Source organism: Cajanus cajan, chromosome 9 (assembly GCF_000230855.2).
Source record: "Cajanus cajan strain Asha chromosome 9, NIPB_CcT2T_4, whole genome shotgun sequence".
NCBI classification, from domain to species: domain Eukaryota; kingdom Viridiplantae; phylum Streptophyta; class Magnoliopsida; order Fabales; family Fabaceae; genus Cajanus; species Cajanus cajan.
Window position 1 is genome coordinate 41,795,061 of NC_138525.1, and position 144,179 is coordinate 41,939,239.

At 38.0% G+C, this 144,179-nt stretch overlaps 4 protein-coding genes, 1 long non-coding RNA gene and 3 pseudogenes across 14 annotated transcripts; 4 read left to right on the forward strand and 4 right to left on the reverse strand.

Moving 5' to 3' along the window:
- Window positions 1–32,192: 32,192 nt before the first annotated feature.
- On the reverse strand, window positions 32,193–38,049 carry LOC109792917 (protein BOBBER 1). 2 transcript variants are annotated; one of them, XM_083064479.1, is made up of 6 exons: window positions 37,239–38,049; window positions 36,979–37,151; window positions 36,628–36,673; window positions 36,220–36,377; window positions 35,809–35,945; window positions 32,193–34,322 (listed from the first exon to the last, which is right to left on the reverse strand). In XM_083064479.1, the coding sequence occupies exons 1-6, from the start codon at window positions 37,534–37,536 to the stop codon at window positions 34,316–34,318; spliced, it is 819 nt and encodes a 272-aa protein (XP_082920605.1). In that variant the 5' UTR covers window positions 37,537–38,049; the 3' UTR covers window positions 32,193–34,315. The 2 variants fall into 2 exon arrangements, with proteins under 2 accessions (XP_082920605.1, XP_082920606.1); XM_083064480.1 differs by lacking the exon at window positions 32,193–34,322 and adding an exon at window positions 34,383–35,486 and having other exon boundaries at window positions 37,239–38,047.
- Window positions 38,050–44,264: 6,215 nt separating this feature from the next.
- On the forward strand, window positions 44,265–45,320 carry LOC145952106 (NPL4-like protein A pseudogene; annotated as a pseudogene).
- A 15-nt stretch (window positions 45,321–45,335) lies between these two features.
- Window positions 45,336–46,443, forward strand: LOC145951785 (NEP1-interacting protein-like 1). Its single transcript, XM_083063829.1, has 4 exons — window positions 45,336–45,494; window positions 45,658–45,741; window positions 46,008–46,174; window positions 46,287–46,443. Exons 1-3 carry the CDS (start codon window positions 45,336–45,338, stop codon window positions 46,023–46,025), a joined length of 261 nt encoding a protein of 86 aa, XP_082919955.1. The 3' UTR covers window positions 46,026–46,174; window positions 46,287–46,443.
- Window positions 46,444–64,013: 17,570 nt separating this feature from the next.
- LOC109793985 (uncharacterized) lies at window positions 64,014–101,101 on the reverse strand. Of its 6 annotated transcripts, none has more exons than XM_083063597.1 (4): window positions 100,532–101,101; window positions 100,348–100,437; window positions 100,121–100,240; window positions 64,014–64,819 (listed from the first exon to the last, which is right to left on the reverse strand). In XM_083063597.1, exons 1-4 carry the CDS (start codon window positions 100,775–100,777, stop codon window positions 64,784–64,786), a joined length of 492 nt encoding a protein of 163 aa, XP_082919723.1. In that variant the 5' UTR covers window positions 100,778–101,101; the 3' UTR covers window positions 64,014–64,783. The 6 variants fall into 6 exon arrangements, with proteins under 6 accessions (XP_082919723.1, XP_082919720.1, XP_082919719.1 ...); XM_083063594.1 differs by having other exon boundaries at window positions 64,020–64,819; window positions 100,121–100,244; window positions 100,348–100,425; window positions 100,532–101,082; XM_083063593.1 differs by having other exon boundaries at window positions 64,021–64,819; window positions 100,121–100,244; window positions 100,532–101,080.
- A 592-nt stretch (window positions 101,102–101,693) lies between these two features.
- On the reverse strand, window positions 101,694–102,140 carry LOC109793506 (thaumatin-like protein 1 pseudogene; annotated as a pseudogene).
- Window positions 102,141–104,146: 2,006 nt separating this feature from the next.
- LOC109793508 (uncharacterized) lies at window positions 104,147–105,273 on the reverse strand (annotated as a pseudogene).
- An 8,650-nt stretch (window positions 105,274–113,923) lies between these two features.
- Window positions 113,924–118,192, forward strand: LOC109802887 (protein FAR1-RELATED SEQUENCE 5-like). Of its 4 annotated transcripts, none has more exons than XR_002240122.3 (3): window positions 113,924–117,429; window positions 117,529–117,600; window positions 117,730–118,192. XR_002240122.3 is itself a non-coding variant. In XM_083063906.1 (2 exons), the coding sequence occupies exon 2, from the start codon at window positions 115,005–115,007 to the stop codon at window positions 117,069–117,071; it is 2,067 nt and encodes a 688-aa protein (XP_082920032.1). In that variant the 5' UTR covers window positions 113,924–114,284; window positions 114,432–115,004; the 3' UTR covers window positions 117,072–117,522. The 4 variants fall into 4 exon arrangements, 1 of the variants encoding a protein (XP_082920032.1); XR_014429757.1 differs by lacking the exon at window positions 117,730–118,192 and having other exon boundaries at window positions 113,924–117,267; window positions 117,355–117,429; window positions 117,529–117,671; XR_014429756.1 differs by lacking the exon at window positions 117,730–118,192 and having other exon boundaries at window positions 117,529–117,671.
- A 2,308-nt stretch (window positions 118,193–120,500) lies between these two features.
- On the forward strand, window positions 120,501–123,621 carry LOC145952211 (uncharacterized). Its single transcript, XR_014429886.1, has 2 exons — window positions 120,501–122,349; window positions 123,370–123,621. It is a non-coding gene; the product is annotated as an uncharacterized LOC145952211 (long non-coding RNA).
- The last annotated feature ends 20,558 nt before the right edge of the window (window positions 123,622–144,179 follow it).

Genomic DNA, 144,179 nt, shown 5'->3' on the forward strand with positions numbered 1-144,179 from the left:
CGGGCGTATTGTTTTTCTGAAGTTTATATATTTTTTGTTTTTTCAATAAACAGAGAATAAGTGATCTTCCAGTACACCTATCATCTGTATGCATGTATGCAGTATGATGCACCTAATTCTATTTGATTCTTTTTTCAAAAGAATTAACCGATGCGTTTTTGTGTTTGGATTTTGCCATTCCTCCAGACGGACTGTGCTCTGCCGATTTCTGTTACCGAGGAATGATGCATATTTGATTTTGGTGTCATCAACCAAATGATTCTTCCCTTTCTTTAGAAGATGTGTCAACCCTCCTATTGACCACTATATCTCCATGTTTCCACTAGATTATTCAAAAATCGTTGGGACAAGAGAGAAAAGAAGGAAAGGATATATATTTTCAAAAGTTTGTGTTTTAGAGGGGATTATTTTATTTTTGAAAAATGGATTTTGTAAGAATGGCTGGCCATTGGTAGGCTTATTGTGTTTAGGCTTGTTTGATTAAACACTTATGAAGTTAAGCACATCTTTGTTATTAATGATTGTGCTTTGACAACTTGGATAGCTTTTCTTGAGCCCCTTGTTGAATTCAATTGATGGTACCATCATGGATTTATTTTGTTTTTTTTTTTTTTTTTTTTTTTTTTTTTTTTTTTGACGGCCCTAACTTTTGCCTAAAACACCTATTTGTGATGTCTTAGCGGGCTTTTGTCTTTGTTCATTATTTTGTAACCCTAATTTTTGCCTAGGTCACCCTTCTGTGGGGTTCCTAGCGGGTCTTTTGCTCTTATTTTTGCGCAGTCCCCTTTTTGGGTTTCCTGCCGAGCTTTTTGTCTTTAGGATTTCTTTATCCATGATGGCACTTATTGATGCCAAGAAAAGGTGCTCCAAGCTGTCATGCACATTTCCACATAAAAATGATGCGGGTTTATTGATTATTAAGACGATTTTAACCTCACTTATGTTTATTCAAACAGGGTTAAATGACGTGGTTTAGAATTTTATTGCGAGCAAGAAAAGAAGCAATAAGAAATAATGAAGAATGATTTTATTATAATCATAGTGGAAACATGTGCCCTATCGAGGCTCGGGGGTCGGGCTGTCCCCGAGGAGTGATCTCTAATAGTCACTGAGTCTACACATCCCTATTAGAAGGAAAAGGACACTTGATGACGACAGCTGGCCTTGACGTTTGTGAACCAGCCTTCCTAAAGATCTGGCTTAAAGAACGTCGAGAAGGATCTTGATTCCTCTTCGTTCTTTGATCTTTAACAGGGTTGTATCCTAACCCTTGTTTCCCCGGATTGTCCTTGATAATGGGTAGCTCCGGGATTCCTTGGGAGTACTTGCCTGATCCTTGTCCTGGCAAGTATCCATTCTTAGTGAGCATATGAGCTACCTTCTTCATTTCTCGGGGAAACGTTTCAACATTGGCGATTTCCAATGCTTGGAAAGCGGTTTCCAAAGCTTCCTCTGCTGCATCCACATAAGGTATGTTGGATGGCTTACTGATGAGTATGTCATCTTCAGCTTGCACGATCACCAGTTTGTCACCCACGATGAACTTGATTTTCTGGTGGAGCGTAGAGGGTACAGCTTTTCGCATCATGAATCCAAGGTCGGCCGAGGAGACAGCTGTATGCAGGAGTAATGTCCATTATTTGAAATTCGACATTAAAGATAGTGGGTCCAATTTGGATTGGAAGATTGATCTCTCCCACCACTTCTCTTTTAGATCCATCGAAGGCTCGAACGATCATGTTGTTGGCGCATTTGGATTCCCTTGATTGCCACTTGCTCGAGCGCTCTTTTTGGCATTACGTTCAAGGAAGATCCATTATCTACCAAGACTTTAGCGATGTGATACTCCTTGCACTTTATAGAGATGTGCAAGGGCTTGTTGTGGTTTGATCCCTCGGCGGGGATTTCTTCATCGATGAAGGTGAGGTGATCATTAGCCTTGATGTGACTAACAATCCCCTCAAACTCGTCTTGGGAGATAGTGTGCGACACATATGCCTTGTTCAAGACTTTCAACAGATCTTGTCGATGCGGTTCGGAGCTTCGGATCAACGACGACAGCGTAATCTTTGCTGGCGTCTTATGAAGTTGATCCTCGATGGAGTACTCGCTTTGTCGGATATACTTTAACAGCTCGTCTGTCTCCTCCTCAGATTCTTTTTTCTCGGTTTTCTTTTCTTCTTTTTCTTTATTCTTGGGGGCTTTATCATGAAGATCTTCGGGAGTGTAGATCCTGCCACTCCTAGTCATGCCCCCAAGTCCAGCGATGTTGGAGATATCGCTGTCGGCAGAAGAGTGGATGTCGTATATCCACGGCACAGCCTTATTTGATTTGCAAGGGAAAGGCCTTGGAACTGTGATCCTTAATGGTGTTGGACCTTCCCCTTTGTTTGTCTTGATTACCAACAACGGAGTTGACGTATGCTCGCTTGGCACGGTTGTTGGCTTACACTTGATAACGAACGGCGTGCGATCCATTCTTTGAACATACGCATCGATTATTTCTTTCTTTTTATTAATATTTATTAATGGAATACTAGGAGAGATGTATGAAATGAGTAACTCCTAGATCCCTCCATGATCTATATGCATGATATGAGATGATGGTGGTGGATATGCATGCATAGTGTTTATTCAACTAAGCATTATCATGTTTTTAGGATGTTCCTAAGATGATGCATGATATTGCTTGGTTTGGATAAATAACCCTTTTTTCTCTTTTTTTTGGGTATTTTTATTTATTATATATTTTTTGTATTTTTCGGTGAAAAGGGAAACTACCTATATGAATGTGATGAAGGTAGATGTTAACACCATGCAATGGAAGATCCTTATTCCTATTTATTTTTATTTTAAAAGAATAGGAATGTTGTATGTTTAAAAAAAATGCAATGTATGCTCAAACAATTTCACATAAACAATGCACAAACAATTCACTCATCCACGAACAGTCACGAGCGAATCACGAGGTAGGGGTCTCCTGCAGAAAAGTGCATATTCAAGGAGGATCTAACTGTTCTCACCGGTCTTAGGCCCCCAAGGTGCCCCCATTATAGGGACCCAATTCCTCTCGTCGTGGGTCGATGGAAAGTTCCAACGCACCGTCGGACTTAAGTTCATGGTTATCACCTTGAGTGATGTTTTTCCGACAACGGTCTCGTAGGCTCCTATAGACCCATTCAACCGGCCGTACTAACATCCACTCCCTATGGATTACCACTCATGCCCCCGGGTATAGAGGGAACTGTTGTGTGCAAAGGTTTGTGTGCAATTTATTTCAAACAATTGCGGAAATTTAAACAAACAACAGTTATTTAAAGCCAAATATATAAAACATGTTATCATACAAGCAAGGGGTAATGAAGTAATTTTTAACTATTATTTGTTAAAAATAATCTGTCACTAAATGGGACTGACTCTCGAAGCTTCCCCAGTGAAGTCGCCATCTGTCGCCACCGGCCCGAAACGGGTTTTCGGCATTCGCGAAGGATGGTTGGACTCGTTTATTTGTTTAAAAATGTGGATTGCTAGAATGACTTATTCTCAAACTGAGACCTCGTCAAACGAGCAATTTTATTAAAAGGCTCACCAATCCATATTAATCCCAAGCGGGACCCTCTATGGATTAGTGGTTTTCGCAAAAGGAGGGTTCGTGGAGTCGCCACCAATGTTTTACTCAAAACATTGGAAAAAGGGGTAAGGCAATTGATTTTATAAATCAACTTTGGCCATTACAACCAGAGTTGGGTAAGGGAGTCGGTTACGCGTGGGGAGGGTGTTAGCACCCCACAGCGCCCCTTTCGGGTTCCCTATGACAGATTATTTCTAAAATGATAGCGTAAAATTACTAAATTACCCCTATTTATTATAAGCGATTATAAATTAACTATCTACATGGTGATAGTTTAAATATGCACACAGAAAGCAGTAAAAGGAAGGATTTAAGAAGAAACCTCTTGAAGCGTGCTTTTATATATTGAGTAAGACTGGGAAGCTTTTTGGCGTTCCCTCGCTCGCTCCTTCCTAAAAACTTTTGACTATGGAAATCCGGAGGATTTCCCTTCGACTAGGTTCGAATCTCCAAGCTAAGTGCTCGGAATTCCGGAACTTCGTCGGATCGACTCCCAGAGAGATTCCTAGGGCAGAACACTGCTCAAAAACCCTAGAATACTCAAGGAGGGAGTCAAAACTGAGTGTAAAAAGTGTGGAATGACGTCCAATTGACGTCATATTTATAGGGAATAGGCGCAATACGGCCTACAGGGGCAATACGGTCGTATTGAAATTTTTGAACTTCAATACGGTCGTATTGAAGTTCAATACGGTCGTATTGAAATTCAGAAATTTCAATGCGCCCGTATTGAGTTCGCTGCGGTTGTATTGAAGTGTCAATACGGTCGTATTGACTTCAGTACGACCGTATTGAAGTTTCAGAAACTTCAATACGCCGTATTGAGTTCACTACGGTCGTATTGAAGCTTCAATACGGCCGTATTAAGTTCAGTACGGCCGTATTGGGCTTCATTCCCTCCACTTCCTTATTTTTGAGCTATCCTAAGACCTCTAGACCTACAGAGAACCCTCCTAGGGCCTTCCAGGAGTCCTTCTGGCTGATCTTCCTTCAGTCTTTGAGAGTCTTCAAGCTTTATTTCCGTCCCGGACAATTTTAGGGGTCTACAGTCAAGAGCGTATTCATTCCATAAATTAATTAGATTAAATATTCATTTTTTAGAAAGTGGCTGGTCATCTCTCTGTCCTCACACGCGCAAAGAAAATCAAGAAAATGGAAGCGCTAGAGGAACAAAACAAGAAGCTCACGACCGAGCTTTCACAGCTCAAAGAGCAGATGGCGCAAATGTTGGAACTCATGCGTCACCATAACATTCATGGATCTCATCACAGTGACCATGGGTCCCATCATGAGGGAGAGGAGGAAGAGCATGAAGAAGATCCTCCACATGCCATACCTATTGGGGCTGGAATTGTGATCAAAGAGCCCGAGGTTTCAAAAGAACAATTCCACGCCCTAGAGGATCGGTTGAGGGCTATGGAGGGGCATGATTTTGACATCAAAGATGCCGCCGACATGTGCCTAGTGAGGGACATTCAATTCCCTCCTAAATTTAAAGTGCCAGATTTCCCAAAATACGTGGGATCGACTTGCCCCAAGAGTCATCTCACCATGTACTGCCGAAAGATGGCTGCATATGCCACAAATGAAAAGCTCTTGATCCATTGCTTCCAAGAGAGCTTAGCTGATACCGCGCTCAACTGGTATATGCAGCTAGATAGAAATCTAGTACATACATGGAGGCAGTTGGCCGACGCCTTTCTCAAGCACTACAAATACAACATCGACCTAACACCTGATAGGTCAGATCTTCAAGCCTTGAGCAAGAATAATGATGAATCTTTCAAGGCGTACGCCCAACGTTGGAAGGAGTTGGCGGCACAGATAGAGCCCCCGCTGTCAGATAAGGAGACGGTGTCCATATTCATCAACTCGTTGACTGGTCCCTATTACGATAAAATGATAGGGAACACAACGACACTCTTCTCGGACATCATCACTATTGGGGAGAGAGTGGAACAAGGACTTAAAAGTGGGAAGCTGGCTAAGCCTTCCCAATCATTTGAAGCCAAGAAGACCTTCGGGAAGAAGAAAGAAGGAGGAGTCAACGCTGTAACCATTTCTCCATCTTCTTCCACTTCGAAGTCGGGAAAGTCGCAATACAAGCCTGTGAGGAAATTTGATAAACTTCCGACCACATATAGCGACCTCCTGCCGAAGCTAGTGGAGGCGCAACTTCTAGCTTATGTTCCACCGAGGAAATTTGATCCACCATACCCCGATTGGTACAAACCACAAGACAATTGTCTATACCATTCGGGGGCATCGGGGCATTCAACGGAGGACTGTAAAGTTCTCAAATATAAGGTCCAAGACCTTATTGATGCTGGGTGGGTCACCTTCAATTCGACAGCGCCCGACGTGAGCAAGAATCCTCTACCAAAGCAGGAGTAGAGAATGGCAAGCCACGATAGGGCCCCTTCATATTTTTCTTTTCTTTTAGGGACTCATGATCAGTACCCGAGATCATGAGAACCTTTTCATGTAAATAAGGGTTTTACAGTTTTTTTTAAAATATCAATAAAGAGGCATTTTTCACATTACTCTCTTTTTTGTTCTTTTCTCTCTTTCCCCATTAACATTAATAAATTCTAAACCTAAACAGAACCAATAAAATAATTATGTCTGTAATTGTTCGCTCTGACCGGGATCCAAAAGTGAATGGGTTGAGTTGGAGAGTGATGAGGAGACCATCTCTCCGGATCTGCAAAGACTGCTAAAACGAGAAGCTCGCTTACTCCAACTCGTCAAGAGAAATTGGAGACTGTGAATTTGGGGCATGGCCGAGAGATAAAAGAGGTCAATATTAGGACCCATATCAGTGATGAAATAAGGACACATGTTTCCACTATGATTATAATAAAATCATTCTTTCTCATTGCTTCTTTTCTTGCTTATAATAAAATTCTAAACCACATTATTTTTAACCCTGTTTGAATAAACATGAATGAGGTTAAAATCATCTTAATAATAATAAACCCACATCATTTTTATGTGGAGATGTGTGTGACAACTGGGAGCACCTTCCCTTGGCCTCGACAAGTGCCATCATGGGTAAAAAGAAATCTTTCAAAATAAAAGAAGCTCGGCAGGAAACCCAAAAAGGGGACTGCGCAAAAATAAGAGCAAAAGACCCGCTAGGAATCCCACGAAAGGGTGACCTAGGCAAAAGTTAGGGTTACAAAAATAAACAAAAACAAAGGTCCGCTAAAACGCCACAAAAGGGTGTTTTAGGCAAAAATAAGGACAATCAAAAAACGAAAGAAATCCATGATGGTACCATGAACCGAATTCAAAAAGAAAGGTTCAAGGGAAGTTATCCAAGTTGTCGAATCACAACATCAATAACAAGATTTGATTAACTTCATAAGTGTTTAATCAAACAAGCTTAAACACATAAGCCTACCTCGGCCATCCATTCTTACAAAAACCATTTTTGAAAAATAAATCCCCTCTAAAACAAAAACTTCAAAATAAAAATATCTTTCCATTCTTTTCTCTCTTGTCCCAAAAGATTTTAGAATAATCTAGTGGAAGCATGGAGAAGTAAATCATCACTGAAAATGGATCTAATCTGAATAATAAAATGGTGGAAGAACTGAGCCAAGAATTCAAGATCCAACACCACAACTCTTCCCCATATCGGCCAAAAGATGAATGGGGCAGTCGAGGCAACCAAAAAGAACATCAAGAAAATAGTGCAAAAGATGGTTGTCTCATTTAAAGACTGGCATGAGATGCTACCCTTCGCTCTCCATGGTTATAGGACTTCAGTACGTACATCCACAGGAGCTACTCCATTCTCCCTTGTTTATGGAATGGAGGCAGTTCTGCCGGTTGAAGTCGAGATACCGTCTCTGAGAGTAATCATGGAAGCAAAACTTTCCGAGGCAGAATGGGTTCAAAGTCGACACGACCAATTGAACCTTATCGAAGAAAAACGACTGAACGCCATATGCCATGGTCAAGCCTACCAAAGGAAGATCAAAAAGGCTTTTGACAAGAAAGTCCATCCTCGAATCTACCATGAGGGAGAGCTGGTGATGAAGAAATTGCTACCAGCTCAAAAGGACAAAATCGGAAAGTGGGCCCCAAATTACGAAGGACCATACGTGGTGAAGCGAGCCTTCTCCGGAGGAGCATTGATTCTCACAGACATGGACGGAGAAGAACTTCGATACCCAGTCAACGCTGACGTGGTAAAGAAGTATTATGCTTGAAGACGTTGCTTGCATCAGCCCGTTAGGATGAAAACCCAAAAAGGGCATCCTAGGCAAAAGTTAGGGCAAAACAAAAAGCCCGCCAGTACAAGGGTACTAGGCAAAACAAAGGCAAAATTATCCCCGCTAGGACATGTCCTAGGCAAAAATTAGGGGCAAAAGAATAAGATGCAAAAAGTAAAGCAAGCAACGATCACTTGAACCGAAAACCGAAAGGCGGTTCAAGTGATAATCTTCTAGAAGCAAGCGTCTTGCAGTATCTACACTCCTGGCTCAGGCATCTCACCCGAAACAACTAGGGAAACGGGAAGAGCAGCAATCACAGATATAATTGTTTAAGCCAAAAATGTATAGCCCACCTCGGCCAGCCATTCTTCAGAAATTCCCTTTGTAAACCTTTCTGTAAAAAACACTTGTGAATATCAATAAAATATCCATTTGTTTCTTTTCTTTCTTGACCATGTGATTATGCCTCTGAATTGGTTTTTCATAAAAATTGTACGAAATTCCATTAATAATCGGTCAATAAAAGAAAATTGGAGGGGTTCCTGTAAAATCCATAATCTCCTGCATAAAGGCTCACAAAAATACTCCCTCGCGTCAATGACAGAAAGTCCTCCAAGAAGAAGAGGAAAGGGAGAGCCACTCACTTTTCTAAATAAATGAACAAAAATAAAAAAAATTGTATTGCATTTGTGCATCACACACACATTAGTTGCACATTCAAAGACCTTATCATGAGGCAACCGCATAAAATAGAAAAATAGAAAATTGCTTGTGTATGACAGCAGCAAGCAAAATGCAAAGATTCAGAAAATCAACAGCATCATACAGAATAACTGAGCCTGGAGAGGCTTGCCGAAAGAATACTCTCAGAATAACTGAGCCTGGAGAGGCTTGCCGAAAGAATACTCTCAGAATAACTGAGCCTGGAGAGGCTTGCCGAAAAAAATATACTCTTAGAATAATTGAGCCTGGAGAGGCTTGCCGAAAGAATACTCTCAGAATAACTGAGCCTGGAGAGGCTTGCCGAAATAATACTCTCTCATAATAACTGAATTTAATTTCTTTAGCACTTTTAATTTCTGTACAGCAAAAGCCAAAAACATAAAAAAGGCAAAATACAGAAAAAGCCAAATCAGAAGAAAAGGCAAAATACAGAAAAAGCCGAAAATAAAAAAGGCAAGGATACAGAAAATCCAACAAACAGTTTGTACAGAATAAATGAGCCTGGAGAGGCTTACCAAAATACTCCTCATCCCCCAACTGTACAGAGTAAATGAGCCTGGAGAGGCTCGCAGAAATAATACTCCCCAGAGAAAACCTCAACTCAAGCTCATGGAACGAATCCCCAGCAAGAGCTATCAAAGCAAAATCGACGCAATCCCCAATGGAAGTGCGATCATCCAAACAGTATATACAAGTCAAAGGACTTAACACTTCCTCAGTGGAAGATAGCTCTCCGACTCAAAGCGCTGAGTGAGGCTAAGCCTGCAGAGGCTTCCTAAATAATACTCTGGGATACATAAGATCCCTCATTCCCCAATCGCCTACTCAGAGGCATCCCTGCAAAAGGAGAAAAAATCAAAAAATATCAATAAATATTTCCTAAGCGGAATTCGGCATTCAGCCAATCATCAAACATCAAGATAATTCGCCTACTCAGAGGCATCCCTGCAAAAGGAGAAAAATCAAAAAAAAAAAAACATCAATAACTATTCCCCAAGCGGAATTTGGCACTCAGCCGAACACTGAACTCCAATTCCTCAGTCGCCTACATAAGAGGCACTCCTTCAAAAGGAAAAATCATAAAAAGATCAATAATCATTCCCCAAGCGGAATCCGGCTCTCAGCCTATCATTGAATATCAAGATGATCTGCCTAACAGAAGAGGCCAATCACAACCAATGACAAAATCCCCTGGCGGATAACAGCCTACACAGAGGCAACAAAATCCAAAAATTAAAAAGAGTTACCCGAATAAGGATAACCGGGATACTCCACCAACGTCAAAAGGACGTCAGCCAAACATAAGGCATCGCTCAACTCAGAGAGAAAGAGCATCTGTGTCTATACCCCAAGGAGTCAGAAATTCCCCCAAGGGTACCAACAATGCAATGCAAGTTGGGGCACAGGAACCTGTGAATGACTGCACATCCCCTAGATGGATCCCTGCGTTATCCAGCCCTCAGTGGCACAAAATCAAAAAACAACCGTCGAAGCAGCATCGTGGACTGTGGAGACAAAATCATCACAAATCCCTGAAAAGGAGATATTCACACTACCCCGTCGTCACAAACACGGAGGTACACAGCTTCCGGCTCGAGCAATGAGCGAAGCTATCTCTGGAAAGGAGGCACTCACTGCTTACCGTCGTCACAAAGGTACTTAGCTTCCGGCTCGAACAAAGAGTGAAGCTAAGCCTGGAGAGGCGGTACTCACAGCTTCCAGCTTGGGCAGCAAGCAAAGCAAAGCCTGGAGAGGCGAAACTCACACTGCTCACCGTCGTCACAAAGGTGCTTAGTTTCCGGCTCGAACAAAGAGCGAGACTAAGCCTGGAGAGGCGAAACTCACACTGCTACCGTTGTCACAAGGGTACTTAGCTTCCGGCTCGAACAAAGAGTGAAGCTAAGCCTGGAGAGGCGGTATTCACAGCTTCCAGCTTGGGCAGCAAGCAAAGCAAAACCTGGAGAGGCTACTCGACAATTTTCCACCGGAAGACACTACAAGTCAGAAGGTTGGCTTATTACCCGGACAATTGGGTCAACTCCTTTACTTGTCAATCGATGCACTAAAAAGACCGTTTGACTAAGTAAAGGGGGGGCAGCTGTAGACCCCTAAAATTGTCCGGGTCGGAAATAAAGCTTGAAGACTCTCGAAGACTGAAGGAAGATCAGCCAGAAGGACTCCTGGAAGGCCCTAGGAGGGTTCTCTGTAGGTCTAGAGGTCTTAGAATAGCTCAAAATAAGGAAGTGGAGGGAATGAAGCCCAATACGGCCGTACTGAACTTAATACGGCCGTATTGAAGCTTCAATACGGCCGCAGTGAACTCAATACGGCGTATTGAAGTTTCTGAAACTTCAATACGGCCGTACTGAAATCAATACGGCCGTATTGAAGCTTCAATACAGCCGTATTGAATTTAATACGGCCGTATTGAAATTTCTGAATTTCAATACGGCCGTATTGAACTCAATACGGCCGTATTGAAGTTCAAAAATTTCAATACGGCCGTATTGCTTCTGTAGGCCGTATTGCGCCTATTCCCTATAAATATGACGTCAATTGGACGTCATTCCACACTTTCACACTCAGTTTTGACTCCCTCCTTGAGTATTCTGGGGTTTTTGAGCAGTGTTCTGCCCTAGAAATCACTCGGAGAGTTGATCCGACAAAGTTCTGGAATTCCGAGCACTTAGCTTGGAGATTCGAACCTAGTCGAAGGGAAATCCTCCGGATTTCCATAGTCAAAATTTTATAGGAGGGAGCGAGCGGGCTTGTAGAGCGAGGGAACGCCAAAAAGCTTCCCAGTTTTACGAAATATATAAAAGCACGCTTCAAAGGTTTCTTCTTAAATCCTTCCTTTTACTGCTTTCTGTGTGCATATTTAAACTGTCATCATGTAGATAGTTAATTTATAATTGCGTAGAATAAATAGGGGTAATTTAGTAATTTTACACTGTTATTTTAGAAATAATCTGTCATAGGGAACCCGAAAGGGGCGTTGTGGGGTGCTAACACCTTCCCCACGCGTAACCGACTCCCTTACCCAACTCTGGTTGTAATGGCCAAAGTTGATTTATAAAATCAATTGCCTTATCCCTTTTTCCAATGTTTTGAGTAAAACATTGGTGGCGACTCCACGAACCCTCCTTTTACGAAAACCACTAATCCATGGAGGGTCCCGCTTGAGATTAATATGGATTGGTGAGACTTTTAATAAATAAATTGGATAAGATCGACAAGGTCTCAGTTTGAGAACAAGTCGTTCTAATAATCCAATACATTTTCAAAACTAAAATAAAAGCGAGCTCGACCGTCTTCGCGACCGCCGAGGCCCGTTTGGGCCGGTGGCGACAGGGGGCAGCTGTAGACCCCTAAAATTGTCCGGGTCGGAAATAAAACTCGAAGACCCTCAAAGATCGAAGGAAAGTCAGCCAGAAGGACTCCTAGAAGACCATAGGATGGCTATCTGTAGATTTAGAGGTCTTAGAGTAGCTTAAAATAAGGAAGTGGAGGGAATGAAGCCCAATACGGCCGTACTAAACTTAATACGGCCGTATTGAAGCTTCAACACGGCCGCAGTGAACTCAATACGGCGTATTGAAGTTTCTGAAACTTCAATACGGCCGTACTGAAATCAATACGGCCTTATTGAAGCTTCAATACAACCGCAGTGAACTCAATACGGGCGCATTGAAATTTCTGAATTTCAATACGGCCGTATTGAACTTCAATACGACCGTATTGAAGTTCAAAAATTTCAATACGGCCGTATTGATTCTGTAGCCCGTATTGCGCCTATTCCCTATAAATATGACGTCAATTGGACGTCATTCCACACTTTTTCACTCAGTTTTGACTCCCTCCTTGAGGATTCTGGGGTTTTTGAGCAGTGTTCTGCCCTAGAAATCTCTCTGGGAGTCGATCCGACGAAGTTCTGGAATTCCGAGCACTTAGCTTGGAGATTCGAACCTAGTCGAAGGGAAATCCTCCGGATTTCCATAGTCAAAATTTTATAGGAGGGAGCGAGCGGGCTTGTAGAGCGAGGGAACGCCAAAAAGCTTCCCAGTTTTACGAAATATATAAAAGCACGCTTCAAAGGTTTCTTCTTAAAGTCCTTCCTTTTACTGCTTTCTGTGTGCATATTTAAACTGTCATCATGTAGATAGTTAATTTATAATTGCTTAGAATAAATAGGGGTAATTTAGTAATTTTGCACTATTATTTTAGAAATAATCTGTCATAGGGAACCCGAAAGGGGCGTTGTGGGGTGCTAACACCTTCCCCACACGTAACCGACTCCCTTACCCGACTCTGGTTGTAATGGCCGAAGTCAATTTTTGAATCGATTGCCTTAAACTTCTTTTTCCAATGTTTTGAGTAAAACATTGGTGGCGACTCCATGAACCCTTTTACTACGAAAACCACTAATCCATGGAGGGTCCCGCTTGGGATTAACATGGATTGGTGAGACATTTAATAAATAAATTGGATAAGATCGACAAGGTCTCAGTTTGAGAACAAGTCGCTCTAATAATCCAATACATTTTCAAAACTAAAATAAAAGCGAGCTCGACCGTCTTCGCGACCGCCGAGGCCCGTTTGGGCCGGTGGCGACAATGCATGGGGGTTATTCTTAGACCTTATCACGAGGTTTATTATTAATGCACAAACAATGTCACATAGACCTATACACAAACAATTCACTCATCCACGAACAGTCACGAGCGAATCACGAGGTAGGGGTATCCTGCAGACAAGTGCATATTCAAGGAGGTTCTAACTGTTCTCACCGGTCTAAGGCCCCCAAGGTGCCCCCATTATAGGGACCCAATCCCTTTCGTCGTAAGTCGATGGAAAGCTCCAACGCACTGTCGGACTTGAGTTCATGGTTTTCACCTTGAGTGATGCTTTCCGACAACGGTCTACGGGCACCTATAGACCCATTCGACAACCGGCCGTACTAACATCCACTCCCTATGGCTTTCCACTCATGCCCCCGGGTATAGAGGGAACTGTTGTGTGCAAAGGTTCGTGTGCAATTTATATTTCAAACAATTGCGAAAATTTAAACATCCAACAGTTATTAAAGCCAATTAGGAAAAACATATTATCATACAAGCGAGGGGTAATGAAGTAATTTTAAACTATCATTTTAGAAATAATCCATCACTAAATGGGACTGACTCTTGAGGCTTCCCCAGTGGAGTCGCCATCTGTCGCCACCCGCCGAAACGGACGTTGGCATTCACGACGATGGTCGGACTCTTCTTTTAGTTTTGAAAAATGATGGATTGTTAGAACGACTTATTCTCAAACTGAGACCTCATCGGACTAACAATTTTATTAAATGATTCTCACCAACCCATGTTAATCCCAAACGGGACCCTCCATGGATTAGTGGTTTTCGCAAAAAAGGGGTTCTTAGAGTCGCCACCAATGTTTTACTCAAAACATTGGAAAAAGACATAAGGCAATTGATTTTCGCAAATCAACTTTGGCCATTACAACCAGAGTTGGGTAAGGGAGTCGATTACGTGTGGGGAAGGTGTTAGCACCCCACAACGCCCCTTTTGGGTTCCCTATGTCGGATTATTTCATAAATAAAAGCGTAAAATTACTAAACTACCCCTATTTATTAGAACGATTGTAAGTAAACTATCTACATGATGAAAGCTTTAAACGTGTAATGCAACAATCAAAAAGCGGTAAAAGAAAGGATTTTGGGAATAAACCTTCGAAGCGTGCTTTTATATACTCAAAAAGAAGTTAGGAGGCTTTTTGGCGCTCCTTCCCACTACACTTTCGCTCGCTCCTTTCCCTAAAAATAATATTTACTACGGAAATCAAAGAGATTTCCCTTCGACTGGTTCGAGTCTCAAGCTAATGGCTCATGAACTCAAGAACTTAGTCGGATCGGCTTCCGGAGAGATTTCTAGGGCAGAGAATAGCTCAAAAACCCAAGAATACTCAGCCAGAGGGTGGAGGAATGCTCCAAAAGTGTCCAAAATGTGTGGAAGGACGAGCCAATGACGTCCTATTTATAGGATTGAGGCGCAGTACGGCCTAGGGGGTCAATACGGCCCGTACTGAGTTTTTGAACTACAGTACGGCCGTATTGAATTCAGTACGGTCGTATTGATTTCAGTACGGCCCGTACTGAGTTTTTGAACTACAGTACGGCCGTATTGAATTGAGTACGGCCGTACTGAAGTTCAAAAAACTTCAGTACGGCTGTATTGATTTCACTATGGCCGTATTGTAGTTCAAATGGCTCAGTACGGCCGTACTAAACCTCTAGGAGGGCGTATTGAGCTCCAATCCTCACACACCCTTATTCTAAGCTACTCTAAGACTTCTAGACTGATAAATCATAATTTGATATGTATCTTTTCCTTCAATTTAGCTATTTTACATTCCATCTATGGTTAATTATAGGATTTAGATAGATATGTGTGTTGTTGGGCCAAATTGGAAAGTTGGGAATTATTATTCTAAATTCTCGCTGTTTTTGGGCTGATGAACATGTCTCGGTTTTCAGGGCATAACTTGGGCTGTGGTGATCCAAATGGTGCAAACTCGGTGGCCCTGGAAAGCTAAGACAAAAACCTAAATATTTGCAGAAGGCGCCGTCGGCCAATTCGATCATCTAGAAGGTCTAATTCGGTGGAAAACAACTCGGTGCGGAAAAGAATATGGAATCCAACTCATCCCACCAACTCATCCCACCAACTCTCCCATTTCGTTTTGTCTAAGCTTTTTCCATTATTTTATATTTCTTATGTGTTATATGAAGGCTATAAATAGGCCTTCACTTCTCCATTGTAAGACACCCCTCAATACACCTTCAAATAAGTTACTCTTGGGTGTTCTTCTTCCTCCCTTCTCTTTGTTTTCTTTGAGTTTATTTTCTCTGTTGTAGTTGTAGTTTATGTTTTATTGTCCTTTCCTTTTGTATGCATTTTAATTCTGTTCTTTGCCTCCTCCATGGAAGGCTAGATTGTAGTACTCTTTAACTTGATTTAATGCATTTTCATTTTCCTTGCATTTTCATTTCTAGTTCAAATTTAATGGAAGGCTAAAACCTTTGGATTGGTTTCTTGTTATGAATTGTAATCTCTGTTTGAGGTTGTGTATGTTTGTATGTCTCTGTTCTACTTTGTTCTTCTTCATTTAACCTCTATATCAGTATGTCCATGCTTAATGGGCTATGCTTAATGACACAGTTGCTTAATCTGTGAAGAGGTTGATGTTGTATACGTTTGCTTAATTCGTGTAGGGAAATCTTGAGTTAATCTTCGCTTAGTTGGTTAACTCGGATGGAACAAGGATTAAGTGGTTAACAGAGCAATCTTATTATGAACCAAGGATAAGAGAGTTACAATCCGAACAAGGATCCAATCTATTTTACTTATTGTGTTATCTGCATTTTATTGTGTTATAAAATTAAAAATCTGAACAACCAAACCCCCCACTTCGTGTGTTTAAGCCTTTGACAGAGAAAAATGGTCCTTGAGAGACGACCTAGGACAACTTCCTAGTACTACATTTAATTGTTTTTATTTGACCGGATACGACTTCGATCAAATTTGGCGCCGTTGCCGGGGACCATCGGTTTCTGTAAAAGGCTGTGTGTTTATGTGTATTTGTTTTTGTTGTGTTTTGTTGTGTGTTTTGTGTCTTGCGTTTTATGTTGATTAGCTTAGGGTTTAATTTACTAGCTAGTGCTATGAGTAGCTAAGTAGCTTTGGTTGGATTTCTTAATGTGGATAGCAACGTCTCTTTGAGGTTAATGGTATTGTAATATTGTTTTTGAGTTGAATTATGTTCCATAATCTCTAATTAAGTCCTTAATGAATGGTTCTTATATTTTCGCTTAGTTAATTGACGAACCATTAATAATTTCACAAGTCATATAATTGGGTTTTCGCTTAGTTAACAAGATTATGTGAATTGTGATGAGATTTATAATTAGAGAATTGAAGTGGGTTGTGTAAGTGCTTAACTGCAACTTACTTTGTTTAATTCTTAATTAATCTTCGCTTAGTTGGTTAATTAGGAGCTCGAATGTGATTTAACTCAGTAACTTGCATCTTTAGATTAATTGAGGATAAGAGGTCAAGCTATCTAGTTAAGGAATCCAACTATTTAGTTTATTGTTTGTTACCGTTTGGTTACCATTTATTCGTTTCTTTCAAAACCCCCCCACTCTATTTTAATTTCAGTTGCTTGATATGAGTGTCAGTAGTGCTTCAGCCTCAATAAATACGAAGAAATTAGAGGGGAAGCTTGATGCCTTGGTTAATCTGGTTACCCAGCTCGCAGTTCAGCAGAAATTCTCCCCTATTGCCAGAGTTTTTGGCAAATGTTCCTCAGATCCGTGTCCTTCATTGCAGCCACCGCAGCATCAGATGCCACCACCTATTCAGCAGTTTAGACAACATTCCGCTGAATTGCATGCACCAGTTGCTACTCTTCCTCCTTCTCAGTCATCACCATCATTAGTGGAGTTGCTTAGGCAGATAAATCTTCAAAACATGCAGTTCCAACAAGAGACTAGAGCTTCCATTCAAAGTTTGACAAATCAAATGGGTCAAATGGCAACTCAGCTCAATCAGGCACAGTCCCAAAATTTAGACAAGCTACCTTCACAAACTGTGCAAAATCCAAAGAATGTGAGTGCTATCACCTTGAGGTCTGGCAAACAAATTGACATCCCAGCACCACCTACAGCTGTTGTACCTCCACCTGAGCCTACACTTGAGAAAGAGGGCCACACAGGTAGTAGCAAAAATCTTCATGCAGGTAGACCTTCTTCCATTACACACGGTGATGATCTATATCAGCCTCCTATCCCTCTTCCATTTCCACCAAAATCAATTCCAAGCAAAAAGATGGAAGAGGTGGACAAGGAAATATTAGAAACCTTCAGGAAGGTAGAGGTGAACATACCTCTACTAGATGCCATCAAGCAAATTCCCAGATATGCTAAGTTCCTGAAAGACTTGTGCACCCATAAGAGGAAGCTAAAGGGTACTGAGAGAGTGAACATGGGCAAAAATGTATCTGCACTTATAGGGAAATCTGTTCCTCAGATTCCTGAGAAATGCACAGATCCAGGTTCTTATTTTGTGCCACCACCTCCACTGAGGAAGGATCATTATCCACCACCCTTTGATGATTGGCTGTTGGAGATTTCTCACCCGCCGCTCCACTCCCATTCCCATCTTTCACTTGATGCTATTCCCAATGCCATTTCTGCAGTGTCTTGGCATCCTCCATAAATAAGGGAGTTTCTTTATCCTCTCCTTTTATTTCACTTGTCATAATTTACATTGCATAACATTGGGACAATGTGTGATTTAAGTATGGGGGAACTGTTTTGGTTTGATGTTTTTAGGATTTATTTGTTATTTTGTGTTTATGTGTTTTGTACAGCTTTGCATGTTTCTCTGTGATTTCTGGGTTTTGATTATTTGTAGGCACTTACTTCATTCTTGGATAGGAGTTTCTTGATACTATATGGTTTGAAATCCCTATTTTTCTCTGCTTGGAAAGATGATTTTGAGGTTTGAGAGGTTGAATTGAATGTGATAGATATACCCTGTGTGAGGAATTGAGCCACTCTCTATTCTTTCTTGTGTGTTATGCCTCTTGATTGCTTGCATAGTTGCCTTGTCTTGACTCTATTTGATACCTCTTGATTCACATGCATGTTTGGATATGATTAAGGCATTTATGTTCCTATAAATCTCTGGCCAAATAAGCTTACCCTGAATTATCTCCTCTGATAACCCCTGTTGAGCCTACTTCCCCTTCTTTGTTTGAAGCTCATTACAAGCCTTAAGCGAAAAACCATGATTACCTTAACCTTAGGGAGTTTTGGAGCTTTGGAATTGTTTTGGGAATAAGTTCTTGAATAAGTGTGGGGGTGTATGTATGTTTCATTGGATGATGTATATTGGCCAGTTGATTCCTTATGCTGTACACTTTACTTCTTTATATGATATCTCATTTAAATTTTCAGGTGTACTGTTCAAATTTTCCTTGCAAAAAAAAAAAAAAAAAAAAAAAAACGAAAAAAAAAAAAAAAAGTTGTTTGAGGCAAGAGAAAGAGGATTGGTCATTATAAAGGTCATTAGAGGTTTCTGGGTTTATTTCTTGTGCGTATTCTTGACTTATTCCCCATTGCTCCTCTAGTTCCTCTGGTTTGCAGTTACTTATCCCATATATTTTTCTCTACCCTGACCTTGGCCTCGTTACAACCTTAAAAAGACCTTTTGATCCTTATGTGCATGTTTATTGGGTGTTGATTTTAGAGGCTTGCCAAGTCTATCTGTTGCTTGTTTTTCATGAGTGCTTTGAGAGTATACAATTGCCTAGACACTTGAGAGATAGAGTGATACAGTGTATCTTGTGAGGTTCTGTTACTTTTAATTCACCTCTTGAGCTGATTAATTGTCTTGCCCTGTCTTGAAATGCTTGGATGATTTCCATAAGTATCTGGTTTCTCTGACTCTTTATATGTTGGATGTTGTCTACTTCTTTTCTTTTCCCAGGAGTCATTGAGAATTGTGTAAATCTGTTTGTTTTCTTGTGTGTATTGTTGTCTCTGTTTCTTCCTGTGTCATCACTTTCTTTGATATCTTTGGAATTGTTCTTTGCTTTGCTTTCTTGATTTTGCCCAGGAGTGCAAAAAGCTAAGTGTGGGGGTATTTGATAAATCATAATTTGATATGTATCTTTTCCTTCAATTTAGCTATTTTACATTCCATCTATGGTTAATTATAGGATTTAGATAGATATGTGTGTTGTTGGGCCAAATTGGAAAGTTGGGAATTATTATTCTAAATTCTCGCTGTTTTTGGGCTGATGAACATGTCTCGGTTTTCAGGGCATAACTTGGGCTGTGGTGATCCAAATGGTGCAAACTCGGTGGCCCTGGAAAGCTAAGACAAAAACCTAAATATTTGCAGAAGGCGCCGTCGGCCAATTCGATCATCTAGAAGGTCTAATTCGGTGGAAAACAACTCGGTGCGGAAAAGAATATGGAATCCAACTCATCCCACCAACTCATCCCACCAACTCTCCCATTTCGTTTTGTCTAAGCTTTTTCCATTATTTTATATTTCTTATGTGTTATATGAAGGCTATAAATAGGCCTTCACTTCTCCATTGTAAGACACCCCTCAATACACCTTCAAATAAGTTACTCTTGGGTGTTCTTCTTCCTCCCTTCTCTTTGTTTTCTTTGAGTTTATTTTCTCTGTTGTAGTTGTAGTTTATGTTTTATTGTCCTTTCCTTTTGTATGCATTTTAATTCTGTTCTTTGCCTCCTCCATGGAAGGCTAGATTGTAGTACTCTTTAACTTGATTTAATGCATTTTCATTTTCCTTGCATTTTCATTTCTAGTTCAAATTTAATGGAAGGCTAAAACCTTTGGATTGGTTTCTTGTTATGAATTGTAATCTCTGTTTGAGGTTGTGTATGTTTGTATGTCTCTGTTCTACTTTGTTCTTCTTCATTTAACCTCTATATCAGTATGTCCATGCTTAATGGGCTATGCTTAATGACACAGTTGCTTAATCTGTGAAGAGGTTGATGTTGTATACGTTTGCTTAATTCGTGTAGGGAAATCTTGAGTTAATCTTCGCTTAGTTGGTTAACTCGGATGGAACAAGGATTAAGTGGTTAACAGAGCAATCTTATTATGAACCAAGGATAAGAGAGTTACAATCCGAACAAGGATCCAATCTATTTTACTTATTGTGTTATCTGCATTTTATTGTGTTATAAAATTAAAAATCTGAACAACCAAACCCCCCACTTCGTGTGTTTAAGCCTTTGACAGAGAAAAATGGTCCTTGAGAGACGACCTAGGACAACTTCCTAGTACTACATTTAATTGTTTTTATTTGACCGGATACGACTTCGATCAAATTTGGCGCCGTTGCCGGGGACCATCGGTTTCTGTAAAAGGCTGTGTGTTTATGTGTATTTGTTTTTGTTGTGTTTTGTTGTGTGTTTTGTGTCTTGCGTTTTATGTTGATTAGCTTAGGGTTTAATTTACTAGCTAGTGCTATGAGTAGCTAAGTAGCTTTGGTTGGATTTCTTAATGTGGATAGCAACGTCTCTTTGAGGTTAATGGTATTGTAATATTGTTTTTGAGTTGAATTATGTTCCATAATCTCTAATTAAGTCCTTAATGAATGGTTCTTATATTTTCGCTTAGTTAATTGACGAACCATTAATAATTTCACAAGTCATATAATTGGGTTTTCGCTTAGTTAACAAGATTATGTGAATTGTGATGAGATTTATAATTAGAGAATTGAAGTGGGTTGTGTAAGTGCTTAACTGCAACTTACTTTGTTTAATTCTTAATTAATCTTCGCTTAGTTGGTTAATTAGGAGCTCGAATGTGATTTAACTCAGTAACTTGCATCTTTAGATTAATTGAGGATAAGAGGTCAAGCTATCTAGTTAAGGAATCCAACTATTTAGTTTATTGTTTGTTACCGTTTGGTTACCATTTATTCGTTTCTTTCAAAACCCCCCCACTCTATTTTAATTTCAGTTGCTTGATATGAGTGTCAGTAGTGCTTCAGCCTCAATAAATACGAAGAAATTAGAGGGGAAGCTTGATGCCTTGGTTAATCTGGTTACCCAGCTCGCAGTTCAGCAGAAATTCTCCCCTATTGCCAGAGTTTTTGGCAAATGTTCCTCAGATCCGTGTCCTTCATTGCAGCCACCGCAGCATCAGATGCCACCACCTATTCAGCAGTTTAGACAACATTCCGCTGAATTGCATGCACCAGTTGCTACTCTTCCTCCTTCTCAGTCATCACCATCATTAGTGGAGTTGCTTAGGCAGATAAATCTTCAAAACATGCAGTTCCAACAAGAGACTAGAGCTTCCATTCAAAGTTTGACAAATCAAATGGGTCAAATGGCAACTCAGCTCAATCAGGCACAGTCCCAAAATTTAGACAAGCTACCTTCACAAACTGTGCAAAATCCAAAGAATGTGAGTGCTATCACCTTGAGGTCTGGCAAACAAATTGACATCCCAGCACCACCTACAGCTGTTGTACCTCCACCTGAGCCTACACTTGAGAAAGAGGGCCACACAGGTAGTAGCAAAAATCTTCATGCAGGTAGACCTTCTTCCATTACACACGGTGATGATCTATATCAGCCTCCTATCCCTCTTCCATTTCCACCAAAATCAATTCCAAGCAAAAAGATGGAAGAGGTGGACAAGGAAATATTAGAAACCTTCAGGAAGGTAGAGGTGAACATACCTCTACTAGATGCCATCAAGCAAATTCCCAGATATGCTAAGTTCCTGAAAGACTTGTGCACCCATAAGAGGAAGCTAAAGGGTACTGAGAGAGTGAACATGGGCAAAAATGTATCTGCACTTATAGGGAAATCTGTTCCTCAGATTCCTGAGAAATGCACAGATCCAGGTTCTTATTTTGTGCCACCACCTCCACTGAGGAAGGATCATTATCCACCACCCTTTGATGATTGGCTGTTGGAGATTTCTCACCCGCCGCTCCACTCCCATTCCCATCTTTCACTTGATGCTATTCCCAATGCCATTTCTGCAGTGTCTTGGCATCCTCCATAAATAAGGGAGTTTCTTTATCCTCTCCTTTTATTTCACTTGTCATAATTTACATTGCATAACATTGGGACAATGTGTGATTTAAGTATGGGGGAACTGTTTTGGTTTGATGTTTTTAGGATTTATTTGTTATTTTGTGTTTATGTGTTTTGTACAGCTTTGCATGTTTCTCTGTGATTTCTGGGTTTTGATTATTTGTAGGCACTTACTTCATTCTTGGATAGGAGTTTCTTGATACTATATGGTTTGAAATCCCTATTTTTCTCTGCTTGGAAAGATGATTTTGAGGTTTGAGAGGTTGAATTGAATGTGATAGATATACCCTGTGTGAGGAATTGAGCCACTCTCTATTCTTTCTTGTGTGTTATGCCTCTTGATTGCTTGCATAGTTGCCTTGTCTTGACTCTATTTGATACCTCTTGATTCACATGCATGTTTGGATATGATTAAGGCATTTATGTTCCTATAAATCTCTGGCCAAATAAGCTTACCCTGAATTATCTCCTCTGATAACCCCTGTTGAGCCTACTTCCCCTTCTTTGTTTGAAGCTCATTACAAGCCTTAAGCGAAAAACCATGATTACCTTAACCTTAGGGAGTTTTGGAGCTTTGGAATTGTTTTGGGAATAAGTTCTTGAATAAGTGTGGGGGTGTATGTATGTTTCATTGGATGATGTATATTGGCCAGTTGATTCCTTATGCTGTACACTTTACTTCTTTATATGATATCTCATTTAAATTTTCAGGTGTACTGTTCAAATTTTCCTTGCAAAAAAAAAAAAAAAAAAAAAAAAACGAAAAAAAAAAAAAAAAGTTGTTTGAGGCAAGAGAAAGAGGATTGGTCATTATAAAGGTCATTAGAGGTTTCTGGGTTTATTTCTTGTGCGTATTCTTGACTTATTCCCCATTGCTCCTCTAGTTCCTCTGGTTTGCAGTTACTTATCCCATATATTTTTCTCTACCCTGACCTTGGCCTCGTTACAACCTTAAAAAGACCTTTTGATCCTTATGTGCATGTTTATTGGGTGTTGATTTTAGAGGCTTGCCAAGTCTATCTGTTGCTTGTTTTTCATGAGTGCTTTGAGAGTATACAATTGCCTAGACACTTGAGAGATAGAGTGATACAGTGTATCTTGTGAGGTTCTGTTACTTTTAATTCACCTCTTGAGCTGATTAATTGTCTTGCCCTGTCTTGAAATGCTTGGATGATTTCCATAAGTATCTGGTTTCTCTGACTCTTTATATGTTGGATGTTGTCTACTTCTTTTCTTTTCCCAGGAGTCATTGAGAATTGTGTAAATCTGTTTGTTTTCTTGTGTGTATTGTTGTCTCTGTTTCTTCCTGTGTCATCACTTTCTTTGATATCTTTGGAATTGTTCTTTGCTTTGCTTTCTTGATTTTGCCCAGGAGTGCAAAAAGCTAAGTGTGGGGGTATTTGATAAATCATAATTTGATATGTATCTTTTCCTTCAATTTAGCTATTTTACATTCCATCTATGGTTAATTATAGGATTTAGATAGATATGTGTGTTGTTGGGCCAAATTGGAAAGTTGGGAATTATTATTCTAAATTCTCGCTGTTTTTGGGCTGATGAACATGTCTCGGTTTTCAGGGCATAACTTGGGCTGTGGTGATCCAAATGGTGCAAACTCGGTGGCCCTGGAAAGCTAAGACAAAAACCTAAATATTTGCAGAAGGCGCCGTCGGCCAATTCGATCATCTAGAAGGTCTAATTCGGTGGAAAACAACTCGGTGCGGAAAAGAATATGGAATCCAACTCATCCCACCAACTCATCCCACCAACTCTCCCATTTCGTTTTGTCTAAGCTTTTTCCATTATTTTATATTTCTTATGTGTTATATGAAGGCTATAAATAGGCCTTCACTTCTCCATTGTAAGACACCCCTCAATACACCTTCAAATAAGTTACTCTTGGGTGTTCTTCTTCCTCCCTTCTCTTTGTTTTCTTTGAGTTTATTTTCTCTGTTGTAGTTGTAGTTTATGTTTTATTGTCCTTTCCTTTTGTATGCATTTTAATTCTGTTCTTTGCCTCCTCCATGGAAGGCTAGATTGTAGTACTCTTTAACTTGATTTAATGCATTTTCATTTTCCTTGCATTTTCATTTCTAGTTCAAATTTAATGGAAGGCTAAAACCTTTGGATTGGTTTCTTGTTATGAATTGTAATCTCTGTTTGAGGTTGTGTATGTTTGTATGTCTCTGTTCTACTTTGTTCTTCTTCATTTAACCTCTATATCAGTATGTCCATGCTTAATGGGCTATGCTTAATGACACAGTTGCTTAATCTGTGAAGAGGTTGATGTTGTATACGTTTGCTTAATTCGTGTAGGGAAATCTTGAGTTAATCTTCGCTTAGTTGGTTAACTCGGATGGAACAAGGATTAAGTGGTTAACAGAGCAATCTTATTATGAACCAAGGATAAGAGAGTTACAATCCGAACAAGGATCCAATCTATTTTACTTATTGTGTTATCTGCATTTTATTGTGTTATAAAATTAAAAATCTGAACAACCAAACCCCCCACTTCGTGTGTTTAAGCCTTTGACAGAGAAAAATGGTCCTTGAGAGACGACCTAGGACAACTTCCTAGTACTACATTTAATTGTTTTTATTTGACCGGATACGACTTCGATCATAGACCTACAAAGAATCATCCTAGGGTCTTCCAGGAGTCCTTCCGGCTGACTTTCCTTCGGTCGTCGAGAGTCTTTGAGTCTTATTTCCGACCCGGACAATTTTAGGGGTCTACAACGGGAACGACACAAGGGCTAAGGCTCTTTTGAACCCAACCCTTCTTCAACAAGTCCTCAACTTGAGATTCTATCTCTTTGGTCTCTTGAGGGTTAGTCCTATAGGCGGGCCTATTAGGAAGACTAGCCCCGGTATGAGGTCTATTTGATGTTCTATTCGTCTTAAAGGTGGAAGCCCACTTGGAACTTCTTGAGCGAATATGGCATCAAATTATTTCAAAATTTTTTGAACCTCTTGAGGTAGAGACTCAAGTTCATGACTAGTGGCAGCTAGTGTCTCTTTGAAATAGAGGAGGTATAAAGGTTGCTCAAGCAAAAGTGTTTTTTTGATGTCATTTTTAATGGATAAGTGACTTTTGTGAGCAACTTCTTTAAAGGGGACACTTGCCTCTAAACTTGATACCTTCTCTTCCCCTTCTTTAGCTTTTAAAGGGATACCTTTTTATTCTTTCTTTTGTTTTCTTATTATTTTTTTTCCATCCTCTTCTCTTTTGGCCTTCATTTTGAGTTGGTCCTCACTCACTTGGGAAGGTGATAGAGGACATAACACAATTTTCTTGCCCAAGTTGTGGAAACTTATTTTATTAGAAAGGCCTTCATGAATAGTTTTCTTGTCAAATTGCCAAGGCCTTCCAAGTAAAATGTGACTAGCATCCAATGGCACTATATCACATAAAATTTCATCTTTATACTTGCCAATGGAGATAGGTACATTTACTTGTTGGTTGATCACAATACCTCCCTCCTCATTTATCCATTGTAACTTGTAAGGTTTAGGGTGAGGTAGAGTAGTCAAGGCTAACTTGTTAACCAATCTAGTACTACAACAATTACAACTAGACCCACTATTCACAATGAGAGAACAAGTATTTTCTAAAACCTTGCATCTTGTATGAAACAAGTTCTCTCTTTGGGATTGGTCTAAATTACTAGATTGGTTCCCAAGAAGCGTTCTTACCATTAATAAGTCTCCTTCACATGGGTAAGTTTCTTCCTCGGACTCTAAAACTTCTTCTTCATCACTCGAAGATGATGACGTAGCTTCATCAAGGCTACTATAGTGATCTTGGCCCCTTAAAATCATGGTTTTCTTTGTTGGGCATTGAGAAGCAATGTGCCCACGGCCAAGACACTTAAAACACTTGATGTCACTTGTTTTAGCATCTTTGGAAGGTGCTTTAAAAGAATATTTTTCTTTTTCTTGCTCTTTTTCTTTGGAATAAGGTTTGGAAGAGGGGCCCTCCTTCTTGAAGTTCTTGGAATAAGAGGGAGTGAAGTCTTTTCTAAAAAATTTTCTTTTGAGTTGATGCTCCACTCTTGAACAAAGTTGAACAAGCTCATTGAAATCTATATAAGGTAAGAGTTCAACTTTGTCTCTTATTTCAAGATTTAGGCCACTTTGAAATCTAGAAATGGTAGTCCTCTCTTCTTCCCTTATACCCGCCCTCATCATAAGTAACTCCATTTGTTGCCTATATTCCTCCACACTAGATGAACCTTGTTTCAACCTTTGAAGCTTATCCATAAGCTCACGGTCATAGTATGGGGGAATATGCCTCCTCTTTAAGGCACTACGGAGTTCATTCCAATATTGAATTGGGGGTTCATGATGCATTCTTCTTTCTTTTTCTAAAGAGGTCCACCAATACATAACATGCCCTTGGAAGCTAAGGGTGGCTAAAGAAACCTTTTTCTCTTCACTTATTCCATGGCAAGAAAAAAGTTGTTCAACTTTCATTTCCCAATCTAAATATGTTTCAACATTGTCTTTGCCATGAAATGAGGGAAGAGTAACGTTGGGTTCCTTATTGGAAGACTCCCTTGGTCTTGGTCTTTGTGTTCTTGGTGGCCTTTGATAGTAATCATCATTGTGATGACTACTATAATGGCTATCACTTAGGGGGTTTGTAGGGTGTTGACTACCCTCACTTTCACTTCTAGGGATGCTTACCCTTGGGTTGGATCCCTCAACTCCCCCTCCCATGACTAGTTTTGCTAACATCTCTTTTATTTCCTTATTTTTTTTCTCATTTTCTCTCTCTTTTCTCTTATATTCTTCCTCTCTTTTTGCATTTTTTTCTTCTTTTATTTTTATATACTCCCTAAGTTCTCTAAGCTCATCCCTAAAACTATGTCTACTACTATGAGTATTTTGACCCCTTACACTTGAATGATCACTCATCTTTGATCAAGAAAGGTTTTCACAAAGAGGTTCTTGAAAATATTTTCACAAAGAGTGAGTGATAAAAGGTTTTCACAAAAGCTTTTGAGTGCAAGAGTAGTGATAGGAGGCCTAAGTGCACAAAGTGAACTATCAAGGGAGGTGGACTACAAAGAGTCTCTTAAAAACCAAGCCTTTTCAAGTAGAAATCACTAAGCCCCTTTTCACTTTTCTCACAAAAACAATTTTAACACATGAGTGAGTGTGTGTTCGGACCCTTAGTAGGCAACTTTGGAAGCCTCTAAACGAACATACAACAATCTAAGGAATTATGCTAACAACTAAGAGAATTAAAGGAAAGCAATAAAGCATATACTAGTCGGAAGTCCTAGTGTGGAAGCTTGAAGTGACCTTGGGGGTTTTCAAGACACTTCCACAAGTACTAAATGAAACTACTCCTAAAAACTAATTAATTTAAGAGGCCAATTTACAACCCAATTGAATGAATAAGGACCAAGACACAAGTGGCCCAATCAAAACAACACAAAATTGGCACAAAAGAAAGAGTAAATAAACAAAACAAGAAAATTCTTCAAACTCCAATTTGGTGTTCCCTTCACAATGAGAAAACTTGGTTAGTTTCCTCCCGATGTGTTTGGCACTCTATGTTTGTGATGGTTCCCTCCCAAAGCTCTTTGGATCTCATGGCCAACTCCTCCAACTCAATCTTCCCCAAAATTGCATGGAATTGTGGAAGTAGGCTTCATCTACACCAAGTGAAACAAACCAACCAAGAGCAAGAAAGGAGGCCAAGAAATAAAAACTAAAAATGCTCAATTAGGAAGGCTAAACTCAAGAGGAATATTGATGAGACAAAACACAAGGAATACCAAGAAAGACAAGCAAAAAATTAAGCCACATTTAAGAAGGCAAGCACTCAAAGGAAAATCCTAGAAGGGTTCTAGAATAGAATTAAGTGTTTAATGTTCCTTGTCCTTAAATGAAATCAATTAGTGTAAGGTCATTTCCTTAATGTCCAGCCACAGTTTTTGTCATAAAATGGGTCCAAATATGGGTACAAAAAACATTTAGAAGACACAAAAGAGAAGAGACAAGTTACCCTTGAAGACAACCATGGCTCTTGATACCACATGATGGAACCAACTTCTCCATGAGAGTTAGTGGTTGATTCCTTCTCTTCTCCAAGGTTGATATGATGTGAAGGATGATCTCTTCAAGGGTATGGAAGTGCAGGATTTGGTGTTTGGGAAGGTGAAGGGTGACGCACAAAATGAAGGAGAGAAATGGATGGTGTTTGGTGGTGTAGCTCCACTGGTACAGAATATAGATTTTACGTCGGTCATTTTAGGGGGTTTTACGTCGGAAAACGGTACGACGTAGAAGCGGGAGACGTAAATTTTACGTCGGGGCGCGAAAACCGACGTAAATTTACGTCGGACATTACAAAGTCCGACGTAAAAAGTTGTAAAAAATTTAAAAAAAAAAAGAAACATGACTACAAGCAGAACGGGCCGTTCTGGTTGGAGAACGGCCCGTTCTCCAACCAGAACGGCCCGTTCTGCTGGGAAAAAAATAGAATGCACAAAAACTCAGCTTCGAAAACTCAGAATGCACGAAGAAAGTAGTAAGTAGAAGAAGATGAGTTACCTTAAAGACCCTCACGAGGACAAATGCAACCTTAAACATGAAAAAATCCATTTTTTTCAGTGAGAAAACATTGTGTCATGTGAAGAAAACGAAAATAGGAAATGAATACCTTGCTGTGAAGAAAAGTGAAGAAAACGAAGAAAAGAGCAAGATGTAGATCAACGAAGAGCCACGATTTGAGAAGGAAGCGGGAGATGAGTTTGGGTTGAAAATTTTGAATTCTCCATGCGTACGTGAACGATTCTTTTATGCGGGAATACGAGGCTAATTTACGTCGGCTTGGTGGGGTCCGACGTAAATTAGCAATTCTACGTCGGCTTGTATACTGCTCCGACGTAGAATTGATAATTTACGTCGGACCCCCACCAGGCCGACGTAAATTAGCTCTCTTTATTTACCGTTCTGCCACCGCGTTTTTATAACGTCGGTGTTAACCTATTCCGACGTAATTTAGGTGACGTAAAAGGCTCTTTTTGCACTAGTGCTCCTTTAGGCTAGCTCACTTCACTTAGGATGATGAAGGCCAACCAAGGAAGACCCAAGCTCACTCTAGGTAGAGAGGAGAGGATAGGGGGCCATGGAGTTCCTAGGGGACTAAGGAAGGAATGAAGAGGCACAAAGGCTCACTCAAATTCATTAATTTCCAAAGTGGCTACAAGGTGGGTTACCTAGAGTACTTATAGGGAAAGAAAGGCATATAGGGTTTCTTGGGAGCATTTGGCCAAAATTTTGGTGTCCAAATGCACCCTAAATGAACCCTAAATGCATCCCAAATAAAATGGGTCTCATCCCTCCTAAAAGACTAAATTACCCTTAGGTCAAAAAAAAGAAAGAAATGGACTTTTGACCTTAAAAATAAGGCTTAAGTCCTAAAATAAATCTTGAGACTAATTTTTCCCCATAATACAAAGGCTAAATAAAAATACAAAATAAAATCCTAATATCTAATGTACCCCAAAATACAAGGGCAAAATGGGAAAAGGAAGCAACAAATTAAGGAGATGGCTAAAATTCCACACACATGATGATCATGGCCTTTGGTGTGGTGTGTTCTTCATCTTTCTCTACTCTCCTAGCCATGGACCTTGTGATAGGCCCTATATGATGCTTCAAGGATGGTCCTCCATCAGATCTATCTTCTTTAGCATACACCAAATGCTAAGGATCTCCTTCTTGAGTTAGAATCTGGATGACACCTTGAGGAAGATGAACATGAAACAAGTAACGGTTGCTCCTAGGCTAGGGATGGAAGCATCCAAGCTAAAGGAACAAAAGAGAGCTCACGGTCAAGGCTAGGAGCGAAGATTTTCCTAAAACTAGGACTAAGGCTCTTGGTGACTTTTGGGAGAGAATATGGCTTAAGCAAATTTCAGAAGTTCTCATATATTCAAAAGTGACTAAAGAATGGAGGGATTAAGCATATATAGGCTCGGCTAGCAAGCAAAATGGCCCCAAGGTTCAAGCATCACATTTGGCGCCTAGATTTGAATTCAAATCTCTACTCCCATGTGCATTGTCGTGATCCTAGGTGCTCTAATGCATCTAAATTTAATTTAGGAAGCATTTTTAGGTTTGATTTGAAAGTGCACATGTTCAGCCACAAGTGGCGCCAACCATGTGACTCAAATGCAACTTAAATGCATTCCAAATTAAATCTAGTTTAGCCTAATTAACCTATTTAATTAATCCTCCAATATTCCTATTCTAATGGCCTAAATAAAATGGCCAATCAAATACAATGAAAAGGAAAATTACATAAATGAAAATGAGCCCAATATTGGGTATCAAAAACCCAAAGGCCCATGAAGCCCAAAACTAGGCCCAACAAGCCTAAAGGCCAAAAATCCTAATCTAAGGTCCATAATACAAGACCAAAACAACATGAGTTCCTACACTGCTAAACATGCAATAAAGAGGTGGTCATGCATGTAAAGTCCAAGTGAAGAGAACCCTAGGCCCACCAAGCCCATTAGGCCCACTAAGCTCTAAAGTAGTCAAATCTTCAAGTAATCTTCTAGTCATACTCTAGTGGTTGGACCTTTGGTCCATGCTCTTCCATCATATAAAAATTATTGAAATTAGATAATCTTAACCAAAATTTGTTATTATCCATTTCCTTATTTGTTTATTTACTCACTTGACTTTTGTATTTAATGTTATGTTTCATCTTTCATATTTTAACAAAATGACCTTCACACAAAGGTGGTAGTCCTATCTTGTATCAAATAACCTTTCGAAGCATCCTTATCCCTTTTGAGATAATAAGAATTAGAAAGCATTGTACCAACACTTGGCTTAAAATCATACTATGATTTCATGTGCTTGAGAAACAATATTGTGAATAGATTACTAACAAAAAAAAAACTCACATTCAATGTATTTTTTTTCTTTAATTTTGCATGTTATTGTCATTCTTTATAAATGTTTTTCTATTTATTTGATTGAAAATTGTCATTATAATTTTTTGTGTTTATTATGCTTGCAAATGAAGAATTATTATGGTGTTTTCTTGAATTTTTGGTCAAGATAGTCATGGAGTTTATGCTTGTTACAACTTGAATGTTTTTTCCCTAATAATTCATAATCAAGTTTCAAATGTAAATTTAAGGAAATCTTTCAAATCATTGAAGGTATCAAATGGTCAACCAATGTCAATGTTTTATCTCATCATACACCAAAATCAAACTAAGATGTGTATTTATAGCCTTTCACAACTCAATAATCTTTTATATATAAATTTGTTTGTTATTCTCCTATTTTAAAGTTGTTTTTTATACCAGATCAACCTGTGACACCCTATACCCCGCATACATAATTACACAATAAATAGAAATTAAAATCTTTCATAAATAAAACCAAAATCTCATATCACCGATTCTTATATCTCATATCATGTTATCTCATACTATCATGTCACAGGTCACACGTTCACTTTTCACAATTTCATATCATATTTACATAGTTTCATACAAGGAACTTCTCATACTCATATACATCAGAATAGCACATAAACCATACCAAGAAATTATCCAACATCATACACATTCAATTCACAATTCATATCATACGAAGCAAGAAGGTCATAGACCCAACTTTATGATTTCACACATTTATTTACAACCAGCCAGTTATACAATATTTCAATTGGTCAAAACACTTCAAATATTACCCAAAACACGAACCCATCATTAATTTTACATATAATGCCTCAAAATTCATCCAAAGATCATATATGATTTCACTTCATAAGGTTTCCCATAACAACCCACAGAGCACTCTAATTTATATCAAAACTGTGACACCCTCTACCGCACATACACAATTATACAATGAATAGAGATAAATAAAATCCTTCATAAATAAAATCCAAGTCTCTAACCACATAAGGGTAAAGAGATCACATTCATAAATCATAAATCATAGTTTAATGCGGAAATTACAAAAGAATAAAATCAATATCTTCTAAGCAATTTAACAAGAGTAACATTCTAAATTAATCCTAACTAAGCCCCAATGTCACATGTCCTATCAGAGCACACCCCATAATGAGACTTAAACCTTATCATCAACATCCTTATGTTGATGATCACCTGCAACACAATAAAAATACACATAGAGAAACAAGGGAGCGAGAAACATCTCACTTAGGTTCAGATGTAGAAATACATGTTAGGCAACAGACACACAATCATAACAAATACTGAAGTTAGCGGGTTGAATATGTGTGTGAGTGAACAAAGGTATTTTAAAAACTTTTTCTCAAGAAGACTTTTTTTCGTCCTGTAAAATGATGTTAGTAAATGTTAAATAAAAAGAAACTACCCAGGTTTGGTTTAACAAAATGATTCTTCGTCTGGGAATTTCATCGTCTACTTAGAGAAAATGCTTTTTAACCACAAGTCGTCCTTTATGATAATAAATTAAACATGAGTGGTTTTCGTCTGAAGATAGTTGTAACAAATGATAAACGATGGACGAAGTTTTCAGTAGGTTAAATCAACTATGTGAAAGTGCGTCTAAAGCTTAATAAAATAGTGCAAGTATTTTTATACTGGTTCGCTCAAACTAAGCTACGTCCAGTCTCCTTCAAATGAAGGGTTCCACGAAATATGCAATTAAGTACATAAGTATTATCAACCACTTCTGGCCCATTGACTTCACTCATCAACGCTACTATTTTCTTATCAGCCTCTTCAGGCTAGTAATGAGTATTATAGACTACCCAGGTCACGACCACTCCTGGTCATGAATATTCTAGACCACCCAAGTCATGACCACTCCTGGTCACGAATATTCTCATCCACTCCTGGTTGGCTAGCTTCACTCACCAGCTCTAGTATTCTTAAACCACTTCTGGTTCCTCAAGTATTCTCGACCACTCCTAGCCCGCCAGCTTCACTCACCAGCGCTAGTATTTTCTTATCAGCCACTTCTAGTTAGTAGTGAGTATTCTTGACCACCTCCTGGTCCGTCGGCTTCACTTATCGACACTAGTATATTCTTATCAGCCACTTCTAGCTAGCAGTGAGTATTCTTTGACTAGCCTTTCTAGGCTTTACAAGTATTCTTTCCATAGCCTCTTCAGGCTTTACAGATGATAAATGTATAATCAGGTTTGAGTGTTTGGGTTACTTTCACAAAGAGGATACATATATGATCTACACTCTCTAAGGTTTTGTTCCTAAGATGTACATGTTTAGAACTCCTTAGTTTACAGAGACGAATACACTATGGTACATTTTCTCTGGTTTAGTTGCATCATGGGCTGGATATCACTCTTTTTCTCACTTGAACCATTTCGGGCCAAAAACAACCAACCTTTTAAGGTTTGATGTTGAGACCTATAGGCTACCTTTGATGCGTCTTCTCAAATAACTCACTTACAAACCAAAAGACAAAAAATATAGTGAGATAAAAAGTCACCTGCTAAATAAAGGAAAAATAATTTCTCTTTTCCAATTAATTAAATTTGTATCTAATTAAGTGCTTCTTGCTTTCATTCATGTTACCTATTATATGCCAACCATCAAAGAAATCAAAGAAAAATGAATTAATAAAAAGAAAAGAGAAAATGAAGGAGAAAAGGGGGCTTGTGTTGAAGAGTATATATATACCTTTCGAACGAGTAAAACACATGTAGTTGAAACTATTCTCACGTTCATTTGTTCATGCTCTCCTTGGTACCATAATAGTAATCAAGTAGCAAAAAAAATATGGTATGGAGAAGTATTAAACATCCTTGCTTCAAACATAAAGGAAAAAAATTAATATATACAAATAAAAAAACATAAAGTACAAAATAAGATGAGAGCAAAGTCAAATGAATTATTAAGAAATGGATAAATATACATTGAATTGTTTAGTGATTGAATGATGGTGTAATGTATTTAAAGAAGCATGCATAAAGAAACCAAATGTTTATACTGTTACCAAACCAAAAGCCATAATTCACATGGCATCCACACGGCCTTTTGCATGTTGGTGTGCCATTGCGGTCTCTGTTCCTCACAACCTATAACAAGTATTATATCATTCACCATTACTTCCATTTATTAACTTTAAAGAATACATGCATAAAAAGAATGGGGAGGAGGAGTTCATCAATGTTTGAGGAAGTCAATAGAGAAAACAACAATAATCTATCACAATATATAAATTTTCAAAATCAAAATTAATCAAGCAACTTGATTCAATTATTTTGTCAATCTATGAATCCAAAAATAAATATACTATTATTAGAGACAATCATGCAAGACGATTTGGATAGAAAAATAGGTGAAGAAATTGAAGTGCAAATCGAACAGTAGAAGCAATAATATTAAGAAGAAAGAAGAAAAGTGGGAACTTAGGTACAGTGAAGAAATTGGTCTAATGTGAAGATAGAGAGAGCTTTATAGGTATCTAATCTTGAAGAAATAAAGGAGGTAGAGAGAGGTTGAATGAAAATTGGAAAGAAGTGCGGTTGCATTTTTATTTTTTTTTTAGCTAGGTGTGACAATAACATGTTTGATAGTAAGAGTGCACAGGAAGGAAATGAGAGGTGATCAAGTGACCAATCATAACGGTAAAAAATTTATAAAGGACATCAAACAAAACAAAATTGTTATTAGTTTAAGAGGGAAATATACATACAATAAAGGGTAGAATGGTCTTAAAATTTGTGAAGACCAAAACCAATTATTCTTTTATCTATTGTTATAGATAAGACATAATCCTCTTCTCAACAAAAATATATCCCTAACAGCTAATAGAACTATGATTCTATTGTGTTTTCCGAATATTCTATGTAGTGAAGTACATTGCTTTTGTTTATGAAATGCCAAACATCGAGAAACTCCTAATAATACTTTTGTTCGTTAAGCAGTTGAATCTAAAATGAATAGAGAATAATAATTACGAGAATATGAGCTCAGAGAACATTATTCGAAAAGGCGAAATAAGAGAACAACATGTCATCCTATATTTGTTTATATTTCATGCACCTAAAATCAACTATCAATTATTATGAACAAAGTTCATGATGTTCACTCACAACCACATGAAACAGCAACATCGGTACCAACATTATAAGAATGGTATAACCACCATATGTATCAAATATCAGACCTAAAGAAAAAAAAAACACAGACACACACAACAAGATCTCAACACCATTTGAAGTCCATATCTCTGGATTCTGCAAAAATAAGGTAAAATCATTAGTCTATGTTTAGGGAGGGCCATATACTTTTGCTTTTGGACATACTTTTCACGTAACACCAAGCCATCTATTGAGAGATATTATAGACAAAATTCAATGAGATACAAGAATACTAAACAAATTAAACAAGCTAAGTTAGCTTCATTTGATTGATAGTATGACAATTAACTTTAATTAAATACCTTTATAATGTTAATCACATTAAATAGATGGAACTCACTTCCAAAATATGAATTCAATAACAGATCTAAGAGAACTGCAAGTTTATATTAACAAGTAACAATGGTCAAACAATTACCATAATTTTCTCAACAGTCTATCATGTTTCTTCATCGTGATATTAACGGATTCTATTGCCTTCGACAATTCCTGCTTTTGCTGCTCATTCAAAGATTTGATTCTAGTGACGCCCATATACTTTAGCATAGGCTGAAACTGTAAAAATTCGAAATACTTGCCAATAACCAAAAGATATTCTAGAATCCAAAACAATGTCATTTCAATATATGTTTACGCACATCTCAATGTGATACAAGAACAACACTAAACAAATTAAACAAGCCAAGTTGTCTTCTACGGATATTACGACAATGAAGATGAAATTCACTTCCCATGAAAAGTACTAAAACATGAATACAATAACATATCAAAATCAAAATTTACAACTGCAAGTTAAAATATTGACAAGTAATAATAATCAATCAATTACCATAATTCTTGTCATTTCCCCTCGAGTTTCCGGATCAGGTACGGGGTAATCATGTTCAAGTTTTGAGATAACGATTTCGGGATCACCCTTCATCAAACTTTTCCACCACCCCTTTTGTTGTTTGGTCAAAATAATATAAGTTGTACCGTGATCATCTTCTGGATTGTGGGCAAAATATATTTGTAAACAATCAGTGACACTGTTAAAAGATCATTAGCTCTTACTCCAAATAAACAGAATAATTAACACCCTCCAATTAATCCTAGAACAAACACAACTACATATAGAACTCTTAATATTAGCTCATGCACATACTACAATATCTCTCTACACAAACTTAGACCCATCAAGATGCTAATGAATTATTAAAAATATTTTTGGTAGATATATAATTAAGTGATCCTTTACCGCAACCAAAACAATCTTCTGACTTGAGGGGTGCATATGGCTCACCCTGAAAATGTTTTAAATTGGGAATCAAGAAAACAAACTAAGATATATAATATGGAAGAATAAGCAATAAATTATATAAATACTAGTAAAAAAATACTTTTAAAATTGGTTATTTTTTAGTTTTAAGATCGATTTTTTGACCAATCTTAAAAGATATGATCTTAAAAGTAATCTTTTAAGATCGGTCGTCAATCGATCTTAAAAGTTGGACTTTTAAGATCGATTATCTTGAAAATATTTTAAATTGAGAATCAAGAAAACAAACTAAGATATATAATATGAAAGCAATAAATTATATAAACTTACATTGATAATAGGTGAATGGCCTCTGAATTTAATTTTCAGAAGGTTCTCCTTTATCGTTAAATCAATATTTTCAGATTTCATTCCAGCAGGCACAGGAGGAATAATAATGATCTCCGTAGTGGTCTGTTGCCACGAGTAATTTTCTAAATCCATGCCATTGCCATCGTTTTGCTCTGAAGAAAAAGAAAAAAAACAAATAAGAATGTTGACATTAAGAGTTAATGAAGAATGAAAGAAGAGAACATTGATTGATTATTCACGTGGCTTCTTTTTGTCTTCGTTGGTTTCCACTTCCTTGTCTTTCTTCTCTACCACTGCAAGTGCAACCTTCTTTTTCTCTTCCGTGGTTTTGACTTGTCTGTCTTTCTTTTCGTTCAAGACGGTCTCTTTGGCTGTGCGTGCCGCCAAGACAATCTCCTTCTCCGCAGTGTTCTTTTCAAGAAAGTTACTTCTTTGCGCCACCAATTTGAATGCTTTGCTGAGAAATTCTAGAGGATTTGAGGGGTCAAATTTGGCACTAAAGGACAAAGTTTGTGGTTGCGACGAGGGAGACGTCATGGCTTCAGAAACTCTAGAGTATCTTGCAGCCAAATAGGGCAACAATGAAGTGTAGTATTATTGAATTCAAAACACTTGTTAGAACCATCATTTATATATAGGGTTAGAGCTTGTTCAGTCACTAATTTCGATACTTCCAAAAATTTGAAAGCTTCATTTATGGGTTACGTCATGGGTTCTACCTTCTTTATAAAATTAAAATTTAAAATTAACTTATTATTTATTATAATTATTTTTATATGTCTCCTATGTCCTTTTTAAAATTTGTTTTATTTATTTATATATCTAAAAGTTTATTTTATATTAATAATGTTAAATAGGTTAATAAATTTTATTTTAAATTAATCAAAAATTGTATTTTTAGATACATGTATAAATCTTTTTTTAATTTACATGATAAAAAATATAATTTACTCTATTATACTAAAATTAAGAGTTTAAAATAAATAAAAAAGAATAAAAAACTAACTAAGGCATAACTTATATATACTTATGTACATTAACATATATTAATATACAAGCTATAATATAAAAAAATAATCTTATAAAAAATATTTTTCTAAATCTTTTCTATATCTCATTTAATATATTCTAAATGACCAATTATGATAAGAAAGGAAAATAATGACAAAGATGTAGTTATTTAAATTTTAATTTTTAATTTTTTGATTTTATACGAATAAAGTATAAACGTTTAAGTGAAGTAAAAAATATAAAAAAAAATATCAATAATTTAATTTTTATATTATAAAATTAAAAGCTATGTCTCTATATGTATTTTATTAAATGAAATAGTAAAATAATAAGTAGGAGCTGCCTATATTACAAATGTGTTTAAGTAAATGGTTTGAATAAATACCTATTTATTTTAATATATATGACATCAATGATACTATCTAATATTAAGTATATATCAAACATTATTATTTAAAACAAAAATTAAATATAAAATAAATTAAAATTATACTACACCCTGAAAAATAATATCCAAAATTAAAATTTAAATGCAGAAAATATATAATATAGATGTATGAATTAAGTACGTGTAGAAGTTGAGAATCATAATATTCATATCCCTCACTCATACAAATTTTTTTTTATCGATAATTCTTTAGATTTAGACTCAAAATATATAATAATTAAAAATTCTGCTAATTGTAAGTATTATATATATATATATATATATATATATATATATATATATATATATATATATATATATATATATATATATATATATACCCATTATAAATGGGTCTAAAATGTCATCCGTAGTCTTTTTTCTTTTACACTAGAAAATAATGTCATTCGTAGTCTAATTCATCTATTGTTAGTTTTACTTTAATGAATTTAATAAAGCAAGGACTATTCAGCACGAAAGAAAAAATGTTAAAAAAAAAAAAACATACTAACTCTTATCTGGATGTCTAAATTTTTGTAATTATATATTTTAATTAAATTTTAAAATATTAAAATATTTCCTTTTAGTGAAATATACATTCGTCCAAATTTGCACAAATTCCTTTTTCATACAAATTAGCATTTCTAATAGAAAAATTATTGCTATTCTGCGGTCTTAATAAACCTTTAGAAAATATAAAAATTCTGACAAATACCTCAACCTCCAGAATTTTTTACGTAAATATTATTTTTTTTTTTTAAATACCCAAATAACCACTGTGCAGGTTTATTTACACAGATAGAACTATTCACTGTTCAAGCTCAGAATTCGGTTCCCGGGAAACCGAATTCTGAGCACCAAAATGTATTTTTTTTTGTTTTTTCAACTCAGAATTCGGTTCCCGGGGAACCGAATTCTGAGTTGCTTTTATATTTTTTTTTTTTCCGTGTTTGCAGGGTAGATGTGGGCTGACGTTGGAAGCGGAACGGCCCGTTCCGAAATCAGAACGGGCCATTCTGCTTAAAGAAACAGAGTGGCATTTGTTAACGTGAAACGGGACAAGAACGAGCCGTTCCGACGTTAAGAATTAACGTTGAAATAGATGTTGGAAGCGGCCCGTTTTAAACAAATTGTTGTGGTAATTTTTTTAACGTGGAACGGGCCGTTTTTGTTTTAGAACAGCCCGTTCCAAGATAGATATTTACACATTTTTTTTACTCCTGGAACGGCTTCGGAACGACCCGTTCCAGGAGCTGTTTTTACAAAGTTTTTTTGATTTGGAACGGGCCGTTCTGGTTTTGGAACGGCCCGTTCTAGGTAAATAGTAAAAACTTGCGTTTTTCTATAAATAGACCCTCTCCCTTTCATTTTTTTCACACGATTTCATATTAGCTTATCTCCTTTATTCCTTCCGTGTACCCCTTTTGAATCAGTTTCTTAGAATCACGTTAATTTCCTTTAAACCTTTCATAAAATGGCTTCTTCAATCTACGTTATTGTTCATTCTGATGGTTCCATTAACCAATGTACGAATGAAGGAATCACCTTCTCTTCTCCATCTGCAAAATTAGTTCGTATCAACAGAGGAATTACTCTAGAAAGGCTTCAAAGAGTCATCCACAGAAAGCTACATCGACAAGATTCTGAGAGGGTGGCTAGCATACATTTTCGGTACCCTATTAGACTTGGCCCAGGGGTTAGTAACTATACCTGTGTTGAGTTGACGGATGATGAAGACGTTGAGGCAGTTTTCAATGTTCACGATTCTAATCAACTTCAATCAGGTATTGAATTATATGCTACATTTACTACAGTTGAATCACATGCACCACAAGTTTCACCTTCACGTTCACCTTACGAAGTTTATCAAAGTTACCAGTACACTAACCCATCTGGCCCTTCTTATGATATCCCCTCCAACTACAACATTGAGTCATACACACAGCTTTTAAGTGGTCCAATCATGGACCTTAATCAAATACCTTCTCAGCCATTTGAGCAAGCTAGACCTTCTGCTTCTCAACCCAATGTTGAAACCAACATTGAAGATGATGTTGTTGTTGGTCTCCCAACAGAAAATGTCTTTGATCCTTTTAGCGAGGACGAAGACGAAATTCTCTCTGCACATGAACATGATGATGAAGAAACCCTCCCAATTCCAAATAATCCACCACTACAACCACAACCAGTAGCCATATACAACCCACCTCCACACTTTTTAGAGTTTCCCAATGAAATCCAACAAGACAGTGAGTATAGCCATTTGTTGGAGCGTGATATGGTTGTGTATCCACCTGGAACACTATTTGTTGGCCAACGCTTCCAAACAAAAGAACAAATGCAGGATGCCATAAATAGATTTCACATTGTCAACCATTGCAGTTACAAGGTTAAAAATTCAAGCAGTAGTAGGCTTGTTATGGAATGCGTTCACCACGACTGTGCCTGGAGATGTCGTGGTATATTGCGAACCAGGGAACAACATTGGGAAATCATGATCCTTGAGGGCCCCCACACATGTGTTTCCCCACTTATCTCCCAAGATCATAATAAATTGGGATCACAAATGATTGCTCAAAGCATTGGTGAAATTATTGAGGTTGATCCATCGGCATCCATTTCAACCATCATAGCCCACATCAAGTCCACCATGGGTTATACAATTAGTTACAGAAAGGGATGGTTAGCCAAGCAACATGCCATTGAGAATATCTTTGGAAACTGGGAGGAGTCGTACAACAAATTACCAGGTATGTTGCAAGCAATGCAAATGTATGTTCCAGGTTTTATTTGGAAATTAAATACGCAACCGGCTTACCAAGGTGAATTATTGGACGAGGGGAGTGTTATCTTCAAAAGGTTATTTTCGACCTTTAAACCATGCATTGATGGTTTTGCCTTCTGCAAACCAATTGTACAAGTGGATGGTACATTTTTATATGGGAGATATAAAGGTACACTATTGGTCGCAGTTGCGCAAGATGGTCGCAACAACATAATTCCTATTGCATTTGCTATTGTTGAAGGTGAAACTAGTGATGCATGGTTTTTTTTTCTGAAGAACTTGAGGCGGTATGTAACACCGCAAGATGGGTTGTGCCTTATTTCTGATCGTCATGAAGCTATTCGAAGTGCATACTCAAGAAATGGAAGTGGCTGGACGGAAAACAATTTTGTTCATGTCTATTGTATTCCACATATTGCACAAAATTTCATGCGACGGTTCAAAAATGCAGCACTAAAGAAGGATGTCGTCAATATGGGTAAGTTTATCATTACTTTTTTTAAAGCATTTGATTATTACTTTTAATTATTTAATAATTTTATTATTTTGCAGCCTACGGGATGACTGAACCTAGATTCTTTTACTATTACAACATAGTAAGAGATACTAATGTTGAAGCAGCTCAATGGTTAGACAACATTCCTAGGGAAAAATGGACACTAGCATGGGACAATGGACGACGTTGGGGACACATGACAACAAACCTAGCTGAGTCAATTAATTCCGTATTGAAGAAAACACGAAATTTGCCAATTTGTTCCATGGTAATGGCCACATACACTCGTTGCAACAAGTTTTTCGTTCAAAGAGGTACGGAAATGGGCGCAATGATTAATGCAGGACATGTCTACTCGGAAATTGCAAATAAAACTATTCAAGATGCACAGTCTAAGGCAAATACTCATAGAGTTATCAGCTTTGACAGATCAAGCAGTAGATTTCTAGTGGAAGAAATGCAACATTCGAGAGAAGTTCGACCAGCTGGGAGATTTGCGGTAAGGCTTGATGAATTGTGGTGTGATTGTGGCAAGTTCCAAAAAGTTCATATCCCTTGCTCACATGTGCTTGCTTCATGCTTACATGCACATCATGACTATGAAAGGTACATATCTCCCATATATACCTTACAACAAGTTGCAAAGGTATACGAAGGACAGTTTGGAGAGCTTCGACATGAAGATTATTGGCGTACTTACACTGGTCCAACTTTGTGGCCAAATCCAAAACTGAAGAGAACTTCGAAGGGTCGACCAAAGTCCACCAGGATTAGAACAGAGATGGATATTAGAGAACAACATACTCATGTCAAAAATTGTTCTTATTGTCACACTCCTGGTCACACTAGGAAGACATGTCCGAATATTAGTCATGGATGTAGTTCCCGCCACCAATGATCATTATTGTTGTAATCAGTTGTAATAAATTTATTTAGTTATGTAATATTAAAGTTAATTACTTTGTGTTAGTATCGGATAGTACGTTGTGTTTGTGTTAAAATCGTATATTGTGTTGAAATCGTATATTGTGTTGAAATCGTATATTGTGTTGAAATCGTATATTGTGTTGAAATCGTATATTGTGTTGAAATCGTATATTATGTTCGCAACAATACTTATAATTATAATAGTTTATAACCTTCTTAGTCTAGATCGCATGTAAAAATGCATAATATTAAAATTCATATTACATTGATAAAGACACATAGTACATTAGAATAAAAAAACAATAACATTAACATAGAGTGATTTATATACATTTTTCAATCTCCGTAATGATGTCCAGTTCCACAACGAGGGCGACGTCTATTACGGCCTGGATTACGCCGTGGAGGTTGTTGCTCAGAAGGATTTGCTTCATCATCAACCACCGGATGTTGAAATGGTGCTGAAGAACTTCCAGGTTCATTACCGAATTGTGGACGGTAAAGAGATTGCATGTATGATTGTGCTGAAGATGGAGTTCTAAAATCTACTCCAAATAAATTTGTAAAAAAATCCTCTGAAGTTGTTGCAAATGAATGTCGTCTGTCAATTATGTTTTGTTCAGGAGTGACGTACTGAGGATTTGATACATGTTGACCAGTCTCTTCATGCGATCGCATGGAAGTTCGACCAGTCTCAAATGTTGTGGAAGTCCTTCGTTGTTGATGGGTCCTTGGATCTTGTAGTAGTCGTGGCACAGATAAAAAATAGATGGAATTGGCCATGTACCATTCCATGTATTCTCGTGTGTGAAACAGTGGGCCTTGCATTGGATGACCCATCAATGTGTGCTCACGTCTATTGTTCCATATGTCGATCCACTGAGCATGTCTTGTAACCCAACTTTCATCTTGTCTTCCCCTCATGTCAATGTTGTGCAGGTTATCCAAATTATTCGGTGGAGAAGGGACATCCTGGAAGAGACGAAATTGCAATTTCACTCTATCAGATTGGTGCCATTCAACAATTGCAAAACAAATAATGGAGGTGCATGATGTCCATAGCAGAGCATCTCTATATGCTTTTATCGGTATTGCTGTTTGCAATACTCCATATGGCGCCCATAAAAACTACAAAAAAAATTAAACTTCTTTAGTTAACATATTATGCTAAACAAAAGAAAAAAAAATAAAACTTTGATTTTAAAGAGTTACATGATCATTCTGAATGTGATCAAACCTTGATCTATATCCAACAACATCATTATGAGGTACATTTTGAAAGTTTAAAACTCTGCCCCCGCTCCATTTACAGACTAGAGGGAATGATGCTGGTAACCTGGAAATAGGCGCAATATATGGCATGCGATGCCATGCCCAAGATTGTAACAGAGATGCACAACCACCCATTGTTTTGCTACTAACATTTGTAGCTCTACACATTTCCCTATATAACATAGCTAAACAAGCCGACCCCCAACTATATCGTCTTGTTCTTCTAAGATTTATTAATAAAGATAAATACATAAGATGTACCTTATTGCCTGTTTTGTCAGGCATCAAAACACCTCCTATTAACCCTAATATATATGATCTATAATGTGCATCAAGTTGTTCTTGAGATGGCTCCTCTGGTAATTCCACTACTAGAAAGTTACTATTCTACATCGCCAATTCTACATCGGTTTAGGTAGAACCGATGTAAAAATTGGATACGGTGGCATATTCGTAAATATAAGTTGAATGTAAAGCAAATTTACATCAGTTATGTACAAAACCGATGTAGATCTAAATACGCGGTGGCAATTTTGTAAATATTTACAAATAGATCTACATCGGTTTTCAAAATAACCGATGTAGTATTACCTCGCATGGAAGGCCTTTAGCTTCTTCACACATTCTCTATCTCTGTGTGCTAGGGTTTCCTCCTCGCCAAATCCCCCCAAGATCTCTTCCGATTCTCCAACCTTTCCAACCCCGTCGGGCCCCTCTCCGCCCTCCCCCTCGCCCACCACTCCATCCTCTTCCTCTCCTATGATGGCAAGCGTCGCGTCCCCGGCCCCGCCTTCAACCTCGCCAGCTTCTTCGGCCATGGACGACCTCATCGCCAAGCAGATGCGCGTCACGCACCAGGAGAATCCCTACTGCCAACTCGTCTCCTTCGACAGCGACTGCACCAACGCCTTCCAGCACTATGTCAACAACACCCCCGCCTTCGCCGTCAAGCGCAGCGGCTTCATGTGCGGCACCGTCTCTGACGACGGCAAGGTCGAGGTAGACTTCATCTATGAGCCTCCCCAGCAGGGCTCCGAGGACCTCCAACGAGGAGAAGCTCGTCGATGCTATTGTCGTCGGTTTGGGGATGCGAAAAGTTGGCTTCATTTTCACGCAGACCATTAGCTTCAGGCTGCCGAGTATCATGCTGAGAGTGGCTTGAAGGAGTGGGTTACTGCGGTGGTCAAGCTTAAGGTCAATGAGGACATGGCCGCCGATGTGCATTTTGAACCGTTCTGCAATTTGGATTTTTTTTTTTTGCATGTTGTCTTGTGTCCATTTTCAAAATCATCCGAAATTAATGGTTTTTTTTCTGAATAGTTTAATTTTTAAATTCCAAACTGTGACAATGGTTGGGGTTAATAAGGTTTAATTGGTTGTTGTTTATTTAATTGGCAGTGGGAACTTTGTTGGGGGGCATGACTGGAGCCTTTATTGGTCAAGAGACAGAGAGTGGCTTCATTCGAGGGGCAGCTATTGGTGCCATATCAGGAGCTGTTTTCTCCATTGAAGTGTTGGAATCTTCTCTTGTTCTTTGGAAATTTGATGAATCTAGAATTGGGTGTGTTTTATACCTGGTGAGTAAGACTTGGATTTCATTTTCAAGGCCTAGTAAAAAAAGGGACATATAATTGCTACACAAATACATTTGCTGAGTTCTCTGCTTAGCACCTATGAGATTTTGCTGTCATTTTCACTAGCAAGTCGTGTAATCTAATCATTTGAAGTTATGCAATGCAGATTGATGTTATTGCTAGCTTATTGAGTGGAAGACTAGTGCGTGAAAGGATAGGTCCAGCCATGTTGAGTGCTGTCCAAAGTCAGGTAACTTTTTTTTTGGTCCATAGTACTTTGTGAATGCAGTAGCTAAGAGACGAGAAATTATTATATAGTTTGGTAACGTCATGGTCAAACTAATCTCTGCATGACACTGTTAACAATTCTTTCTCATAAATTGAAAATTTTAAATACATGTCTCTTAGAAATTGGTTGGGATTATAGATAAATGGTTGTTCAGGATTTCCTAAAAGACAGAAATTTGGTTATGCACTTGCATCATCTTGCTTATGCCCTTGCTCTTCCTTTCTTAGATGGTGCTGTTGAAATGAGCTTTGATGATGTTCAAAACATCTTTGACATTGGTGGCTCCAAAGGTTTGTCGGGAGATTCAGTTGAGAAGATCCTAAAGACCACAATTACAAGTGACAAAAATGTTGATGCTTTTGGGGAGAGAGTTTCATGTTCAGTTTGCCTCCAGGTATGTTTATGATGCTACAATTACAAGTGACCTTGAAGTGTTATTGAGCCATTTTTGTTGTTGTTAAGCTTATGTATTTTGAAACTGATATTCTGAACCTGTGCATTTGCAGGACTTTCAGCTTGGGGAGATAGTATTGTCATCACATGTAATCTCCTTATTAATTGGTTGGTTAGGTGTTAGTTATTTTTGCACATGATATAAATGCTGTAATCTCAGTTTAAAACAGATTAATATGAAAGATTTATTTCAGTTTTGAAGACCTCTAACTGCTTTGTTTCCTCATCATTGTGACTTGTGCAAATCAAGTTATGAAAATGCGTCTCATTTGTTTCTGCATTGCTCAATGGTTTCCCTTCTCTAGAAATTCTCATGTTTTAATTTTATAAGTTTTGAACCAATAGATAGAGATGGTAAAAGGCTTTGACATTATTCTTGATTTGGGTTTGTTTGGTGTACATGGTTGAAAAGAAATATTAGCATTTTTATTAGTCAAACGTTGCCTCTCGAGTTCATTTGGGATTCAGCAGTTCACTTAGCTTAGTTGTGGTTTTCTGATAAAGTCTTTTCCTTGGTACAACTAAAGAAAGATCACAATTTCGTGCTACATGTATCATTTTCTTAGTTTTTTATTTTATATTTGGGGCTCTATAGCAATATACAACATTTAAAAAATATTTGTGAGTTAATCTTCTATTTAAAATCATATAATTAACATTGTTTTGTTGACTCTTTTATCTTATATTTGTGTTAATCTTCTATTTGAGACAATCACGTTAATATGAGGATAACTTAATTCCCTGTTTTGGTTTTGGAGATGGTAATATGAGAAACATTGATATGAATTACTTTCATCAATCTAGTCTAATGTGCTGATGAGTTATATTGTGTGTGGGTTTCGTATTGGCATCATCAACACATGACCAGGAAGTTTTTAGTTTCTGTCCTGATGAGTTATATTAAGATCTCCTTAATTTGTCTATGCATTCAATCAGTAGAATGCATTCAAGAGCTGCAACTGCATTTCCTTTTGATTCTTGCAGGCACTTGGATTTGTCTGCCACATTGGAAAAAATGCCTCCCCATTGAGAATAATTTTCCAAAATGAGAAGGTTTAATTCCTTAATCTTGTTAATGTATTTGTATGATCTGATTAGCATCTTTGAGTTGATAGCTAGCTACACAGTAGATTTAGGAGTTTAAACCCAGTTTAAAAGTAGTGTCATTGTCCAAATCCAGTTGATGGAAATGAGATTGTTGAAGTGTTTAATGTCCTTATAGTTGATACATATGGTTTTGAATGTTATGAGAGTTAATAACACAAGTTTTTAAGTAGTGTCAGTTAAGATTTTCATAACAGATATATTTTGTTATTTTTCCAGGTTAGAAAATACTATGACAAGGCCTAGTTATTTTTAGTCAGTTTAATTATATTAAAAAATTATTCCAAGGTTCAACTGTTTATTATTATTGTACAATGAGTAATTAATATTTTTACTTTCCAGATTTATTACATAAAAAGGAAATTTGAAATTTGCAATTTCATATTCCATTATTCCTGAAAGTTGCAAAACAAGCTTCAAAAACAGATTAACCTGGTGATTAGGTTCTGATGCTATGGTGTTTCTTCATCTTTGTTGAAGGTGGTTAATGTCTTGTCTAATTGGTTCAGAGATGATGAATGCAGTTCGGGTTCCAATTTGCGTCCACCTACTAGATCACCATTTTCTATTGAAGCTTGTTTAATTGGTTTACCTGTGAAGTTAGATCTTGTCAATGTATATGCAAGTACTATTGATAACAGTGAATTCCACTAGTAATTCAGGACATAATGGTTTCACTTATGGTTGACCATGTGTATTACTCATGTCTTATTGTGTTATAGGACTATTTTTGTATAGAATTCTTATTATTAGCATCGTTTTAGAATATAAGAGGACCTTCCTCAGTAGTTTCATTAAACTGGTGGTGAGCTGCCTACACAATATAATTGCCTTACGTCTTAAGAGTTATAATTCTTTTGAGTTCAGGATCTAAGCTGTGCATTATCTGGATATTCTGGATTTGAAAAAAAGAATTATGTTAATTTTCCAATTCTGATCTATTCTCTTGGACACTTGTGAATATTTTTTGACTTTCCAATGCTGTATCTATGTAATATCATGTACAATGTTGTGCTCATATTTATAAAAATATTTTGGGTGGAAACTTTGAAGGCCCTTTAAGAATCTTAGGTTAATATATCATGTTTAATCTATCATGTTCCCAATTGGTTTGGAATCTTAGGTTTTGTTTAATCTTTTAATTTCATGCACTTTTTAAAAAATTTGGCAGAGAATTATATATGTGGTTATTACAGATTAAATTAGAAAGAATCTAAAATCAAACAATTTTTTTTTTAAAAAAAATTAATAATCTACATCGGTTCATACAGGAACAGATGTAAATGAGAGTATAAATTTACATCGGTTCTGTTTATAACCGATGTAAATTTGGGTACAAATTTACATCGGTTATAAACAGAACCGATGTAAAATCATGCACAAATTTACATCGGTTTAGACAGAACCGATGTAAAATGCTATACATATACTACGTCTCTTCATTCTACATCGGTTTTAGAACCGATGTAGATAGTGTTAAATAACCGATGTAAAATGTGCCTTTTGTAGTAGTGTTCTAACATATTATCTCTTAACCACTTTAACTTAATCATAGAGCCAATTAGTGACTCACCTTTAACTGGCATGATTCCGAGATAGGTGGAGCACATTTCCTCCCAGTCATATAATGTTGGGCCAATGACTGGTAAACCATCAACTCTTAAGCCAAGTTGAAGTGCAACATCCTCCAGTGTTATGGTGCACTCTCCAGTTGGAAAATGGAATGTATGAGTCTCAGGTCTTCATCTTTCAACCAAAGCTGTGATTAATGCGTGATCCACTTTTAGATGTCTGAGCTTTGCAACCCCAGAAAAACCCACTTCCTCTAGTATAGGAACAATTAGAGGGTGAGGTTCTGGCATTGAATGACAGTAAGAACAAATAATATTCTCAGTCTCCTGCAATAATAATTACCAAAATTAGTACTAATTTGTTACAAGTTAATTGAAATTTAAAGTATATAACGAAAGTGCTGAACTTACAGTTCTACCAATGAAAGCAGACCTATGCTCATTTTGCTTCCACAACAACATTTTTGATATAGTTAATAAAAATTGAAGAAAAAAAAAATTTCTTACTATCAAGGTGAATCAGAAGCAGTACAAATCGCATCAAAAAATGAAGGGGAGGGGGACTATTTATAGAAAAAACGCAACTTTTACTGTTTACCCAGAACGGGCCGTTCCAAAACCAGAACGGCCCGTTCTAAATCAAAAAAACTTTGTAAAAACAGCTCCTGGAACGGGACGTTCCGAAGCCGTTCCAGGAGTAAAAAAAATGTGTAAATATTTATCTTGGAACGGGCTATTCTTAAACAAAAACGGCCCGTTCCACGTTAAAAAAATTGCCACAACAATTTGTTTAAAACGGGCCTCTTCCAACATCTATTTCAACGTTAATTCTTAACGTCGGAACGGCCCGTTCTTGTCCCGTTTCACGTTAACAAATGTCACTCTGTTTCTTTAAGCAGAACGGGCCGTTCTGATTTCGGAACGGGCCGTTCCGCTTCCAACGTCAGCCCACGTCTCCCCTGCAAACACGAAAAAAAAAAAATATAAAAGCAACTCAGAATTCGGTTCCCCGGGAACCGAATTCTGAGTTGAAAAAACAAAAAAAAAATACATTTTGGTGCTCAGAATTCGGTTCCCCGGGAACCGAATTCTGAGCTTGAACAGTGAATGGTTCTATCTGTGTAAATAAACCTGCACAATGGTTATTTGGGTATTTTTTTTTAAAAAAAATAATATTTACGTAAAAAATTCCAACCTCCACGGGCCTTTTCGCCCCCAATAAATAAAATAAAATAAAAAATATATAAAATAAATTTAAAAAAAATTATTCATCAAAATAAGTGATTTTTGACAAAGTAGCGGTTAGGTAACATAGAAAGCGGGTGTAAGGCGTTTTCAGATGGCGCCTTTCCCCTGTCCCTTCAATTAGTTACGTGACAGGGACGTGAAGAAGAGAAAGTGCAGGTTTTATAGAGAGCGCCTTCTTCACGTAGCAGGCAAAAACAATTAAAAATACAAGAAATAAAATAAAATAAAAAATAACATTTTATCGTAATAGGCCATTTTAGCCACATGAAATTGGACATAGTAAGTGCAGGGAGCGAGAGGTTTTGTGCTGGCCAGGTTTCCGAACTCGAGGGGCCCTGCGCCTTATATATTTTAGAAAAGCCAACATACAATCATATTCTTTAGTATTTTTAAATTGAGATTTAAAAGAATTAATTAGTTAATATGATTATTAAAAATAGTAATTGTAATATATTAGTAAGTAATTTATTTAAGTTGTATTTAATGTAAAATATAAAAATAATAATTACATTAAGTTGAAGTTAAAAAAAAAAAATATGTAATAAAAAATAGTGAATGTTTATTGTTTAATATATAATATAAGAGTGTTATATAAGTAAATACTATATAGATAAATTTATATTATAAAATAATGTAACTATTATTTATATAGATTAAGAATTTAAATAATATATATTTTTAAAGATAAGAGAATAAAAATAGCTGTAATTTATTTTTTAAAATAATATAAAAAAGAATAATTAGTTATTATAAATTGAAAAACTTAATACAATTAAAAATAAATTTACAACATTTAAGGTGTTCTTACCGGAAATCTCTGTAGAGTTGATCCGCCTGGTAAGATCGGTGAGCCTCCTTCGCTGGTACGTTGATGCTCCAAGATGGGGGTGGTACCTGCAAAAGAGACTCCGATGCCAAAGTTAGGGTTTGTATGAGTATTAGTCTCGTATAAGTAATGCACGTACATTGGTGTGATTTAGGGTTGCTTTGGGCTTTGGGCCTGAGATAAGATATAATATGATTAAATAATGGATCTCGTCTGGGGCGAGATCCTCGGGGATTAGTTATGATTCACTTAAACGTCGAGCTGACATCGCGTAGCGCGTGCCCGAGGTCGTCTTGCACTGTTGTGCCGAGCTCGGAGCTCGACTTCGCGGTACGGATAGTACACTAGCCCCCCGAGCTCCGAAGACCGTAGGTCGAGGAGTTAAGACCGAGCTCGCTGGGGGGAGGTGACCTTTCGCGTACGTTGCTTGCAGAGGTGTCATGCGTCACAACTGTTCATTTCCTGAAAACGTGCAAGTGGCGCGTTACGGGAAATGACGGTTATGCAATGATGGTTTTGCAATTAATGTGTCGTCAGACGTGCCCCTTGGTCGACATGTGGCGTGGCGGTTTTGAATTTGGGGAAAGGCTTTCTTTTCTCTCACTCGCGCCTCTTCACTTTTTCACTTTACTCTTTTCGTCTTCTTTCTCCTTTAGCTTCTTGGGCAAGCTGCCTTGTGCACCTTCGCTTCCGTCCAGTCTCCGTCACTGTTTTCGCGGCTTCCGTCGCCGTTTCCGGTAACCTTGTCATTATTAGGGTTGTTTTGTGAGGAAGAGTACCAGGTACTTCCTTTCTACGATTTTCTTTCCCTTCTTTTCGTCTACTTTTCGAGCCTTCCATTTTCTCTTGATGGCTGGTGGACGCGGCGCCGGTTCTTCTATGCTTGCCAGGGGCAAGTCGCGCGGCAAGGCAACCGAGAGGAAAGACTCGCCACCGCCCAAGGACCTGGAGCCGGGCGTTCCTGGTTATGATTGGGTTAAGCGCGAGATGGCGGGGGTCCAAAGTGTGTTCAAGTCACATCTAGAAGTCAAAGCGGTTTGGGAGGCGCACCGGATTTGCGACCCTTCTATTTCACGGATGATTCGATTCGAGCCCTGTGCGGTTGGCGAGGGTGTGTATATGGGGAAGTCTACCGACCCTCCTCATTTCTATGTCTACCAGTGTTTCTTCCGGGACCTGGGTGTTTGTCTTCCGTTCACTCAGTTTGAGTGTGATTTTTTAAACTATGTCAACGCAGCCCCTTGCCAGCTGCACCCCAATAGCTGGGGCTTTTTGAGGGCATTTCAAGTTCTGTGCGCGGTCCTAGGGGTAGAGTTATCCCTTCGCGTCTTCCTTCACTTCTACCAGTTGAAGTTGGGTGTTCCGCCATACGGCGTTCTTTCTTTGAGTGGGAGTAAAGAAGGGGGTTTATTCACCCTTTACTCCCAATCTTATAAGAACTACAGATCCGAGTTCTTTCGGGTCGCTCTCGTGGATGTTGATCCTTTAGAGGATGGGGGCTTCTATTTCGGTGGACTGCCGAGGTTCTCTTTCTACTAGCACCCCACACCGTCTAGGTTTCATGGGATGGACCCTTCGCAACTGTCGGCCTTGGAGGATATTGCCATTAAGAACCTTTCGGAACTTCCTCGCCCGCTGGATTGCAAGTTGGTCCTGCTGCTTTCGAACTCGATGCATAGGGAGAGGGACCTGGAGGGTGAGTGCCTCGTATTTTGGCAGCTTGTTGAGGTTTGTGTGATTTTTCTTTGCTGATGTGCTCTATTTCCTACCTTCAGGCATCGTAGGGAAAGAGTTGTGGCTCGAACTAAAGCCTCGCTTCAATGTGACTGAGCTCAAGGTCCCTGAGCCTCCGGAAGAGGAGGTTTCTCCCCTAAAAGTCAACCGGAAAAGAAAGAGGGGTGTGAGAGAGGTCGGGGGGACCTCTGCCCCTTGTGAAATGGGGGAGGTTGCCTTCAGGGCTGCTGGAGTCGGCCGGTCGACCTCACTGGAAGTCTGCCTTTGGAGGGGGTTGTTCGTGTGGTCGCCGAAGAGGTGGCGTCGGCTGGTGGGCTAGTTGCTCAGCCCAGCGAGGGGTTGTCCCAGGCTGCTGAGCGAGTTGTCCAGGCCGCTATGGTAAGTGCTTTTCTTTTCTTGGTTGTCGCCACCGGCCCGAAACGGGCTTTCGGCATTCGCGAAGGATGGTTGGACTCTTTTATTTGTTTAAAAATATGGATTGCTAGAATGACTTATTCTCAAACTGAGACCTTGTCAAACGAGCAATTTTATTAAAAGGCTCACCAATCCATGTTAATCCCAAGCGGGACCCTCCATGGATTAGCGGTTTTCATAAAAAAGAAGGGTTCATGGAGTCGCCACCAATGTTTTACTCAAAACATTGGAAAAAGAAGTTTAAGGCAATCGATTCAAAAATCGACTTCGGCCATGACAACCAGAGTCGGGTAAGGGAGTCGGTTACGCGTGGGGAAGGTGTTAGCACCCCACAGCGCCCCTTTCGGGTTCCCTATGACAGATTATTTCTAAAAATAATAGTGCGAAATTACTAAATTACCCCTATTTATTCTAAACAATTATAACTTAACTATCTACATGATGACAGTTAAATATACACACAGAAAGCAGTAAAAGGAAGGTCTTAAGAAGAAACCTTTGAAGCGTGCTTTTATATTCAAGTAAAACTGGGAAGCTTTTTGGCGTTCCCTCGCTCTACAAGCCCGCTCGCTCCCTCCTAGAAAATTTTAACTATGGAAATCCGGAGGATTTCCCTTCGACTCAGTTCGAGACTCAAGCAAAAAGCTCAGAACTCGAGAACTTTGTCGGATCAACTCTCCGAGTGATTTCTAGGCAGAGCACTGCTCAAAAAAACCCAGAATACTCAAGAAGAGGGTTAAAACTCAGTGTCAAAGTGTAGAATGACGTCCAATTGACGTCATATTTATAGGGATGAGGCGCAATACGGTCTCTGGGGGTCAATACGGTCCGTATTGAAGTTTTGAACTACAATACGGCCGTATTGAATTCAGTACGGCCGTATTGAAGTTCAAAAAAACCTCAATACGGCCGTATTGAGTTCAGTGCAGCCGTATTGAAGTTCAGTGCAGCCGTATTGAGTTCAGTGCAGCCGTATTGAAGTTCAGAAACTTCAATACGTCCGTATTGAGTTCAGTGCGGCCGTATTGTAGTTTAAAATGTTCAATACGGCGTACTGAACTTTTGGGAGGCCGTATTGGGCTTCATTCCCTCCACTTTCTTATTTTTTGCTACTCTAAGACCTCTAAACCTACAGATTGTCATCCCACGGTCTTCTAAGAGTCCCTTTGGCTGACTTTCCTTTGATCTTCGAGAGTCTTCGAGTCTTATTTCCGACCCGGACAATTTTAGGGGTCTACAGCTGCCCCCCCTTTACTTAGTCAAACAGCCTTTTAGTGTACCGGTTGATAAGTAAAGGAGTTGACCCAATTGTCCGGGGAATAAGGCCATCCTTCCGACTTGTAGTGTCTTCCGGTGGAAAATTGCTGAGTAGCCTCTCCAGGTTTTGCTTCGCTCGTCGCCCGAGCCGGAAGCTGCATACCTCCGTGCTTCTGAACACTCTGGTAGCGTGAGTACCGCCTCTCCAGGCTCAACTTCACTCGACGCCCGAGCTGGAAGTTGTGAGTACCACCTCTCCAGGCTTAGCTTCGCTTGCCGCCCAAGCTGGAAGCTGTGAGTACCGCTTCTCCAGGCTCTGCTTCGGTGCTTCTGACATCCTAGGCAGTTGAGTTTGCCCTCTCCGGGGTTAGCTTCGCTTGCCGCCCAAGCTGGAAGCTGTGAGTACCGCCTCTCCAGGCTCAACTTCACTCGACGCCCGAGCTGGAAGTTGTGAGTACCGCCTCTCTAGGCTTTACCTCCGTGTTCTTGACAACCTCGGGGTAGTTGGATACCTCCGTGTTCCTGACAACCTCGGGGTAGCTGAGTACCGCCTCTCCAGGCTTGTGCATACCTCGGTGCTCTCGACAACTGGGTAGCTGAGTATTGCCTCTCCAGGCTTGTGCATACCTCGGTGCTCTCGACAACTGGGTAGCTGAGTACCGCCTCTCCAGGCTTGTGCATACCTCGGTGCTCTCGACAACTGGGTAGCTGAGTACCGCCTCTCCAGGCTTGTGCATACCTCGGTGCTCTCGACAACTGGGTAGTTGAGTACCGCCTCTCCAGGCTTGTGCATACCTCGGTGCTCTCGACAACTGGGTAGCTGAGTATTGCCTCTCCAGGCTTGTGCATACCTCGGTGCTCTCGACAACTGGGTAGCTGAGTACCGCCTCTCCAGGCTTGTGCATACCTCGGTGCTCTCGACAACTGGGTAGCTGAGTACCGCCTCTCCAGGCTTGTGCATACCTCGGTGCTCTCGACAACTAGGTAGCTGAGTATTGCCTCTTAAGCTTTGAGATGATTTTGTCTCCACAGTCCACGATGCTGCTTCGACGGTTTGATTTTGATTTTGGTGCCGCTGAGGGCTGGATAACGCAGGGATCCGTCTAGGGGATGTGCAGTTACTCATAGGTTCTTGTGTCCAAACTTTCCATTGTGTAGTTGGTACCCATTGAGGAATTTCTGTTTCCTTGGGGTGTAGACACGAAGATGCTCTTTCTGAGATGAGCGGTGCCTTATGATTGGCTGACGTCCTTTCGATGTTGGTGGAGTATCCCGGTTATCCTTATTCGGGTGACTCTTTTGATTTTCTGAATTTTGTTGCCTCTGTGTAGGCTATTATCCGCTGGGGGATTCTATTGTGATGATTTTGTCTCCACAGTCCACGATGCTGCTTCGACGATTGTTTTTGATTTTTGTGCCACTGAGGGCTGGATAACGCAGGGATCCGTCTAGGGGATGTGCAGTTACTCATAGGTTCTTGTGTCCCAACTTTCCATTGCGTAGTTGGTGCCCACTGGGGAATTTCTGATTCCTTGGGGGTGTAGACACAAAGATGCTCTTTTTGAGGTGAGCGATGCCTTATGATTGGCTGTCGTCCTTTCGACGTTGGTGGAGTATCCCGGTTATCCTTATTCGGGTGACTCTTTTTGATTTTCTTGGTTTTATTGCCTCTGCGTAGGCTGTTATCCGCTGAGGGATTCTATCGTTAATTTTGATTGGCCTCTTCTGTTAGGCGGATCATCTTGACGTTTAATGATTGGCTGAATGCCGAATTCCGCTTGGGGAATGATTATTGATCTTTTTTGGATTTTCTCTTTTTGAAGAAGTGCCTCTGAGTAGGCGAATTATCTTGATGTTCGGTGTTCGGCTGAGTGCCAGATTCCGCTTGGGGAATGATTTATTGATCTTTATAATTTCTTTTTTTTTTAAGGGGTGCCTCTGAGTAGGCGAGTGGGGATTTAAAGTTTATATATCCCAGAGTATTATTTAGAAAGCCTCTTCAGGCTTAGCTTCACTCATCGCTTGAGTTGGAAAGCTACCTTCCACTGAGGAAGTTTAAGTCCTTTCGACTTGGATATTCTGTTTAGATGATCAAGCCTCTCTTGGGGAATTTTGCTGATCTTGGTTTTATAGCTTTCACTGGGGAATTTGGCCCGTGAGTGGAAGCTGAGATATCTCTGGGGAGTATTATTTCGGCGAGCCTCTCCAGGCTCATTTATTCTGTACAGTTGGGGAGTATTATTTCAGCAAGCCTCTCCAGGCTCAATTATTTTAAGAGGGAGTATTGTTTCGGCAAGCCTCTCCAGGCTCAATTATTCTGAGAGAGTATTATTTCAGCAAGCCTCTCCAGGCTCAGTTATTCTGAAGGAGTATTATTTCGGCAAGCCTCTCCAGGCTCAATTATTCTGATGAGGGAGTATTATTTCGGCGAGCCTCTCCAGGCTCAATTATTCTGAGAGAGTATTATTTCGGCAAGCCTCTCCAGGCTCAATTATTCTGTATGATGAATTGGTTTTTTGTTCAGCCCGAGAATGCGGGCTGAGACGTCTTTTGGAGAGTATTATTTTGGCAAGCCTCTCCAGGCTCAGTTATTCTGTATAATTTGTTGGATTTTCTGTATTTCTGCATTTTGTTTGCTGCTGTCATACACAAGCAATTTTTCTATTTTTTCTATTTTATGCGACTGCCTCATGATGAGGTCTTTGAATATTTCTTTGTGGCCAATACGGCCATATCTATTTCAGTACGCCCGTACTGAGTTGAAAATTTGTTCATAACCCTGTTTTTAGTACGGGTGTACTGAACATGATACGGCCATATCTATTTTTTTGTTTTTTTCAATAAACAGAGAATAAGTGATCTTCCATTATACCTATCATCTGTATGCATGTATGCGGTATGATGCACCTAATTCTATTTGATTCATTTTTCAAAAGAATTAACCGATGCATTTTTGGATTTTGCCATTCCTCTAGACGGGCTGTGCGCTGCCGATTTCTGTAACCGAGGAATGATGCGTGTTATATTGAGATGGGCGTCATCAACCCAGTGATCCTCCCCTTCCTTTAGAAGACGTGTCAACCCTCCTATTGACCACTATATCTCCATGTTTCCACTAGATTATCCTAAAATCGCTTGGGACAAGAGAGAAAAGAAAGGAAAGGTATATATTTTTTGAAAGTTTGTGTTTTAGAGGGGATTATTTTTATTTTGAAAATGGTTTTTGTAAGAATGGCTGGCCATGGTAGGCTTATTGTGTTTAGGCTTGTTTGTTTAAACATTCATGAAGTTAATCAAATCTTGTTATTGACGTTGTGATTTGACAACTTAGATAACTTCCCTTGAACCTTTCTTTTTGAATTCGGTTCATGGTACCATCATGGATTTCTTTCGTTTTTTGATTGTCCTTATTTTTGCCTAAAACACCCTTTTGTGGCGTTTTAGTGGACCTTTGTTTTTGTTCATTTTTGCAACCCTAACTTTTGCCTAGGTCACCCTTTCGTGGGATTCCTAGCGGGTCTTTTGCTCTTATTTTTGCGCAGCCCCCTTTTTGGGTTTCCTGCCGAGCTTTTTGTTTTTTAGGATTTTTGTCCTGAATGGATTTCTTTTTATCCATGACGGCACTTATTGAGGCCAAGGAAAGGTGCTCCAAGTTTTCACACACTTCCACATAAAAAAGATGCGGGTTTATTTTTATTAAGACGATTTTAACCTCATTTATGTTTATTCAAACAGGGTTAAATAATGCGGTCTAGAATTTTATTGCAAGCAAGAAAAGAAGCAATAAGAATTAATGAAGAATGATTTTATTATAATCATAGAGGAAACATGTGCCCTATCGAGGCTCGGGGGTCGGGCTGTCCCCGAGGAGTAATCTCTAATAGTCATCAGGTCTATACATCCCTATCGGAAGGAGAAAAACACTTGACGACGACGACCGGCCTTAACGCTTGTGAACCGGCCTTCCTCAAGATCTGGCTTAAAGAACGTCGAGAAGGATCTTGGTTTCTCTTCGTCCTTTGATCTTTATAAGGGTTGTATCCTAACCCTTGTTTCCCCGGATTATCCTTGATAATAGGTAGCTCGGGAATTCCTTGGGAATCCTTGCCAAGTCCTTGTCTAGGCAAGTATCCGTGCTTCGTGAGCATGTAGGCTACCTTCTTCGTTTCTCGGGGAAACGTTTCAACATTGGCAATTTCCAATGCTTGGAAAGCGGTCTCTAAAGCTTCCTCCGCTGCATCCACGTAAGGTATGGCGGATGGCTTGCTGATGAGTATGTCATCTTCAGCTTGTACAGTCACCAGTTTGTCACCCACTATGAACTTGACTTTCTGGTGGAGCGTAGAAGGAATAGCTCTTGCATCATGAATCCAAGGTCGGCCGAGGAGACAGCTGTATGCAGGAGTAATGTCCATCACTTGGAATTCGACATTAAAGATAGTGGGTCCAATTTGGATTGGAAGATTGATCTCTCCCACCACTTCTCTTTTAGAACCGTCGAAGGCTCGAACGATCATGTTGCTCGGGCGCATTTGGACTCCCTTGATTGACACTTGATCAAGCGTTCTTTTGGGCATCACATTCAAGGAAGATCCGTTGTCTACCAAGACTTTTGCGATGTGATACTCCTTGCACTTTACGGAGATGTGCAAGGTCTTGTTGTGATTAGGTCTCTCGGCGGGGATCTCTTCATCGGTGAAAGTGAGGTGATCATTAGCCGTGATGTGACTAACAATCCCCTCAAACTTGTCTTGGGAGATGGTATGCGACACATATGCCTCGTTCAAAACTTTCAACAGAGCTTGCCGATGCGGTTCGGAGCTTAGGATCAACGACAACAGCGTAATCTTTGCTAGCGTCCTATGAAGTTGATCCACGATGGAGTACTCGCTCTGTCGGATAAACTTTAACAGCTCGTCTGTCTCCTCCTCGGATTCTTTTTCCTCGGTTTTCTTTTCTTCTTTTTCTTTATTCTTGGGGGCTTTATCATGAAGATCTTCGGGAGTGTAGATCCTGCCACTCCTAGTCATGCCCCCAAGTCCAGCGATGTTGGAAATATCGCTGTCGGCAGAAGAATGGATGTCGTATATCCATGGCACAGCCTTATTTGATTCGTAGGGGAAAGGTCTTGGAGCAGTGATCCTTAATGGTGTTGGACCTTCCCCTTTATTCGTCTTGATTACCAACAACGGAGTTGATGTGCGCTCGCTTGGCGCGGTTGTTGGCTTACACTTAATAACGAACGGCGTGCGATCCATTCTTTGAACATACGCATCGATTATTTCTTTCTTTTTATTAATGTTGATTAATGATTTATTGGGAGGGATGTATGAAATGCAAACCTAGATCCCTCCATGATGTTTGATAAGAATGCATGACATGAGATGATGACGTTGAATATGCATGCATTGTGTTTATTCAACTAAGCATTATCATGTTTTCGGGATGTTCCTAAGATGATGCATGATATTGCTTGGTTTGGATAAATAACCCTTTTTTCTTTTTTGGGTATTTTTATTTATTATATATTTTTTTTTTGTATTTTTGGGTGAAAAGGGAAACTACCTATATGAATGTGATGAAGGTAGATGTTAACACCATGTAACGGAAGATTCTTATTCCCATTTATTCTTTTAAAAAGGAATGTTGTATGTTTAAAGAATGCAATGTATGCTCAAACAATGTCACATAAACAATGCACAAACAATTCACTCATCCACGAACAGTCACGAGCGAATCACGAGGTAGGGGTATCCTGCAGAAAAGTGCATATTCAAGGTGGTTCTAACTGTTCTCACCGGTCTGAGGCCCCCAAGGTGCCCCCATTATAGGGACCCAATTCCTCTCGTCGTAAGCCGATGGAAAGCTCCAACGCACTGTCGGACTCGAGTTCATGGTTATCACCTTGAGTGATGCTTTCCGACAACGGTCTACGGGCACCTATAGACCCATTCGACAACCGGCCGTACTAACATCCACTCCCTATGGCTTACCACTCATGCCCCCGGGTATAGAGGGAACTGTTGTGTGCAAAGGTTTGTGTGCAATTTATATTTCAAACAATTGCGAGAATTTAAACATACAACAGTTATTAAAGCCAAATAGATAAACATGTTATCATACAAGCAAGGGGTAATGAAGTAATTTTAACTATTATTTGTTAAAAATAATCTGTCACTAAATGGGACTGACTCTCGAAGCTTCCCCAGTGAAGTCGCCATCTGTCGCCACCGGCCCGAAACGGGCTTTCGGCATTCGCGAAGGATGGTTGGACTCTTTTATTTGTTTAAAAATATGGATTGCTAGAATGACTTATTCTCAAACTGAGACCTTGTCAAACGAGCAATTTCATTAAAAGGCTCACCAATCCATGTTAATCCCAAGCGGGACCCTCCATGGATTAGCGGTTTTCATAAAAAGGAAGGGTTCATGGAGTCGCCACCAATGTTTTACTCAAAACATTGGAAAAAGAAGTTTAAGGCAATCGATTCAAAAATCGACTTCGGCCATGACAACCAGAGTCGGGTAAGGGAGTCGGTTACGCGTGGGGAAGGTGTTAGCACCCCACAACGCCCCTTTCGGGTTCCCTATGACAGATTATTTCTAAAAATAATAGTGCGAAATTACTAAATTACCCTTATTTATTCTAAACAATTATAACTTAACTATCTACATGATGACAGTTAAATATACACACAGAAAGCAGTAAAAGGAAGGTCTTAAGAAGAAACCTTTGAAGCGTGCTTTTATATTCAAGTAAAACTGGGAAGCTTTTTGGCGTTCCCTCGCTCTACAAGCCCGCTCGCTCCCTCCTAGAAAATTTTAACTATGGAAATCCGGAGGATTTCCCTTCGACTCAGTTCGAGACTCAAGCAAAAAGCTCAGAACTCGAGAACTTTGTCGGATCAACTCTCCGAGTGATTTCTAGGCAGAGCACTGCTCAAAAAAACCCAGAATACTCAAGAAGAGGGTTAAAACTCAGTGTCAAAGTGTAGAATGACGTCCAATTGACGTCATATTTATAGGGATGAGGCGCAATACGGTCTCTGGGGGTCAATACGGTCCGTATTGAAGTTTTGAACTACAATACGGCCGTATTGAATTCAGTACGGCCGTATTGAAGTTCAAAAAAACCTCAATACGGCCGTATTGAGTTCAGTGCAGCCGTATTGAAGTTCAGTGCAGCCGTATTGAGTTCAGTGCAGCCGTATTGAAGTTCAGAAACTTCAATACGGCCGTATTGAGTTCAGTGCGGCCGTATTGTAGTTTAAAATGTTCAATACGGCCGTACTGAACTTTTGGGAGGCCGTATTGGGCTTCATTCCCTCCACTTTCTTATTTTTTGCTACTCTAAGACCTCTAAACCTACAGATTGTCATCCCACGGTCTTCTAAGAGTCCCTTTGGCTGACTTTCCTTTGATCTTCGAGAGTCTTCGAGTCTTATTTCCGACCCGGACAATTTTAGGGGTCTACATTGGTCTGGCCTCTATCTTTTGTTTTGTATGATGTTTTCCTATGTTTTGACTTGGGGTCATTTTTGATAGGCGGGGGATGTCATCGAAGGGGCGGTCCTAGTTGCCGGGCGGGCTGCCCCGGCTACCGAGGAGGTGAATCGGGCTGCTGTGGCTGCTTCCGCGGTCGGCGAGGTAAGTGGTTGGCCTTTCTGTGGCATTTCTTTGGCGTTTTGCCTTTTTGTTTATTTTTTGTCTTATGGGGGTATCATTGTTTTTTGCAGGCGGGGAACGTCGCCGAGGTTTTGGAGCCTCCGAGTTCGGGGGCGCCAGAGGGGAATCCTCCCGTGGCCGAGCAGGGGCGGCCTGCATCTTCTGTTGCCGAGGCTCGTGGGGAGGGGCCGAGCTCTGGGATCCCCACATCTGCTTCAGTGCCTAAGTCGAAGCGGCCGTATCTTGCGTACCGTTATGCGCAAGAGGGCGCGCCCATGCAGTTAGAGCATTTGAGTGTGTCGGAGGAGGTCGACTCCCTATGGAGCGTCGCGGTGACTCCGGAGAAGTTTTTCCCAAAGGGGTCGCTGAGCGTGGCTGATCAGGCTATGCTCGAGTCGGTCGGGCCGATGGGGAGTTTTGACGCCACCCAGGTCTTCCTGCAGAGAGGCACGACCATTGAGGATTACTGGAAGCACAAGTGGTCGAGGCAGTAGGAGGACATGGTGAAGCTGAGGGGCCTTGTTCAGCCTCTGAAGGATGAGAATAGAGTCCTGCGGGAGGAGAACGAGATTCTGACTACCGCCCTTGGCGAAGCAAAGATGCAGGGGGCTGAGCTCCAGGCAGCTAGGGGGGACCTTGCTCGGGTCCAGAAGTCTTTGGAGATCGCCCTGCGCTCCAACGAAAGCTACGCCTCCCGAGTAAGTGAGCTGTAGGGGCTCGTTACCTCATCCAGGGGTGAGCTAGTGTCTGCTCGGGGCTAGGTTCGCTCTTTGGAAGAGGAGGTTGCATTTTTGAAGGGTGACCTGGTGTCGGTGTCCGAGGAGCGTCTCCGCGACGAGGTCATTATTAGCAGCAAGGAGGAGGAGATTGCTGCTCAGAAAGTAGACCTGTCAACGTTGGAGGCCGAGAAGGCGGCGTTGGAGAGAAGACTTGAGGAGGTAGAGCGCTCCATCGTGGTGGAGCATAAGAAGGGTTTCCTCAAGGCTGCCCGCCAGGCCCGACTTCTTGCATCGGGGTTTGACCTCTCAGCTATGCATGTGGAGAAGGTCATCCGTTTCGACAAGCTTGTCAGGGAAGACGATGTGGAAGAGAGCTCTAGTGAAAATGCCTCTGTGTAGGGCGATTTTGCTCTTTTTGCTCTATTTTTCTTTTTCTTGGGTTTGTGTATTTGAACTTTGGGAACTTTGCTTGGATGTATATATTTTTCTTTTCCTTTACGCTTTGGCTTTGTTTTTGCGCATTTTAAGACATACGCTCAATGCCTGCCCTTATACTTGGTAATATTTTTCCTTGGGTTGATCTTGCCGAGGTTCGCATTCGACCTCGGTATCGAGTAACTTTTGTGGAGGTTCGAACTCGACCCTCATCGAGCCGAGGTTCAAACTTGACCTCAGATTTTTGCTAAGTAATTTTCTTGAAGGTTCGAACTCGACCTTAGTTCACCCGAGGTTCGCACTCGACCTTAGATTTGTTTGTTAATGTTCACTTTTGACCTTAAATAAACGTGTTAAGGTTCGTACTCGACCTTAAACAAATGCGTCAAGTTTCATACTCGACCTCGAATCAAGATGTTAAGGTTCATTTTTGACCTTAAATAAACGTGTTAAGGTTCGTACTCGACCTTAAACAAATGCGTCAAGGTTCGTATTCGACCTCGAATCAAGATAAGAGATAAGAGATAAGGTTGAGCTTCTACCTTATAGAGATTTGAATGTGATAGAGAAGGTAGGAGGAGTGAATGATGTTCTTCTCCTATTCTTCACCTTATCTCGGATCTTCTTCAAGGAGCTTGGAACCGAATGGATTGAAGGCAAGAATGGAGGATGATTCACGGATTGGAAGAAGGCTTAAGCCTTGGATGGAAGCATCCAAGCTTAAGGTTCAAGGGAAAGCTCACTTCAAAGAGGAGAAAAACCTAATGGATTCCTAAAAGTGTAGCTCTCTCTCACGGTGACTTTCAAGGAAAATTGGGTTGAATAAGCTCTCCAATTTTATTAATCTCAAAAGTGAATACAATGTGTCGGAGAAACACTTAAGAAGGGTTCCAAATGTGCACTCTTTGGGCGCCTAACTCAAAGGCTACATGTGGCGCCCAAAATTTGAATTCAAATTTGAAATTTGAATTCAAATTTTGGCTCCCATCTGCTTGTCCTAAAATTTAGGTACCAAGGTGCATTTAGATTTGATTTGAGAGTTATTTAGGGTTAATTTGAGTGGCACATGTTCAGCCACCCATGGTGCTAAACATGTGACTCAAATGTAACTTAAATGACTTTCAAATTAAACCTAATTTAACCTAATTAGCCTACTTTAGTAATCCTTGTATTTTCCTATTCTAATGACCTAATTACATTGGTCAAACAAATACAATGGAAAGGAAAAATTACAAGAATGAAAATGAGCCCAATATTGGGTACCAAAAGCCCAAAGGCCCATGAAGCCCAAAACTAGGCCCAACAAGCCTAAAACCTAAAAATGTTACTCTATGTGGTCCAGAATACAAGACCAAAATATATTCAAACTATGCTAACAAAATATAATAAGAATGTTCATTTCAAGATAGGCCCATGTTGAAACTTGGTTTGGGCCTTCCAAGCCCATAGGGCCCATTGGGCCTTGACTGGCCCAATCTTTCATGTCTAGCCCACTCCTCTTGGATCTTTGAGTATGTCACCTCTTGCACTTCAAAGCACGATTCCATCATCCCCTCCCTCTTGAAAAGGATTTGTCCTCAAATCTCGAGGATGAATGGAAGAAAAATCAACACCTACATGTATAACATACAATGGATAAGAGATGAAATTTTCATAAATCCTAAGAGGAGTCCTTCTATCTAGCCTAAGAAAGAAAAATAAACTATCAAAATTAGACTCCCTAAAAATAGAAATAGGTTCCTCTTCTAAGCATAACCTATAAGTAAACCCTAAAAATGTAAGGACACTATGATTAAGACAATGAAAAGAATGATTTTTAAACACTACTATATCTTGCCTAAAGTACCCTAAATGGTAACCTAGGTGTTTCCTAAAATATAAAGAAAAAACTACTAGAAAACGTCCTAAACAATTTTGGATTTGATTGTTTACTAGATACTCATAATCATATAAGCTATATTTATCTTGTAGGGAAGGAAACATATTAAGTTCAAAAAAATAAGAAATTCCCATAAGATCAAACATAGAATATAGATTATTATAAGTTGTATCTACTAAACAATGTAAACCAAAAATTGGGTGCTTTATTAAATCCAAAGAAATACTTCCTCCCTTATGCACCATCAATGAAGTAGTATAAGGAGTAACACTAAGAATAGTCCACTCCTTCTTCACTATATCTCGAAGTTGAGAATTTTTTGTTTGAAATTTATTTTGTTCCTTATTCTCAACTTTAAGATTAGTGGCAGCATTAGGATAAGAGTCAAAACTTTTATGACTAAAGAGAGTTCTTTTCAAAGCTTGTTTGGTAATAAAATAACTCTTCTTGGTCACAAAGTTTTTTAGTGGAATCCCCTTCATCCACACTCTTCCCTAAGAGATTTTCTTTCTTTTCTTTATTTCTTTTTCTTTTCATTTGTTTTTGATCCTCAAACACTTGGGGTGGTGTTAAAGGATTAAAAACAATTTCCTTATTTTTATGAGTGAAGGATATTTTGTTAGTGAGGCCATCATGTATAGTGTGTTTATCAGATTGCCATGGCCTACCAAGCAAAATATGACAAGCTTCCATAGGAATCACATCACATAAAACTTTGTCTTTATAATTCCCTATAGAAAACTTGACCTTCACTACCTTTATTGAGCCAATGAAGTTTATAAGGTTGAGGATGAGGAATAGTGGTAAGGGCTAACTTGTTAACCAACCTTGTACTACAACAATTTGAGCATGATCCACTATCAACAATGAGAGAACAAGTTCTTTTGGAAACTAAACATCTTGTGTGAAAGATGTTCTCTCTTTGTGATAGTGAAGTAGGACAAGGTTGACTTCCGAGTAGCCTTTTGATCATAAGAAGATCACCGTCAACAGGATAAAGTTTTTCATTTGGATGATCTTCCTTACTAGTCTCACTATCACTTGAAGTGGTAGAACTAGATTCATCAACACTACTATAAATGTCTTTCCCTCTCAAAATCATCACCTTTTTAGTTGGGCATTGAGAAGCTATGTGGCCTCTCCCAAGACATTTAAAGCATTTGATGTCACTAGTCTTACTACTAGAAGTAACAACATTTTTATTTTTCTCTTTTTCTTTTTCTTTTTATTTTTCTAGACCCTTACTAGAGTTTGTAGAAGATTCATGTTGACCCTCCCTCTTATAGTCCTTCTTGATATAAGAGTTAGCTCGAGTTTTTCCTTTTAAAGAATTTTTTCTCAAATTTTGTTGTTCCACCCTTATACAAAGTTGGACCAAATCATCAAGGTCCCTATAAGGGAGTAGCTCAACCCTATCTCTTATATCAAAATTTAGACCACTCAAAAACCTAGCAATGGTCAATCTTTCCTCTTCCCTTATGCCAGCCCTCATGAGATACAACTCCATCTTTTGTCTATACTCCTCCACACTCATGTTCTTTTGTTGGAGTCTTTGGAGCTTATCCATAAGCTCCCTACTATAATAAGAAGGTATGTGCCTTCTTATCATAGCACTCCTCAATTCATTCCAATAAGTAATAGGAGGGTCATTGTGAAGTCTTCTCTCTCTCCCCAAGGATATCCACCAATACATAGCTTGTCCTTGGAAAGCTAAGGTGGCCAAGGGAACTTTTCTTTGCTCGCCTACTTGATGACAAGTGAAGATTTGCTCCACTTTCATCTCCCAATCTAAGTAGGCATCCACATCCTCTTTACCATGAAAGTAAGGGAGATCAACCCTTGATTCCCTCACTTTGGATTCCTTAATGACTCTTCTAGGTTTGGGTTGGTAATATGCATCAAGATTTAAACTATCCTCATTTTGGCTAGGAGAGTCATTGGAACTCTTGGTTGAACTCTTTGAAGAATTTTTTTTGACTTTTACTTTTATGGATTTTTTTTTTAAAGTTTCTCTTCTCTTTGCTTAATCTTGTTTATCTCTTCCTCAAGAACAATAAGTTGTACTTTTCTTTTAATCTTTTCTTTTTCTTTTTGAAGTACCTCTTCTTGCTTCCAAAATTTTAGTGCTTTAACCTCTTTGACAATTCTTTTAAAACTTTTAGAAGATTCAAAATCACTACTACTTTGAGAAATATGACTCATGATTAAGCAATAAGAATTTTTATATGCTATGCAAAAGATATAAAATGTTTTTCTGGTATTTTCTAGGAATGAAAATAGCACTTGGAAGTCTAAGTGTACAAGTTGCACTATCAAGGGAGGTGAGCTACAAAGAGCCACTTAATAACCAAGCCTTTTCAAGTTGAAATCACTAAACTCCTTTGTGGTACTTTCAATTCCCCAAAAATTTTCACAAAAATTTTTGTATGCTTTTCACAATTTGTTTTAGAAACTTATCTAAATGTGAACAATTAAAAACTACACAATACTAGACGTTTCAAGGCAGCAAAGTAAACACAATTAAAGACAAGCAACTTAAAAGAAGCAAGGATAAGCAACTAGTCGGTTTGCCCTAAGTGGAAGCTTGAAACATATGAAATTTCCAAGCCACTTCCACTAGTACTACATGTGAGTAGGCTACCAAGGGGTTAGATATACCTGACTAGCTTCTTAATACTCCCTCCAAGCTTTACAAATTGGTTTAAAAATACAAGATAATTGACAAAAATTTAAACTAAACTAGAAAGCAAATAATGGCGGCTTTTGTGACCCAATTAGTGACGGATTTGTTGTTCAATGTTCCTAACACTTGTTCAAGTGTTTTAATCCGCCACTAACCCTTGAAATAAGTTGGTCCTGGACCTGCACAATGAACACAACAAAAGTGGTTAATGGAGGCTGCTCACAAGGTGAAAGGAATGGTCACTCAAGTGAAGGAAATTTAGGAAGAGTTTGGTCACTAAATTAGGTCAAATTTTGTAGTCTTAGTGTCCAAAACTTTTCCTACTCTTTGTTGAGTCAATGCTTGATCCTTAATCAAGGATTTGAGGCCACTTCTAGAACAGAAATTTTAATGAAAGAAAACAAGATAAGCAACAAAAGCACAATTTGAAAAGCTTATACCAAATGGAAGAGTAATATGTGTAAGACAAGACTCAAAGAGGTTCAACAAATAAAACTTCAAAATAAGACTCCAAAGAAAGCTAGCACACAGTTAGGAAGGTTCCTAGATAGGTACTAGAGTAGATTAACAACACACAAAAAATTGAAAGCAATTGGATAAGTACAAACCAAATAGTAGTCAAAACAAGATTAAGGAATCAAGTGAATTTTGTAGTTGTACACCTCTCGGCTTTTTCTCTTTAAATTGCTTTATCTATATTTTTTTTTATTCTTTCTTTTTCTGAATTCAAGTTAAGATTCCAGACAAGGTATTTGCCTTTTGTTTTCAATTTTTTCAAGATTCCAAGCTATAGAAACCGAGACTACAAAATTGGTCCCAATTCAAGTGAAAAATGATGAAACTAGTGCACTAGTTTTTAGGTTTTTGTAATGGATTCTTTGTTCACTTTTCTCTTTTTTTTTTAACTACTTGAAACAATAGGCTCTGTATTTTCCTCTGTTTTTCAGCCTCTATGCTTTTAAAATTTGAATCCAAAAGATAGTGCACTAGAAGTAGGATTAAGCACTTGAAAATTTAAGCAACACAATTTTTTTTTCAATTTTCAATAGAAAGTGATTTGAAAACTTAAGTACATAAAAGAAACCTAACTCTAAAGAAATTTGCTAGAACTAATAGCAAATTATGAACTCAATAAGGCAAAATAAAAAGCACATATAGGTAGGCATAAGATTACACAAACCGAGACCAAACAATATAGACAATGCACTCAAAAGAAAATTAGGTTAACATGCTATTCAAGGAATTTTGTAACATATAAGGACTAAACACAACTCTAAGACAAAACAAGGATTAAAAACCAAAATCTAATGCAAATGCATGAGGTCCAATCACGGACACATACAAGGAATGGAGAGACTCAAATAAAATAAAAAAGAAGCACAAGAAAATAAGTCCTAAACATGTTGATTGTGGAAGAAAATCAAGAACAATCAAACAATGGATCTATGGAACAAATATTGATTCAAAACAAGTAGATCCGAAAAGAAACTCAAGTAAGACAATAAGAATACAAGAACACAAGACACGGACACACAAAAATGAAGAACACTTATCTCCTTGAAGACCTTGCTCTTGATACCAAAAATGATGGAGAAGGTAGGAGGAGTGAATGATGTTCTTCTCCTATTCTTCACCTTAGCTCGGATCTTCTTCAAGGAGCTTGGAACCGAATGGACTGAAGGCAAGAATGGAGGATGATTCACGGATTGGAAGAAGGCTTAAGCCTTGGATGGAAGCATCCAAGCTTAAGGTTCAAGGGAAAGCTCACTTCAAAGAGGAGGAAAACCTAATGGATTCCTAAAAGTGTAGCTCTCTCTCACGGTGACTTTCAAGGAAAATTGGGCTGAATAAGCTCTCCAATTTTATTAATCTCAAAAGTGAATACAATGTGTCGGAGAAACACTTAAGTAGGGTTCCAAATGTGCACTCTTTGGGCGCCTAACTCAAAGGCTACATGTGGCGCCCAACATTTGAATTCAAATTTGAAATTTGAATTCAAATTTTGGCTCCCATGTGCTAGTCCGAAAATTTAGGTACCAAGGTGCATTTAGATTTGATTTGAGAGTTATTTAGGGTTAATTTGAGTGGCACATGTTCAGCCACCCATGGTGCTAATCATGTGACTCAAATGTAACTTAAATGACTTTCAAATTAAACACAATTTAACCTAATTAGCCTACTTTAGTATTCCTTGTATTTTCCTATTCTAATGACCTAATTACATTGGTCAAAAAAATACAATGGAAAGGAAAAATTACAAGAATGAAAATGAGCCCAATATTGGGTACCAAAAGCCCAAAGGCCCATGAAGCCCAAAACTAGGCCCAACAAGCCTAAAACCTAAAAATGCTACTCTATGTGGTCCAAAATAAAAGACCAAAATATATTCAAACTATGCTAAAAAAATATAATAAGAATGTTCATTTCAAGATAGGCCATGTTGAAACTTGGTTTGGGCCTTCCAAGCCCATAGGGCCCATTGGGCCTTGACTGGCCCAATCTTCCATGTCTAGCCCACTCCTCTTGGATCTTTGAGTATGTCACCTCTTGCACTCCAAAGCATGATTCCATCAGAATGACTTTGTTCAACTTTGTATCAAGGTTGAGCAACAAAATTTGAGAAAGAATTTCAAAACAAGCTCATACTCATCTTCTTATTCAAAGGTTGACTACAAGAGGGAGGGAAAAACTTTTGACAAGAAAAATACTTTTGATTCCTCCAAAAATCTAGACAAGGGTAAAACAAAAGAAGAAAAAGAAAAGAAAAACACCTCACGCACTAGCACCATATCTAGTGACATAAAGTGCTTTAAGTGTCTTGGGAGAGGCCACATTGCTTCTCAATGCCCTAATAAAAAGGTCATGATACTAAGGGTCCAAGATATTTATAGTAGCCAAGATGAAGCTACTACTTCTCCATCTTCAAGTGAGGATGAAGAAGAAGCAAGTAAGGGAGAGTCATGTGAGGTCACTTACCCTTACAATGGGGAACTTCTTATGAGGAGAAGGGTCCTGAATAACCAAGCCAGTGATACACAATCCCGAAGAGAGAACATTTTTCACACAAGATGTAATATTTCTAATAAAGCTTGTTCTCTAATTGTGGATAGTGGATCTTGGTGCAATTGTTGTAGCACTAGGATAGTTGAGAAGTTGGGCTTAACTACCACACCCCATCCCAAACCTTATCAACTTCATTGGCTCAATGATGATGGGGATATTGTGGTTAACGAACAAGTGGAAGTAGAGTTTTCCATTGGGAACTATTAAGATAAAGTTAAATGTGATGTAGTTCTTGTAGACCCCTAAAATTGTCCGGGTCGGAAATAAGACTCGAAGACTCTCAAAGATCAAAGGAAAGTCAGCCAGAAGGACTCCCAGAAGACCATAGGATGACTATCTGTAGGTTTAGAGGTCTTAGAGTAGCCAAAAATAAGAAAGTGGGAGGTTTGGAGCTCAATACGGCCTCCTTGGAGTTCAGTACGGCCGTACTGCACATTTTGTACTACAATACGGCCGTACTGAAACCAATACGGCCGTATTGAAGTTTCTGTATTTCAATACGGCCTACTGAATTCAATACGGCCGTATTGAAGTACAAAAACTCAATACGGGCCGTATTGAACCCAGGGGCCGTACTGCGCCTCATCCCTATAAATAGGACGTCATTTGGACGTCATTCCACACTTTTCCACACAGTTTTGACTCCCTCCTTGAGTATTCTGGGGTTTTTGAGCAGTGTTCTGCCCTAGAAATCTCTCTGGGAGTCGATCCGACGAAGTTCTGGAATTCCGAGCATTTAGCTTGGAGATTCGAACTTAGTCGAAGGGAAATCTTTTGGATTTCCATAGTCAAAAATTATTTTTAGGAAGGAGCGAGCGAGCTTGTAGAGGGAGGGAGTGCCAAAAAGCCTCCTAGACTTCATTGATATATAAAAAGCACGCTTCAAGAGGTTTCTTTTCTAAAAATCCCTTCTTTTACCGCTTTCTGATTGTTGCATATTTAAATTTATCATCATGTAGATATTTAATTTACAATCGCTTATAATAAATAGGGGTAATTTAGTAATTTTGCGCTATTATTTAATAAATAATCCGTCATAGGGAACCCTAATGGGGCGCTGTGGGGGTGCTAACACCTTCCCCACACGTAACCGACTCCCTTACCCAACTCTGGTTGTAATGGCCAAAGTTGATTTATAAAATCAATTGCCTTAAATCTTTTTCCAATGTTTTGAGTAAAATATTGGTGGCGACTCCAAGAACCCTAATTTTTGCGAAAACCACTAATCCATAGAGGGTCCACGCTTGGGATTAATATGGATTGGTGAATCATTTAATAAAATTGGTAGCTCGACAAGGTCTCAGTTTGAGAATAAGTCGTTCTATCAATCCACCACTTTTCAAAACTTTAAAAAGAGTCCAACCATCGTCGCGATTGCCAAGGTCCGTTTCGGCGGGTGGCGACAGATGGCGACTCCACTGGGGAAGCCTCGAGAGTCAGTCCCATTTAGTGATGGATTATTTCTAAAATAATAGTTTAAAATTACTTCGTTACCCCTCACTTGTATGATAACATGTTTATCTATTTGGCTTTAATAACTGTTGTTTGTTTAATTTTTCGCAATTGTTTGAAATACAAACTGCACACGAACCTTTGCACACAACAGTTCCCTCTATACCCGGGGGCGTGAGTGGTAAGCCATAGGGAGTGGATGTTAGTACGGCCGGTTGTCGAATGGGTCTATAGGTGCCCGTAGACCGTTGTCGGAAAGCATCACTCAAGGTGATAACCATGAACTCAAGTCCGACAGTGCGTTGGAGCTTTCCATCGACTTACGACGAGAGGAATTGGGTCCCTATAATGGGGGCACCTTGGGGGCCTCAGACCGGTGAGAACAGTTAGATCCACCTTGAATATGCACTTTTCTGCAGGATACCCCTACCTCGTGATTCGCTCGTGACTGTTCGTGGATGAGTGAATTGTTTGTGTATAGGTTTATGTGATATTGTTTGTGCATTAATAATAAACCTCGTGATAAGGTCTAAAGAATAATCCCCATGCATGAAAATACCATGACATGAGAGGAAAGACCATGTGTGAAAATATAATAAAAGTGAGGAGCATGTACATCATTACCAATAAGACATCATGCATCCTCATAAACCATGCATTTTAGGTTCACCAATACCTCTTGACATGAGTAAAAGAGACCCATAATTATCGAGATTCTCCGTTGGGGAGGGATCATAAGTCAAGGAGGGTGGTAACACTCCGTTTTAAAAAGGCAGCGCCTTAAAAATGGAGGGTTATCAAGCTCATGTCAAGAGCGTATTCATCCCATAAATAAACTAATTAAACATTCATTTTAGAAAGTGGCTGGTCATCTCTCTGTCCTCACACGCGCGCAGAAAATCAAGAAGATGGAAGCGCTAGAGGACCAAAATAAGAAGCTTACAGCCGAGCTCTCGCAGCTCAAAGAACAAATGGCGCAAATGATGGAGCTCATGCGTCATCATAATGTACATGGGTCTCACCACAGTGACCATGAGTCCCATCATCATGAGGAGGAGGAGCACGAGGAAGAACCTCCACGAGCTGTACCCCTTGGGGCGGGGATCATGATTAAAGAGCCCGAGGTTTCAAAGGAACAATTCCACGCCCTAGAGGATCGGCTAAGGGCTATGGAGGGGCATGACTTCGATATTAAAGATGCCGCCGACATGTGTTTAGTGAGGGACATCCAATTCCCTCCTAAATTTAAAGTGCCGGATTTCCCAAAGTACGTGGGATCGACTTGCCCTAAGAGTCATCTCACCATGTACTGTCGCAAAATGGCTGCATATGCCACAAATGAAAAGCTCTTGATCCATTTCTTCCAAGAGAGCTTAGCCGATACTGCGCTCAATTGGTATATGCAGCTAGATGGAAATCTAGTACATACATGGAGGCAGTTGGCCGACGCCTTTCTCAAGCGCTATAAATACAACATCGACCTAACACCCGATAGGTCAGATCTTCAAGCCTTGAGTAAGAAAAATGATGAATCTTTCAAGGCGTACGCCCAACGATGGAGGGAGTTGGCGGCACAGATAGAGCCCCCGCTGTCGGATAAGGAGACGGTGTCCTTATTCATCAACTCGTTGACTGGTCCCTATTACGATAAAATGATAGGGAACACAACGACACTCTTCTCGGACATCATCACCATTGGGGAGAGAGTGGAACAAGGACTTAAAAGTGGGAAGCTGGCTAAGCCTTCCCAATCATATGAAGCTAAGAAGGCCTTCGGGAAGAAGAAAGAGGGAGGAGTCAATGCTATAACCATACCCTCGGCTACTTCCACTTCGAAGTCGGGTAGATCGCAATTCACTCCTGTGAAGAAGTTTGATAAACTTCCGACCACTTATAGCGATCTCCTGCCGAAGCTAGTAGAAGCCAAACTTCTAGCTTATGTTCCACCAAGGAAGATCGACCCACCTTACCCCGATTGGTACAAGCCACAAGACAAATGTTTATACCATTCGGGGGCACCAGGGCATTCAACAGAGAACTGCCTAGCTCTCAAACACAAGGTCCAAAGCCTTATTGATGCTGGGTGGGTCACTTTCGATTCGACAGCGCCCGACGTGAGCAAGAACCCTCTGCCAAAGCAGGAGTAGAGAGAAGGGCAAGCCACGATAGGGCCCCTCCTTAATTTTCTTTTTCTTTTTGGGACTCATGATCAGTACCTGAGATCATGAGGACCTTTCATATAAATAAGGGTTTTGTACATTTTACATATATCAATAAAGAGGCATTTTTCACACATTATTCTCTCATTTAGTTCTTTTCTCTCTCTCTCTTATTAACATTAATAATTCTAAACCTAAACAGAACCAATAAAATAATTATGTCTGTAATTGTTCGCTCTGACCGGGATCCGAAAGTTGAGGATGAATGGGTTGAGTTGGACAGTGATGAGGAGGTCATCTCTCCGGATCTGCAAAGACTGCTAAATCAAGAAGCTCGTCTACTCCAACCATATCAAGAGAAATTGGAGACTGTGAATTTGGGGCAGGGCCGAGAGATAAAAGAGGTCAACATTGGGACCCATATCAGTGATGAAATAAGGACATATGTTTCCGCTATGATTATAATGAAATCATTCTTTTTGCTTCTTTTCTTGCTTATAATAAAATTCTAAACCACATTATTTTTAACCCTGTTTGAATAAATATGAATGAGGTTAAAATCATCTTAATAATAATAAACCCACATCATCTTAATGTGGAAGTGTGTGTGACAACTTGGAGCACCTTCCCTTGGCCTCGACAAGTGCCATCATGGATAAAAAGAAATCCTTTAAAATAAAAAAAGCTCGGCAGGAAACCCAAAAAGGGGGCTGCGCAAAAATAAGAGCAAAAGACCCGCTAGGAATCCCACAAAAGGGTGACCTAGGCAAAAATTAGGGTTGCAAAATAAACGAAAACAAAAGTCCGCTAAAACGCCACAAAAGGGTGTTTTAGGCAAAAATAAGGACAATCAAAAAAAAAAAAGAGAAATCCATGATGGTACCACGAGCCGAATTCAAGAAAGGTTCAAGGGAAGCTATCTAAGTTGTCAAATCACAACGTCAATAAACAAAGATTTTCTTAACTTCATAAGTGTTTAATCAAACAAGCCTAAACACATAAGCCTACCTTGGCCAACCATTCTTACAAAAACCATTTTTGAAAAATAAATCCCCTCTAAAACACAAACTTCAGAATAAAAGTATCTTTCCCTTCTTTTCTCTCTTGTCCCAAATAATTTTAGAATAATCTAGTGGAAGCATGGAGAAATAAATCATCACTGATAATGGATCTAATCTGAACAACAAAATGGTGGAAGAACTCTGCCAAGAATTCAAGATCCAACACCATAACTCTTCCCCATATCGGCCAAAGATGAATGGGGCAGTCGAGGCAACCAATAAGAACATCAAGAAAATAGTGCAAAAGATGGTTGTCTCATTTAAAGACTGGCACGAGATGTTACCCTTCGCTCCTCATGGCTATAGGACTTCAGTACGTACATCTACAGGAGCTACTCCATTCTCCCTCGTTTATGGGATGGAGGCAGTTCTACCCGTCGAAGTCGAGATACCTTCTCTAAGGGTAATCATGGAAACAAAACTTTCCGAGGTAGAATGGGTTCAAAGCCGATACGACCAGTTGAACCTTATCAAAAAGAAACGGCTGAACGCCATATGCCATGGTCAAGCCTATCAGAGGAAGATCAAAAAGGCTTTTGACAAGAAAGTCCACCCTCGAGTCTACCATGAGGGAGAGTTGGTAATGAAGAAATTGCTACCAACTCAAAAGGACAAAATCGGAAAGTGTGCCCCAAATCACGGAGGACCATACGTGGAAAAACGAGCCTTCTCAGGAGGAGCATTGATCCTCACAGACATGGATGGAAAAGAACTTTGATACCCAGTCAACGCTGACGTGGTAAAGAACTACTATGCTTGAAGACGTTGCTTGCATAGGCCCGCTAGGATGAAAACCCAAAAAGGGCGTCCTAGGCAAAAGTTAGGGCAAAATAAAAAGTCCGCCAGTACAAGGGTACTAGGCAAAACAAAGGCGAATTTATCCCCGCTAGGATATGTCCTAGGCAAAAATTAGGGGCAAAAGAATAAGATACAAAAACAAAGCAAGCAACGATCACTTGAATCGAAAACCGAAAGGCGGCTCAAGTGATTATCTTCTAGAAGCAAGCGTCTTGCAGCATCTACACTCCTGGCTCAGGCATCTCACCCAAAGCAACTAGGGGAATGTAAAGAGCAACAATTACAGATATAATTGTTAAGCCCAATGTATATAGCCTACCCTGGCCAGCCATTCTTCAGAAATTCCTTTTGTATATCTTTCTGTAAAAACACTTGTGAATATCAATAAAATATCTATTCATTTTCTCTTCTCTCTTGACCATGTGATTATGCCTCTAAAATTGGTATTTCATAAAAATTGTACGAAATTCCTTTAATAATCAGTCAATAAAGAAAATTGGAGGGGTTCCTATAAAATCCGTAATCTCCTGTGAAAAAGGCTCACAAAGATATTCCCTCACGTCGACGACAGAAATTCCTCCAAGAAAAGGAGGATAGGGAGAGCCATTCATTTAAAAAAAAAAAAAAAAAAAAAAAAAAAAGCATTAATAAAATAATCAAACTTGCATTTGTGCATCACACACACATTAGTTGCACATTCAAAGACCTTATCATGAGGCAATTGCATAAAATAGAAAAATAGAAAAATTGCTTGTGTATGACAACAGTCAACAGAAAAGGCCAAAAAAACGACAAAAAGGCAAAAATACAGAAAAAGCCAAAAAATCGACAAAAAAGGCAAAAATACAGAAAAAGCCAAAAATCAACAAAAAAGGCAAAATACAGAAAACCCAACAAATTGTACAGAATAACTGAGCCTGGAGAGGCTTGCCGAAATAATACTCTCACAGAATAACTGAGCCTGGAGAGGCTTGCCGAAATAATACTCTCTCAGAATAACTGAGCCTGGAGAGGCTTGCCGAAATAATACTCCCACAGAATAACTGAGCCTGGAGAGGCTTGCTGAAATAATACTCTCTCAGAATAACTGAGCCTGGAGAGGCTCGCCGAAATAATACTCTCTCAGAATAATTGAGCCTGGAGAGGCTTGCCGAAACAATACTCCCTCTTAGAATAATTGAGCCTGGAGAGGCTCGCCGAAATAATACTCTCTCAGAATAACTGAGCCTGGAGAGGCTCGCAGAAATAATACTCTGCAGAGAAACCTCAGCTTAAGCTCATGGAACAAATCCCCAGCGAGAGCTATCAAAGCAAGATCGTCAAAATCCCCAATGGAAGCGCGATCATCCAAGCAAAATATTCAGTCAAAGGACTTGAAACTTCCTCAGTGGAAGATAGCTCTCTGACTCAAGCGCTGAGTGAGGCTAAGCCTGTAGAGGCTTCCTAAATAATACTCTGGGATACATAAGATCCCCAAATCCCCAGTCGCCTACTCAAGAGGCACCCCTACAAAAGGAGAAAAATAAAAAAAATATATCAATAAATATTCCCCAAGCGGAATTCGGCATCCAGCCAAACACCGAACATCAAGATGATTTGCCTAACAGAAGAGGCCAGTCAAGAATTGAATGACAGAATCCCCCAGCGGATAACAGCCTACACAGAGGCTACAAAAATCAGAAAATCAAAAGAGACACCCAAATAAGGACAACCGGGATACTCCACTTACGTCAAAAGGACGTCAGCCAAACATAAGGCATCGCTCAACTCAGATAGAGAGCATCTGTGTCTACACCCCAAGGAGTCAGAAATTCCCCATGGGTACCAACTAAGCAATGCAAGTTGGGGCACAAAAACCTATGAATGACTGCACATCCCCTAGACGGATCCCTGCGTTATCCAGCCCTCAGCGGCACAAAATCAGAAAAACAAACCGTCGAAGCAGCATTGTGGACTGTGGAGACAAACTTATCTCAAAACCCTGGAGAGGGCAAACTCAGCTGCCCATGTTGAGAGGCAAAACCCTGGAGAGGGCAAACTCAGCTGCCCATATTGAGAGGCAAAACCCTGTAGAGGGCAAACTCAGCTGCCCATGTTGAGAGGCAAAACCCTAGAGAGGGCAAACTCAGCTGCCCATGTTGAGAGGCAAAACCCTGGAGAGGGCAAACTCAGCTGCCCATGTTGAGAGGCAAAACCCTGGAGAGGGCAAACTCAGCTGCCCATGTTGAGAGGCAAAACCCTGGAGAGGGCAAACTCAACTGCCTCATGTTGAGAGGCAGGGCCTGGAGAGGCGATACTCAACTGCCTCATGTTGAGAGGCAGGGCCTGGAGAGGCGATACTCAACTGCCTCATGTTGAGAGGCAGGGCCTGGAGAGGCGATACTCAACTGACTCATGTTGAGAGGCAGGGCCTGGAGAGGCGGTACTCAGCTACCGAGGTTGTCAGAAACACTGAGGTATGCATGAGCCTGGAGAGGCGATGACTAATACTCAACCTGGAGAGGCTACTCAACAATTTTCCACCAGAAGACGCTACAAGTCAGAAGGATGGCACATCACCCGGACAATTGGGTCAACTCCTTTACTTGTCAGCCGGTACACCAAAAGGCCGTCCGACTAAGTAAAGGGGGGGCAGCTGTAGACCCCTAAAATTGTCCGGGTCGGAAATAAGACTCGAAGACTCTCAAAGATCAAAGGAAAGTCAGCCAGAAGGACTCCCAGAAGACCATAGGATGACTATCTGTAGGTTTAGAGGTCTTAGAGTAGCCAAAAATAAGAAAGTGGGAGGTTTGGAGCTCAATACGACCTCCTTGGAGTTCAGTACGGCCGTACTGCACATTTTGTACTACAATACGGCCGTACTGAAACCAATACGGCCGTATTGAAGTTTCTGTATTTCAATACGGCCGTACTGAATTCAATACGGCCGTATTGAAGTACAAAAACTCAATACGGGCCGTATTGAACCCAGGGGCCGTACTGCGCCTCATCCCTATAAATAGGACGTCATTTGGACGTCATTCCACACTTTTCCACACAGTTTTGACTCCCTCCTTGAGTATTCTGGGGTTTTTGAGCAGTGTTCTACCCTAGAAATCTCTCTGGGAGTCGATCCGACGAAGTTCTGGAATTCCGAGCATTTAGCTTGGAGATTCGAACTTAGTCGAAGGGAAATCTTTTGGATTTCCATAGTCAAAAATTATTTTTAGGAAGGAGCGAGCGAGCTTGTAGAGGGAGGGAGTGCCAAAAAGCCTCCTAGACTTCATTGATATATAAAAAGCACGCTTCAAGAGGTTTCTTTTCTAAAAATCCCTTCTTTTACCGCTTTCTGATTGTTGCATATTTAAATTTATCATCATGTAGATATTTAATTTACAATCGCTTATAATAAATAGGGGTAATTTAGTAATTTTGCGCTATTATTTAATAAATAATCCGTCATAGGGAACCCTAATGGGGCGCTGTGGGGGTGCTAACACCTTCCCCACACGTAACCGACTCCCTTACCCAACTCTGGTTGTAATAGCCAAAGTTGATTTATAAAATCAATTGCCTTAAATCTTTTTCCAATGTTTTGAGTAAAATATTGGTGGCGACTCCAAGAACCCTAATTTTTGCGAAAACCACTAATCCATAGAGGGTCCCGCTTGGGATTAATATGGATTGGTGAATCATTTAATAAAATTGGTAGCTCGACAAGGTCTCAGTTTGAGAATAAGTCGTTCTATCAATCTACCACTTTTCAAAACTTTAAAAAGAGTCCAACCATCGTCGCGATTGCCAAGGTCCGTTTCGGCGGGTGGCGACAGTTCTCATGGAGGCTTGTCATATTTTGTTGGGTAGGCCATGACAATTTGATAAGCAAACACACCATGATGGCCTAAATAATAAAATAACTTTCACTCACAAGGGCAAGAAGTTTGTGCTTCATCCTTTATCACCATCACAAGTGATGGAAGATCAAGTACAAATGAAGACCAAACGTGAGCAAGAGAAAGGGAAAGAAAATCAAAAAAAGAAAGAAAAAAAAAACTTCTAAAAACTAGCAATCAAGAGGATTCTAGAGAGTCTAGTGTTCCCTCTCCAGAAATAGTTCAAGGAGAGACATTTGAAACAAAAACTTTGCAAAAAACATCTCTCTTACTTGAACCATCTTCTTATATCCTCATGTATAGAGGAACACTCACATGCACTGCCACAAGTTCTTTGGAAACTTCTCTACCTCTTGAAGTTAAAATTCTTTTAAAGGAATTTGATGATGTATTTCCTAGTGAAGGACCTATAGGCCTTCCACCTTTTAGGGGAATAGAGCATCAAATATATCTTGTGCCTGGGGCTAGTCTTCCAAATAGACCAGCCTATAGGACAAATCCACAAGAAACTAAAGAGATAGAGAAGCAAGTACAAGTATTGTTGGATAAGGGTTGGATTCAAAAGAGTCTAAGTTCTTGTGTTGTACCTATTATCTTGGTGCTAAAAAAAGATGGAAAATGGAGAATGTGTTTTGATTGTAGAGCTATCAACAACATCACCATAAAATATAGGCACCCAATTCCTAGGCTTGATGACATGCTTGATTAATTGCATGGGTCATCCATATTTTCCAAAATAGATCTTAAAAGTGGATATCACCAAATTAGAATCAAGGAAGGTGATAAGTGGAAGACTGCTTTTAAGACTAAGTTTGGATTATATGAATGGTTAGTAATGCCTTTTGGGCTTACTAATGCACCTAATACATTCATGAGGCTAATGAATCATGCCCTCGGGAATTGCATTGGTAGATTTGTAGTTGTTTATTTTGATGATATATTAATCTATAGCCAAAGTCTAAGTGATCATATGGATCACCTAAGACAAGTCTTACTTTTTGTTAGAGACAATCACTTGTTTGCCAATGTAGACAAGTACACTTTTTGTGTGGTTAATGTTATCTTCCTAGGGTTTGTGGTGAGTAAAAAAGGGGTTCATGTGGACCCCGAGAAAATCAAAGCCATCCAAGAATGGTCTATTCCTACTAATGTTAGGGAAGTTAGGAGCTTCCATGGTTTGGCAAGCTTTTATAGGAGATTTGTTCCTAACTTCTCTACATTAGCTTTACCTCTCAATGAGTTGGTAAAGAAGGATGTGGTCTTTTTGTGGCAAGAAAAACATAATTTAGTGATGGAATCATGCCTAGGAAGGCAAGAGGTGACATATTGAAGGAGCCAAGAGGAGTTGGCTAGACATGAAGGTTTGGGCCAGTCAGGGCCCAATGGGCCTGATGGGCCTGGGAAGGCCCAAGTTGAACTTTTCATGGGCCATATTTTGTTATAGATATTTTCATATGTTTTGTATACATCATGTTAGTATAGGTATCATATATTTTGGTCTTGTATTTTGGACCACATAGAGTAGCATTTTAGGTTTTAGGCTTGTTGGGCCTAGTTTTGGGCTTCATGGGCCTTTGGGCTTTTGGTACCCAATATTGGGCTCATTTTCATTCTTGTAATTTTTCCTTTCCATTGTAATTGTTTGACCAATGTAATTAGGTCATTAGAATAGGAAAATACAAGGAATACTAAAGTATGCTAATTAGGTTAAACTAGGTTTAATTTGGAAGCCATTTAAGTTACATTTGAGTCACATGTTTTGCACCATTGGTGGCTGAACATGTGACACTCAAATTAACCCTAAATGACTCTCAAATCAGACCTAAATGCACCTTGGTACCTAAATTTTCAGACTTCCACATGTGCACCAAAGTTTGAATTCAAATTTCAAATTTGAATTCAAACTTTAGGCGCCAATTTGTGTAGCTTTGGTTTAGGTGCCTATGTGCTTCATTTCCGTGCATACTTAAGTCCTCCCTTCACATTTTTGTATTCACTTTTGATCATAATTGAAATTTGTGAGCCATTGGCCGAGTTTCCTCTCTCAAAAGTCCCTTAGAGTTCATCTTCAAAACCTTAGGATTTCACCTTAGAATCCTCCTCTTTGAAGTGTGCTCTCCATTGATGCTTGAGCTTGGATGCTTCCCTCCTAGTTCTAGGTTGAGTGCATCCGTGAGTTCTTAAGCTTCTAAGTGTTTTTGAGTTGAAGAATCAAGCCTCCATTGAAGAAGATCCGGCCTAAGCAAATCCGTGGAGAAGATCATCCATCACTTCTCCTAAGTTTGCTATCATTTTTGGTATCAAAGTAAGGTCTTCAAGGAGATAAGTTCTTCATCTTGTTTTGGTCCGATTGTTTTTGTGTTCTTTGTGTTCTAAGTGTCTTGTTTGAGTTTCTTTTCGGATCTACATGCTTTTTATCATATTTTGTTCCATAGATCCATTGGTTGATTGTTCTTGAATTTCTTCCTCAATCAACTTGTTTAGGACCTATTAGCTTGTGCTTGTTTTTGATTTTAATTTTGAGTCTCTCCATTCCTAATATGTGTCCGTGATTGGACTGCATACATTGCATTTAGATTTTGGTTTTTAATCCATGTTTTGTCTTAGTATGTTTGTGTAGTCTTTATATGTCTTAAAATTCCTTGAATAGCATGTTTAACCTAGTTTTATTTTGAGTTTTGTGTCCATATATTGTTTTCGGTTTACCTATTGTTCTTGCCTCCTATATGTGCTTTTTCTTTTGCCTTTTTGTGTTCATAACTTGCTATTAGTTCTAGTAAGTTTCCTTAGAGTTAGGTTTCCTTTATGTTCTTAAGTTTTCAAATCACCTTCCATTAAAAATCTTCTAAAAAAATTTTCAAGTGTAATCCTATTTCTAGTGCACTTTCTTGTGGATTCAAATTTAATAAAAAAAAATTTTAGAGGCTGAAAAACAGAGATAAAACAGAGCCTAAACAAAAGAAAAGACCTAAAGTTCAAAAGAAAAATAGTTCAAAAAGAATCCAAACCAAAACCTAAAACTAGTGCACTAGTTTATCATTCTCACTTGAAATTTGACCTAATTTTTGGCTGATTTGTATTCTCGGTTTCTATAGCTTGGAATCTCTAAAAATTTTGAAACAAAAGGCAAATATACTCTCTGGACTCTTAATTTGATACTGAAAAAAAGAAAGAATTAAAAAAAAATAGAGAAAGAAAATTAAAAGGAAAAAGCCGAGAGGTATACAAGTTGAAAAACCTACTTGATTCCTTGTTATTATTTTGGCTACTACTTTTGCTATACTTATCCAATTGCTTTCAAATTTTTTTTGTTTTGTTCATCTACTCTAGTACCTATCTAGGAACATTCCTAACTGATTGCTAGCTTTATTTGGAGTCTTATTTTCCAGTTTTACTTGTTGAACCTCTTTGAGTCTTGTCATATATACATATTACTCTTAACTTTTGGTATAAGCCTTTCAAATTGTGCTTCTATTGCTTGTCTAGTTTTCTTTCAATAATTTCCCTGTGCTGGAAGTGGCCTCAAATCCTTGCTCAAGGATCAAGCATTGCTCAACAAAGAGTAGGAAAAGTTTGGACACTAAGACCTAAAAATTTGACCTAATTTAGTGACCAAAACTTCTCCTAAACTTCCTTCACTTGAGTGACCATTTCTTTCACCTTGTGAGGCAGCCACCATTAACTTTTTTTGTTGTGATTCTTTGCAGGTCCAGGAGCATCAAATTTGAAGAATTAGTGGTGGATTAAGACACTTAAACAAGTGTTAGAAAAGTTGAACACAAAAACCGTCACTAAATTGGTCACCAAAACCGCCATTTATTGCTTTCTAGGCTAGTTTAAATTTTGCAATCTCTCTTGTATTTTAAAATCAATTTGTAAAGCTTAGAGGGAGTATTAAGAAGCTGGTCAGGTATATCTAACTCCTTGTTAGCATCCTCACGTGTAGTGCTAGTGGAAGTGGCTTGGAAATTTCATATGTTTCAAGCTTCCACTTAGGATATCCGACTAGTTGCTTACATTGTTTCCTTTAAGTTCTTTGTCTTTTAATTGCTTTATTTTGTTGCCTTGAAACGTCTAGACTTGTGTAGATTTACTTGCTCACGTTTAGTTTAGTCTCAAAAAAACAAACAAATTGTGAAAAAGCATTCAAAATTTTTGTGAAAAGTTTTGGGGAATTGGAGATACCACAAAGGAGTTTAGTGATTTCCACTTGAAAAGGCTTGGTTATTAAGTGGTTCTTTGTAGCTCACCTCCCTTGATAGTGCAACTTGTACACTTAGACTTCCAAGTGTTATTTTCATTCCTAGAAAATACCAAAAACATTTTATAACTTTTTGCATAGCATATACAAAAAAATTCTTTTGTTTAATCATGAGAAAATATTTCTCAAGTGGTAGTGAATTAAGCTCTCCAAAAGGTTTTTCACATTCTACTCAAAGGCTTAAATCACTAACACCTTGGACAAAGCAAGAAGCTTTAAAAAAAGAAAAAGAAAAACTTGAAAAAAAAGCACAAATTGCAATTTTAGAGGAAGAAATTCACATTATTAAACAAAAGAGAGAAAAACTTTTAGCAAAAGAAAAATTGAGAAAAACAAGAGAAAAAGAAAGAAAAAAGGCATTGCTCTTAGGGAAGAGTAAGGAGGAAAATAATTCCTCTAAAGGACTTGTGAGTGAAGAGAGTTGTTCTACCACTAAAAACCATTTACAAAATACTCTCTTCATAAATAAAGACCTTAACTCTTACCCTAATCTTACCACTAGTCATGAAGTAGAGATTCAAGAACAAATCATTCTAAAGAAAAATGAATCTCAACTTCAAGATGTAGTGAAGAAGGAGTGGACTACATTTAGTTCCACTTCTTGTGCTACTTCCTTGGAGGTGCCCAAGGAAGATAGCCTTCCTCTCTTTAGGAATCCTTCTACCATAGTTGTTCTAATAAAGCACCCAAATTTTGGAATATATTGTTTGATAGATACATCTTGTCATATTTCATATTCTATTTTTGATCTTATGGGAAGTTCATCTTTATTTGAACTTAATTTGCACCCTTCCCTACAAGACAAAAATAGTTTATATGAGTTTTCAAGATTTTCCAAGACATTTTATCTACCAAACAATATGATTCAAAATTGTTTAGGACGTTTTCTAGTATTCTTTTCTTTATATTTTAGGAAAAGCCTAGGCTACCATTTAGGGTATTTTAGGCAAGATATTGTAGTGTTTAAAAATCATTCTTTTCATTGTCTTAGTCATAGTGTTATTACATTCTTAGGTTTTACTTCTAGGTTATGCTTAGGAAAGGAGCCTATTTCTACTTTTAGGGAGTCTAATTTTTATAGTTTATTTTTTCTTAGGCTAGATATAAGGACTCCTCTTAGGATCCATAATCCATTTTCTCATCATAAACATGTCACCTCTTATACATGGTTTGTTGTGTATGTAGGTGATGTTTCTTATTCCATGCATCCTCGTGATTTGAGGGCAAATCCTTTTCAAGAGGGAGGGGATGATGGAATCATGCCTAGGAAGGCAAGAGGTGACATATTGAAGGAGCCAAGAGGAGTTGGCTAGACATGAAGGTTTGGGCCAGTCAGGGCCCAATGGGCCTGATGGGCCTGGGAAGGCCCAAGTTGAACTTTTCATGGGCCATATTTTGTTATAGATATTTTCATATGTTTTGTATACATCATGTTAGTATAGGTATCATATATTTTGGTCTTGTATTTTGGACCACATAGAGTAGCATTTTAGGTTTTAGGCTTGTTGGGCCTAGTTTTGGGCTTCATGGGCCTTTGGGCTTTTGGTACCCAATATTGGGCTCATTTTCATTCTTGTAATTTTTCCTTTCCATTGTAATTGTTTGACCAATGTAATTAGGTCATTAGAATAGGAAAATACAAGGAATACTAAAGTATGCTAATTAGGTTAAACTAGGTTTAATTTGGAAGCCATTTAAGTTACATTTGAGTCACATGTTTTGCACCATTGGTGGCTGAACATGTGACACTCAAATTAACCCTAAATGACTCTCAAATCAGACCTAAATGCACCTTGGTACCTAAATTTTCAGACTTCCACATGTGCACCAAAGTTTGAATTCAAATTTCAAATTTGAATTCAAACTTTAGGCGCCAATTTGTGTAGCTTTGGTTTAGGTGCCTATGTGCTTCATTTCCGTGCATACTTAAGTCCTCCCTTCACATTTTTGTATTCACTTTTGATCATAATTGAAATTTGTGAGCCATTGGCCGAGTTTCCTCTCTCAAAAGTCCCTTAGAGTTCATCTTCAAAACCTTAGGATTTCACCTTAGAATCCTCCTCTTTGAAGTGTGCTCTCCATTGATGCTTGAGCTTGGATGCTTCCCTCCTAGTTCTAGGTTGAGTGCATCCGTGAGTTCTTAAGCTTCTAAGTGTTTTTGAGTTGAAGAATCAAGCCTCCATTGAAGAAGATCCGGCCTAAGCAAATCCGTGGAGAAGATCATCCATCACTTCTCCTAAGTTTGCTATCATTTAGCATTTCAAGAGCTTAAGCAAAAAACTCACTCAAGCACCTGTTCTAGCTCTCCCTGATTTTAGCAAAACCTTTGAGCTAGAATGTGATGCTTCAGGTCTTGTCATAGGAGCTGTGTTGTTACAAGGTGGTCATCCCATAACCTATTTCAGTGAAAAACTTCATGGGGCTGCCTTGAACTACCCTACCTATGACAAGGAGTTGTATGCTTTAGTTCGAGCCCTTCAAACTTAGGAACATTATCTTGTGACCAAGGAATTTGTTATTCATAGTGATCATGAATCACTTAAATATTTGAAGGGTCAACATAAATTAAATAAGAGGCATGCAAAATGGGTTGAGTACCTTGAGAAATTTCCTTATGTCATCAAATATAAGAAAGGCCCTACAAATATAGTAGCTGATGCTTTATCAAGAAGACATGTGTTGTTGAATATCCTAGGCTCTCAAAATACTAGGGTTTGATGACATAAAGGAATTGTATGAGAAAGACCTTGATTTTGCTAACTTTTAATCTTTATGTATTCAAAAACCTTATCAAGGTTACTATATTTCTGAGGGGTTTCTTTTTAAAGAAAATAAACTTTGTATTCCCCAAGTATCTATTAGGAAACTCTTGGTAAAGGAGAGCCATGAGGGTGGGCTTATGGGGCATTTTGGGATTGAGAAAACTCTTTCACTTTTGAGAGAAATTCTTTTGGCCTCATATGAAAAGAGATGTCCAAAGATTTTGTAGTACTTGCATAGCTTGTTTACAAGCTAAATCTACCACAAAACCTCATGGACTTTAGACCCCCTTGCCAATATCCAATGCTCCTTGGGTAGACATTTCCATGGATTTTATCCTTGGTTTGCCTAGGACCCAAAGAGGAAAGGATTCCATCTTTGTGGTTGTGGACCATTTTAGTAAAATGGCACACTTTATTCCATGCCACAAAGTGGATGATGCAAGTAGTGTGGCTAAGTTATTCTTTCAAGAAATTGTGAGACTTCATGGGTTACCTAAAACTATAGTTTCAGATAGAGATGTTAAGTTCCTTAGCCATTTTTGGAAAACTTTATGGGCAAGGCTAGGAACTAACTTCTATTTTCTACCACATGTCACCCCCAAACAGATGGGAAAACTGAGGTAGTTAATAGGTCTCTTGGGACTATGTTGAGGGAAATCCTCAAAGGCAACAAAAATTCATGGGATGACTATCTCCCTCATGTGGAGTTTGCCTACAATAAGGTGGTCCATAAAACCACCAACATGTCTCCTTTTGAGATTGTTTATGGTTTCAATCCTCTAACTCCTTTAGATTTATTACCCCTTTCTGATGTTGCTTCTTTTATCCATAAAGAAGGTACATCTAGCGTTGAATTTGTCAAAAACTTGCATGAGAGGGTTAGGAATCATATTCAATCCCAAACAGAAAAATATGCAAAATATAATAACAAGGGTAGAAAGGAAGTTGTCTTCAAGGAAGGAGACTGGGTTTGGCTACACCTTAGGAAGGATAGGTTTTCTTCCAAAAGAAAGTCAAAACTTAGTCCTAGAGGAGATGGACCCTTTCAAATCCTTAGAAAAATAAACAATAATGCCTATGTCTTAGATCTCCCATCTGAATATGGGGTTAGTCCTAGTTTCAATGTCTCTGATTTATCTCTTTTTACAGAACTTGCTACACAAGAAGAGGAAGCTTTGGATTTGAGGACAAATCCTCTTCAAGAGGGAGGGGATGATGGAGGAGGCCCATGGGCCAAGGGCCCAACTACTATGGCTATGGCAAAGAGGATTCAAGAAGAGTGGGTCCATGCTCAAGAAAAGCCCATCACACTTTTTAGTTAGGCTTTGACTCAAGCCCAAGTAGAATAAGAGTAATGTAGGTTGAGGGGCCTTTAGGCTTGTATTGTATTTTGGGCCTTGTATTTTGGCCACTTAGAATAGGAATTTCATTTTGTGGTCATTTGAATTTAGGGTTAATTTAGGGTTACATGTGCTTAGTCATTTGCATGTAATTAGCATAGCATTTGGTATGCATTTCGGCCATGTGCACACATGCACATGGTGTTACCGAAATGCAACTCAAATGGATGCCAAATTACATCACAAATGAGTGCACATGGGATGGTGACTGGTTGGCACCAAAATTTGAATTTTTGAATTCAATTTTTAGTGCCTAAGGTTAAGTAAACCATACCATGGTTTTACTTAACCTTAGGCTAACCCAATGATGGAGGAAGCCCATGGGCCAAGGTCCCAACTACTAGGGCTATGGCAAGAAGGATACATGAGGAGTGGGCCCAAGCCCAAGGAAAGCCCATCTCTTTGTTTTGTTGGGCTTTGATTCAAGCCCAAGTAGATTAGGGTTAGTATAGGATTGGGCCTTAGTGCCTTGTATTTCTTTGGGCCTTGTATTCACGGCCATTTAGATTAGGATTTTCATTTAGAGGTCATTTGAATTTAGGGTTATTTAGGTTGCATGTGTAGTTGCATTAGAATGTAATTAGATTCACATTTGGAGTGCATTTCGGCCATGTGCAACACATGCATGTCGCAACCCAAAAATTTTCGATCTCGCGACTAATGGTTTAGACATCCTTTTAAAGATCTCATTAATTAAGGAATACCCGGACACCAGACTAATCCTTAATTAATGGTTTTGAAAAATGAGTTCATGGAGTCGCCACCAATATTTTACTCGAAATATTGGAAAAAAGAAAAGGTTTTTAAAGATCTAATAATGGCCTTGATAACCAAAATTGGGTTCGGGGGTCGATTACGTGTAAGGAAGGTATTAAGCACCCCTACAACGCCCTAAATCGGTACCCTATGATGAAGATAACGTAATAAGAATTAATAGATTAAATATTAAATCCTCTTTAATAATATTTATTTACATACTTAAAATATAAATTAAGCAATTTCTCTAAAATATCTACATTATGACGTTTATTATAATAAAAAAGGAAATAAAAAATGAGGAATAAAAAGAAGAAAAGAATATTGAATGAAATACCTCTTGAACAAGCTTTATTGAATCTTCAAATATGGAAAAGGTGCTTTGTGGCGACCTTTCACACTATAGTATGCCTCACAAATCTCAAGAAATACAATAGGAGGGAGAGAGAGTATAGAAATGCGACACAAATCTCAAAAAAAAATATAATAGAAGGGAGAGAGATAGAGAATTTCCGTGCTCAAAGGAGTCTTATTCGAAATTTCTCTGGCCACCCTGAAAACTGTGCCCGAGGCTTCAATTTATAAGCATCAGATGTGGGCCGGAACGGCCCGTTCTAGATTCGGAACGGCCTGTTCCGGATCCGAAGTTACGTTCAAATTACGTACCCTGGAACGGCCCGTTCTGAAAACGGAACGGCCCGTTCCGGTATTGGAACGGCCCGTTCCGGAATTGGTTTTTTAGGTCATTGAGAAGCCTTGGAACGGCTCGTTCCAATTCGAGATCGGCCCGTTCCGGACTTGGGAACGGCCCGTTCCGATTTTGGAACGGCCCGTTCCGATTTTGGAACGGCCCGTTCCGGGCTACTAAAAAAAGTTAATTTGGGTTTTTGGGCCCTCTGATGTCCTATCTGGTTTGTATGCCCCCGGACGAAATTGGGTGTCTACAGCTGCCCCTCTTTACTTGTCCTTTGGAATAGTTGTGTTGCTTTTCCAAAGGCAAGTAAAGATGTAGACATTTCGTCCGGGTCTTCTTCTCGTCTCTGTGTTGATGCTTCTACGTTGCTTCCCTTGGACAAATGTATTTGCTTGTAACCTCACCCTTTAGAGCAGTTGAGCATTGATTGCGTACTCTATTGGGTAAAAAGGTTGACAAACTGTACACCTGACCTTCAGTCTTTGACCTGCTGATGTTGAGTATTGTTGTGCCAGCCTCTCCAAGCCGCCTGCTAATATTGTGGGTATTATTGTGCCGGCCTCTTCAGGCCGCCTGCTGATATTGTGAGTATTATTGTGCCAGCCTCTTCAGGCTGCTTGCTGATAGTGAGTATTATTATGCCTGGCCTCTCCAGGCCGCCTGCTAATGTTGAGTATTATTATGCCTGGCCTTTCCAAGCTGCCTGCTGATGCTGAGTATTATTATGCCTGCCTCTCCAGGGCGCCTGCTGAATGTTGAGTATTATTATGCCTAGCCTCTCCAGGCCGTCTGCTGATGCTGAGTATTATTATGCCTGCCTCTCCAGGCCGCCTGCTGAATGCTGAGTATTATTATGCCTAGCCTCTCCAGGCTGCCTGCTGAATGCTGAGTATTATTATGCCTAGCCTCTCCAGGCTTCCTGCTGATGTTGATGATGCGATTCCCCTTTTTTTATGGGAGGACGTCTGATGAAGACGAGGATTGCTAGTAAGTGGTGCCCTTGTGACAGTGGGCAAAGGAGTAAATGATTAGTATTATTACGCATGGCCTCTCCAGGCTGCCTGCTGATGATGATGATGTGATTCCCCTTTTCTTTGGGAGGACGTCTGATGAAGACAAGGATTGCTGGTAGGTGGTGCCCTTGTGATGGTGGGCAAAGGAGTAAATGATGGGTGACAGAGATTCTAGTGTTGCCCCTGCCATGTGAGTATTGTGATGCCTCTCCAGGCGCTTGTTGCGAAGTCCTTTTGATTTTATTGATGATTGATTGTTTGATTGTTGACGGATGCCCCATGGTGAGTATGGATGCATGGATGCACATGAAAATGCAAGATAGGAATGGATTGGATTTTTTATTATATTATTTTATTTTTATTTTTTTGTAAATTGAAGTTATACCCTTTTGTGCACACTTGTGCCCTATGCATGCTATGCAATGATGCCTCTATGCTAATGCTTAAATGCATATTGATTTTTCTTTCAAGAAATTAATCTATGCGCATTGATCAATGACATGGATTGTTAGCCTTTTAGCCGTGTCGAATTTAGTGTTGCTTTTTTGAACCTGAGATTTGTGTAGTTCAGCCCTCTCGCTCGTACCGGATATGATATATTAGCCCTTAGATTAGGTGTACCTAGACTCTGTTCTAGGACACCTCCATCTTCTCCTTGTGAGTGTTCACTGTGCATACTCCGTGTATCTCTCAATTTTATCTTAATGCCATATAGGTCAAGAGGAAAGAGAGGAAGAGGATATATATATATATATATATATATATATATATATATATATATATATATATTGTAAAAGTTTTGGTAGAAAGGATTTTTTTCAAAAATGGTTTATAGAAGAATGGCTGGCCGAGGTAGGCTAGTGGTTTAGGCTGATGAACAAGCACATTCAAAGTGAGGAAATCATCTTTCGCGTTAGCTTATTATTTCCTTCAAAGTTAAGCGATGACTTGGGATTGCATATTGATTAAATGATCTTATCGAGCCGCCTTTCGGTTTTCAGCTCGGGATGCTGCTTTGTCCTAATTTTTGCCTAGGTTACTTGAGATGCGTTCCCTAGCGGACATTTTCTTTTGATCCTTACTTTTGCCTAGGCTACCCTTTTTGTTTGTGGGTCTCCTAGCGGACCTTGCCCTAATTTTTGTGCAGCCCCCTTAGTGGGTTTCCTGCCAGACTTTTGCAGCATTTGTGATCATCTTTCATTCCTTCATTAAAGGGGGATGCCCCTTGCACTGATTTCATTTGGACTTTTATCCACAAGTCATGCCCAATTTGATTGATCTTTATGTGTTTTTTTATTGTGTATTAAGCTATTGTTTCTGATGACGTCCTTATTTCAAATGTACTTGTTCATTTAAGGTTTGCTGACGAGGCTTAGAGTAGATAAGAGGGAGAAGAGAAACGAAATAGAAAAATGTATGGCATTAAAATAGAATTTTTAATCTACACGTGCACATTTAATGTAGCTCGAAGGTCCGGGCATGCCCCGAGTTCGTGATTCATACACAGAGAAGTAGAAGGAGGTTGCCCCTTAGAGAGGCCTAGGTCATCTGACTGTAGAGCTAGTCCTCCACTTGCTTGGATGTGGCACTTTGTGTAGAGGGAGGTCCTTTGGCTTCTTCTCTCGTGAAGGTGTTGTTAACCCATATCCTTAGACTTTCTTGAGTAGAAGTGATGATAGAGCTTTTCATGGAGTCTTGCTTCTCAAGAGGAACACTTAAGCTGTCTCTTGATTTTCAGCTCGAACAAACATTGCCCCTTTTTGTGTGTGTGTGTGTGTTTTTTTTTTTTTTTTTGCCTAGAACGCCCTTTGCGGGTTTTCATTCTAGTAGCTTCTTAACAAGCAATGCTTATCTCTTGTTGAAATCACCTTTTGAGAAAGCTCTATTCACTTTGCCTTAGTGTTTGAGAGATTCGTCATCCTCAGGTTCTCTTTACTAGCTTGCAACTCGTTAAGAGTGTGGATCCATCCATTCCCTTTGGATTTCACGGTTGCACGACACGATCTTATCCTCTTAGGGTAAGCGTTGGCGTCTTAATGATTGTGGAATTCTTTACCCTCAACTCTTTATGCATGGCTTGTTTCCATTACTTCCGATTAACGCACATAGGTTAATTTCCCTTTTTATTCTTATTTATTCTTTTACAAAGAGGGATATGTTCTAAATGAATGTAATGCAGAATGTAGAGAAAGTTGAGAATAATAAATATCAGTTTCATTGATTTGTTTATTTGTGAATGCTCAAATAGATTTCAACAGTATTAAGTGAGAATCTATATTAGATTCTAAGAATACTTACTTCAACAAACATATCAAAGCAAGGGCCCAACCATAGTATTTTTTTAAAAAAAATTGATTTGGGCTTTTTTTCTTTATAAAGCAGATATTGTCGTATATTAGAGCATTCACCGGCAACCTAATCCTCCTTAGCTAATAAAATAAAATGAATGAAATTAATGAACTAATCTAGAATGCATGTCCTTTTTTTGCCTAATTTTTATCATGTTTCTATGATCTAAAGGAGAATGATGCATGGTAAATATGAGATTTCTTTTATTGAATTTTTTTTTTTTTACAAAAAGGAAACTACCTATATGATGTTAATGGAATGCTGACCTAAGAATGTACAAAGGGATATAAAATTTTATTATTATTTTTTATATTATTTGTTTGCTTATTTTAAAATTTCAATCCACTCTTATTAGAACAAAATAATACAAACAAATGCACACACATATGCTCAATCAACGTACACCCACGAACGATCATGATCAAATTCTTGGTTTGTGGTCCCTGTCAAGAAAAGTGCTTTGTATAGGATGGTTCTAATCTCACTGGTCTTTAAGGCCCCCAAGGTGCCCCCATTATAGGGACTCAGTATCTTTGTCACCGTCACTTGGCAAACTCTAAGGTCTGTCGCAGTATTTCGGGCTAGAGTAACCGATTATCACCTTGAGTGTGATTTCCGACAAGGCTCGCAGGCTCCAAGGCCAAACTTGGACCGGTCGTACGTCAACCACTTCCTATGTTTAATACCCTCATGCCCCCGGGTGTAGGGGAAACTGTTGTGTGCAAAGGTTTGTGTACAATTTTATTTCAAATAGGTGCGGAATTTAAATAAGCAAACAAATATCAAAGCCAAACAAAGGAAACAAACAAGGTAAAGGGAAAAAATATTTAAATTATTATTTTTATTTTATTAAATTCATCAATTAAATGGGCCTAACCCTCTTTAAACGTCCCCAGTGGAGTCGCCATCTGTCGCAACCCAAAAATTTCCGATCTCGCGACTAATGGTTTAGACATCCTTTTAAAGATCTCATTAATTAAGGAATGCCCGGACACCAGAATAATCCTTAATTAATGGTTTTGAAAAATGAGTTCATGGAGTCACCACCAATATTTTACTCGAAATATTGGAAAAAAGAAAAGGTTTTTAAAGATCCAATAATGGCCTTGATAACCAAAATTGGGTTCGGGGGTCGATTACGTGTAGGGAAGGTATTAAGCACCCCTACAACGCCCTAAATCGGTACCCTATGATGAAGATAACGTAATAAGAATTAATAGATTAAATATTAAATCCCCTTTAATAATATTTATTTACATACTTAAAATATAAATTAAGCAATTTCTCTAAAATATCTACATTATGACATTTATTATAATAAAAAAGGAAATAAAAAATAAGGAATAAAAAGAAGAAAAGAAGATTGAATGAAATACCTCTTGAACAAGCTTTATTGAATCTTCAAATATGGAAAAGGTGCTTTGTGGCGACCTTTCACACTACAGTATGTCTTACAAATCTCAAGAAATACAATAGGACGGAGAGAGAATATAGAAATGCGACACAAATCTCAAAAAAAATATAATAGAAGGGATAGAGATAGAGAATTTTCGTGCTCAAAGGAGTCTTATTCGAAATTTCTCTGGCCGCCCTGAGAACTGTGCCCGAGGCTTCAACTTATAAGCATCAGATGTGGGCCGGAACGGCCCGTTCTGGATTCGAAACGGCCCGTTCTGGATTTGGAACGGCCCGTTCCGGATCCGAACGTTACGTTCAAATTACGTACCCTGGAACGGCCCGTTCTAAAAACGGAACGTCCCGTTCTGGTATTGGAACGGCCCGTTCCGGTATTGGAACGGCTCGTTCCGGTATTGGTTCTTTAGGCCATTGAGAAGCCTTGGAACGGCCCGTTCCAATTCGAGAACGGCCCGTTCCGGACTTGGGAACGGCCCGTTCCGATTGTGGAACGGCCCGTTCTGGGCCACTAAAAAAAGTTAATTTGGGTTTTTGGGCCCTCTGATGTCCTATCTGGTTTGTATGCCCCCGGACGAAATTGGGTGTCTACAATGCACATGGTGTGATCCGAAATGCAAACCAAATGGAAGCCTAATGACATTCCAAATGCCTTGCACATGGGTGATCCGGTTTAAGCTCCAAAATTTGAATTTTGAATTCAAATTTTGGGCGCCTAAGGTTAAGTGAACCATACCTGATGGAATCATGCCGAGGAAGGCAAGAGGTGACATATTGAAGGAGCCAAGAGGAGTTGGCTAGACATGAAGGTTTGGGCCAATCAAAGGCCCAATGCGCCCGATGGGCTTGGAAGGCCCAAGTTGAACTTCTCATGGGCCATATCTTGTTTTAGCTATTTCCTTATATCTTGTATATATCATGTTAGTATAGGTTTCCTATATTTTAGGTCTTGTATTTTGGACCATCTAGGATAACATTTTAGGCCATAGGCTTATTGGGCCTAGTTTTGGGCTTCATGGGCCTTTGGGCTTTTGATACCCAATATTGGGCTCATTTTAATCCTTGTAATTTTTCCTTTATATTGTATTTGATTGGCCATTGTATTTAGGCCATTAGATTAGGAATGTAGAAGGTTTTCAATATTAAGTCATTTAGGCTAAATCTAAGTTTCATTAAGGTGTCATTTGGCATGAATTTAGGTCACATGTTTTAAGCTTGTATGAGCTGAACATGTGCACCCTAAATGCACATCAAATGAGTCTTAAATGCAACTTAGATGATGCTAGTTGCCATGAATTTCGGATGAGCACATGGTATACAAAAATTTGAATTTCAAATTCCATTTGAAATTCAAATATTGGCTCTAAAGTTGGTCATTTGAATTTAGGCGCCACTAGCTAGCTTCTTTGGCCTATATATTGACACCTTCACCCTTATGTAAACACTTTGAATCATTAATGAGATTTCTGAAAATTATTCAGCCAAGTCTCTCCCTCAAAGTCACCTTGACTGAAAGTTTCTTAGCTTTCTTCTAGGAAATTAGGTCAAACTTTGTGAGCAATCTCATGCTCCTTTAGCTCAAGTGCTTCCTTCTCCTTCCATCTTCATCTTTTTCTTTCCTTCCGTGAACCATCCATCTCTTCATCACCTCAAGGAAGTGATCATAAGGCCGAGCAACTCAAGGAGTGGAGAACATTAATTCCTTTCCACTTGGAGTTGCCATCATTTTGGTATCAGAGCTTAGGTTCAACACTTGAGGTTAAGTTCTTCATTTTCACCGATTGAAATTGTGTGTTTGTGTTCTTATATGTCTCATTATGTTCTTACTGTTTGGATCTAATTTTTCTACTCAAAATTTGATAGATCCGATTCAGTGATTATATTTGTTTTCATGCTCCTTTAGCTCAAGTGCTTCCTTCTCCTTCCATCTTCATCTTTTTCTTTCCTTCCGTGAACCATCCATATGTTCATCACCTCAAGGAAGTGATCATAAGGCCGAGCAACTCAAGGAGTGGAGAACATTAATTCCTTTCCACTTGGAGTTGCCATCATTTTGGTATCAGAGCTTAGGTTCTTCACTTGAGGTTAAGTTCTTCATTTTCACCGATTAAAATTGTGTGTTTGTGTTCTTATATGTCTCATTGTGTTCTTGCTGTTTGGATCTAATTTTTCTACTCAAAATTTGATAGATCCAATTCAGTGATTATATTTGTTTTCATGCTCCTTTAGCTCAAGTGCTTCCTTCTCCTTCCATCTTCATCTTTTTCTTTGCTTCCGTGAACCATCCATCTCTTCATCACCTCAAGGAAGTGATCATAAGGCCGAGCAACTCAAGGAGTGGAGAACATTAATTCCTTTCCACTTGGAGTTGCCATCATTTTGGTATCAAGAGCTTAGGTTCTTCACTTGAGGTTAAGTTCTTCATTTTCACGATTGAAATTGTGTGTTTGTGTTCTTATATGTCTCATTGTGTTCTTGTTGTTTGGATCTAATTTTTCTACTCAAAATTTGATAGATCCAATTCAGTGATTGTATTTGTTTTCATTCCACAATCACGAGGAGTCTAGAATTCTACTTGTGTGGTTTTCATTTTGTTTGAGTCATTTTTTTTCTTTTAAATTTGATTCGATCATTTTGAGTATTGCATGTGTTTCTTTTAATTTTTGAATCCAAAGTTTGTATAGAGTCATGTTTAGTCATTTCATTGTCATTAATTCAAGATGTGCTTAGTTTAGCATTTTGTGTGATTCATTTTCTACTTTCAAATTGCTTTGGCCGAGAGCTTCTAAATTTGTGCCTTGCTTATGTGCTTTTTCCTTTGCAAATTTGAGTTCATATTCATCACTAGTTCATTGGTGGATTCTTAGAGTTAGGTTTCCATTGTGTCATTCTTGTTTGTATTGTTTAATTCCAAGAAAATTTCCTTAAACAAAAATGTGTGTTCATTTTGAATTGATTGTTGCCTAGTAGAAGTAGTTCATTTTGGTGCATAATTGGTGATCCATGAAATCTAGAAAATTACTTGTGAAAACAGAGGAAAAACAAAATTGAATTGAAAAGGAGTTTGAAAGAAAAACTGAAAAGAAACAAGTTCATTAGAGATAAGAAATTGCACCAAAATTTCGTTCAAATTTGAACTACTTATAGCTGAAAATTTTTTAATCAATTCGAACTTGCTTTATTCATATATAGTGGCTGGAAAATTTTCTGGAAAAAGGCAATATACTACGTGGCATCCACGTGGTCAATAGCTAACTCCGTTAAATAATTTGGACGGAAGTCCCAAATTGAAACCAATTAACTTATGAGGGACCAAATTGAGACTAAAAATAAAAGTGGGACTAAATTAAAACAAACAATTATTATAAGGGATCAAAATAGGTTTCTAGCCTAAATTTTAATAGAGAAATAAGAAATGTGGCGGAAGATTTTGAATAATGACATTCATGCATATATCTACCATCTCATATATTCCTCTTTTTCCTCCGCTTTAATCTATCTTAAAATGGGGTAAATGTTCATATTTTTCTCAAGAAATTACAAGAGATGGTGGTTTTATTCAATGAATGATAAAGCTACAAGTGGAAGAATTATTAGGATTACAAAGTATTGATGAAGGAAATGAACTAATCTCTGTTATACATTACATGATATGGTATTTCAAAATTTTGAAAATGAATGAGACTGTGATATAGCTAGAAGAAATTAATCAGCAATCCACACTACTAGAATTTTTTCTATTACCTAAGGATTTTCCTAGGAATTTTTCATTAAAATTTGTAGGAAATAAGTTTTTTGCGAATTTTTTTACAAATTTATTTTCGCAACTAATACCTTCGTGGATAATTGTTTCTTGCCAATTTCAAAATTCGCAAAAAAAAATTCTTATGATTTTTTCTATAAAAAAAATCTGTAAAAAACTTTCTTGCAAAAAAAATAGCAGCAAACTTTCTTGTGGAAAAAGAATTCTTAGAAAATTTGCAAAAAATATTCTACAAATTTTAAAATCCACAAAATTTTTGCAAGAAATTTTCCACGAAATTTAAAATTTACAAGTAAATTTCTTGCAAAATTAAAATTTCCCAAGTAAATTTTCTGCAAAATTAAAATTTTGTAGGTAAATTTTCTGCAAAATTTCAAATTCGCAAGTAAATTTCCTAGGAAAAATCGCAGGTAATTTTTTTAATTTTTTTTAATATTATGGTATCCTGCAAGTTCCCAGGTCTGGGCTGTTTACGATGATGATGATGGAATGCCCCGCTATTATGCTAGAATTCACAAGGTGGTTTCAACAAAGCCATTTAGAATGCGGATCAGTTGGCTTAACTCTCGAAGCAACAGTGAATTGGGCCCAATAGATTGGGTAGGTTCTGGTTTTTACAAAACCTGTGGGGATTTCAGGACTGGCAGGCATGAAATAACTCATTGTATTCCTAATAATTCAACTTTCAGCCTTTGGAGAAGCTGTGAATCGAGTAATTTACTTACACAAAAGTTTGAATAAGTTTAACACACACTAACAATCATATATATATATATATATATATATATATATATATATATATATATATATATATATATATATATAACAGAGTCAAGCCCGGATGTAATGGCATCATCAACATTGGATTATAAAATGAATATTCCAGCAAATAAAAACCATTAACTTATTTATGCATTGATTTATTCTTTTTCAGCAACACTTGAATGGAATATAGATCCTCGTCGAACAACAACTTTAATTTAGACGGCGACAGTGAATGAAGCAGTGGATACCCCACTGATTTCAGTTCATGTGGTTTCAGTGAAAGAGAGAATTGAATCATGTATACAAACTTATTCAAACTTTTAATTCCATGCCTTCTACAATCCCAACAAAAGAGCACCCACGAAAATAACACCACAGGACCCTCAGCAACAGTAGTATGATATATAAATGGGATATATATATATATATATATATATATATATATATATATATATATATATATATATATATATATATATAGCTGTAATCCAATGATTAAAATTTATTTATTAATGGATGAGACATTACTCTACTTTAATTTTAGAACAAAACACCAACAAAATTCAATATGTTTGATAAATAGTAAATTCTTTAATCAGATTCGATTTTTTTTTTTCAGTTTAACCAATGATCTTTAATTCAAATTTTAACCAATAATTTTTATTTTAAATTTTAAGCATACAGATATATTAACTAAATATTTGAATAAACTTTTCGGTTAGAAGATATTCTAGAGAACCAAAATAAATAAATAAATAATTCAAAACTTACGTTTGCTTTCCATTGATATGGCTTTGATTCTGAAGCCCCCAACCTCATTCGCCACGGGAGAAGTCTTATCATCCTTGTCATAAATAAAAGCGAGAAGAACATGCTTGAATTCCTCATATGCTTCCTTAAATACAAAGCCAACCGTCAGAACCAAAAAAATACCGAAAAAAAAGGAAGAAAAAAAAAAAAAGAAAAACAGAGTGAATTCAATTTGACGAATTCAATACCGGATAATCGTCGAGTGCGCAAGGAGCGAGAGCCGTCCTGAGACACTCGATAGCAGAGTCTCGATCCTCCGCGGTCCCCTTCCGAAGAAGCTCAATAAATTTCAGCAAAAAGGGAAAAAAATGAAGTTAGGTATAGGGTTGGTCAAAATTTGCGATGCGAGTAGAGAAGAAAAGGAATGAGAACCTGTTTGTGCAAGCGGAAGAGAATTTTGCGGTCGGAGAGGATGGAGGGGGCGTGGAGGCGGAGGAGGTGGAGGGCGGCGTCAATGGCGGCGGTCTCGAGGGAGTGTCTGATCTGGCGGATGAGGAGGCGAGAGTGGTAGGAGGAGGAGGTTGAAGGGGCGGAGGAGTCTTCGATTAGGTTTTCGGATTTAGCGAAATCGATTAGGAGAGCATCGAGGGCTTCCCAATTAACGGGCATCGACTCCATCTGAGTCTGAGATATGAGAAAACAAAAATCATAACAAATGTTATGCTGAGCGAGAAAAGGAGAGAAATGTTGTGACAGGATGGAGGTGATGAGGAAAAGTTTATAGAAGTGTTACGGTGACTTATTTGAGAAAAAAGTGTGCGAAGGTGTTTACGGAGGTGAATTACTTTGAGAAGTGTTGTGCAACGGTGATGAGGAAAAATGTAAGTAATACAGTGAAGGAAGACGGAAATGTGTGTTTATATTTATGGAGGATTTAAAATTGGCAGGAAATATTACTCAAAAAAAAATAAATTACTTACGAATTTATATTTAATACAAAATTTGTAAAAAAATAAAAAAATTCTTGCAAATTTTTTTAAAAAATTTTATTTGTAATAAAAAATTTATATAATTAATATTTTTATAGTAAAATTTACAAGAATTTTCTGCAAATTTAAAATTATAAAAATATTTGTAATAATTTATTGGAAATTTATATTTGCGAGAATTTTTGTAATAATTTCTTATAAATATTTTTTTCGTGAAAATTCTTAAATAGATGGCATATTTCTAGCAGTGCCGGTTCGAGTTTGGTTTCGAAAGTTGCAGTGTGAGTTTGAGCTTGAGTTGCAATTTGAGGTGGTTCTTGAAAGACAGCACTGGATTTGGGGCAGAAGTAGCAGTTGATGCCAAATTTGCAAACTAGATAGGATCCAGCCATGGTAAGAGTAGCTGTCACTCCGATTATGATTTTGATGATAAAGTTGCCCACTTCACTACCTCCGGACGCTGGCTGCTTCTTCAAGGCGTTGCAGAAGAAGTGGGGCAGAAAGTGATGGTATATAAAGAGCAGAAAGAGAGGCACAAGTGAAGGAGGCATGGTCATGAGAGTAAACGTGAGCGCCTGGACATTGAGTCTTGAAAAACTGTGAGCTCAAGCATGGCTCGGTTGGGCAGGCGTTCTGCAGGCCACGCCTTCTCCGTCTCTAATAACCTTAAGCTCCTTTGGACACGCTACGTTCAACTCCTTCACGCAACCTGTCCGGGTGCAGCTTAGGTCCTGCGACTCCACCGTAACGGGCAGGCTGAAACCCTTCACCAGGCTCACCGCGTAGAGGTCGTTACCGCCCGTGCCGTTCAGAACCAACTCCACCACAGTAACTGGCGGCGCCACTTTTCCCCTTGAGGCCCAGTCGCCGGTGATGCAGGAGAACTTTCCGGTAGCTTCCTCGGAACAGAGGGTCCGACCCCACAAGATTCCAAACCAAGTGGAAGGCACAGCGACGGTGTTGGACTCCCCTGGTTGAAGGACAAACCCGGTGGTTCTGCCGCAAGATGAAATGGCTGGCCAAATTCTGTAGCTGCACTTGTTTCTAATCATCAATGTTCCTGAACACCAGCATGATGTAAATGTAAATTAAAAGACTACCTTAGTAATATCAAATACTGTAAAAGAATCAAAGAAAGTATGAGAAAAGAAAGCCAATAAATTCAAAGAATTGAGAAGAATTCTTCATATATTATGGAATGGAATGAATACAAAAAAATGTATTTATACTGTGGAAAACAACGGAAAGATAAAAAAATTATAACAGATAAATTATCTGATTATAATAATAGAAAAAAGAAAATTAATAATAAAAAATATCAGCTAACACCCCTTCAAGCTGGAATGGATGTCAAACATTTCAAGCTTGGAAATAATCTGCTCAAAAGGTCTTGGACTAAGAGCTTTAGTAAAAACATCAGCTAGCTGATCTGCAGTAGAAATTGGTAGCAACTATATTAAACCAACTTGCAATTTTTCCGAACAATATGACAATCAACTTCAATATGTTTGGTTCTCTCATGAAAAACAAGATTGGAAGTAATATGAAGGGTTGACTGATTGTCACAAAACAAAACAATAGGATGAAAACTATGAAGACCAAAGTCATGGAGGAGATAAGAAAGTCATTGAGTCTCACAAGTGCTTTGGGCCAAGGCACGATATTCTGCTTCAACAGAAGATTTGGAAACAGTAACTTGTTTTTTACTCTTCTAGGAAATGAGTGCAGGTTCGAGAAAGAAAGAGAACCCTATTACAGAACTACGAGTATCAGAACAAGAAGCCCAAAAAGTAAATGTGATAAAAATACTAATCTTATTGCTTAACCAAAAAGTAAGTATACTTACTTGACAGGAATACGAATAAAAATAACACAGTCATGGTCATGGATGAACTTCTGGTATAACAAGCCATAAAAAATGCATTTCTTTTTAAGTCACGGAGGAGTTTATTTATAGGTTTTTGGATGCTCCTTATTTTAGCACCCACCACATATTAACTTGTGGAAGGTGAACTATTCTCAGACGGATCACATTGTCAAAGGTGGACTATGCTCAGACAGATCCAAATGACATTTTTTTATTCAAAAAATAATGTATTTTAAAAAATAAATTTTATATTATAATATATATATATATATATAAATTATCATATTATAAAATATAAATTTAAAAAAAATATTTATTTATTTGATGTCTGTCAAATTTTTAAAATAAATTAATTATTTTTATGTGAAGATGTATGTAGTACAATCCAATGGTTTAAGTAGAAGAAAGAGTGAAAAATAATAATAAATGTGATACAAAATTAAAAAATAAAATTAAAAAAAAATAAGAAATAAAATGATATTAAAACGTGAATATAAAAGTTTAGGATTAAGAATATAAGGGACACGGTGATTACATGTAGAAAGTGGCAGGAAGAAAGAAAACAAGTTTTTTTTTCCGTGATACAGCCTATATAGCATCTGTACATAACATTTAAGTGTGGGGTCAGTCTAAATGTGCATAAAATGAAAAGCTAGTTTAGTCAACTTTTCAGTTTCTTTTGTTGCAATTGATCACTGGAGAACCAGGGATTAACCATATGTCATGCATTTCATATCTAACCCGGAATTTAAATTAAATATTAAGTTTAATAAATAAATGAATTGAATTTAAGATATTCATTTAATTTTAATTGATTTGATATATAAGTATATAATTTATATAATAAATTTTTATTTAATTTTAATTTATTTAATTTTAAATGAATTTTTATAATTTAATTATAAATTAATAATAGTAAAATAAATGAATATTTTAAAATTTCATGATCATGAATTATATTTTTTATTATTTTATGTAAAGTAAAATAATTATAATTTATATAGATTTTAGTTATAATTATATTTTTTTAGAGTATACTTTATAATCTTGTCAAACTAATATAATAAGTTATGTTTTATATTTAAAATAAATAAATAAATATTTTATTTAAAATTTATTATTAAATTAAAATTTTAAAATATTAAAATAAAAAAAAACATGAATCATGGTTCATATAATTCAAGTTAATAAACTAAATTGATCTGCTAGTAAACTTTTTTATTTGTGCAGCAAATTAAACCAGAAATTTTTATTGATAATGAAAAATACCAATTTTATTGGAGCAGCATTAGCTTCCAATCACAAAAAAATAAAAAGCCCCAATGAATCTCCCGAACAAGATCCAGTAACAAAACGATTCCCAACCACCAAAGCAGTGGTGTCAACATAGGTGAATCAACCAACCAATACACAATCACAGCATCAACCAAAAATCACATATCAGAATCTTCTTCCTCCTCAGGAAAAGGTGCTTTCCTTTGGGTGTTAGCAACCCCTTCAAACAAATCACGTTAGACGATTCTACTTCCACTTTCTCCACAAGCTCGTCATCACTGTCGTAAACAAACCTCGTGTGCTTCCCACAACCCTTCTCATTCACACTAATGTTGTTCAACCCAGCACACAATTCATCAATCAACAACCCTCCTTCGCCATCATCATCTTCCGTGGTGGACCCACCTCCACCACTTCTTTGTGACACTTCCTGATAAGTCACCTCAGAAGAGCATTCTGAAACCTCGGATTTGTCCGAGAAATCCAACAGCAGCGACCTCGTTATGACACTCTTCTCAGATTCAACCTTCTCATTGTTCTTTCCCTCAGATATTTCATTCACTGCCCTCTGGATCAATTGTTCTTCATCGACAGCAGAAGGTAAAGCAGTTTCATTGGAATCAGAAAGATTAGCGATTTGGGGAGTGCTCGCAGGAGTGGGTGCAAGAAGTGACATTGGAGAATTAACAAGTTTGAGAAAGGAAGGAACTTCCTTTGAGAATTTCGAAACCACAGCTTCTTCTTCAACTTTCTGCAAAAGGGTCTTCACCTGACCCCTCAGCAAGGCTTCGCCGGAACCCGGCGTTTGCTTCACCCTCCGCTGCTTTGCCATAGACAACAACGGCGTTTCGAGATCGTTGCCGTTTGCGAGCCCCACGATCGGTGAATCGTTGGATATGTCAATAAGCGCACACCGATCCTGCTGCTGTTGCATGTTTTCTTTGCCTCGTTTTCAAAACGCTCTTTTCAGATTCCTCAGGCTTTTTTCTTGAGAGTGGGATATTGTTGGAGGCGGTTTGAGATCTGGTGATTCTTCTTGCTGTGGATTAAATTGAGTCAAATTCGAATTGAGAAAAAATATTCATATTAAAATTGAGTCCATTTATATATTAAGTTAAATGTTATCGAGTCGAATTTAATTTAACTTTATTCATTATCAACTTAATTGCATATGCTAATTATCACTTTACTTGTATCCACCACTACTAAGCATTGCTAACACGGTAATTTGCATGATAAAAAATATTTTATTCTATTATTATTAAATTTTAGAGTTTAAGATAAAAAATTTATTAAGAAACTATTTATGCATACTCATGTGAACTAAAGTACACTCATGTGTATTAAAGTACATTCATGCACACATTGTAATGAAGAAGATAATCTTAAAAAAAGAAAATTTTCTAAATATTTTCTGTATTATATTTTAAATATTTCAAATAATCAACCATGTAGAACAAGAAAAAAAAAGTAGACGAATATGTAACTACTAGAGTTTTTTTTTTATATCTTGATTTCGTATGAATAAGAAATGTAAAATTTCTAAGTATAATAGAAATGTAAAATATATTGATAAAATTTGAATTTTTTATTAAAATTTTATTTATTTAATTATATTATTAATAATGTTATATATATTATTTTTATTATATCATAGATAAATAGATTGATCTATCAAGCCTAATGGTTCTTTTATAAGTCTAAGTCCAATCTTTTTAAATAAATAAGTTTTTTTAAAAAAAATCTAAACCTAACTTTTTTATTAAATAGATAAGTCAAACTTTAAACAAGGTCATATGTCATTATTTAAGATTTGACCTATTCTTATTCTTAATTATATTTATGTACTTCAAATTTTTAGAAGTGTATTATATTGAGATAAAAAAAATTTATTATCAAAAAAATCTTGTGGTATTCAATCAAGATTTTTTAATATAAAAAAATGTGATATTCAATTAAAACAATTATAATTTATTTAAGAGTACATCAAAACTTAGTGATACTTAGTTAAGACAATTACAAATGCTTTAGGAGTACATTCAATCATGACTTTTTTCACTTAAAAAAAGTTTGTTGGTATTTAAAAACAGTGATTTCAATAGATGCATTTTGTGAAATATTTTAGTAGAACTTACTTATAATTTTCTCATCAAACAAATTGACCAAAATCATTAAGATTTCACATAAGGTTTGGAGAGCTGAGAAATAGAGTGTTAGTGGTGTTGTGCGGAGAAAATTTTGGTCGACTGTGTTCTTCCTTCTTTTACTTCTTTTTTCTTGGTCAATCAAGGTAAGGGAAACTTATAATTGAATCTTCTATTTTTGTGTATGAGGTGAATTGATTACTGTTTGGAATATTTTGATGTTGAAATTGAGATGTGATATGAGATGTTCTTGTTATTTGAGTTTTGGTGGTTTGAAGGAGAAAGTGATGGTTTGAACATTTGGTTATTTGCATGTTGATATTGTCGATGTATATAACCGAGTTGGTTAGAGGGTATACTTGTGATCTTATGTATTGCATGTTGGATTGGAAGTGAATTTTGCAAGTTTTAAGCCAAATTGCGATCTTGCTAAGTGTAGAATTTGCTATCGCATTAGGTGCAATGTCATGGCATCATACATGATGCAGATCAAAGGCTCTCTGTCTCACTAACACTAGACATGGATTTTGTGACGTCAAGTATGGTGTACATAGAGACTCCCTATCTCACTTATGCGGGACACAAGTGAAATGGTGTCAGGGGTGGGCGAGCTAAAGGCTCTCTATCTCACCAAAGTCAAGCATAGGTTGAATGACATTATATGTGATTCTGTTGAATGCAAACTATAACTTAGTTGATTTAAATGTTAAACTTTGATGATAGTTTACCTTATAAAGATGATGTTTTAATCTAGGTCATTATGTATTGATCTTTAATTATATATAATGATGTTTTAAGTAGATAAAGTGAAAGTTGATTAATAGTTAAAGTTGTATAAGTAGATTTGTACGATGATAAATTTTTTAGTGTTGAATAGAGTTATGTTGTGAATGCTTTAAGCACGTAATTGTGTTGTGTTGTTGACTTAGGACTAAACGAGAGGTGTTATTTTTAAAGATATATATCTCATTGTGAAGATGTGTTGTGGTGCTTTAAGAGCTCAGTTGTTGAAAAACCCTTCTTGATTATATAGTTGTTTCTTGAATTGGAGTGTTGAATCTTCTCTAGGTCGTTAATTGATATTGTATGTGAGTAAGGTCGAATCATACTAGTTTAGAAGCACGAACCAAGTAAGATACAAGGTCGATGGTCAAAATCTATAACTAAATACTGGAAAAGGCACAATATTTGGAGGGTAGTCGACGAATTAATTTCATATAAGCATAATTATGCATATTAAGATCGTGATAAACTCACACCCAAGTCATTCTACTCCTGATAGAGATACTAGACTTTTTTAGTCTAAGTGGCAAAATCCAAGAAATCATATTGTGTTGTGTATTGTTATTCAAATTTGTTATTGTTATCCAAATTTGTCATTGATCTAACAAACTCAAAAAGATCGTGTTGTTAAGTTGGTTCAGTAGGGTCAAACCACTTAAACTGTTCATTTTGTTGTAAGAGATTTCTTAGTTAAAATTCAGATGACGCATTGTGTTGTTATGTTGCTATGTTGCATTATTTTTTCAAGTTGTTCTACTGTTAAGTTATGAGTTATTGTGTTGTTGATATGTTGTGTTAAAAATCTAAGTTGATGGTATGTTGTGTAGTGATGATAAATTTGACATGTTGAGTAGTTGAAATGGTTGTGTTGATTTGTTGAGTTAAGATTAGACTATTTTTGAATTGTGAATAACTTATTATTATATTGTATATGTTGCTTTATTGTCTATAAAATTACCCTTATTTCCTTATTATTGGATTGGATGATCATTTATATAGGAGCATGACAGATTAGATTGAAGGGCAAGCTAGACCTTTTGGCTACCATGTTGGAGATGGTGGCGTTGTGTTGGTGGCTATTCCGACACATGTATAAATGTTGTTTGACTGACAACTTAAGTTTTATGTTTTTAGTTTGGATTATTGTGTGTATATATTTATCTATATATATATATATATATATATATATATATATATATATATATATATATATATCAAGAGAAAGAGAAAGAGTTCAAATAACACAAGTGTAACTTTTTTCAACTATTACACCACTTAATAACTATATATTAAGTGTGAATTTTCAAAACTTATCGTAAGATTGAGAACTTCTTATTCCAATATCATATATAGAAAATGTTATATTAATCCAAGATGATTTAATACATCATTCTTATATATCAAAATTGACGTAATATATTTATTTCAAAATATACAAAATATGAACACTTTGTTTACCTTCGAATTGTTGTTCAATTTTAACAAAATATACAAGGTGATATGATGTTATAATTCAATGGTGGAATCGATAAAATTTTACATTTAATATAAAGTTATTCAGTAGTGTAATAACTAGTAAAAGTTATACATGTATCGTTTGAACTCTCTTTTTATATATATATATATATATATATATATATATTACATGATAATCCTAGATAATTATATTTACGTTTTATTGCTTAGTTGATGGATTATAAAGTGTAAAAACTTGTCAAATTAATTATTAAAAAAATAATTAAACTAGTTAAAGCAATACATAAATTCTAACTTAACCCAACAATATAATTAAAATTGGTCTTGAAATTATGTATCTCCCATATTTGGTCTTCACAATCTACGAGATAATCATAACAAGGAAACTTGATCACCAACAATGATTGTTATCTTTGAAGCATGTACATGCACAAAAAAGGATTGTAACCTACATATTGATGGTAGGACGTTTTACTAATAATCACACAATGACAAAACCTTAAGAAACTTAAGACTCACTTAATTCTACTTTCTCCTTCCTTTTTAAAGTGATTGAGAGTACATATACCTTTTAAACGGTATAAATTTCATCACTTACTAATGAGTCTAAATTTCTCATTTTAGGACACTCAATCTTACATATAGGTGTATTTTTGCACCAATTTTGAAATGTTAAGTAGTTGTAAGAATTATCACGTTTTGTATGATAAATATCATAATACAAAATGACAAAGAAAAATAATATATACATATAAGAATTAAAATGAAGTGTTTTTAAATATATAAAATTAAAAAAATAAAATATATGGTATTTATACCAATAATCAATATTTGGAGATGTTTGAAATCATAAAAAGAATGAGATAGAATAGTAAAATACAATGACAGGATGAAGCTAGATTTTACATATAGCTAACATGTATTACAATGGCCCCTGATTGTCCCAGTTGCAATTACAGACTTTCGATTTCATTTTCAACGTCAATGTTGGCGTTGGCGTTGGCTTTGGTGCTTAAGGGGCAATGGATGGTTAATTTGCAAACTACATAAAAGCCAAACCGCCCGTGTCGTTTAGATTCAACTCCACTAAAGTAGCAGGCGGCGCCACGTTTCCACTTGAGCATTCTAGGTGGATGAACCGCAGTCACCGGTGACACATGACAACTTTCCGGTGACGTCCTCAGAACAGAGGGTCCGCCCCTAGACGCAGCAGGGGGCACAACGATGGTGTTGGACTCCCCTTGTTGGTTTCGTCGCCCCGAAGAAATGACAGGCCAAACTGTGTACCTGCACTTGTTGCTAATTACCAATGTGCCTGAACACGAACCTGCAAAAGAGTTCGCCATCAAAAATCACACTCCATATATTAAATATAGCATTTTTAGCAAAAAAAAATTTAACAAACATTTTCTTTAATATTTTTAAATTTTTAAATTTAATTCAATTTTTTTATTTATCATACTTATTCATAAATTAAATTTTCATTTAAAAAATATATTAATAATTAAAAAATATTCTTGCATTGTAATATAAATTATATATTTATATTATATCTATAATATAATTTATATATTAAAAAATATTTACTTATATAAATTTTAAATATGACTTATATATTTATATAATATATATAACTTATTATAATTTTTATTTATATATAATAATAATTTAACATGTGAAATGATCGACAAAAATACTAGTATTAAAGACATCCGAAATAATGTTAGGTTAGGTTGTGTGTATCCAGCATTTTACGAATTAAAGAAATTTAAATCATTTTGATTTCAGTTTTTAATATTTATTAAGTATTTTATTTAGATAAATAATTCAATTTTTTTAAATTTTTAATTTTTAATTTAAATAGGACGAATAATTTTCATCAAAAGTAAAATTGGCTATAAATAAATAAATAAATATATATATAAATATATGAATATATATATATATATATATGAATATATATATATATATATATGAATATATATATATATATATATGTGAATATATATATATATATATATGTGAATATATAATTATACACACATACACATGTAATATAATATAATAAAATTTTAAGATTAGAAATTATAATAATAAATATTAGCCAATTTTAAAGGATAAAAAAAAGAGAAAATAAATAAGAGAAAAAACAAGAGATGAAAACATAGTTTTAAAAACCGAACTGGCTATCGAACCAGTTAAGGTACTGGGTCAGTGGGTCAAAGGTTGAACCGGTAGGTCGTTAGTTAAATTGCATGACTCGATTTTTATTTATTTATATTAAGAAAAGTATTTATATTAAATATATTTTATATTATAAATTTTAATAAATTCATATCTTATTTTTAATTTTAATTTTTCTATCTTATTTAAAATTATTTTTATTTTTATTTTGTAAAAAAATACATAAAAAATTACATGTTAAATTGTATATTAATACAAATTAAAAATATAAATAATATGTACATATATAATATACTTGTAATTGATATCACAAAATAATATATGTAATATCAACATAGATATTATATTATTAAATATATAATTTAAATTAATAATATACTATAAAAGTTATCTAAGTTGTATATATTACAAACAAATATATTAGAACAAGTAGTCATTGTTATATTTAATAAGACTCTTTTGCTCTTCCATTAAGAGATTCAATTTTCATTATTATTTTTGTAGTTTATGGTCCCATAAAATTTTTAAAAAAAAAATAAGAAAAAAGTGGTTGAACCGGTTTGACCCACCAGTTCACCGGTTGAACTGGAAAATTGACTGGTTCAATCCAGTTTGAAACGGGTTGACTGCATAATCGATCCAATTTAAGATTTGGACCGGCTAGACCACCGATTCTTAGTCCGACGACCAGCCAGTTTGATCCGAGTTTTAAATCACTGAATGAAACACAACGAGAGAGAAAATTAGATAGAGGAGAAATAAAAGAAAGAGGGAGAGTGTAGCAACTTGTCAAATCCCTACACTTTCCGGCTCAGCAACTAACAATGAAAAATAAAAATCTAACTACTTTTGGTTAGCATGCAAGCAATACCTAGATATACATGCAATAACATATACATGTGTGAAATTTCATCAACATTTGAAATAATAAAATAAATTCCTCAGTGGGACTACAATTTATATATATATATATATATATATATATATATATATATATATATATATATATATATATATATATATATATATATATATATATATATATATATAAGGGATCTACTTATTTCAAAAGTAAGTTTAATTAGAATTATTTTACTTAATAACTCATATTTTATACAATAAATTTCAACAATCCAACCATTAAATTTCTCTTAATAAGTCAAATTTTTAGTCACTTTTTAAAGAAAATAAACTTATGAAATTCATTACTAAAAAAGACCTTATATATCTTCTCTTAATAAGTTAAATTTAACCTTTAATTAAAACAACTCTTAGACGAATAAAATTCTTAAGTATTTCTAAATTCTTAAAATTTCTCAACAATTAAATAACAATTCACAATATCATATAGTTTAATAAAATCAATAATTATTAACAAAATATAGTGTTATAGAGGAAAAATAAAATAAAGAGAAAGGGGAGAGAGAGAGGGAGAGAAAAAAAAAAAGAGGAAAAGAGAAAAAGGAAGATAAAGTGAAAAAAGAGAATAGATAAAAGTTACCGAGAAAGAAAAAGAGAGAGAAGAGTGAAAGAAGAAAGCAAGAAAGAAGAGTGGAGAGAGAGACGAAAGGGAGTAAGAAGAAAAATGAAAAATAAGAAATAGGAAAAAGAAATAAAAGAAATATAAAACACATGTAAGTGAAATAAGTATGAAAAAAAATAAAATTCTTAATTTTTTAAAATTTAAAATTCTATAACTTTAAAAACTTTCTTAAAATACTTAAATTTTGATTTCTTTGTGTTTACTTCAAAGTATTTAAATATTAATCTATTGTGTAAACACAGTTTTAGTCAGTTTTAGTTTTAGTTTTAGTTTTAGTAGGAAGCATGAAGAGTCACCTGACAGGAAATGGAATAAAAATAGAGTGGTGAAAGTGATGGATGGACTTGGAGTAGAAGAAGCCATAATTCTTCCAACACAACACAAGTGCAAGAAAAAGAAAGAAAAGAAAGGATCTGATTTGAGAAATAAGTGTGGTGGTACAATTAGTGGCCAAGTTAAGGGTATTTGTGAAATTAGCTTCCCTCCATAAAAGACGAAGAAAATAGAGAGATAGAGAGAATGGAAGTGAAAAAGAAAAATGAAGAGATGCAGTGAATTAGTCGATAGGTGAAGAGGGGATGCAGGTCTGATATTTATAGCACTTGTACGGCTCTGCGATTGACATTTCTGCCTCCAAGCTGACTCAGCTTTAATGTCCTTAACACGGTGCCTTGTATATGACGATGTCTTATACATCATATCTAATAGTATTTATTAAGGCATTTCAAATGAAGTAGCTTTAGTTGCGAAGTATATTCGTATATGAAAAAGTCCTTTTCAAATTTTTTTTTTCTATATCTAAATTTTCTTCTGTATCTTCTTTCTCTGTATTTACTATCAATAGTACGTGAATTGTTTAAAATTTATAAATATATATCTATATATATATATATATATATATTTTCATTAATTTTATTCTGTATATTTTTAAATAAATTTTACCTAATTAATAATGTTAAAATACAATTATATATACATTGTTTTGTACATTATACATAATTAGATTTTATAATAAAAGAAAATACATATAAATTGAACATGTTTAAAAATTTAATATAAATGGTTACTCATTTTAAATGTCAAATATATATATATATATATATATATATATATATTAATGGAAAATGTATAATTAGTTTAAAATAATTTAAATATATAATTTTAAGATATATATATATATATATATATATATATATATATAACATTAAAATGATTAACCATACGTATTTATTTTGTAGTTTTAAATATTTTATTTTAATATATATATTATTAAATTTAGAAACACCATAGATAATGTGTGGATTACTTACTGATATTACCTGTGTAAGAAAAAAAATGGTTGAGAGGAGAGGCTTTGCTAAAACTAACTAATTGAATTTTTCAATAAAAAGTAACTATTAACAAAAATAATAAATAATTCATACTAATAATATACTTAAAAAAGCTAACTATTGTAATTAATGTTTTTGATTTTCTGATATAGGACCTTGAGATATTCCATAAGTCTTTACCTTTTACATCAATTATATTTTAATGATGTTACTGGTATGAGTAATATTCTATGGAGGTTACTTGCGTGCCCTTTCGGAATAGAGGGTTTTCGTGCCCTCTGTACGGACAGCCAATCAGGTAATGCCACGTGGCCACTTACTCCATGTCACCCAGGGTGTTGAAACTTTGACCTAAAATCGGGTAATTGGATCTGATCCGCCCCTGCACCATGATCCAACAAACCAACCCGAATAGAGGGTCCCTCTTTTGTCCAATTTGTAAATGCATGCCCCTTCATTTTGTTTGCATTGAATCGTGGCTCCATCTACTTCTCTTTAATCGAAGCTTGTCTCCTTTCGTGTTTCGTTGCCTCCATCTTCTTCTCTTAAGGCAAGGTTGTTTCCCTTCCCATCGTCGTGTTTGGTTGGATCAGGTGTTGTATCTCCGTTTCCATGTTGTTTTCCTTTCGTGTTTCCTTGGATCCGCTCTTGTATGTCCATTTCCATCTTCTTCTCCTCATGCATGTTGTTCTCTATTGTGTGTTTTTCTTTGTGTTTGTTTCCATTTGAAAACCTTGTAGGTTGTTGTTGTGATGAAAGGTTGTGTCGATTTCCATTTGAAATCGATTTGAGTTCAAAAAAATCACAGCTGATTTTCCAGTTTTGTGTGTGGTTCCGGAGGATACGCACCCGTAATCTGAAGTGAACAGTTAGTGGTAAGTTAAATTTTGCTCGATTAAGTCGTAATAAGTTTGCAATTGTGGTCGGATTGTATTTAATTCGCTAGTCATCTACTGTTGGTTTGACGAATGACAACGATTCGCCAATAATATAATGTGGTAGTTATATTTTCATTATTTTGGCGTATTATAGCCTTCTTTAGGTTCTGTTACTACTTGTAACCTTCATGCAGTGTAGGATTTTCAGTATTCAATGTTGAGAAATTTAAGTTTGAAAAGAAAAATCGAGTTGAACTAAATAGTTTGTGTTGCATTGAATTTGGACTATTATTGACTGTGTTTTTGGATAATGTGTATTTTGGTGAAATATATGATCAGATATGGATAATTTATATAATATAAGTGTTAGTGAAACAAATATGTTACGTGAATAATGTTTAATTTTTTTCCATTAGTTGATTAAGTAATTTTGTAATGCATATGTCTAACCTTAATGACGAAGGGTTTGTTAATTTAGATGATCAGAAGGAAATGAATGTTTCTGATAACAATGCATCAGATGAAGAAAGTAGTCGAAGTGATGTCGGTTTTGGTAATGAGGAAGATGATGCGCATATTGATAGTAATCATAATGAATACAAAAGTTTTATGGATTTGACTGTAGACGACATATTGGGTTTGGAATTTGGTAGTGAACATGATGCATATAAATTTTACTTTGCATATGGTAAATTTCATGGTTTTGGGATTAGGAAGGATGACATTGGTCATGATGCAAATGGCAAAATAGTAATGCGTCAATTTTTATGCAATAAAGGGGGCTTAAGAGACAAAAAACATCTTATGAGAGATGATAGAAAAAAGGGGCATAGGCCTCTTAGTCGTACTAATTGTAAAGCCAAACTTCGTGTACGGCTTGATCCAAATACAAGTAAATGGAAAGTTGTGTCATTTGAGGAAGGTCACAACCATGAGATGTGCCACTCAAATTATGTGCCATTCATTAGGACTTATCGCGGATTGTCAAGCAGTGATAAGGGTCAAGTTAATTGTTTGCATGAACATGGGGTTAGAGCATGCCATATAATGGGATACATGATGGACCAAAAGGGAGGTCATTTAGGCATTGGGTTTAATAAGAAAGACCTTTTTAACCACATTGAGCGATATAGACATTCTAAAATCCAAGATGGGGATGTTTTGGCTGCCTTAAGTTATCTTCAAGGCAAGGCTGATAATGATCCAATGTTTTATGCTAAATATATGTTAGGAGACAATGGAAAAATGGAACATTTGTTTTGGACTGATGGTACTAGTAGGTGTGACTATCAATGTTTTGGCGATGTTGTTGCATTTGATAGTACCTATAAGAAGAACAAATACAACAAGCCTTTGGTAATATTTTCTGGAAAAAATCATCATGGGCAAACTGTTATTTTTGGTGCTAGTTTGATTTCTGATGAAACCACCGATACTTATAAGTGGGTGTTAGAAGCTTTTTTGGAAGCTATGTCTCTTCAGCAGCCTAAGGGGGTAGTGACAGATGGTGATGGGGCTATGAGGGAGGCAATTAGGCAAGTATTTCCTATGGCAACACATAGACTTTGTGCATGGCATCTACAAAAGAATGCTTGTCAAAATGTGAAGAATTGCAAATTTTTAGCTGATTTTAAAAAGGCAATGTATGGAAAGTTTACCCCTGAAAAGTTTGAAACATTTTGGAAGGAAATGGTTAGCAAAAACCAGCTTGAAGGCAACAACTGGATTTTGCAAACGTATGAAAAAAGGTGTATGTGGGCAAATGCTTATCTACGAGATAAATTTTTTGCTGGTATTAAAACGACGTCTTTGTGTGAAGGAGTAAATAATTGTATTAAAACTTATGTGAGGAGGAAAAACAGCATGGTTGAGTTGTTGCATAATTTGGAACAATCTCTAAGAGATTACAGGTACAATGAATTGATTGCTGACTTTAATTCATTTTATACAGAACCTGTTTTGACAACTTCGCTTCAAAAAATTGAGAAACAGGCTGCAAAGTTATACACACGACATGTTTTCAAGTTGGTAAAAGCTGAGATACTTGATGCTGGGGCAATGAATGTAGTTGAGAGGACTGAAAATGGTAACAAGGTAGTATTTAAGGTGGAGAAATACTCTGAACAACATCGTATACATGAAGTTGTGTTTGATACTGAAGAATGTAAATTTTTTTGTGATTGTATGTTATTTGAATCTTGTGGAATTCCTTGTGGGCATATTATATGCTCAATGCGGCTAGATCATATCACCTTGTTTCCTACAACATTAATATGCAAGCGTTGGATGAAGGATGCGAAGAGTTCAATTATTTCGTCATATGATGCAGGGAATAATGATAGTGAGATGAGTAATGTGGCACGTCTTAGTGTTTTGGCTTCATCTTGTAATAGACTTTGTGAAATGGCAGCCAAAAAACATGAAACTTTCAATTTCATAAGGGAAGAGATTTTGAAGTTACTTGGAAAAAATAGAAAAGAAGAGTGTTATTGGATTGGATAATGAAACAAGTGATCCTAATGTTGTGAAGACTAAAGGAGCCCCACAGAAAAAGAAGTTGACCAAGAAAAGGAAATGCTCAAATTGCCATAAATGTGGGCATATAAAATCTAAATGTCCTTTGCTTGATTGTATGGAAGATAATTTGATTAGTATTGACGAATGGTTTGATTCAGGGGATGATGGGGTGCAAGACAATGTAATTTTTATAATTCAATATTTGCGTAAATTATTTGTAGTTGAATAATTTTTTTATATAATTATTTTTAATACATGTTAATTGCAGGTGCAAGAAGACATTCGTCGTAATGAGTTTGACATGAATGATAGTACAGATGCAGAACAAAGTTCCCAAAATTATGTAATAAGAAACATGATGTGTCTATGGGTTTGGTTTAAGTTTTAGTTGATATTTTTTGAAGTAGAGATTTTGACTTTATTTTAATTAAATGATTTACAGATACGTAGAAGACAAATTAGAGTTGGGGGAGGTGATAAGGGTCAGCAACAAAGATCCTGAAAAATGGAGATGGTAAAGGATATTGTCCCGATGGTTGTGTCTGTTACAATTATTAAATAGAATAAATTAAATTTTGGTATCAACATTATTGTTATTTATGATTTTATTTATTTATTTTATTTTTTAAATGTGATGAGACAGGGAATTGGCGTTGGGAAGTGGCTGGTAAAGTGTGCAATGGATGAAAAGTAAAAAAAAATTAAGAACTATGTTAGGGTTATTCTTTTTAGAGTAAGTTTTATTTGTTTGTGTTGGGGAAAAATATCATGAATACAAAAAAAAAAAATTTGAATGACATTTGTGATTGAAGGAAAAGGCAAGTGGGAATATTGGTACAACTTCTATGGATGATTTTAATGAAGTTGGAGTAACGGCAACTAGTCTTCCTTTCAGTTCTAGTCATGTAGGTGGTAGGCATGATTTGGTTTTTCGTGTGATACATAGGGATTGTGGTCCTAGTGATATGGGTGAAGGTCCCCAGTTAGATTTGAAAATATGTTGTACTCATATTATGTGTGTGGAAGATTGTTTAGTTGTATGAATTTAACATTATTTTAGTAAATATTATCAAATATTTTATTGGAAACATTGATGTGAATGTGAACAGTTCTATCAATTACAAACAGTGATTAATTGTTAACAAAGTTATTAGCAAAATAACTTTGTTAACTAAAAATAGAAGTAAATGACATATTTAATGTATAAAACTTATTTATGTAATTTTATAGTTTAAATGTTGAAGCGAATAAGATGATGACTAGGGCTAAATTTAAAGTAAGTTACAAGTGGATAGAATAAATATTTGTTAACATAATTCTTATACCTTTATAGTAGATGCATAATTTTGAAGATAAAGATTTTTGTAACATTAAAAAATTATAATAAGACTGAAAATGTTATTGGAATGTCAAGTTATTAAATTACACAAAAATGATAAATTTAAATGTTTTAACTATATTTGTATGATAACAATGTATAGAAAATATAAATGGTTTATAATTTTGTTAGACAAAAACTATATATATAACATGATAATAAATAACGTAACCGTGAAAGTAAATTAATGTAAATTTAGTATAGGTTAAAATATAAATGACAAAGGAAATACGAATAAAAATGATATTTTATAATAACAAATTTTAGTGAAAAAAATTGTATTTTAAAATAAGTAATATAAAATATAAATGAAGATAATAAATACGGTACTTTGGGAAAAAGAATTTTATTATATTGTCCTTAAAATAAAATATTTCACAGTATAATAAAAAAAATTAATTTATTTGTTAATAATGAGCCATGTTTACTTAAAAAGTTAGGGTTTCAATACCTTACGAAGTTAAAAAATATTTAACAAAAACATTGATGATAAATAAAAGTTGGGAACTGCCATGGTACCCACGATAATTGAAGGATTTTGGTACCTCAAATTATGTGAACAAATAAATTTAAAAGAAATAAATTCAAAATAACATAAATTTTGGATTAAAAATTTATACAAGATGAATCAATCAAAAAGATTAATTCAAAAAAAATAATAAAAGGTCATTTTTTATAACAAATTAAATTTAAAAGTAATACAATTAAAAAATTAAAATAAATACTATAATAATATTTAAAAAATATTAAAATAAGAAAGACAAATAATAAATAATACAATTGAAAAATTAATTTATACCATAAATTCAAAAAGTTAACACTAAAGAAAAACTAAAATGTATTAACAAAATATTAATATTAAACTATTTAATTATAATATATGCCATATTAAAATAAAATTTTAAAAATATAAAAATAATATAAACATATAAAAAAAATTTATAAGGATAAATTATTATAAATATTAAATAAAGATAAAAATAAAATAAGTAATTACAATAAAAAAATTTAAAAGGCTGTATCATTACTCCACAATGTAGAATTTTCCATAAAAGTTTACGGTTTAGGTAAACATAAGGCGTAAAATTAATAGGTAAAAGTATAAAATATGAAGAGGAATTTTGTACGTGAAATATATATGTGGTCTATATTGTGTTAAACCCTAAAGTATAAAATTAATATAAAAAAATATTGAATTCAGATAATATAAGATATAGTCCATTATGAAATTGTACGACATTCGACCTAGGTATGGAGTACATGGTAATCCACAAATGATAAAAACATACAGATAAGATAATGACACATACTTGAATCCTAGGTATGGAGTACATGGTAATCCACAAATGATAAAAACATACAGATAAGATAATGACACATACTTGAATCGCATGCATTGCGTTGATTGAGCCTGCAAGCCAATATCACATTCTACAACATTCTACCTAGGTATGGATTACATGGTAATCCAGTAAACATAAAATCATATGCATACAGATAGCATACAGATAACATATTGGCATCATATAGATGAACGAATAAGCAAAAAAAACCAAATTATATATATTTATAAACAAATATTAACAAACCAGTGATTGTTCGAAAAATAAAACAAAGAACAACATTAAAAAGTTCGATAAAATACAGAAATGGAAGGGACGCAGATCAAGCCCGAGTGACAGAAACCTCCAAAACGCCTCCCCCTTCCTTCGTCCAAAAGTGAACCTTATCATTCACATTAAATTTGCAAACACGCTGGAAGTCATACCATCCTTTTGAAAAGAGGCCTTGGTATGGATACCACAGTATATGCCATATAGCCTGAGTCCCGTTTGGGAGAAATACATTCACCCATTGTGGACGATTTCTGAAATATTTGAATACCATATTAGCCGGTATTGCCTACAAAAATAAACGAAAACAAATATGTCAAACCTATACGAGATACAAAAAATAATTCCGGACAAAACAAGAGCAAAGGAAAACAAAAATATGTTAAAGAACAACCAATATTACCAGTGGCTTCCCGGGGGACCTCCTTGCAGCCGTAATAGTAGATGACCATAACAACTGCCTGTCATTCTGTTACATTTGTTGACCAGCAGCCAACATTGTTGACCGATGAGGGGGCAAATTTGGGGGTGTAATTGGAGTAAAACATGCGCAAACAGTAAAAACAAAGTTGCTATCACCCAAATACTGAAAAAAAATCAACTTGGCTTTGTCTAGGGCGTAGCTTTGGACGATTGTTTTTATCCCCTCACCAAATAAAGCAACTTCCTTGTTTCCCTGAAGGCAGACGTTAACCTTAATTTGATACGTATTGCCGAATTGGTCTTCGGCAGTGACGTGGCTAGACAATTCATTTCCCCATTTCTTGAAAAAGAAATTAGGAATTTTCAATGTTTCCTGAAAAAATAAGCCATGAAAACCCTAAATTAGTGGAACTGTTTCGTCGTCTAGTAATGAATAAGACAAATAAAGAAGAAGGAAATTTTTTACCGAATCAGTGCGTAGTGCGAGCTGGAAGTTTGCGTCTTGATAGCCTTGCTTTAGTGGGACTCTGAGAGTCAGATTAGGATTTTAGGGTTGGGGTTGCGCATATAGCACAAGAGCAAAACAAAAGAGACTGGATTAGGGTTTTGAATATGTAAAAACAACAGTTGTGTAAATTAGGAAAAGAAAAAGTAAATAAAAAAATTAGCCAAATAAACAAACGAAGCGAGAATCATAATACCTACGAACGTTCGTTGGCCATGTTCGAACATGGAACAACAGCATGGTTGCAGCACAGGATAAGAGAGACAGATTAGGATTTTAGGGTTGGGGTTGCGCATATAGCAGAAGAGAAGAGCAAAAGAAACTAGGTTAGGGTTTTGATTATGTACGAAGAACAGTTATCAAAATTAGGAAAACAAAAAGAAAAAAAATAGCCAAATAAAGAAACTAACTGAGAATCATACCTACGAACGTTGGTTGGGCATGTGCGAACATGGAACAACTCCATGGTTGCAGCACCGCAGAAGAGAGTCAGATTAGGAATTTTGGGTTGGGGATGCGCAAATAGCAGAAGAGAATTCCAAAAGACACGGTTAGGGTTAGGGTTATCAATATGTAGGAAGAAGAGTTATGTAAATTACGAAAACAAAAAGTTAAAAAAATTATGCATCTGAATTTTGAAGCGACGCCATGTATTCACGAGGATGGGAAGAGACAGTGGGTTCAAAGTTGTCATTATTGCGCATTGGAAAAGAAAGTTGGACCAACTCCCCCCATTATGACTGATCATGTCATCCGTGCAGATGTCATTATACTATTGATGTGTTTAGTGTAACACCCAAATTTTTATTATTATTATTTTTGTTAATGGCATTTTCGTAATTTTAATAAAGTTATAGGGATATTTTGGGTTTCGGAACGGGCCGTTCCAAAAGTGGAACGGGCCGTTCCAAATGTTGAAAATGTGAGGTTTTTGTAGTCCCAGAACGGGCCTGGAACGGGCCGTTCTGGTATGGAGAACTGGCCGTTCCGGAAGGAGAACGAGCCGTTCTGCTGAGATTAAGAACGGGCCGTTCTGGTTTTAGAACGGGCCGTTCTGCTTTTTGGGAACGGGCCGTTCCGATTTTGGAACGGGCCGTTCCAGTTGAGAAATTTGCACAAATTCGAAGGATCCGGAACGGGCCGTTCCGAATTCAATACGGGCCGTTCCGGGTACACCAGTTTGCCTATAAATAGGGCAGGGGGGGTGAAAATTTTTATACAGAGAAGAAGTGAAATCCTAGAGAGAGAAAGAGAAGAGAGAGAGAGAGAAAGAGAGAGAAAAGGAAAAGAAAGAGGGGATCCAGAGGAGGAGGTCCTGCCCAAGTTCCAACTCCGCCTATCCAGGTAAGGGGGGGAGTGAGAACCTCGCTCAGGGGTGTGGGGATAATTGTTGGATAGTTGTTTGTCGGATTGGCCCCCAATCCCTTGCCGTTGTTCTGTCTAAATTTCTATTTACTCTACTTTGCTTTTTGTTGAAGGTGCCGTTGTTCTGTCCGATTTTCTATTTATTCTACTTTGTTTTTGTTGAAAGTGCCGTTGTTCTGTCTGATTTTCTATTTACTCTATTTTGTTCTTTGTTGAAGATGCCGTTGTTCTGTTTGATTTTCTATTTACTTTACTTTGTTCTTTGTTGAAAGTAATAAATGAGTATGAAATTAATGTTAATAATAAATGAGTTTTAATATGAACAAAAATGCTCTCTGTGAATACCTATGCGGACCTTATGAGGAGTATTGATGACATGACCATGTGAAATATGGACAAATGACATGAGACCTAAGAATGAACTATTGAGACAAACTATGATTATGATACTATGACAAATAATGATATGATGTACTAAATGAAATTATGTAATAAGTTAAATGTTGAGTCCATGAGATTATGAATGTATGACATGCATCATATGCATATATTACTCCAGGTATGCCGCTGAGGCCGCATACCCACGACTAACAAGGTGTACTTTATGGTCACCCACGATGTAACATGCTAACAAGGTGTACCTTATGGTCACCCACGACTAACAAGGTGTACCTTAGGGTCACCCACGATGTAACATGCTAACAAGGTGTACCTTAGGGTCACCAGTGATGTAACCAGGTGTACCTTAGGGTCACCAACGATGAATTGTGAATCTTCCGTATGGCGCCACATGCATGCATTTATGAGTTGAGTCCATGACATCATAAGCATGATAAATGAGTATATATATATGATATTGACTATTTATGTATTGTTTACATGTGACTTATATATGTTGTGTGTGTGTGTGCTATCTAGCAGTTATTTCTGCACCTGAAACTGAGTGAGATGTTTCTCACTCCCTTGTTGTTTTTGTATATGTTTTAAATTGTGTTGCAGATGATCAGCATCATGAGGATGTTGGTGATGAGGCTTAAAGGCTTCAATTGGGCATGCTCTGATAGGATGTGACATCGGGGCATAGTTATTTTAGTTTAATATGTTATTGTTTTAATAACTTTAGTTTCTCTTCTTTGTAATTTCTAACGAAGAGATAACGTAGATAAAGTTTATAATTCAAGGAAAATGTATGTTAAGAATTGTAATTTGAACGTTCTTGATAAAAGACCAGAATGAATATCTTTATTTATATTTTATTACATGATTTGGAAAATATAAATTGATTCCTAACCAGGAGGTGTAGACCCCTAAAATTGTCCGGGTCGGAAATAAAGCTTGAAGACTCTCGAAGACTGAAGGAAGATCAGCCAGAAGGACTCCTGGAAGGCCCCAGGAGGGTTCTCTGTAGGTCTAGAGGTCTTAGAATAGCTCAAAATAAGGAAGTGGAGGGAATGAAGCCCAATACGGCCGTACTGAACTTAATACGGCCGTATTGAAGCTTCAATACGGCCGCAGTGAACTCAATACGGCGTATTGAAGTTTCTGAAACTTCAATACGGCCGTACTGAAATCAATACGGCCGTATTGAAGCTTCAATACAGCCGTATTGAACTCAATACGGCCGTATTGAAGTTCAAAAATTTCAATACGGCCGTATTGGTTCTGTAGCCCTGTCGCCACCGGCCCGAACGGGCCTTCGGCATTCGCGAAGACGGTCGGGCTCGCTTTTATTTTAGTTTTGAAAATGTATTGGATTATTAGAACGACTTGTTCTCAAACTGAGACCTTGTCGATCTTATCCAATTTTTTTATTAAAAGTCTCACCAATCCATATTAATCCCAAGCGGGACCCTCCATGGATTAGTGGTTTTCGCAAAAGGAGGGTTCGTGGAGTCGCCACCAATGTTTTACTCAAAACATTGGAAAAAGGGATAAGGCAATTGATTTTATAAATCAACTTTGGCCATTACAACCAGAGTCGGGTAAGGGAGTCGGTTACGCGTGGGGAAGGTGTTAGCACCCCACAGCGCCCCTTTCGGGTTCCCTATGACAGATTATTTCTAAAATAATAGCGTAAAATTACTAAATTACCCCTATTTATTATAAGCGATTATAAATTAACTATCTACATGATGACAGTTTAAATATGCACACAGAAAGCAGTAAAAGGAAGGATTTAAGAAGAAACCTTTTGAAGCGTGCTTTTATATATTGAGTAAAACTGGGAAGCTTTTTGGCGTTTCCTCGCTCTACAAGCTCGCTCGCTCCTTCCTAAAAACTTTTAACTATGGAAATCCGGAGGATTTCCCTTCGACTAGGTTCGAATCTCCAAGCTAAGTGCTCGGAATTCCAGAACTTCGTCGGATCGACTCCCAGAGAGATTTCTAGGGCAGAACACTGCTCAAAAACCCCAGAATACTCAAGGAGGGAGTCAAAACTGAGTGTGAAAGTGTCCAATGACGTCCAATTGACGTCATATTTATAGGGAACAGGCCCAATACGGGCTACAGAACCAATACGGCCGTATTGAAATTTTTGAACTTCAATACGGCCGTATTGAGTTCAATACGGCTGTATTGAAGCTTCAATACGGCCGTATTGATTTCAGTACGGCCGTATTGAAGTTTCAGAAACTTCAATACGCCGTATTGAGTTCACTGCGGCCGTATTGAAGCTTCAATACGGCCGTATTAAGTTCAGTACGGCCGTATTGGGCTTCATTCCCTCCACTTCCTTATTTTGAGCTATTCTAAGACCTCTAGACCTACAGAGAACCCTCCTAGGGCCTTCCAGGAGTCCTTCTGGCTGATCTTCCTTCAGTCTTCGAGAGTCTTCAAGCTTTATTTCCGACCCGGACAATTTTAGGGGTCTACAGCTGCCCCCCCTTTACTTAGTCAAACGGTCTTTTGGTGTACCGGCTGACAAGTAAAGGAGTTGACCCAATTGTCCGGGTGATGTGCCAACCTTCTGACTTGTAGCGTCTTCCGGTGGAAAATTATTGAGTAGCCTCTCCAGGTTGTTGCATACCTCGGCGCTTCTGACAACCTCGGTAGCTAAGTTTAACACCAACGTGCCTCTGACGACGCTGATGGCTGAGTATTGTCTCTCCAGACCTTGAGTATTGTCTCTCCAGACCTTGAGTACTGTCTCTCCAGACCTTGAGTACTGTCTCTCCAGACCTTGAGTACCGTCTCTCCAGACTTTGTTTGAGTACCGTCTCTCCAGACTTTGTTCGAGTATTGTCTCTCCAGACCTTGTTTGAGTACTGTCTCTCCAGACTTTGTTTGAGTACTGTCTCTCCAGACTTTGTTCGAGTACCGTCTCTCCAGACCTTGTTTGAGTACCGTCTCTCCAGACCTTGTTTGAGTACCGTCTCTCCAGACCTTGCCTCTCAAAAATGAGGTAGTTGAGTATAGTTTGTCTCCACAGTCCACAATGCTGCTTCGACGGTTTGTTTTTCTGATTTTGTGCCGCTGAGGGCTGGATAACGCAGGGATCCGTCTAGGGGATGTGCAGTCATTCATAGGTTCTTGTGTCCCAACTTGCATTGCTTAGTTGGTACCCATGGGAATTTTTGACTCCTTGGGGTGTAGACACAGATGCTCTCTCTCTGAGTTGAGCGATGCCTTATGTTTGGCTGACGTCTTTTGACGTTGGTGGAGTATCCCGGTTATCCTTATTCGGGTGACTCTTTTTGATTTTCTGATTTTTACTGCCTCTGTGTAGGCTATTATCCGCTGGGGATTCTGGATGTTGATTTTGTCTCCACAGTCCACGATGCTGCTTCGACGATTATTTTTGATTTTTATGCCACTGAGGGCTGGATAACGCAGGGATCCGTCTAGGGGATGTGCAGTTACTCATAGGTTCTTGTGTCCCAACTTTCCATTGAGTAGTTGGCGCCCATTGAGGAATTTCTATTTCCTTGGGGTGTAGACACGAAGATGCTCTTTCTGAGATGAGCAGTGCCTTATGATTGGCTGACGTCCTTTGGACGTTGGTGGAGTATCCCGGTTATCATTATTCGGGTATCTCTTTTGGGTTTTCTGATTTTTGTCGCCTCTGTGTAGGCTATTATCCGCTAGGGGATTTCGTCATTAGTTGTGATTGGCCTCTTCTGTTAGGCGTATCAGCTTGACGTTCAATGATTGGCTGAAAAGCCGAATTCCGCTTGGGGAATTGTTGTTGATTTTTCCGATTTTTCTCTTCTTTGAAGGAATGCCTCTGTGTAGGCTGTTACCCGCTGGGGGATTTTGTCGTTGATTTTGATTAGCCTCTTCTGTTAGGCATATCATCTTGATGTTCAATGATTGGCTGAAAAGCCAAATTCAGCTTGGGGAATAATTATTGATATTTTTTATTTTCTTCTCCTTTTTGCAGGGATGCCTCTTGAGTAGGCGATTGGGGATTTGGGGATCTTATTGTATCCCAGAGTATTATTTAGGAAGCCTCTACAGGCTTAGCCTCGCTCAGCGCTTTGAGTCGGAGAGCTATCTTCCACTGAGGAAGTGTTAAGTCCTTTGACTTGTATATACTGTTTGGATGATCGCACTTCCATTGGGGATTGCGTCGATCTTGCTTTGATAGCTCTTGCTGGGGATTTTCCCGTGAGCTTGAGCTGAGGTTCCCTCCGGGGAGTATTATTTCTGCGAGCCTCTCCAGGCTCAGTTATTCTGCATACTGTGGAGGATGTGGAGTATTATTTTGGTAAGCCTCTCCAGGCTTAGTTATTCGGTACAAATTGTTTGTTGGATTTTCTATATCCTTGCCTTTTTTATTTTCGGCTTTTTCTGTATTTTGCCTTTTCTTCTGATTTGGCTTTTTCTGTATTTTGTCTTTTTTATGTTTTTGGCTTTTGCTGTACAGAAATTAAAAGTGCTAAAGAAATTAAATTCAGTTATTATGAGAGAGTATTATTTCGGCAAGCCTCTCCAGGCTCAGTTATTCTGAAGGAGTATTATTTCGACAAGCCTCTCCAGGCTCAATTATTCTGTGGGAGTATTGTTTCGGCAAGCCTCTCCAGGCTCAATTATTCTGTACGAGTATTATTTCGGCAAGCCTCTCCAGGCTCAATTATTCTAAGAGAGTATTATTTCGGCGAGCCTCTCCAGGCTCAGTTATTTTGAGAGTATTCTTTCGGCAAGCCTCTCCAGGCTCAGTTATTCTGTATGATGCTGTTGATTTTCTGAATCTTTGCATTTTGCTTGCTGCTGGCATACACAAGCAATTTTCTATTTTTCTATTTTATGCAGTTGCCTCATGATAAGGTCTTTGAATGTGCAACTAATGTGTGTGTGATGCACAAATGCAATACAATTTTTTATTTTTGTTCATTTATTTAGAAAAGTGAGTGGCTCTCCCTATCCTCTTCTTCTTGGAGGACTTTCTGTCATTGACGCGAGGGAGTATTTTTGTGAGCCTTTATGCAGGAGATTATGGATTTTACAGGAACCCCTCCAATTTTCTTTTATTGACCGATTATTAATGGAATTTCGTACAATTTTTATGAAAAACCAATTCAGAGGCATAATCACATGGTCAAGAAAGAAAAGAAACAAATGGATATTTTTATTGATATTCACAAGTGTTTTTACAGAAAGATATACAGAAGGAAATTTCTGAAGAATGGCTGGCCAGGGTAGGCTATATACATTGGGCTTAACAATTATATCTGTAATTGTTGCTCTTTACGTTCCCCTAATTGCTTCGGCCTGAGCCAGGAGTGTAGATGCTGCAAGACGCTTGCTTCTAGAAGATAATCGCTTGAACCGCCTTTCGGTTTTCGATTCAAACGATCGTTTCTTGCTTTGCTTTTACATCTTATTCTTTTGCCCCTAACTTTTGCCTAGGACGTATCCTAGCGGGGATAATTTTGCCGTTGTTTTGCCTAGTACCCTTGTACTGGCGGGCTTTTTATTTTGCCCTAACTTTTGCCTAGGACGCCTTTTTTGGGTTTTCATCCTAGCAGGCCTATGCAAGCAACGTCTTCAAGCATAGTACTTCTTTACCACGTCAATGTTGACTGGGTATCGAAGTTCTTCTCCGTCCATGTTTGTGAGAATCAATGCTTCTCCTAAGAAGGCTCGTTTTACCACGTATGGTCCTCCGTGATTTGGGGCACACTTTCCGATTTTGCCCTTTTTGAGTTGGTAGTAATTTCTTCATTACCAACTCTCCCTCATGGTAGACTCGAGGGTGGACTTTCTTGTCAAAAGCCTTTTTGATCTTCCTCTGATAGGCTTGACCATGGCATATGGCGTTCAGCCGTTTCTTTTTGATAGGGTTCAACTGGTCATATTGGCTTTGAACCCATTCTGCCTCGGAAAGTTTTGTTTCCATGATTACCCTTAGATAGAATATCTCGACTTCGATGGGTAGAACTGCCTCCACCCCATAAACGAGTGAGAATGGAGTATCTCCTGTAAATGGACGTACTGAAGTCCTATAGCCATGAGGAGCGAAGGGTAACATCTCGTGTCAGTCTTTAAATGAGACAACCGTCTTTTGCACTATTTTTTGATGTTCTTATTGGTTGCCTCGACTGCCCCATTCATCTTTGGCCGATATGGGGGAGAGTTGTGGTGTTGGATCTTGAATTCTTGGCACAGTTCTTCCACCATTTTGTTGTTCAGATTATATCCATTATCAGTGATGATTTATTTCTCCATGCTTCCACTAGATTATTCTAAAATCTTTTGGGACAAGAGAGAAAAGAAGGGAAAGATATTTTTGTTTTGAAGTTTGTGTTTTAGAGGGGATTATTTTTCAAAAATGGTTTTTGTAAGAATGGATGGCCAAGGTAGGCTTATGTGTTTAGGCTTGCTTGATTAAACACTTATGAAATTAAGAAAATCTTTGTTTATTGACGTTGTGATTTTGACAACTTGGATAGCTGCTCTTGAACCTTTCTTTTTGAATTTGGTTCATGGTACCATCATGGATTTCTTTTGTTTTTTGATTGTCCTTATTTTTGCCTAAAACACCCTTTTGTGGCGTTTTAGCGGACTTTTGTTTTTGTTCATTTTTGCAACCTTAACTTTTGCCTAGGTCACCCTTTTGTGGGATTCCTAGCGGGTCTTTTGCTCTTATTTTTGCGCAGACCCCTTTTTGGGTTTCCTGCCGAGCTTCTTTTATTTTGAAGGATTTATTTTTATCCATGATGGCACTTGTCAAGGCCAAGGGAAGGTGCTCCAAGTTGTCACACACACTTCCACATAAAAATGATGTGGGTTTATTATTATTAAGATGATTTTAACCTCATTCATGTTTATTCAAACAGGGTTAAAGATAATGTGGTTTAGAATTTTATTATAAGCAAGAAAAGAAGCAATGAAGAATGATTTTATTATAATCATAGCGGAAGCATGTGTCCTTATTTCATCACTGATATGGGTCCCAATATTGACCTCTTTTATCTCTCGGCCATGCCCCAAATTTATAGTCTCCAATTTCTCTTGACGAGCTTCTTGATCTAGCAATCTTTGCAGATCCAGAGAAATGGTTTCCTCATCACTGTCCAACTCAAACCTTTCACCTTCGGATCCCGGTCAGAGCGAACAATTACAGACATAATTATTTTATTGGTTCTGTTTAGGTTTAGAATTATTAATGAGGAAAGAGAGAAAAGAACAAAAAAGAGAATAATGTGAAAAATGCCTCTTTATTGATATGTATTAAAACTGTACAAAAACCCTTATTTACATGAAAAGGTTCTCATGATCTCGGGTACTGATCATGAGTCCCTAAAAGAGAAATATGAAGGGGCCCTATCGTGGCTTGTTCTTCTCTCTACTCCTGCTTTGGCAGAGGATTCTTGCTCACGTCGGGCGCTGTCGAATCGAAGGTGACCCACCCGGCATCAATAAGGTTTTGGACCTTGTATTTGAGAGCTAGGCATTTCTCTGTTGAATGCCCTGGTGCCCCCGAATGGTATAAACATTTGTCTTGTGGCTTGTACCAATCGGGGTAAGGTGGGTCGATCTTCCTTGGTGGAACATGAGCTAGAAGTTTGGCTTCTACTAGCTTCGGCAGGAGATCGCTATAAGTGGTCGGAAGTTTATCAAACTTCTTCACAGGGGTGAATTGCGATCTTCCCGACTTCGAAGTGGAAGTAGCCGAGGGTATGGTTATAGCATTGACTTCTCCCTCTTTCTTCTTCCCGAAGACCTTCTTAGCTTCATATGATTGGGAAGGCTTAGCCAGCTTCCCACTTTTAAGTCCTTGTTCCACTCTCTCCCCAATGGTGATGATGTCCGAGAAAAGTGTCGTTGTGTTCCCTATCATTTTATCGTAATAGGGACCAGTCAACGAGTTGATGAATAAGGACACCGTCTCCTTATCCGACAGCGGGGGCTCTATCTGTGCCGCCAACTCCCTCCATCGTTGGGCGTACGCCTTGAAAGATTCATCATTTTTCTTACTCAAGGCTTGAAGATCCGACCTATCGGGTGTTAGGTCGATGTTGTATTTGTAGCGCTTGAGAAAGGCGTCGGCCAACTGCCTCCATGTACATACTTGATTTCCATCTAGCTGCATATACCAGTTGAGTGCAGTTTCAGCTAAGCTCTCTTGAAAGCAATGGATCAAGAGCTTTTCATTTGTGGCATATGCGGCCATCTTGCGACAGTACATGGTGAGATGACTTTTGGGGCAAGTCGATCCCACGTACTTTGGGAAATCCGGCACTTTAAATTTAGGAGGGAATTGAATGTCCCTCACTAAGCACATATCGGCGGCATCTTTGACATCAAAATCATGCCCCTCCATAGCCCTCAACCGATCCTCTAGGGCGTGGAATTGTTCTTTTGAAACCTCGGGCTCTTTGATCATAATTCCAGCCCCAAGAGGTATGGCATGTGGAGGATCTTTTTCATGCTCTTCCTCCTCTCCCTCATGATGGGACCCATGGTCACTGTGATGAGATCCATGAATGTTATGGTGACGCATGAGTTCCAACATTTGCGCCATCTGCTCTTTGAGCTGTGAAAGCTCGGTCGTGAGCTTCTTGTTTTGTTCCTCTAGCGCTTCCATTTTCTTGATTTTCTTTGCGCGTGTGAGGACAGAGAGATGACCAGCCACTTTCTAAAATGAATTTTTTAACCTAATTAGTTTATTCATGAATACGCTCTTGACATGAGCTTGATAACCTTTCATCTTTGAGGTGCTGCCTTTTTAAGATGAAAGTTTTATCACCCTCCCTAGACTATTATTTCTCCACAACGGAGAATCTCAATAGTTATGGGTCTCTTTTACTCATGTCAAGAGGTATTGGTGAACCTAGAAATGATGATGAGGATGCATGAGGTATTATTGATAATGATGCCTATGCTCCTTACTTTTATTATATTTTCACACATGGTTTTTCCTCTCATGTCATGATATTTTCATGCATGGGGATTTATTCTTAGACCTTATTACGAGGTTATTTATTAATGCACAAACAATTGCACATAAGCATTTACACAAACAATTCACTCATCCACGAACAGTCACGAGCGAATCACGAGGTAGGGGTCTCCTGCAGAAAAGTGCATATTCAAGGAGGATCTAACTGTTCTCACTTGGTCAAAGGCCCCCAAGGTGCCCCCATTATAGGGACCCAATTCCTCTCGTCGTAAGTCGATGGAAAGTTCCAACGCACTGTCGGACTCGAGTTCATGGTTATCACCTTGAGTGATGTTTTTCCGACAACGGTCTCGTAGGCTCCTATAGACCCATTCAACCGGCCGTACTAACATCCACTCCCTATGGATTACCACTCATGCCCCCGGGTATAGAGGGAACTGTTGTGTGCAAAGGTTTGTGTGCAATTTATTTCAAACAATTGCGGAAATTTAAACAAACAACAGTTATTTAAAGCCAAATATATAAAGCATGTTATCATACAAGCAAGGGGTAATGAAGTAATTTTTAACTATTATTTGTTAAAAACAATCTGTCACTAAATGGGACTGACTCTCGAAGCTTCCCCAGTGGAGTCGCCATCTGTCGCCACCGGCCCGAACGGGCCTTCGGCATTCGCGAAGACGGTCGGGCTCGCTTTTATTTTAGTTTTGAAAATGTATTGGATTATTAGAACGACTTGTTCTCAAACTGAGACCTTGTCGATCTTATCCAATTTTTTTATTAAAAGTCTCACCAATCCATATTAATCCCAAGCGGGACCCTCCATGGATTAGTGGTTTTCGCAAAAGGAGGGTTCGTGGAGTCGCCACCAATGTTTTACTCAAAACATTGGAAAAAGGGATAAGGCAATTGATTTTATAAATCAACTTTGGCCATTACAACCAGAGTCGGGTAAGGGAGTCGGTTACGCGTGGGGAAGGTGTTAGCACCCCACAGCGCCCCTTTCGGGTTCCCTATGACAGATTATTTCTAAAATAATAGCGTAAAATTACTAAATTACCCCTATTTATTATAAGCGATTATAAATTAACTATCTACATGATGACAGTTTAAATATGCACACAGAAAGCAGTAAAAGGAAGGATTTAAGAAGAAACCTTTTGAAGCGTGCTTTTATATATTGAGTAAAACTGGGAAGCTTTTTGGCGTTCCCTCGCTCTACAAGCTCGCTCGCTCCTTCCTAAAAACTTTTAACTATGGAAATCCGGAGGATTTCCCTTCGACTAGGTTCGAATCTCCAAGCTAAGTGCTCGGAATTCCAGAACTTCGTCGGATCGACTCCCAGAGAGATTTCTAGGGCAGAACACTGCTCAAAAACCCCAGAATACTCAAGGAGGGAGTCAAAACTGAGTGTGAAAGTGTCCAATGACGTCCAATTGACGTCATATTTATAGGGAACAGGCCCAATACGGGCTACAGAACCAATACGGCCGTATTGAAATTTTTGAACTTCAATACGGCCGTATTGAGTTCAATACGGCCGTATTGAAATTCAGAAATTTCAATACGGCCGTATTGAGTTCAATACGGCTGTATTGAAGCTTCAATACGGCCGTATTGATTTCAGTACGGCCGTATTGAAGTTTCAGAAACTTCAATACGCCGTATTGAGTTCACTGCGGCCGTATTGAAGCTTCAATACGGCCGTATTAAGTTCAGTACGGCCGTATTGGGCTTCATTCCCTCCACTTCCTTATTTTGAGCTATTCTAAGACCTCTAGACCTACAGAGAACCCTCCTAGGGCCTTCCAGGAGTCCTTCTGGCTGATCTTCCTTCAGTCTTCGAGAGTCTTCAAGCTTTATTTCCGACCCGGACAATTTTAGGGGTCTACAAGCCCGTATTGGGCCTGTTCCCTATAAATATGACGTCAATTGGACGTCATTTGGGACTTTTACACTCAGTTTTGACTCCTTCCTTGAGTATTCTGGGGTTTTTGAGCAGTGTTCTGCCCTAGAAATCTCTCTGGGAGTCGATCCGACGAAGTTCTGGAATTCCGAGCACTTAGCTTGGAGATTCGAACCTAGTCGAAGGGAAATCCTCCGGATTTCCATAGTCAAAAGTTTTTAGGAAGGAGCGAGCGAGCTTGTAGAGCGAGGGAACGCCAAAAAGCTTCCCAGTTTTACTCAATATATAAAAGCACGCTTCAAGAGGTTTCTTCTTAAATCCTTCCTTTTACTGCTTTCTGTGTGCATATTTAAACTGTCATCATGTAGATAGTTAATTTATAATCGCTTATAATAAATAGGGGTAATTTAGTAATTTTACGCTATTATTTTAGAAATAATCTGTCATAGGGAACCCGAAAGGGGCGCTGTGGGGTGCTAACACCTTCCCCACGCGTAACCGACTCCCTTACCCGACTCTGGTTGTAATGGCCAAAGTTGATTTATAAAATCAATTGCCTTATCCCTTTTTCCAATGTTTTGAGTAAAACATTGGTGGCGACTCCACGAACCCTCCTTTTGCGAAAACCACTAATCCATGGAGGGTCCCGCTTGGGATTAATATGGATTAGTGAGACTTTTAATAAATAAATTGGATAAGATCGACAAGGTCTCAGTTTGAGAACAAGTCGTTCTAATAATCCAATACATTTTCAAAACTAAAATAAAAGCGAGCTCGACCGTCTTCGCGACCGCCGAGGCCCGTTTGGGCCGGGTGGCGACAGATGGCGACTCCACTGGGGAAGCTTCGAGAGTCAGTCCCATTTAGTGACAGATTATTTTTAACAAATAATAGTTAAAATTACTTTATTACCCTTTGTTTGTATGATAACATGTTTATCTATGTGGCTTTTTAATAACTGTTGTATTTTTAAATTTACGCAATTGTTTGAAATAAAAACTGCACACAAACCTTTGCACACAACAGTTCCCTCTATACCCGGGGGCATGAGTGATTAACCATAGGGAGTGGATGTTAGTACGGCCGGTTGTCGAATGGGTCTATAGGTGCCCGTAGACCGTTGTCGGAAAACATCACTCAAGGTGATAACCATGAACTTGAGTCCGACGGTGCGTTGGAGCTTTCCATCGACCTACGATGAGAGGAATTGGGTCCCTATAATGGGGGCACCTTGGGGGCCTTTGACCAAGTGAGAACAGTTAGATCCTCCTTGAATATGCACTTTTCTGCAGGAGACCCCTACCTCGTGATTCGCTCGTGACTGTTCGTGGATGAGTGAATTGTTTGTGCATTCGTTATGTGACATTGTTTGTGCATTAATAAATAACCTCGTGATAAGGTCTAAAGAATAATCCCCATGCATGAAAAAACCATGACATGAGAGGAAAGACCATGTGTAAAAATATAATAAAAATGAGGAGCATGTGCATCATTACCAATAAAGATATCATGCATCCTCATAAACCATGCATTTTAGGTTCACCAATACCTCTTGACATGAGTAAAAGTGACCCATAATTATCGAGATTCTCCGTTGAGGAGAGATCATAAGTCAAGGAGGGTGGTAACACTCTGTTTTAAAAAGGCAGCGCCTTAAAAATGGAGGGTTATCAAGCTCATGTCAAGAGCATATTCATTCCATAAATTAATTAGATTAAATATTCATTTTTAGAAAGTGGCTGGTCATCTCTCTGTCCTCACACGCGCAAAGAAGATCAAGAAAATGGAAGCATTGGAGGAGCAAAACAAAAAGCTCACAACCGAGCTTTCACAACTTAAAGACCAAATGGCGCAAATGATGGAACTCATGCGTCATCACAACATCCATGAATCTCATCACAGTGATCATGGGTCCCATCATGAGGGAGAGGAGGAAGAGCATGAAAAAGATCCTCCACACGCTGTACACCTTGGGGCTGGAATTATGATTAAAGAGCCCGAAGTATCAAAGGAACAATTCCACGCCCTAGAGGATCGGCTAAGGGCTATGGAGGGGCATGATTTTGACATCAAAGATGCCGCCGACATGTGCTTAGTGAGGGATATTCAATTCCTTCCCAAATTTAAAGTGCCAGATTTCCCGAGATACGTGGGATCGACTTGCCCCAAGAGTCATCTCACCATGTACTGCCGAAAGATGGCTGCATATGCCACAAACGAAAAGCTCTTGATCCATTGCTTCCAAGAGAGCTTGGCGGATACCGCGCTCAACTGGTATATGCAGCTAGATGGAAATCTAGTACACACATGGAGGCAGTTGGCCGACGCCTTCCTCAAGCGCTACAAATACAACATCGACCTAACACCCGATAGGTCAGATCTTCAAGCCTTGAGTAAGAAAAATGATGAATCTTTCAAGGCGTACGCCCAACGATGGAGGGAGTTGGCGGCACAGATAGAGCCCCCGCTGTCGGATAAAGAGACGGTGTCCTTATTCATCAACTCGTTGACTGGTCCCTATTACGATAAAATGATAGGGAACACAACGACACTCTTCTCGGACATCATCACCATTGGGGAAAGGGTGGAACAAGGATTGAAAAGTGGGAAGCTAGCTAAGCCTTCCCAATCATTCGAGGCTAAGAAGACCTTCAGGAAGAAGAATGAGGGAGGAGTCAATGCTATAACCATATCCTCGGCTTCTTCCACTTCGAAGTCAGGAAGATCGCAATTCATCCCTGTGAAGAAGTTTGATAAACTTCCGACCACTTATAGCGATCTCCTTCCGAAGCTAGTAGAAGCCAAACTTCTAGCTCATGTTCCACCAAGGAAGATCGACCCACCTTACCCCGATTGGTACAAGCCACAAGACAAATGTTTATACCATTCGGGGGCACCAGGGCATTCAACAGAGAGATGCCTAGCTCTCAAATACAAGGTCCAAAACCTTATTGATGCCGGGTGGGTCACCTTCGATTCGACAGCGCCCGACGTGAGCAAGAATCCTCTGCCAAAGCAGGAGTAGAGAGAAGAACAAGCCACGATAGGGCCCCTTCATATTTTTCTTTTAGGGACTCATGATCAGTACCCGAGATCATGAGGACCTTTTCATGTAAATAAGGGTTTTGTACAGTTTTACATACATATATCAATAAAGAGGCATTTTTCATACATTACTCTCTTTTTTTTCTTTTCTCTCTTTCCTCATTAACATTAATAATTCTAAACCTAAACAGAACCAATAAAATAATTATGTCTGTAATTGTTCGCTCTGACCGGGATCCGAAAGTTGAGGATAAACGGGTTGAGTTGGACAGTGATGAGGAGACCATCTCTCCGGATCTGCAAAGACTGCTAGATCAAGAAGCTTGTCAAGAGAAATTGGAGACTATAAATTTGGGGCATGGCCGAGAGAAAAAAGAGGTCAATATTGGGACCCATATCAGTGATGAAATAAGGACACATGCTTCCGCTATGATTATAATAAAATCATTCTTCATTGCTTCTTTTCTTGCTTATAATAAAATTCTAAACCACATTATCTTTAACCCTGTTTGAATAAACATGAATGAGGTTAAAATCATCTTAATAATAATAAACCCACATCATTTTTATGTGGAAGTGTGTGTGACAACTTGGAGCACCTTCCCTTGGCCTTGACAAGTGCCATCATGGATAAAAATAAATCCTTCAAAATAAAAGAAGCTCGGCAGGAAACCCAAAAAGGGGTCTGCGCAAAAATAAGAGCAAAAGACCCGCTAGGAATCCCACAAAAGGGTGACCTAGGCAAAAGTTAGGGTTGCAAAAATGAACAAAAACAAAAGTCCGCTAAAACGCCACAAAAGGGTGTTTTAGGCAAAAATAAGGACAATCAAAAAACAAAAGAAATCCATGATGGTACCATGAACCGAATTCAAAAAGAAAGGTTCAAGAGCAGCTATTCAAGTTGTCAAAATCACAACGTCAATAAACAAAGATTTTCTTAACTTCATAAGTGTTTAATCAAGCAAGCCTAAACACATAAGCCTACCTTGGCCATCCATTCTTACAAAAACCATTTTTGAAAAATAATCCCCTCTAAAACACAAACTTCAAAACAAAAATATCTTTCCCTTCTTTTCTCTCTTGTCCCAAAAGATTTTAGAATAATCTAGTGGAAGCATGGAGAAATAAATCATCACTGATAATGGATCTAATCTGAACAACAAAATGGTGGAAGAACTGTGCCAAGAATTCAAGATCCAACACCACAACTCTTCCCCATATCGGCCAAAGATGAATGGGGCAGTCGAGGCAACCAATAAGAACATCAAAAAATAGTGCAAAAGACGGTTGTCTCATTTAAAGACTGACACGAGATGTTACCCTTCGCTCCTCATGGCTATAGGACTTCAGTACGTCCATTTACAGGAGCTACTCCATTCTCACTCGTTTATGGGGTGGAGGCAGTTCTACCCATCGAAGTCGAGATATTCTATCTAAGGGTAATCATGGAAACAAAACTTTCCGAGGCAGAATGGGTTCAAAGCCAATATGACCAGTTGAACCCTATCAAAAAGAAACGGCTGAACGCCATATGCCATGGTCAAGCCTATCAGAGGAAGATCAAAAAGGCTTTTGACAAGAAAGTCCACCCTCGAGTCTACCATGAGGGAGAGTTGGTAATGAAGAAATTACTACCAACTCAAAAAGGGCAAAATCGGAAAGTGTGCCCCAAATCACGGAGGACCATACGTGGTAAAACGAGCCTTCTCAGGAGAAGCATTGATTCTCACAAACATGGACGGAGAAGAACTTCGATACCCAGTCAACATTGACGTGGTAAAGAAGTACTATGCTTGAAGACGTTGCTTGCATAGGCCTGCTAGGATGAAAACCCAAAAAAGGCGTCCTAGGCAAAAGTTAGGGCAAAATAAAAAGCCCGCCAGTACAAGGGTACTAGGCAAAACAACGGCAAAATTATCCCCGCTAGGATACGTCCTAGGCAAAAGTTAGGGGCAAAAGAATAAGATGTAAAAGCAAAGCAAGCAACGATTGTTTGAATCGAAAACCGAAAGGCGGTTCAAGCGATTATCTTCTAGAAGCAAGCGTCTTGCAGCATCTACACTCCTGGCTCAGGCCGAAGCAATTAGGGGAACGTAAAGAGCAACAATTACAGATATAATTGTTAAGCCCAATGTATATAGCCTACCCTGGCCAGCCATTCTTCAGAAATTTCCTTCTGTATATCTTTCTGTAAAAACACTTGTGAATATCAATAAAAATATCCATTTGTTTCTTTTCTTTCTTGACCATGTGATTATGCCTCTGAATTGGTTTTTCATAAAAATTGTACGAAATTCCATTAATAATCGGTCAATAAAAGAAAATTGGAGGGGTTCCTGTAAAATCCATAATCTCCTGCATAAAGGCTCACAAAAATACTCCCTCGCGTCAATGACAGAAAGTCCTCCAAGAAGAAGAGGATAGGGAGAGCCACTCACTTTTCTAAATAAATGAACAAAAATAAAAAATTGTATTGCATTTGTGCATCACACACACATTAGTTGCACATTCAAAGACCTTATCATGAGGCAACTGCATAAAATAGAAAAATAGAAAATTGCTTGTGTATGACAGCAGCAAGCAAAATACAAAGATTCAGAAAATCAACAGCATCATACAGAATAATTGAGCCTGGAGAGGCTTGCCGAAAGAATACTCTCAAAATAACTGAGCCTGGAGAGGCTCGCCGAAATAATACTCCTTCAGAATAACTGAGCCTGGAGAGGCTTGCCGAAATAATACTCGTACAGAATAATTGAGCCTGGAGAGGCTTGCCGAAACAATACTCCCACAGAATAATTGAGCCTGGAGAGGCTTGTCGAAATAATACTCCTTCAGAATAACTGAGCCTGGAGAGGCTTGCCGAAATAATACTCTCTCATAATAACTGAATTTAATTTCTTTAGCACTTTTAATTTCTGTACAGCAAAAGCCAAAAACATAAAAAAGGCAAAATACAGAAAAAGCCAAATCAGAAGAAAAGGCAAAATACAGAAAAAGCCGAAAATAAAAAAGGCAAGGATATAGAAAATCCAACAAACAATTTGTACCGAATAACTAAGCCTGGAGAGGCTTACCAAAATAATACTCCACATCCTCCACAGTATGCAGAATAACTGAGCCTGGAGAGGCTCGCAGAAATAATACTCCCCAGAGGGAACCTCAGCTCAAGCTCACGGAAAAATCCCCAGCGAGAGCTATCAAAGCAAAATGGACGCAATCCCCAATGGAAGTGCGACCATCCAAACAGTATATACAAGTCAAAGGACTTAACACTTCCTCAGTGGAAGATAGCTCTCCGACTCAAATCGCTGAGCGAGGCTAAGCCTGTATAGGCTTCCTAAAAATACTCTGGGGTACGTAAGATCCCCAAATCCCCAGTCGCCTACTCAAGAGGCATTCCTACAAAAAGCAAAAGATCAAAAATTTCAATAAATATTCCCCAAGCGGAATGCGGCACTCAGCCAAACACTGAACATCAAGATAATTCGCCTACTTAGAGGCACTTCTTCAAAAAGAGAAAATCGAAAAGATCAATAATAATTCCACAAGTGGAATCTGGCTCTTAGCCAAACATCAAGCGTCAAGATGATACGCCTAACAGAAGAGGCTAATCAAAATGAATGACAAAATCCCCCAGCGGACAATAGCCTACACAGAGGCGACAAAAATCAGAAAACCCAAAAGAGATACCCGAATAAGGATAACCGGGATACTCCACCAACGTCCAAAGGACGTCAGCCAATCATAAGGCACTGCTCATCTCAGAAAGAGCATCTTCGTGTCTACACCCCAAGGAAACAGAAATTCCTCAATGGGCGCCAACTACTCAATGGAAAGTTGGGACACAAGAACCTATGAGTAACTGCACATCCCCTAGACGGATCCCTGCGTTATCCAGCCCTCAGTGGCATAAAAATCAAAAATAATCGTCGAAGCAGCATCGTGGACTGTGGAGACAAAATCAACATCCAGAATCCCCAGCGGATAATAGCCTACACAGAGGCAGTAAAAATCAGAAAATCAAAAAGAGTCACCCGAATAAGGATAACCGGGATACTCCACCAACGTCAAAAGACGTCAGCCAAACATAAGGCATCGCTCAAATTAGAGAGAGAGCATCTGTGTCTACACCCCAAGGAGTCAAAAATTCCCATGGGTACCAACTAAGCAATGCAAGTTGGGACACAAGAACCTATGAATGACTGCACATCCCCTAGACGGATCCCTGCGTTATCCAGCCCTCAGCGGCACAAAATCAGAAAAACAAACCGTCGAAGCAGCATTGTGGACTGTGGAGACAAACTATACTCAACTACCTCATCTTTGAGAGGCAAAGTCTGGAGAGACGATACTCAAACGAAGTCTGGAGAGACAGTACTCAAACAAGGTCTGGAGAGACAATACTCAAACGAGGTCTGGAGAGACAATACTCAAACGAAGTCTGGAGAGACAGTACTCAAACAAAGTCTGGAGAGACGGTACTCAAACAAAGTCTGGAGAGACGGTACTCAAACAAAGACTGGAGAGACAGTACTCAAAGTCTGGAGAGACGGTACTCAAACAAGGTCTGGAGAGACGGTACTCGAACAAAGTCTGGAGAGACGGTACTCGAACAAAGTCTGGAGAGACGGTACTCAAACAAAGTCTGGAGAGACGGTACTCAAGGTCTGGAGAGACAGTACTCAAGGTCTGGAGAGACAGTACTCAAGGTCTGGAGAGACAATACTCAAGGTCTGGAGAGACAATACTCAGCCATCAGCGTCGTCAGAGGCACGTTGGTGTTAAACTTAGCTACCGAGGTTGTCAGAAGCGCCGAGGTATGCAACAACCTGGAGAGGCTACTCAATAATTTTCCACCGGAAGACGCTACAAGTCAGAAGGTTGGCACATCACCCGGACAATTGGGTCAACTCCTTTACTTGTCAGCCGGTACACCAAAAGACCGTTTGACTAAGTAAAGGGGGGGCAGCTGTAGACCCCTAAAATTGTCCGGGTCGGAAATAAAGCTTGAAGACTCTCGAAGACTGAAGGAAGATCAGCCAGAAGGACTCCTGGAAGGCCCCAGGAGGGTTCTCTGTAGGTCTAGAGGTCTTAGAATAGCTCAAAATAAGGAAGTGGAGGGAATGAAGCCCAATACGGCCGTACTGAACTTAATACGGCCGTATTGAAGCTTCAATACGGCCGCAGTGAACTCAATACGGCGTATTGAAGTTTCTGAAACTTCAATACGGCCGTACTGAAATCAATACGGCCGTATTGAAGCTTCAATACAGCCGTATTGAACTCAATACGGCCGTATTGAAATTTCTGAATTTCAATACGGTCGTATTGAACTCAATACGGCCGTATTGAAGTTCAAAAATTTCAATACGGCCGTATTGGTTCTGTAGCCCGTATTGGGCCTGTTCCCTATAAATATGACGTCAATTGGACGTCATTTGGGACTTTTACACTCAGTTTTGACTCCTTCCTTGAGTATTCTGGGGTTTTTGAGCAGTGTTCTGCCCTAGAAATCTCTCTGGGAGTCGATCCGACGAAGTTCTGGAATTCCGAGCACTTAGCTTGGAGATTCGAACCTAGTCGAAGGGAAATCCTCCGGATTTCCATAGTCAAAAGTTTTTAGGAAGGAGCGAGCGAGCTTGTAGAGCGAGGGAACGCCAAAAAGCTTCCCAGTTTTACTCAATATATAAAAGCACGCTTCAAGAGGTTTCTTCTTAAATCCTTCCTTTTACTGCTTTCTGTGTGCATATTTAAACTGTCATCATGTAGATAGTTAATTTATAATCGCTTATAATAAATAGGGGTAATTTAGTAATTTTACGCTATTATTTTAGAAATAATCTGTCATAGGGAACCCGAAAGGGGCGCTGTGGGGTGCTAACACCTTCCCCACGCGTAACCGACTCCCTTACCCGACTCTGGTTGTAATGGCCAAAGTTGATTTATAAAATCAATTTCCTTATCCCTTTTTCCAATGTTTTGAGTAAAACATTGGTGGCGACTCCACGAACCCTCCTTTTGCGAAAACCACTAATCCATGGAGGGTCCCGCTTGGGATTAATATGGATTAGTGAGACTTTTAATAAATAAATTGGATAAGATCGACAAGGTCTCAGTTTGAGAACAAGTCGTTCTAATAATCCAATACATTTTCAAAACTAAAATAAAAGCGAGCTCGACCGTCTTCGCGACCGCCGAGGCCCGTTTGGGCCGGTGGCGACAGGAGGCACTGCCACCTTTACTGGAGTTAATTTATATTTCCTTTATTATTATTTGTATATATATGATTTCTTGTTTTTCACTAAATTGTATTGAAAATCTTAACTTCTTTTCTTTTATAATTCTTTTACACTGTAGTTATGATTTATGAGTTACGAATGTGAATCTTCTACCTTGTGATATTTGAAATATTTGTCAACTATGAAAGATTTTATTTACCCAAAAAGAATAAAAGAAATATTTTATTGTTACATTTGTTGTATATTAATAATGGGGTAGAGGGTGTCACATTTAGTGGTATCAGAGCCTGGTTGATCTAATCGACCGTGTGTTATGAGTTTACTATGCTTACTTGATTTATTATGTTTATTTGGTACATGAATGATGGACTAAACTGATTGTTAAACTTGTTGGTATGCTAGTATGATGATTGATTATGTTTATTGATTGTATTATTTTCTTAGACTATGGCTGGTAGAAATGATCGTGCGATTGCCGATGCTCTTCAAGCATTAGCACAAGCTATGAATAATAACAATAGGACTGAAGTTACTCCTAACTGGTTGGAGCAATTTCAACGAAATCACCCACCTACCTTTAAAGGAGGATATGACCCAGATGCTGCTATGAATTGGCTAACAGAAATAGAGAAAATTTTCAATGTTATGGATTGTCCCATCGCTCAGAAGGTGAAGTTGGCCACATTCATGTTGACTGCTGATGCTCACTTTTGGTGGGAAGGAGCACTTCGGAGGATGATTGATGGAGGGGTGCACTTGAATTGGGACAACTTCAAGAAGGTCTTTCTTGAGAAGTATTTTCCGGATGATGTGAGAAGTCGGAAAGAAATGGAATTCCTTGAGCTGAATCAAGGGAACGACACAGTGGCTGTGTATGCTGCCAAATTTGATGCTTTGGTTCGTTATTGCACACACTACCATGGTGAGGGTGGTGAAAGAGCTAAATGCATAAAATTTGTAAATGGTCTGCGTCCTGAAGTGAAAACTGCAATTAACTATCAGGAGATATATCCCTTTCCCACTCTGGTCAATAAGTGCAGCATTTATGATCATGACAACCGTGCTCGTGCTGCTTTTTATAAAGGAGTTGGAGGTCCTATCCGTGCTGTGAGTTCTAGTACTTCGGGAAGGAGTAAGCCTTACTTCGCTTCTAATAGATTTCAAGGGAGTAAAGCTGCTGCTAATAAAAGTAAGTTGTTTACTAGAGGATCCACTGTTAGTGCTACTGGAAGTGTTGGAGGGTCTGTGTCCACTCCTTCAGGAAGATGTGG

Excerpts from the sequence above, each read along its gene's own strand:
- LOC109792917 (XM_083064479.1), bottom strand. The coding sequence starts at position 37,536 with ATGACGTCTCCCTCGTCGCAACCACAAACTTTGTCCTTTAGTGCCAAA. Across the intron at positions 37,152-37,238 it reads CGAAGACAAAAAGAAGCCAC|AGCAAAACGATGGCAATGGC; the intron begins GTGAATAATCAA and ends CTTTTTCTTCAG. Across the intron at positions 36,378-36,627 it reads AGAAGATTGTTTTGGTTGCG|AAGATGATCACGGTACAACT; the intron begins GTAAAGGATCAC and ends CCCACAATCCAG.
- LOC145951785 (XM_083063829.1), top strand. The coding sequence starts at position 45,336 with ATGACTGGAGCCTTTATTGGTCAAGAGACAGAGAGTGGCTTCATTCGA. Across the intron at positions 45,495-45,657 it reads TTGGGTGTGTTTTATACCTG|ATTGATGTTATTGCTAGCTT; the intron begins GTGAGTAAGACT and ends TATGCAATGCAG.
- LOC109793985 (XM_083063593.1), bottom strand. The coding sequence starts at position 100,777 with ATGGAGTCGATGCCCGTTAATTGGGAAGCCCTCGATGCTCTCCTAATC. Across the intron at positions 100,438-100,531 it reads TCTTCCGCTTGCACAAACAG|CTTCTTCGGAAGGGGACCGC; the intron begins GTTCTCATTCCT and ends AAATTTATTGAG. Across the intron at positions 64,820-100,120 it reads CATATCAATGGAAAGCAAAC|GTGTTGATTTTTCTTCCATT; the intron begins GTAAGTTTTGAA and ends TTATACATGTAG.
- LOC109802887 (XM_083063906.1), top strand. The coding sequence starts at position 115,005 with ATGCATATGTCTAACCTTAATGACGAAGGGTTTGTTAATTTAGATGAT.